General features: G+C 40.9%; 1 protein-coding gene across 1 annotated transcript; it reads left to right on the top strand.

Moving 5' to 3' along the window:
• The first annotated feature begins 25,510 nt into the window (after positions 1 to 25,510).
• On the top strand, positions 25,511 to 133,449 carry LOC139213727 (cadherin-18-like). The gene is made up of 11 exons (XM_070844319.1): positions 25,511 to 26,431; positions 58,313 to 58,607; positions 65,411 to 65,530; positions 86,029 to 86,196; positions 88,636 to 88,823; positions 95,142 to 95,395; positions 97,848 to 97,984; positions 112,249 to 112,373; positions 119,975 to 120,089; positions 131,122 to 131,391; positions 132,842 to 133,449. The coding sequence occupies exons 1-11, from the start codon at positions 25,511 to 25,513 to the stop codon at positions 133,447 to 133,449; spliced, it is 3,201 nt and encodes a 1,066-aa protein (XP_070700420.1).
• The last annotated feature ends 10,730 nt before the right edge of the window (positions 133,450 to 144,179 follow it).

The raw sequence follows: 144,179 nt of genomic DNA, 5'->3' as shown, positions 1-144,179 counted from the left end.
AGCCAGGCCTGGTGGTTGGGTCTGCTACGAAGCCCGGCCGGGCATTATCAGAATAGGCGACGTGGAAGCATCCTCTGCATCCTGTGGGCTCACCACCTGCAGGAAGAACCAAATGGGTCGGGTGCGCTACCCTATGGGTGGCAGTGAAGGCTGTGGGCCTTAACTGACTAGACCTGAGCGGCAGAGGCTCAGGAGCCCCCAATGAGATGAATTATGTATTAATCAGCGACAGAGCTAAATATGAAAATATACATTTGATTCGGTGATAAAAACAAATTCCAAAGAATTGCTGAATATTTAAAATAAAAATTCTCCATTTTAGACTTTGTGATTGTGATGCATCCATACCCCAGTTTTATTAAACAGCAGTATAGTAATGGCATTGCATCACTGCTCTCATCAGACAGCAGTAGCAACAATGCTGGAATGAAAGAGATATGAGGACAGATGAAGAATAGGGCGACTATCAGGTCTGCTGAAGATTCCATCTATTCCCTAATGTGTCTGACACCATAATATCAAGATGAAAGGAAAACCAGAGCACTGAGATGAAGGCTGTCATATTTCGTGCTGCCACCTTAAAGGAGAATTGTCACTCATTCTCTTGGGGAGAGTATAGATTTTAAATCTCTCCACCGGGGGCCTTCTCTCCCTCTAAACATATCCATGCCAATCATGTTTATTCTTATAACAAATTATGCATGCAGTCTGATGTGTGATACATTTTGACAAGAAATGCAACACTTTACTCACTTTCCTTTAGTCACTTGTGCGTTCTCTCCCACAGAGTCATTGTCACTGTTAATAAGCAGCTCTCCTGATAAAATCATTTTCGGGGTGGTGTCTGAATCATTTTAGAGTTTCTGTAAAATCTTGAAGACAACATAGAATTCAAGTCGTACAAAAACTAGGAATGAAATGAAATGTGGAGATGGGACGTCAAGTTTGTGCAAGAAGCTAGGTCTCCGCTTGTAATGCAACTGACATGTGCACAGATTAAAGCAGAGAGAGGGATCACAGGGACTAAAGAAAGATTCAGATAAAAAAGAGAGGAAAGGAACGAGTGACACGGACTAAGAAAACGGTTCATGGGGGTGAACGTCACCTCAGACAAAGTATAAATGTGCTTTATAAAAGTAAAAGAAGTTAGTAACAAGTTTATGTTACCTATTAAACTTTAGTGACAACAGACTATCTGCTGTAAGACAGAAGTTTGTTTGTGGAGTTCCTCAGATTTGTGTATTCACACAATTTCTTTTTTCATTAGAAAAAGTTGCGCCTCAGTGTCATTTTGTGCTATTGAGTGTTTGATTTAATAATGAGTAGCTTTACTTTGTTGCAATCATCAGCCAATCTGCAGACCCAGTTCACTACTGATGTGATTTTATTTTATAGAAAATAGTTGCAAAAATCAATGTCCTGCACTCTGCTCTTGTTTCATGATCACATCTTCACGGTTGATCTTGATCAGACCTGCTCCTTATCCCACGTCGTCAAACTGAGCACTGATACATTGTTTAAACAATGTCTAGCACATGGTCTGAAGTGCGTTGTAATAAGTAATAAGTCACAAGGCGCAAAGTACTATTTATATGGTGATGTCATCCAGCTGGCAAAGTAAAGTGGTTGCTTACACTGATATCTTTCTTGGTTATGCACACAAGAATGCACATCAGTCTCTGTCTTATAACAAGCAGCATGTATGCATGTTGTGAACCTGCTTTTGTAGGTGCATCTTTCTATTTGAATAGTGCACCCTTTAAATAGCAGGTAAATACTACTGCATTGACTTGAGACCAGGATTTTTTGTTCAATGGTGGAATTGATTTCTGCCGCCTCTGACCACAGCTAATTTTAAGACCAGCACGTCCATACACATAAAATAAGATATTCCTTTATTAGTTCCATGACGGGGAAATGTACAGTGTCACAGCAGCAGTGGGTAACAAAAATGACCACATCATAGGCCCATTGTGGTTGAAAACTAGCAATAACACTTAGACACTCAACCTCAGGTACATTGAATTTCTTACAGGACTATTATCGCTTTCTTGCATTTGTTGTTTGCAATATCGTATTTTGCGCTTCTGCCTGCTTTGTATCTCACTAGTCTGTCTGCTTTGCCTCTTGAATTTTTGACCTGTGTCTGTTACCTGACGTGTATCTCTGCCTGGTTGTCTGGATTTTTGGTTTTTGACTTTTGTACATTATCCTGCCTTTAACCTGGCAGAGCGTGATAGAGGCCTGCGTGAAAATAAGTCACACATTGCCATCAGGTTGAATGAGCACCATCAGACTCCTATCCTTACAATCTGCGAATCCTCAAATGCCTGAGAATTCAATAACTATTTGTTCAAAGGGAAGGTTGGTGGGCCCAACCTGACTGATCAAACCGGTACATGAAAATGTCAGTATGCTGCGCTGCTGGGGACAGCGGCCTGTAGAGACACTTAGAGGATGACCACAAGCCTTTGTTACATGTCTGTTGGGTTCCTCTCTTCACAGCACTGGCCTTTTAATGCTTTATTCACAGTCATTTTTGTTTGTTGCTCCCCAACAATTCTGAGATCTTTCAGTTGTCAGCACTCAGAGCAACAATACAGGACGCTTCAAATATTAAACGTGCACTGGGTTCTGTCACTTCATAGCAGTACGAGAAGCCATGGCCAGCACTACACTCAAAACTACTCAATACAAAAAGAAAGAGGCCACTGTGGGTCACAGCACCCCACAAGGTTGCTAGTGGACATGAAACTAAGTACTATTTTAATGCAGTGATATCAGTATCACAAAAGAGAAACAGCATTACAGTATATTTGTGAGTTGCAATGTCTAAAATAAATGTTGACTGATAACTGTTACATTGGCATACTTTTACAAAAACTAAACTTAAAGTTTGACAAACATTTGAAATGACATAAGATAAATGTACAAAATTGTTCCATGATTCATTCATTCATCCACTGCCATATGGAAAAAAAAACACTGCACTGACACACACCTTACTACAGTTTACTGGACTCATTACTCAAAAGGGAATGTATTTTGCAGCCAATTCAATAATGCAAAGTGGCAATGCAAAGGCAATTCAGTTTGAATTATTTTCAATAAAAACTAAAATGACATCAATTGTATTCCATCTTGCTGTGGTTTTCTTGATCTCTTGAATAAAAAAAACGTGTCAGTACTGTGTGGGGTGGTAGGGAGGATGCAACTGGGTGTATCAGGGGTAAGGCAGTGGATGAGGTGAAGCAACAAGGTGGTGGAAGATAAGAGGGGAAAGCGCTGGGAATGGCTGCAGACAGAGTTGTAGGGAAGAGGGGTGCGTTTGAATTAGTAAGGGCAACAATAGCAACATGTGGGTTATGGGGAGGAGGGAGTTAAGGGTTGGGAAAGGGAGGGGGAAAAGAAGAAACAGGAGGAAACATAGGGTTTGGGCTGATGGCACCACTGTAGGTTGCTCAATTATTTTCTGTTACGCCCCCCCCCTTCAGGTGATCCTTATTGCTACAGTGATACTAGAAAATACAAGATAGCTCGGTGTGTAGTAGCCTGGATATAATTTACCAGAAGGCTTCTTACAGTTGCATTGTCAGCAGAACCATGGACACTCAAGACAAATGTCTGCACACATGCTTGTTCACATATACACTCATCACCATTTCCAGCAGGTCTATTGTGTGTATTGTGTTTAGACAGACATAAATTATCCCACATCCTTGAGATTGGTGAGCGTATGTGTGTGTTCACTCCTGCACTTTTATCCATGTGAGAACTAATTAACTTTAAACCTTCAGATGGACACATTTTTAAATGAAGACATTTTGCCTATCTGCACTAACACTGGACAGGGAAAGGTATCTTCATATAGAGTATCACAGTAGATGAAAGTGATACAGACAGGCTGACAGAGATGAAAGCCTGACTGCCAATCGGTGGTAGAGTAGAAAATAGCCATAATTGAGTCTCTCATTGCTTCGAAAATGGCAGGTTTGAGTAGAGGCCAGAGCTGTGGTGTATTTGGTTTTATATTTTAAAGACAAGGGAGATGTCTCTTATGCTATAGCTTTTTAAAGAGTTAGATTTGAATTGAAAAAAAAGCAATAACTGATTTATTTGGCCACTTGGGGACAGCAGAAACACGTTTTGAACACAATCATGACCTTTGAAATTGACAAGTGGCAGTTACCCAGCAACAATATCTTTCATTTGAAGTCATAGTTGGTTTACCTGGCTCTGTTTTTGGTTTCTGCACATCCTGGGGGAGTAGTGTACAGTGGGTCTGTAGAGCCTCAATAGCGAAACAGTGAGATGGCCCCAAACCAACCAAAAAGCAGAAGATGCAATTAGAGACTACCTGGTGAACTCAGTGGAGCATTTAGCAGCTAAAGCACCAGATACTTTTGTTGGTGGAAACCAAAGCACAGCTAAAAGGAGTATGAATATTGGACTTGCATTCATCAGGTGGACACAAACTCCAAATTAATGTTAACATTGATGTGTCTGGTGTGTGTAAATCATGAAAGAATGAATAAATAACTAAATGAATAAAGTGACTGCTGTCACTTACTGAAATACTGAGTTTGTATTTTTAAGTGTTAATCAAAAACAATCTTTATCTTACAAAAAATCACATCACTACACCACTGTGCTCCAAACAAACCAGAGAACTACGCAAGATACGATTACTAACTACGCTACTGCACCCTGAATAGATGTGTGTTTGGTTTTCAGTCACTAAGCAAGAAGTTACCCTCAGAGGATTCTAGTAGGAAAGACTTCAGGAAACCAGGGGAGACAGATTTCAGTCGGACAGGCACAAAAATGGTTAAGGGTTCCTTTCTTTTAGGGTTTAGAGTCACTTTTGTAGGGTTTAAGGCTACTTTTCAAGTTTATTGTGGATTAGAAAACTGAAATGTACATGACATTGAATCAGGTCATAAACACAACAAAAACTGCAGAAAACCGCAGGGCTTTGTTTATTCGGAGCTGGGGCATGAGAGGTGGAGGCTGTGAGGAAACATGATGTAGCCGGATGAGAATGTGATGCCTGAGCGTGGGTGACACGGAGGATGCAACTGGGTGTAATGGGGGTATGGCGATAGCTAAGGTCAAACTGCTAGGTGGACGAAGACAAGAGGGAAACGCACCAGGAATGGCCATGGGTGGAGCTGTAGGGAAGAAAGGTGCATTTAGAGAAGTAGGGTCAACATTAGCTGTGGTGTAAAGAACAAACAGGAGGAGGCATAGGGTTCAGGCCGATGGCACTGCTGTGGGCTGCTGTAATGGGTGCAGTCTGTGCAGCTGAGGGCTGGTGTGGTACTGCTGAATTGGCCACAGAAGAAGGGATAGGAAGGCCAGAAGCAAGGGAAGAGGAAAGGATGCTGGGGTGGAGGGATGCATGTGCTGGGGTTATGAGTGAAGGTTGAAGGGAAACGGAGTGATGAGGAAGCTCATCCAGGGTTTGATACAACCTGGTCCTCAGAGAGGGCTGATGTGGAAGACGGGACGTCAGATAAGTCATGATGTCGCCGGTGTTGCAGCGGACGTGAAGTGTTCTATATTGTACTGTACCACTATCTGCTGTACCACCCCTTCCCGTCACTAATCATACACCCCCACTTTTATTTATAACGAGGCGCCCATGAATGGTATCAAAACATGCCAACATTCTGCATCCATAGGCAGGAGCACTTCAGGAGTGTTTTTGTATGTTTATATTAAAATGCACCTAGTTTCCATGACAACTAAAATGTGACTTAATTGATTGTCTATTTTCTTTCTATTTACACAAACACAGTTGACACACAAAGGAAAACAACCATACGTGCCTTTCTTTATGTCATTAGACATATTTGCAGTCCATCAATGTACTAAATGTTTACATACTTCTAGTCACAACATCTACACCTGATATAGTACATGAGGTATACTAGGTAGGATAATTGGATTGTGCAGAACACATTGCTACTACATAGAATCACTTCTAGAAATAGAATGGAGACTGCAATATACAAATCTGACTTTCAATTTTATCTAGTTGAAATAAAAACAACCAGAAATGACTGTTTGCCTCTCAAGTCATCATGCATAACAAAAAACACTGACATGAATATGAATTGATGGCAATGCATTAACAGAACAAGTATACTAATTCTGGTGCTGACATGCAGGTTTTGGGTGGCTCCACCTGACCCTCTCACTGCACTCACCTGCACTTGTCTTCCGCAGGAAGTTATGGAGAATGTACATCCTTCATACATCTCTCTGCAACTTCTGGATGGACCTGAAGGGCATGCCTGTACATCCTCCACCGGGAACAAAGGATCCCAATGGCATTCTCCACACAAAGCCAAGCTCAGGACAGACAGTAGGATGTGCTTGGGAATGGCCTCTTGAGGTTTTTGCGTAGAGGAAAGGCCTCATCAGTGACAATGACGTGTGGGTTGGGTCCTTGGTGTTTAGCTCCAGGCACTCGCAGGTCAGCAGGCAGGTGGTGATTTCCAGATCAAAGTGCTGAGTTTGCCAGAATCCCACCATCACTCTTCCTTCCACAACCCCTGACATCATTGACCCTGAAACAATAGTGGGCATCCACAACAGCAAGGCAAACCAAAGAGATTGTCAGTATTGTAAAATGTGTGTCTCCACTGGGATGGCGAGTGGGACATGGACATGGGCAACTAGTTACTGAGTGAGGGTGCATGATTAGTGATGTACGGAAAGTACGGCAGGACATTTTTCATTCAACTAACTCAACAAGGAACTCTAAACTCCAAAGAAAGCAACCCTTAACCCTAGAAAATATTTGCCAAATCCTAATCCCTCATACATACGGTGTGTGTGTGTGTGTGTGTGTGTAAAAATAAAATTTCAATAACACCTCTACACATTACTGCAGGACTTAAACCCCAGCCTCCTGGGTAAAAAGGCGACATAACCCACCAGAACATCACATCACTTTATCGGACTTTAATCTTCCTCACCTGTTTTTTTGGTCTTTTCAACCAGAATTTGTAGATAGTTGGGCCTGTGATTGACTGGAGACCAGTCCAGGGATTGGCTCCAGCCTACCATTAAGAATAAGCTGTATAGAAAATGCATGGATGGATAGCCCTGAACGCTTGACATGGAGTTGTTTGCTCCCCCAGGTCTAAAAGTGGGGATGCAGCTGCTCTGCCTGCTCCATTACTCAGGCACCTATGGACATGGGTGCCCTCTGTTGGGCCCTTGCAGACCTGATGGGGGGCAACCCATGTATCATTGTCAGTCTGCTGTACACCGTCCTCGCGGTAAGTTGATTGGTAACAAGCACAATGCGAGAGAGGATACAGCCTCCACACTATATGCTCTGGTTCGTTCTCATGTGCAGTCCTGTAGTGTGAACTCTGTCCTGGCTGTGGTCATACAGCTTGTGTTGCCTGTTTTCTGTGTTTTGGGTGTGTGATAGTGTGTCAGAGTGAGTGTTCGGTGTGTGTGTGTGAAGCTTTGACTCTCTACACAGGTCTCCTTTCTGATTGGCTGCATGTGGGTTCGGCTCTCCCACTTACTCCTACAATTCAAACAGCCCAGGGTTACAAAGTCCATGTAACGTGGGAATATTATTTGTGAGCAGAACAGGTCATTGTCTAGAAAATTTACAACAAGCGAGTGGCCAGCTGATGCTGGTTAGTGTAGCTGCGTCCTTAGTGTTGTATAGCTGCAGCAAAGCAATCAATTAAGTTAATCTATTTCAAATATGGGGGCTCGTATAGCCTGCTGTGCTACCTGGTTACTTTGAACATCACTCTGGTCACATCTTTACTCTGATGCAGCTCGGCCATTAGTGTTGTCAATACTGTTTTTATTCCTTTGCCAAAGTTTATTGCCCAGTTGTAAAGCTCACGGTCACGGTCACAGATGTGTGATTACCTCTGAAATTTACTACACAAGTTTGAATTGGTCTGTGGGCAACATCTGACTGTAATGTCACAAACAAGTTAACCCCTTGTTGCCTGTTGTCGCGAATTCGCCTCAAACCTCTTGATGCAGCTGAGGTGGCCTCTGTATCCCACTAATGCTGGTTGATGCATATTCTATGTATACATTATATATACATAGATGCATACATACATAAATAAATATATATATATTCTATGCGTATATACATATATATTTTATTATACTATTATCATATTGTACTATTCTATGCTGTGCTATATTCAAATTAACAATCTCCACTTAATTTAGCATCTGCTTGAATGCAAAAACACAAATAATTAATTTTTTAATATAAATTCAGGCAGTAAGGGGTTAAAGTATTGGGCCGGCCCAGTAACAAAATTGTACAAACAGTAAAATGCTAATGGAGGTTTGTTCAAATTATAATAAGAGATCTGTTTACTTTTACTCCATGTTGTAGACATAGTTTGGCAAGGAATATGATCCTTACTAATTAATCTGCATTTATGTATGCAAGTCTTTTATTGTGTTTTATGGCATAAAAAACCACGTACATTGAAAATATTACTGCTCTTGGTGTTTAAATGGTAAATGGTCTGTATTTGTATCGAGCCTTTCTAGTCATTTCGACCACTCAAAGCTCTTCTACATCACATCCTCATTCACACATCATTCATTCAGGAGGAATCTAAGCTGGAGGAGACTGTTCTTTCACACACATTCACACACTGAAGCTGCTTCAGGAGCTAGTTGGAGTTCAGTGTCTTGCCCAAGGACACTTCAACATGCTGACTCACAGACGCCGGTGATTGAACCACCGACTTTCCGATTGATGGACGACAGTTGTCCTCACTACCAGATGTCGTCACTGGAGGCTTTTCACAGTATTGTGTTGTGTTTTGCACCACAGGATGTAGTCTCTCCTTTTATTTTTCTAGTTTTATTTTTCCTCCACATACTCTCCCTGGCAGCCCTGCACGCCAGTGAAAATGCTGCCACAAGCATCAATATCAGCTGGTGAGCGAGCCACTGTTCAGAACCAATCCTGAAATCCAAGACGGAAGAAGTCACAGCAGAAGGTTTTACAAGCTTTAATTGAAAATCCCATGCAGTCAAACAAATGTGCAAACAATCATGGAACAAGATAAGAAATAAATACCACATAAAGTAGCTGCTGTATTTAAATAGCCTTCATAGTAAATACATCTATTAATGAAGACAATAGAAATATTAAAAATCAAGTAACAAACATGCAACAGGGCTATATGGCTTATCAGACAGTTTCACAAAGTATACATCATCTTCTTCTTTTCTGCATTACAGAGTTTGTGGGTGTGTTGGAGCTCATCTTGAAAGACCAGAGAAGCTGAAAGTGGTAGCCAGCTATGTGTCGAGGTTCAATCAAGGAGAGATCCCACCAACTGTCCTCCACTTCAGCAAAGTTTAGACGCAGGGTTCCAAAGGTTCTGCACTTGGACCAGTATTATTCACCAAGGCAATATCATCAGGAAGCAAGTTTTCATTGCTATGATGATGATACCCAATTAGCAGTTCACTAAATTAGCAGTTCTTAAGTCTGCCTTAAGAACATTAAGTGCTGGATGATCAGCAATTTCCTGCTGCTAAATTCAGCCATTATTTTTTGCCATTATTTTTGCCATTATAGTTCATTATTGCCAGTATAGTGCTGTTGTTTTAGTAGTAGTCTACTACCTTTTCTCATTCCATCTAATTGTTCTTTTTAATAAGGCTTTGTTACAGTTGAAGAATCAAAAATGCTATACAAATGAAACCATTAGTATCATTGTTGTAACGGTAATCATACAAACATAAAATTAACAAATGGATGTTCACTCACCAGTCAGTGGGAGAAGTGACAGCTTTAGTTCCACAGTCTGCATCAGTCTGTTCATCAGCACAGAGAAATAAAACAAAACTCATCAGTCCACTCACATTTCAACTGATTGTTCACTTGATGTCGACTTTGCGTTCTTTTTTTTGCAGGCCATGTTCGTGATTTAGGAGAGTGACTGATCATCTGTAACTCTTGTATCTTAACAGGTGAGTAGCACTAGCTAACCAGAGAGCACAGCACAACGTCATTTTAGGTCAAGTGTTGAAGCTTGTGGGATGAGGACTAAGTAGATACAGAACAGCGAGCACTTTGTTACACTGTCGTCTTTATTTCACGTTATGACAGGTGTCTGTGTGGGCCAGATGTTTGGCTCTGGTGGGCTAGACCTGGCCCGCGGGCCGCCTAATGAGGTTTGGGGCTTTAATGTATGCGGTTATAGGGCTCCCTTGGATCGCTGCTGTGAAACGCCTGCCACTGTGGGCCTACATGACCCCCACTGTTTCTGCTACTATTATTAGTCATTACCCATTGTTTGAGTTGCAGCCACAGTCTGAAAATCTTTTAGATCCCTGCATTATCATTACGGTTCTCAGTATTATAGTTTCTATTTGGCTTTCAAGTAAAGTTGAGTGCTGTCCTGTCTCATTTAGCTTACGAAAGATCCCGATATTGATGGAGTTGGACAGTTATTTACCAAATAGGTAATGTGTGTGCGAGGGACCATGTGATGTGAATCACCAGTTTAAGGAAATTAAAGGCTGAACAAAAGAGAAAGGAGAGAAAGGGTTAAAATCATGGAGATTGTAAACTCACAGACACCGGAGTGTTACAGTATGCAGGTTAGCTAAATCATTAGATCCACAGTGCTATCCAGACAGACACTAGGTCACCAGGGGACCAAGCTCGCAAACATGAATAGCACAATCCTAGAAGACTGAGAGGATAAAATAGCCAGTCAAACTGAGTACATTGAAATTTGGCCAAAGATTGAATGTATTATGTGCTTGGAGTGGACTCTAGACCAAGCTTATAGCACTCAGTAAATGAATATTTAACAACTTCCCAAACAGAATATAAGACTATTTCATTTTTTTTTTATTAGTAAATATGAATTTTAGACATTTTCAGACTTTGGTCACCCAGCACAGCCCTGAGCTAGATTTAAACTGGGGACATCTGGACCCTATAAGCCGCAAGGGCCCCCCCCGGCTGCTCATATTACCTGGTGGTGTCAGTGTGTTCTCAGATCTCAGCAATTACTATGAAGAGTACGTTGTTATGATAACTGACATCAATTAACTGAGAGATAAAAAGTTTTATTAAAACTGCATATTTCTTATTTTCCTCTCTCACAAAGACTGAATGAGAGCTGAAGATAAACTGTGTGTGAGTTGGCTGCAGCAGGAAAAGGTGTGTAGCCACTGGTCGTGTGTGTGTGTGTGTGTGTGTGTGTGTGTGTGTGTGTGTGTGTGTGCAGCATCCAATCATGGTCTAATTTTTCAGATGCAGAGGCTGCAAGCTGGCAGAGTGGGAAAAGACCAAAAATATATAAAATATATTCATAAATACACACAGACAGAGAGGGAACGAGACAGAGAGAGAGAAAGAGATAGGGTCAGAGAGAGAGAGATGAGATTAAACCAAAGAGCTGAATGGAACTGAAAGGGAGAGAGGGAGAAAGGGGGAGGTTCAAGAAATAGAACAGAGAAGGAGGGGAGAGAGTGAAGAGCGAGAGAGGTGAACAGAGGCGGTCTTTCATTCTCAGTGCTTCAACAACAGAGAGGGAAAGAGAGAGGCAGAGACTCCACACTGGCAGGCAGATGTAGAGCGAGCAGCATCGAGAGAGAGAGAGAGAGAGAGAGAGAGAGAGAGAGAGAGAGAGAGAGGGAAACAGACAGATGAGAGTAGCGCAGCATGAGGAGGAGAGTCCGAACACATCCGTCTGCAAGAGGTAAAGGGCATCGCTCCGTTCATCTCCACCTGTCTTTCTGTTTTCCTCTCGTCTTTGCTTTCTTCTCCTCCATCTTTATCATTCTTTCACTTCTGCTTCACCGCTGAGAAAATGCTGTGTAGCTGCTGCAGCTGTTTCTGTTGTGAATGTGTGAAAAAGTGTCTAATTGGTACAGTGTGCTGTTTACTTGTGTGTGTTAGACACATGTCCGTTGTGTGTGCATTATTTGAGAGCATGAATATGTGTGTGTAGATGATTAAAAATTCAGCGAAGAGCCTCACACTCCATATGTGGTCACAGAGGATACTATTATTTATATGGCTGCACATATGCTGACACACACAAGCCCTCACACATACTCCCACAGCCCTGTGAGCCAGTGTATTGGTAGTGTTTGACTTCAGGCAGAGCTTAAAGGAAAGCATTTGCACAGCAGACTGTGATCAGTTCTCTGCAGTCTTGCAGACCAGGCAGCTGGATGAATGCAGATTTCTAAAGCATCCACCCTGATATGTGGAGTATAAGAGTGTGATGTTTTTAGGCTTTTCTGACGGAGATGGGACTGACAGCGGTTGGACTTTTCTCAAGGGGTAAAATGTGTAAATTTTCTTTCTTTCAAGCCAAGCTTTTCATGTGCGAATACAACAGAATACAAACGGAAAAGTTTAACAGAGTTGAGCAGGAATGCCCGTGCAATGTGATGAGCACCATTTGCTAGTTATTTTGCCTCCTTCTTTGGGCTTTTGGTGTTTTTGCCATTTTCCACATGATCATTGATCTCTCAAAATGTGCAGTCTGTAAGTGTCATGGGTTGCTAGAAATATGATTTTCTCTGGGTGGCGCTGTTTTTAGTATTTGTTCAGTGTGTATTTGGTCACGGTAACTACTTTAACCAAACAACCATCCATCCAATTTCTACCAACTTACCATGAATTCTCAAATTGTGGTCATGACCTTCACCTCAACTGCAGAGAGAACCTGCCCTTTATTTGGAACAGACCTATAATAGATCATTTATTTCTAAAGTAACTTGCTCCCCAGTTAATACAAGCGCCAAATGATCTCCATGGTTACCCGTTGTCTTAAATATATCAGTGTTATATCCATTAACAGCAGTAATTCTATTTATACAACAGTCATGTCAGACTCCCCCCTGCTGCGCTCATGTTCTCTTTTTAACACGAATACTGCTTTCAATCAACAATTAACTTCCATCATTCCATTTTAATGCCACACAATTTTACCTTTATTGGTAGTCTTTTAAAGTAAAACATCTTCTGAACGTGTTACACTACTTTTTTTTATGTTACCAACAAGTATTGGCTGGTTTGCCGTGAATTTTACTGCAGATATCCATGTTGACCAGAAAAGAAACTCTTAATGACTTTGGGATCCCCTGACCTCTAGAGCCAGCAGCAGGTCAAAGCTTTCACTTATCCAGTAAAATGCCAGGGTTCAGTGCCAATGTTGGAGGCATTATGTCATTTATGTAGGTGGAAAATATACAATGTAAAACCTGATGAGTCGAACTGCCTTTTGCCTGTCAAGCGATATTACAAGGCAGCCCCCCACCTCTCTCTGTCTCTGTCTGGGATATAGTAATAATACAATAAAAAAAATATCACTGGCTATAGACACATAATCCTGCCATCATGTTTATCTGTTATAATAGTTTCTTCAACAGATTGCAAACATTTTCAACACAAATACACAGCTGAAATCTCAAGTACTTGGTCTAGTTCATGTTGACACAATCATAGTGAAGCTCGTAAATACATTGTCATGTGCAATAGATGTTGGCAAAAACTGCAGAATTAAGTAATACTTAAAGTCATGAAAACAAAAGGTGTCCAATTATAAAAGGTGTCGTCCACTCTGCCTCTTCGTCCACCTATAACCAATCTATAACCAATGTGTGTGCTTAGTCTCTCTGTCCTACTATAACCAATCCGCTCAGTAACTCTGTCCTACTATCCCATAGTAGCCCCAAAGTATTCAAAAGTTATGGAGCTGAATGAGGCTCTGCAGTCACATTATTATCAAAACAGCAGAAAGACTCACTCCAGGTCATCACTGAATGTAGAAGAAGGATCCAATATCAGCGTATTTTATAACAGCGTATAACATTTACTATGTTAGCCAGACCCATCATGCACCTGTTTGTCATGTAGCATGGTAATGTGCTAGGTACAAGGTACTTATTCCTTCAAAAAAACAAGATCCAAAAGCCAAAATGCAAGACAAGGGTTTTGCAACAGTAGTTCACAAAACAATGATTCACGTCACGGTGACCACTTTCTATAAATACACTCTATGGTTGTGATGCTAATATTTGCTGATTAGTAATAATCACAAGATACAATTAAGACTGATGGGAATGCTATTACTTTTGCAGCTTTTTAATCATAAACCAAAGTATTGGACATATTCATATTTTGTTGATGGTGCTAGTCAGGGATGAGGCAGGCGAGGCAGGGATCACCAAAGTTATTTGGATAAATCACCAAAAACTTTGTTGGTGTTAGATGAAAGGTTGAGGGATCACCAAAGTCATTAAGACACCAATATACTCCTATCAATCAGAAACTGACATTTACAGGCACTACATGCTGTGGTTGGTCAGCTGTGTGGAGATGAGGAATAGGTCTCAAGCCCTAATTTTTGTTTTCTGTCACTTTTAACACGAACAACCGAGCGCAACATTCTGAATGACTTCCAGGAAAGACCCTATGGAAATGTGAGCCCTTATGCCCATATTCAAAAGATATCACATCTCCACCCCTCCATGAACAGTTATAAACTGACACACGAGGTTTCAACGTTGCACTAACTAGTTCTTTCAAATTGTAGCCTGGCCCCTCAGGTTCATCCTCCAGGGGCCATGAGTGGCAGTCCATTTAACCTGTTGTGATGTTTTGTTCTGGACCAAAGTGATGGACTAATCAACAGGCATTGCTATTTCTATGTTCCAGAGGGTTAAAAAAAAGAAAAAATTAGGCTATGTTATAATTATTATGATTAATTTATCTATCTCAGTTCTAAGTATGTCAGCTTTTTTTTTTTTTTCTGCTCATATACATTTATCCTTGTCTACCTGAGTGTGTCTGTGTTGCCTGTTTCTTTGTTACAAGTGTGATAACAAAAAGTAAAGCAGAGCAAAACCATACTGCAGAGAGAGAGAGAAGTTGGTCTGTCATGGCTTTGGTCCTGGTTCACAGTAGAAACTAAACTCATTCAAACTGAGCCAGTCCACTGGAAATGATAAATTCACACCATGTTTTTATTGTCACACATCAAAATTAAGAAGGCAAGTGTTACTATCTACTAACGGTAGTGACTCACAAATGGCAGGTCTTCACGCAACCCTTCCACACTTCACCGTACATTTATCACAACTGTAAAAACTTGTTGGAGAGTCAGACAGTTTGATGATCGGTTGCATCATCAAACTCCCAGCTCCCAGGAAAAGACATATAAATACACTGCAAGAAGTAGTGAGCATCTTTGTTTACTATGCACACTGGCAAGACAGTACGTTCCGATGCTTCCTACTTTGTATACTTTTACAACAGTTGTGGCTAATCAAATACAAAAACAAAAATCAACTCTTGGCAGTTCCGTTTCATTCTTCCTGATTGCCACAGATGGTGGAAATTCCTTTACATTCTATCCATCCATCCATTACTTTCCGCTTATCCAGGGTCGGGTCGCAGTGGCAACAGGTCAAGCACGGCACTCCCAACCAAGAGTGGACAATCCACCATTTTCTGGCAGAGAACCATGGCCTCAGACTCAGAGGTGCTGACCCACATCTCGACCTCTTCAGCGCATGCTGAAGGTCACGGTCCGAGGAAGCCAACAGAGCTGCATCATCTGCAAAAAGCAGAGATGCAATTCTGAGGTCCCCAAACCGGATGCTCACCTCGGCTGCGCCTTGAGATCCTGTCCGTGAAAATCACGAACAGGATCGGTGATAAGGGACAGCCTTGGCAGAGTCCAACACCCACTGAGAACCGAATAGCTCATAGCAACGAATCCCCCAAAGGATTTGACGAGGGACACGGTCATTGACCTTCTCTAAGTCTACAAAATACATGTAGACTGGATGGGCGAATTCCCATGACCCCTCCAACAGCCCTGCTAGGGTAAAGAGCTGGGCACAGGGGTGCACAAACTCCCCCACCACGACAAGGTGGCGATTCATTGGAGGAGATTCCTTAAAATTAAATGACAAAATAACTGAACTTAAGAATTTTCCGATGCCACTACCAGCATGATGTTGTCTGAACCTTCCAGAGCTGTTACTGAAAAACACATCTGTTTTATGACACGACCATACTGTGGTTGGGTTTAGGCATTAAAGCCACTCTTCACACAAGGTTTAGAGATTGATTCAAGTTAGGTTAACTTCAGGGTTTGGGTGAAAATTACTACTTCAGGAGGTTAGAGTAGAGTAATAACCTTTAGGTCAAACATCAGGACACAAACAGTGGTTTCCAAGTCCAAAATTTTGTTTACACATCCATCCATCCATCCATATCATCACAATATTTCCTCCTTTTGTCTGGTGATGCGGGTCACTGCAGTATGGGTACTGCAGTGCATAAGCATGTGTTGTTTTGGGGCAACAACTGGTTGTGTAATTCTTTCTTGTGAGGGCAGTCACAAAAAAATCTGATATCACTTGCCATCTCAGGTGTTCAAGCATGATTTATACAACTGTAGTTACATTCATACACACGTTTGATTTGAGCACTTTATAAGCAGGTGGTGTGTTGCTTTTTTAATTTTCCATTATCATGCATTGCCTGGTCACTCAGTAACCTCGTGAGTGTGGGAGCAATTTGAGATGCATGCATAACAGAACGTGTGTTATATGTTGGTCTTGGTGGCTGAGGACCAACATATAGTTATAATATGCTGTTGGCTACAAGCATTATTTTGTGGGATTTTTTTTACCATAATTAGTCCCCATAGTTTATGAATCACATTCTACGAGCATGCATACAAATATGCACTAAAAGTATGTTTTAGCGTGAAACATGCCCACTGCACAGAGCAGTTAGTCCCCTTAATGAGAAGGAAAAAAATGGCAAGCTGATCTAAAACAGGTCAAGTTTCATAATACATATACAGCTTTACAGCACCAAAATTTCCCAAATTAGCGCCAGCTGTGGTAGTATCAATGTCACAGCAAGACTGAGATGAACGAGGTGACAGCAACACACACGTTGCACCAATTTCCACCAGGATTGCCTCATTACATTACAACATGCCAACATGAAACATATGCCACCACATTAACAGGAAAGATGTTAGAACCACTTGCATATTCATCTTGTGTGTTTCCTTTGTAACTCTAAAGATGTTTTAACCTTGATTGTTGCTGCGTTGAAAACAATTTTTCAAAATCTTTAAAGACACAATAATTTGTTGAGAAATTCTGAATGTAAAGAAAATTGCTTGTTCCTGATAAAACTCCACAGGGTTTCTTCTAATTATCAGATTTGTATAAAATGTAAGCCAAAAGTATGGGGACACGTGTGTATGTCTTCTTCCCGGTTTGGTCTTGATTGATTAAATGAAGGGAAATAATTCTGCTACAATCAATCAATCAATCTTTATTTATATAGCGCCAATTCACAACAGCGTTATCTCAAGACGCTTTCCATAAAGAGCAGGTCTAGACCAAATTCAGGAATTCAAAATTAAGGATTCAAGAATTCCCACATGAGCAGCATCAGATATTATATTACACAAACAGCAACCAACAATAACAACAATAGCGTAGCTTTTATGATCACATGCTTCCGACTTTGTGTTTACATTAAGGGGAGGCCTTTTTCTGTTTTGGTGTGGAGTTTTTTTTCATTTTAGCAGGAATTGCTCAACAGCACAGAATAACATATGATTTCTCATCAAATTCATGTATAGTATCAAGGGACATCCCAACAGCCAGTAGAGATGGTGAAATTGTTCACTTTGAAAGTGTGTGCTTCCTGTAACAGCAAGGCACTGCATTAGTGGCCCCTGTAGGTTTGAGTCTATGAAGTGTAGGTTGCAGTAGCTTTTGCTTGAATGAGAGAGGATATAATCAAAAGCTCACTAAAGTACGTGAGTAGAGCCACTGGCAACATGTGTCCTCAGACTTCAAGAACTTGGAGTGATGTGGCATTGAGCAAGACATTTTTACTCTGAGAGTGTGTGTATTTTGCTAAGACTCACCCTGGGTTTGCTGTAATGAATGCTTTCGTATTCATGTCTGGGACCAGCTTCAACACATTTGAGCCTGTTCAGTAAATAAGCGCTGCTTGGTGTTTACAGGGTTCCAGTGGTTGTTTTGCTACAGTGGGCAGCATCAGAATTTTAAATCTGTCAAACTCACCATCTGTTGTTTTCACAACAAGTAAAGCTGACATAGAAGAAGTCTTTTTTAACTGAAGGAAGAAATATTGGGATCTAGATTCACTATACAGTACAACAAAATCAGACAATATTACTGGAATGTGCTTTGGTTAATTACCATCTTAACATTCATCCATCCACCATTTCAGCCATGCGTTTCTCCATCACGTAATGTCTCCTTGAGGTAGGCTTTGCATGCTGATTGACCAGCACTGTGCTGTACATTTCCCAACAAAATGTCAGAATACAGTATATCAACATAGTTGCACACAGTAATTGCTGCTTCTATAGTCCAATGTATCCCAAGAACCTGACAGAAGAGGTATTGAAGTGCACAGCTATGGAAGACGTTGGTGTAAGGCACATATGTCAAACTCAAGGCCCGATACAATTATATACGGCCCACGAGATAATTTCATGTGACTATTAAGAATGGCCCGTCGGTAAACAGCACTCCCACCTCTAATACTACAAATCCAACTTAGACTGTGTTTTAAATTTTGGCCCTTTCTTTGATTGAGTTTGACCTCCCTGGTGTAAGGTGGCCAATGTTATGCATCCTTCACCCTCAAGCCTCTTATTCATCAGAACACTTCCAAAGACCACATGTTTACATTCAAAGGAGGACTATGTAAAGAAAATATGTGTACATTCAAAGAAAGTTAAATATATAATCAGTCAAGGGCAACGGTGCTGTTGAGGACTGCAACAACAAAGCAAAGATACAGAACCATTAACTGGCTTTGTTCTCATAAGGGCCGATGTTTTATTCTTGGCTTGTTTTCTGGTAACATCATTAGCAATCCAGAAGCATTCTGCACATTTGGTGTCAAGGATGACCACTTCAACCAGAGCAACAGCGCTCTGCGCAGTGTGCCATTCATGGAGAAAAAGACGAGTACGGCCCTCAGATGATAATAAGAAGGAATAGTTGTGAAAAACATTCATAAGAACAGTGTGTACTGACTGAAATAGATGTAAAGTGGATTTGTAAATGAATGCAACCTTTCTAGCCTGATGACTGAACTGAATTGCCATTTTGTTTTCACCACATCATTCAGTCGAACATCGTGCTCGGTTGCAATTTCAGCCAACACAGAAGCTGCAATAGAAAACATTAACATTTGTCAAGTTGACCAGAGACAGCTGTCCAGAGTCCAGTAGTTGTTGTTGAGTGAACTAGATTTTACCCTTCTCATGTCAGTCTTTTTGTTTCAAATGCTTTCTTACTGGACACAGAAAGATGACATACCTGTTCTCAATCCAGCCTTTCGACCTCTAAATGGATTGGTTGCTTTTTCTACTGGTAAATGGACTGTAGTATAGCACCTTTCTAGCCTTTCTTTTAGCACTCTTAACACTTCAGATTCACCCTTTTACACACCATACAGGAGCAACCTAAGTAGTGGAGGAGACTGTTCATTCACACACACACACACACACACACACACGTTAAACATCTGAGCCACTGGTAATTGGTAACTGGTACTGCTTATGTTTTTAAGACGTTCCCTCTCCAATACATGCTGGTGGAGAGAGCTCTTGTCATCTTTTTGCTGTGAAAGTACTACTTTAACTCTGCCGGGTGCAGTAAACATATGGCCATTGGTAGCCGTTTTGTCTACACGAGTGATCAGCTGATCGCTCTGAAACCTGATGGCATCTTGACCACGAGATCTTCACAAATTCCAGAAGAATTGTGGAGGAAAACACACCGAGGTTGCAGAGGAAAGAAGAACCAGTGGAGGAGAGAAACCAGAAGGAGTCAACGGAGGCGTATGGAGGAAAAGAAATATAAACCCTGTCTCCCCATCGTTACTATGGGCAACGTGAGATCGCTAGTAAACAAGATGGAGGAGCTAACAGCGTTAGCCAGGAGTCAGATGGAGCACCGGGAGTGTAGTCTGGTGTGCTTTACGGAGACACGGCCATGGTCATCCACTCCGCCATAGCCCGGGTACAGACTCTACACCTGAGTGCACTCACTGCTATTAACCATGTCACCATGGCAAAGGCACTGCCCACCTTCACCCAGTACGTGAACTGGTCCACCAGAGAGGAGAGGACCCTGGACTCTGGACTCACCTGATTTACTTTTGTGTTTGAACTTTATTCTTATTCTTTTGGAGCTGTGTGTAACAAAAATCAATTTCCCCCTGGGGATTATTAAAGGAATTCTGATTCTGATTCTGATACAGCCAACCCAACGAGGGCAACAGCCGTCAATGAGTGTAAACCCAGATCTGTGATTATGCACCCAGTTCTGCATTATATAAGCTTTGGTACTTAGGCAGAGCTCAATAATCAGTTTTTAGACACATTTCAGAAGTATCTTGGTTCTTAGTATAAAATAAACTTTCTGGTTTCCAACTTAATTGTATGATGTGTCTGATGAGCAAAACAATCCTTGAATTTCCTCCTGAATTGCAAATGGAGTCATAAAATCAGTGTTTTTTGTCTCCACTTCTTTATAGAGATCACATTTGTTGAGGGAATCTCGATATCTTGAGATACAAGAACTAGTGGGGCATATTCCAAGTGTAATTTTGTCTTTCCTTAATTTGTTTGGCCAAAATATACTGAATGTGTCCAGTGTGCTGAAACATGTTTTTGGTAATAGCATTGCCACAAAAATGGCAGCTTCATGTGCTACTTGTTCGTTTAGTGTCGCAACCTGAAAAACAGAATTGCTGTTTAGTATGAGCAGAATTAGTATTATTGTTTGTATCAGTGCTCATGTAGATTTTTTCCTCCAACCTTGTGTTGATATAAGACAGATCATCATCACAATGACACATCTGCACACACTCATTATGGTCAACATTACAACAAAAACCTTTGTCAATAACACAGCATTATTAGATATAGATAGATAGATAGATAGATAGATAGATAGATAGATAGATAGATAGATAGATAGATAGATGCACCCTCACACAAAGAGATGCTTTGAAATGGAAGTCAGAAGGCTTGTCAGTATGTAAGTCACAGTCTTAGCCTTCCTCCAGAGGTCCGCTGTGTATTCCCCTTCAATTAGCATCATAATTAGCAACATTGGATGCTAATCCATGGCTAATCACTTTTGATAGATCTCCAGAAACCAAAAGACATTGTGGTGCAGCCTCTGCTCTTGGACTGCAAAAGAAGGGCAGTTAGTTATACTGTTTTGCTGCTTCATGTTTGATCAACAGAACGTACTGCCTCAAATATAGTTCAATGTTTAAAATACAGAAAAACTTGTCAAACTTGTCATTTCCGCTTTTTTAACTTAACATTTAAGAACACCAAGCTTTGTTTAAGGACAGAGGGTTACAAAAATCTGCTGACTACCTTCTTTTGGAGAAGAGTCACATGTAGTAGTAATGTACTATGAATGGCAGCATTAAAGGCAACTACAGATTGAACTACAGAGGAACAGAAGAAAGCATCTTAAGTCACTTTGTGCAACCCTGTGTTGCAGAATGACAATACATGAACCTTGTATGCATGCCTAAGAGTAATGCAGGTTTCAAAAACTGGCTTTCATTATAAGAGAAAGGAAATGCATTATGATGTTCGTTAGATCTCATGGACACACAGAATGTGTTTTGATTGGACACAAACTTTGTTAGTTTACAAGAAACTCCACAGGTGAGGAAAAGCCTGCGGTTAAGGTGAAGGTATGGTTAGCACATGTTGCTTACAGCATTGGCACTGACAGTCGGGCCCCAGTGAGGGCCCCGCACTCAAAGCGTAGAGCAACAAGATGTAACCTTTCTATTTTTTATGTTGTCCTGTCTTAATAATGCATGGAAACTAAGTACACGTGGCTCATGCTCTTATTAGAGCCCATTATATCCTTGAAGCTTCAAATTGAACTTCATATACAGATAAGACAGTTTGGCCCCTGAACTGTCAAATCCAGTCATGTAATTGCAGTAACTCTGTAGCTCTGTGCATTCACAACGGGAACATGTATAATAAGATCAGACAGAATGGCAGCTATTAAAGAGAGAATAGAATGTTGAGAATCTTATTGTCTTCTAGAGATAACGTGTTCACCCAGACAAACAGGAGAGCATGTTTGAATGTTGTTGAGACAATGACCACACTTAGTATGTATGTATTTGGTATATTCGGTGTTTGTGTCGAACCAAAAGTAAAATTCCAGCATCTTAATTGATGGAGATGTGTCATTTCTACCAAGGACGTTTGTTCTCTTGAGGCGTTGAGGCATCATTAATAGAATATACTGTAGATCATTACAGTCGCAGTAATAAGCAAATTAATTTCAAAATCCAAAGTCTGACATTCATTTTAATACAAAACTATAAATCACATTTTTGTGCTTTAACGTTATGTAGAACAAGTAAACAACCTGTTTGTGATCATTTTGAGAATCATTTCCTCAAGCACAAGGAGATAATTTCACACATTACATGTCCACATTATCTTGGCACCTGGCTTGAATTAATCTTACTTTGCTTTAATAATAATTGCATTCTAAAAAAAATTTCTCACAGAACAGAGCAAATGGGGGAAGTATAAGAGAACCATTTCAGCAGAGGCTTCCTCAACCAGGCTTAATCACTGATGAAACATTTATCACTGGCATATTGTTCAGACTTTGCGTGCTTGTAGACGAGGCTGGTGCAGCTGGCAGTGGGGGGGAGGGGTTGATTTAGACAGAAGGTAATGTAAAGAAATCCTGTAGGTTGATTGTGCAGGAAATCCAGTCAAAAAAGACAAGAACTACAAAACAAGCCAAATAACAGGCCTGCTGGCTCCACTATTAGCAGCAGCTTTCAGTTGTCAGACCAGCACATTTTTTGACAGGAGGATTTGAAGCTTTTGTTAGTTGATGTTGTTCTCAAGTTTCCCTTTCTGCTTGAAGTATGCTAATTTGTTCATTCTAACAATACAAAAAGAAAAAAAATGAAATGACAATCCGAAGAAAGGTATGGTTTAATGAATACATCTTGCTTGTGCAAGTTAGCCTGTAGAAGGGCGGGTGAGTCAGCCAAAAGGCAAAAATATCTGGAACTCAAAGATAGACTGATTTAAGGCTTGTTCACACGGAGTTAGTTTTACAAGAGAATGTACTGTTCCATCTGAACTAACCCTGTTCATGGCTGGGTCTGAGCAGAATGTCCACCACAAACACATCCAGCATCTTTTTTACTTCAGAACTTTCACCAAAAGTGACCATCTCAGGCATGTCGGTTTACACTGCACTAAGGGATATTTTATTATTACACTGAGACTCATGCTCTTTCTATATGCTCTTAGTCTTTCCATGTTTTCATTAAGTAATACATTATTTTCCAATCAATGATACATGACATTGTTAATGTGAACATCTTCATTTGAGAGAATTTCTAACAACACTGGCTACATGGCTCCAGGGACAGTAATGATCACTCAACAACTACCGGATGGACCGCCATAGATTTTGTACAGAAACTCCCAGTTCCAGTACGTTGCAGGCTATCCTAATGGCATGAGTGATCCAGAGGATCACCAAAACCACATAAAAGTTTTTGTGAAAACCACCATTTTTGTTTTTTGTGAATTATCTTGACTGTTGTATGACTTGAAATGTGGTATGCATGTCCATAACGAACTGTAAAACTTTGGGGATCCCCTGCATAGGCACGGCCTCTCAGAGCCACTAGCATGGCTGCTCCCACACTCCGACAGTGACAGTGCTATGCAGCGCCACAGCAGCCACAGCTGGTGTCTGTGTGGACATCAAACATGTGTGAGCTGCAGGAGTTCAGCGAGGTAGCCATCAAGCACAGGTAGTGGAAGGCAGTTTGCCCCAAGTGTTTGTTAGCAGAGTGAAATATGGAGACATGCTGGATGATGGGATAGGTAGGGGGTGCACATCATAGTTTAAATTAACTTTCACCTCCATGTTTTGAAGCAGACATGGAGAACGTATTAGGTACACTAGCTGACTAGTTGTCATCTGCTGGAACTGAACAGTACCACTGGGTTCTATCAGGATCTGGTGCACATAATTTGTTGAGACACCCAATGAAATGATGATCCATCCTCAAATGGTACACGTGCAAACAAGTACACCATTTTCTGTATCATTAGAATGCATCAAAAATTCACTTGTATATCACAGGTTATATTATCCCTTTAACGCCAAGTGTATCATATTTGATACATGAGTTTTTGAGACCTCTACATCACCAGTGTGATTTTTATCTGTGCTTTATATGGTTTTGTCTGTTTAAGTTAAACACACTGTGAGCAACACTCCAGTTTCAAAAATTTGAATTTTCTGGCAATTATCCCATGGTTCAGGTATTAAAGGGTTATGATTGCTTATGGTGAATACTTAATCTCTGTGTGACTGTACCTAACCTAACACTGAACAACCTTACTGTGGACGATTTGCTAACATTTCACTTGAAAGCATATATTCCATGTATCCTTTTTTGCTGTTGTTATTGTCTGAGCATGTCAGTTACAAAAATGATATGGTACAAAGACAACACATAAATGAGGTACACACTCCCATCTGTGTTAGTTTGGATGGTGATTGAAGAGATCTGTTGTGCAAACTGGCAATTAGCAATGAGCTAAAAATTAATGGGCTTAAGATAAATCAACAAAACCTTCTTTAATCAGAGCCCGGCGCTGATGCTTGTTGTACCACTCTAATATGATATGAAAAGTGACTAAAGCAACTTTGCTGAGTGGTGCAATTTTCTTGAATTTAAGCCGTCTATAAGTAAGTGCACTCTCAGAGAGATGTGATTGGAGTCAGTCATTTAACAATGTTGCTTTGTTCTTATCAGAGTTTGTTGGTAATTCTAAAAGTTAACAAAGAAAAGCAAACCTTTGATCATGGAATTCATCTTCTCTGTTCCAGGGAATGCTGACCTTTGATGAGCCTCTAAGCTGCAGACTTAATACATTCAACATGAAGAAAAAGGACTTCAGTTTTGGGCATAATGGATATTACACATGGCGTTGAAACACAAGTTTGACATGGGCTTTTCTACAAGTATATGGAATGGTTGTACCTGGATAAAGGGTTCATTTTTCAAAATAATCCCGATGGCCCCCAGCTGTGGAGACAATGTTAGGAGGAAGAAACCAACCAGATATTAAGGAGCTTCTCCCCTCCACTCAAAGTTAAACTCAGTGAACGAGATTATGGAGTTCTTTTCAACTATATGAAATGATTTGTTGGATCACGCCATGTGGACAGCCCTGGCTACGCTGCACTGTGAAGAGGACAGTAAACCTGTGTGTTTGAGTATATTTATGTGTTTGTGCAAGTGTTTGTGGATGCCTATAGTGGTATGACACAGTGGAAGTGAGAGGGGAGGACATTTCTGGACCATTCTTTCTTTACAATGAGAGTTCCAGCTGGCGTGGCTGCAGGTTCCTATCTTTGTCCTGTGGTGGTCTTCCTATGTGTCGTCTCCCAGAGTTGTTATGGGACCCAGGTTGATCTGAGCCCACACACTAACTCCAACAACCCTAGCCTCTACCCTAGTCCACGACTCGAGTCACTGGCTGAACCAACCCCACGCCCAAGCTCCAGCTCTGAAAAAGATATGTCTCCCCTGAAGCCCACCCAGCTCCCAAGCTCCAGCCAGAGCCTCTGGAGCAAGTCTCAGTTAAAGCCAAGGCTTGACGCCGTGTCCTATCTCACCGACAACCTTAGGTCCAACACAAACTTCCCACTGACAATCTCCTATGCCACATCAAGCTCAAACACTAGACTCAAGTTACAGCATGCACCCAAAAAGAGTTCTAATTTACGGCAAGGGTTGGCATACATATCAAATTCTAATCAGGTGGCAAGAAGTACCTTAAACAATCCAAAGAAATCTTCAAAAACCATCCCCCAAACCAAGCCAAATCCATGGATTGGATCACTGTTGCAGCCAAAGCCCGAGAAGTCCCTCGGACCTAAGATAAATTCCGAATCAGTCCCTAACAGTAAATTATATTCACAATTCAGTCTTAATCAAAGGTCCAACTCATCTGGGACTATGAACCCCAGCACCTACTACACTGCCAGCCCAGCATCACTATCAAATCCCAAATCCCATTCCAAACTCAGACCTGCCTCACAAACAATTACAAATACCAAATCCCACTCCAAGATCTCCAACCCAAACTCCAGAGCATCCATGAGAGCACAGAGGAACCAGACCAGGTTTGACAAAGACAAGGATTCCCACCATCGGCCCAAAAGAGGGTGGATCTGGAACCAGTTCTTTGTTCTGGAGGAACACATCGGACCTGAACCGCAGTACATTGGAAAGGTAACATATCTTGCAGACCTTAGAGGTACTGTAGGCTTTGTTTGTATCTGCTATCAGTTTGGTTATTATGCCTGTTTATACCACGGTCTAAATGAAAACCAATTCTGATTGGCTGTAGGGTGTCCATTAAAATGTGATTTAGGGCACCCATTAAGTAGTTTTGGTGAAACTGTTTTAACTTGCACTAGTTCATGAAATGAGTAACCATAGCAACAGGGGTGCAGTCAAAGCCTCTGTTTATAATCTATAGCAACTTGTTAACAAGCTAACTAATTTGCAATAGTGAGTGTAGTCCCATGCTGAGGGACTACACACAGGATGGCAACTGTAACACGCAGGCAGCAGGAAGTGCACTGCACCTCACAACTCACAACCCAGTCTCACAGACGTTCGTAGAATGGTCATGAAATTTAATCCATTAATTTGTTTGTGGACACAAATTACTCATTTTTTTGTGTACCTCAGTATGTATTTCTATGGGATTAGAAGTTATTTTTCATTTTATGTTCATATTTAAACTATAACCGCTACATTACTCAACATTGAATCACAAGATTTTATCCTTGTTTGCATCTTTTTATCAGTCCATGTCAGTTTAATCTTAATTGTATAGATTTTATGACTACTTGACAAATTTCTGTGACGCTGGGTTGAAATTCACTGAGACCTTGTATCACAGAGGTGATCATCTCACATCCCATTGGCTGGTCAGCTCACTACTCCGGCAGTAATGTTACACATGGCCATCCATGTGCTTGTGAAAATCTTGATATTGATTTGGGGAAAGTGACATGGCTGATTAGCTAGCTAGCCTAGTTGTTACATTTACTGTCAAATTATATTTACTGTTTGTCAACCCTATGTGGTGTCTGTGGCTAATAGCTGAGCCAAAGGGCTCTATGAGCTGAGTGGCTAGAGATATCTCTGGTTGCCAACGGTTGCAACAATAAACACACATCAGGAATTGCCATGAAGTCTACACGATCTGAACAGTTTTGAGTGTGTAGCAGTGGAAAACTGATTTTTCAGCTGTTCGACAGTGTTCTTGGTTTTTATGGTAAAGTTAATTTGTTGAAGACTATAAATGTATAATGCATAAATGTAGCTTATCTTTCTTATCTTATCTTATCTAGCCAGGGTAAAGTTGATGGAGACAATGGAGGGATGAAAGTAACATGAAAGATGTGATCTGAAAAATGGTTGTTGAATGGATTCAACATCTTGTGCATTTCAGTTTCTAATCCACTATAAACTTGAAAAGTATCCCTAAACCCTAAAGAATACTAGCCAAATCCTAACCCAATAATGTCAATAACGCCTCTGTACAGTAATGCTGGACTCGAACCCCAGTCTGTTCTACTGTAGAACCAGTCACCCATCAGGATATCACCTCTGTTTGTGACTTTGACTGACTTCAATCTTCCTCACCTGGTTTCCTGAAGTCTTTTCTACCAGAAAACCAACCACACAAATATTCAGGGCACAGTAACGTAGCTAGTTATCGTATCTTACACAGTTCTCTGGTGTTCTCTTTGTTTGGACCACAGTGGTGTAGCTGTTAGTTCTGACTGGACCTGAATGCTCCTCTGTGAAGCAGGGCTAATGGGAGAGAGATGTGATTTCTCTTAAAATAAAACACTTAAAAACACTGAATTACAACTGCAGCGTACTTTTGCATCATGTCCTGCCTCCTGCAGCCCTCAGCAAAACCAGTATTTCAGTAGGTGGTAAAAGTCTGACAGACAGTCTCCTGTTGTTTGCTCCATTGTGGCTACATGTGTGAAAGCGTAACTCAGGATGTCCGGACCTGATTGTTCAGAGCTTATATGAGAAAACAGCTGCGGTAGGGATGGTAGATGTGATTTTTAATTTGCATATGACACTGAGCAGGGTCAGAGTTAGGGTTAGGATTACATCCACACAAAAAAACAACAAACGGCTTGCATTGGAAGAGGACATGTGTGCAGTACCAGTCACAAGTGTGGATATGCCTTCTCATGTAAAGGTTTTTCTTAATTTTTATTATTTTCTACATTGTAGATTAATAGACATGCCATGCCATGCGGTTTGCATTTGGTGGGACCATCATATGTTTTTCAACAGGACAATGAACACTCTATGTAAGGGCTATTTGACCATTAAGGAGAGTGATGGAGTGCTGCGTCAGATGACCTGCCCTCCACAGTCACTCGACGTAAACCCAAATGAGACAGAGTTGGACCACAGAGTGAAGAAAAGGCAGCCAACAAGAGCTCAACACCCCTGGGAGCTCCTTCAAGACTGTTGGAAAACCATCCAGGTGACTGAGAGAACGCCCAGAGTGTGCAAAACTGCAATCAAAGCATTGTGGCTTGGGTGAAGAATCTAAAATATAAAACATATTCTGGTTTGTTTAACACTTTTTTTTCAATACATAATTCCATGTGTGTTCCTTCATAGTTTTGTTGTCTTCATTATTAATCTACAATGTAGAAAATAATAAAAATAAAGAAACAATTGAATGAGAAGGTGTGTCCAAACTTTTGACTGGCACTGCAAGTCGTTCACAATACAATATGGTCGCACATATTTTCGATTGTGCAGTGCAAGAAAATATAAATGAGTTTTTTTCTTTTCTTCGGCAAGCGACCATGGGGATAATAGTGGGATAATGTTCTTCTGGGCGTCTATAATCAGCATTTAACAGGCTCTGCAGAGGTAAATGTCCTGTCACTCCTGATACATATAATAAACATATACTTCTGTATTATTTACTAAATCTAGCTGTATTCCTAAAACAATGTACATAACTGTTGGTGTTCCTTCAAACTGATTACTAAATCACACAGTTGCCTCTAGCCGTAAGCAGTTCAATTGTTTTTTTAATTTCTGCCTGTTTTTGTTTTAAAAAGGTCATAGAACCGTTTCTTTTGAGAATGCAAATAACTGCAGAGCTGCAGGCTGAGGAGAAAAATGTTGAATATTCTTCAGGGGGATAACAGTTAAGAGAGCAGCAACCCCAGAGGAACAATCAAGAAAATATGCCTAAGCCTATTATCCAGCACAGCCAACCTGGGGAAGTCTGTGTGAATCTTAGGGAGGGATTCAGTCCGGCTTTCTACAGAGCATGATGAATGTAAAAACCATAAAGCATGTGTGGTGCTTAGAAAGAATGGCTTATCCTTGAAAATGTCAGTCTTTTCACAGCCGCTGCATACTTCAGCAAGGCACAATGCTCCATTGCACTGTGCAAAACTGTTCTGAAGTTGCCTACGTGCTGATTGCCTACAATTTGTATGTTTGGTTTTATAAAGCTATACGTTCTTGAGTGGCAAAAGATGTTTAGAGGGTTCATAATCCAGTTAGTCTTCACACTGTAGATCCCACCTCTGAGCATGTGACACATTTCACTGGAGAAATGCTCACGTGTCTTCATATGTTTATATCTTTAAATTCAAAGAGCAGTCAGAGAAATACTCTGCAATGGGATCAATTCACAGTTTCACAGATGATACACTTAATACACACCTCAGTATGCAGAGGTTGATACTAACCCCTGCGTAAGCACATGTACAAGGATGGGCTAAAGTCACTGAGGAACAGCACATTTGCCCTCTTTGGATAAGCTGTTGTGAATTGGCGCTCTATAAATAAAGATTGATTGATTGATTGATTGAAACTTTACGTTACGTACGTAACTTAATGGTCACAGTTTGATTAGGTTTAGACGCAAAAAGGTATTGGTTAGGTTTAGGAAAAGGATTTGGTTTAAGTTAAAATAAGTACATTAGATTCAGAAAAGTCAGAGGTGATGTAAGATGTAAGTTACATTACACACATGCAGCAATTATGTCACTTAAAAGAAGTGAACGTTGACTTTTGGTTTGACTGGTAGAATAAAGAATGGAGAACAAGGATAAAATCTTGTGATTAATTGTTGAGCAATGTAGTGGTTATAGTTAAGAAAGAATATAAATGACACCATCTGTGCTCCCAAGTCCTACTGAAGTCCCAATGACTGAAAACAGACGTGAGGCAGACAGATGAGAGGATCCGACTGACTCCCATGACTATTTCCATTTTCCATTGACATTGTGTCCATGAATACAGAATACTGAGTTAGGAGGTCAGGGACATACCACATATTTCTGTGAGGTAGTGGTAATGCTAGTTAAAACCGAGGTGGTAACCGCCATGGTCTGCCCACAGTAAACTATCTGTCTTACTGCTGCCATAATTTAGCCTTGTGGTTCCCTTCCTGCTGAACAGGCTCGTGCTGATAAGTGCTCTGTTTACAGTCTAAGCGAACATTAGCTTGATGTGCAGAGAAAGTTAGCTCTGTAGCACCCAGACCTCCACTCACTGTCGGAAAAATATAGAAGTAGGAAAGTAAACATGCACACAAGGAGGCAGGGATCATTTCATTGGCCAACACTAACCTGGCATTCGATTGGTTGCTTAAGTCTAGCAGAAATAATAATAAGATGTTAAAATCGCAAGTTCATCCTGAATTGTATCTGGGCCACATTTTTTTAATCAGGGTTATCACTTCATGAACTTTCACCACCAATACAAATTGATTCATCTTACGAGCCCTAATATGCACAATCTTAGGAGTGGGGGTGCATGTCTGGGTTTCAGTGAATGTGTTCATGTTCCAGAGGCATTTTTAAACTAAGATGGAATGTTAAATAGCTGTTTAAGCGGCTCATAGCAATGACTATTGGACATATTTAAATAATGCATTGATAAAGCATTGATAAGATAAGATAAGATAAGATTTATTGATCCCTCAGTGGGGAAAGTTTGCTGTTACTGCAGCTCAAGGGGACAGAAATAGTTAAAGAAATAGAATATATTACAAAAACAATTAATTTACTAACAAAATTGCAATCCCAAGGAAATCGCAGTGGAAACTCTTGGCAGAAGCAATGACCAGTGGTCCGTTGTCTGTCCTGCTGTACATAGGTTCTTACCACAGGTAAATCAGACTGCATGGAAACACTACAGGCTTTTACAACATGAGGTTACGGAGGTGGTGGAACCCTTGGGACAGGCAAAAGATAATACAGCCCTCACAGGAAATTACATTTAGACTTTGTCTAGACAGAAGAACAGGCCAGGAATAGGAGGATTGTTAAGATGTTAGTACTCTTAACTGTGTGTGTGTGTGTGTTGTTTGTGTGTGTGTGTGTGTGTGTGTGTGTGTGTGTGTGTGTGTGTGTGTGTGCATTGACATGGTGACTGGCCTGTCCAGTGGCCAGTTGCATGTATGAAATGAGGTTGATGTAATCTGCTCTGACAGTGACATTGCATGACATTGACACTTCACTCTTCATATAGGTGAGGACTTCAGCTCAGACTGAGACCCTGGGGAGTTTCTGTGTCTCTGCATGTGTGTGTTAGTGCGTGAGGGTTATGCTATGTGGCTGGCTCACTGAAGGTGGAAACACATGTACTTAAGATGCAAAAAAGCACACATGAAGGCAACAGACACACACTTGGAGCTCCCCGGGGCACACTGAGTCATTGTTTTGTAGGGTGCTGTGACAGGTGAGCTATGGTTTTACTCACTCAGATGAAGCCTCGCTTTCTATTGATTGCTCTGAACATAACAACGTGGAAGTTGCAGTGCAGGCCCAGAACCCTCTTTGAAAACACATACACGCACACAGGAACTTACATATAGTGTCCGTCGACAGTGACTGATGGAGAGAGCCGCTCTGCTCAGAGGAAGGCAGTGGAAAAGCACATGTGAGGTGAGGTGAGAAAAGAATAGTAAACAAGAGGAAGGAGGAGCAGACAAGGAGGCTGAGGCAAAAGTAGGAAATGGAAATGAGAATGGAAGCAAGGTTAGGTGAAGCTACATCCAAAATAAGCTCAGTATCCATAAAAAATGCATGAAAGCAAGGAGCGTCCAGACGAGTGCTTCCAGGTCATTTTCTAAATGACATCTTAAAGATTAATGATGGCAATTTTTTTTTTCTTCTTCATCTTTGGAGTAGTGGCAAAGTGTAGTCGGCACCATAATCGTAGCTGCACGATTACTCTGCTGAGTCTGATTATTAATACAGTTGGACTCTCAAATTGCTTCTTATTAATCTGTTTTTCTGCTTCTGTTGTCAGACAATTGAGCAAGTACAAGATAGCCCACAAACAAGGGTACCTGTTACAGAAGATGAACAGTCAGGTCTGCAGTACTCTGTGATCAGCTCCAGGCCTGCTGTCTAACGCCACATTTGAACTTTTTAAGTTACAAATATGTGACCTTAAGGCACGACTTTTACCTGAGGAAGGTAAGGCTTCAGGCAGGCTTTTTATTCTCTATTTGACCTTTTGTCAACAAATTCCATGAAAAGACCAAAACCAGCAATGTGTTAGTCTATCTCTCAATGGATGACTTCTCTACCCTGTGGGTGGCTCTCAGTTCCGAACTTTAAAATTAGTTTGTTTTTTAAATAAAGGTTTATAATTCCCTAAACAGCTGGGCACTGGTTTTAACAAAGGTTGATGAAACAGGGGGAATCAGTGCATTTGTTGGAGACTATTTTCAGCAGCAGATTAATACACAGTTCATTCTTTAGTGAGTATCACCGTACAGGGCAGTGTTTGTGGGGTGGACTGTGATTGATTGAACGTTTTTTTGGATATAAAAGAGCTCTAAGGCATAGAGGAATAAGAGACTGTATATCACACATAATGCTTGTTAGTAGGAGATACTGATTGTTTTTATCTCACAATATCACAATATCACCATACCTGCTGCTCAAAATGAGAGATCCTAGAGATCCTAGAGATCCTAGAGAAGGTTTAACTTGACAGAAAGTTGTCCTGATACACAACAAAAGCTGTGTTTTCACTATAAAGTCATTTCACAGTTATCCCCTTGACTGTTTTTGAAAGGCTTTGTTTTAAGTCCAGTTTCAGCTGGTTAAGACCAACTGCTTAAAAAATTAGCCCCTTATCCATTTCATTCAAAGCAGGCTGCTAATGCTGAGGGCTGCAGAATCATTGGCAAAAAGGTTACCCAGGCTACCCTGACTGCTGAATACCCTGAATAGCTAATCACACATTCCTCGTAGTTTCCTTTGAAATGTGACTGGTGTCATTCTTCCTCTCAGTGACCAACGATCTAAGGATTGCAACTGTGATAACTAAAGAGTTACAGTGTTATAAGTGCTATGCATTGTTTTGACTGAAACCAATAAATCCTGCTCACTGTTGATAACGACCGTAGACTTTCATTCAATTCATTGTTTACTTAGTAATGCTTAATATTTTATGATACTTAGCTGTACTTCATTAATAATGTTTCAGTAATCCATCCATCCATTATACATACCGCTTATCTGGTGGGGGGGCTGGAGCCAATCCCAGCTGACTTTGGGCGAGAGGTGGGGTCACAGAGACAACCACTCTCACTCACACTCACACCTACGGGCAATTTAGACTCACCAATTAACCTAACGTGCATGTCTTTGGACTGTGAGAGGCAGCCGGAGTACCCTGGAACCTTCTTGCTGTGAGGCAACAGTGCTAACCACCACACCGCTGCCCTGTTTCAGTAATGTAGGGTGTAGTTAGGAATGCTAGATTAAAAAATATATCTCTATTGTCAAAACCTCTTCAATCTTCTCTTCTCCAATTCTTCCAATAAGCCTTTTTTGTAATGGGCACATGATGCTGTCTCTTATTCATTAGTGTCAGGAGTACCTGAAGCTCCACTCCATCATCACCTATTCCTATTTAACACAGTGCTGTTTTTGGTTTAAAGAGTGCGGGTGTACTCCAGGAGGCCAACTGAAGGAATGAGAGGTGTGACATTTTCAGAAGAGAGGGAGCGAAGTGTCAAGAAGAGGAGTGGAATGTTGGGCAAATGATGAGAGGCCAGGTGAGAAAGCAGAAGGGATGAAAGAAAAGAAGGGAAGATGAAAGGCAGAGGAGAATGAAGAGAGGAAAGGGGGAAAAGGATCATGAAAGGAGAGGAGATGAAGTGAGGCAATAGCCTCCTGGAAGGAATGTGGGGAAGTGGAGATGGAAATGAGAAAAGACTTGAAGGAAAGCTGTAGCGAAAGATTTCTTCATGGCAGTAAATGTGAGACAGTTTTCCGCTGAATCTTGACACTCTGCGCTGTTCTTTCACACCTCTGAAGCACAGCCTCATCACCTTTAGTCCTCTCTTACGCAATCTATGTCCTGGTCTTCCTCACTATTTTAGCCTCCTCTTCTTCCACACTCAGGAGTGCAGGAGCGCCAACATATCAGTGGCCAAGCAAAACCTATGAAGAGACATTTACCAGGTAGCTGTAAACCTATCCTGTCTTATTATTCCTTTTTTTTTTACCTCCATGTTGTGTCAATCAAATTTCACGTCTCTCCTCACACATGATTAAGCCTGGCGGCCCCCTGAGGAGGTTTATTGGCCTTCAGAGTGACACAGGCTGCTTGGACTTCTTTGGCAAACAAGCAGGCCAGACAATGAATGACAACCCCTTCCCACCCAGGAACGCCTCCCTGATCACACTGCTCACATGATTCTTATTCACTGAATTGCCTTGATTACAGTATTTCTTCTGCAGTGCCTTAGGTAAGGGCTATATCTTTTTAAGTCTTTGAGGGGCTATAAGAGGCAATAAGATGGGCTACAGTGTCTGTGTGACTGTCAGACTACATTTTCTCCCGCAGACAGAGGATGCCAGAGGCAGGCAGCCACAGAAGCAGATTTAAACAGATAAGATGTAAATCAACAGCATTACTTTGTATTAACTCAACTGACAAAGAGAAGCCACAACTCATCAGTGTTGGTGTAATCCTGTAGGGGATGTATTTAAAACTGCATTAATCAGTATAATATAGGGATGTATCAATGTTTGTGTCAAACCATTTTTGCTGAAACCATCCGCGCTGAGCTGACTAATCTTTTCAGGTAAAACTTGTGCTGTAGAATTTCTGTTCCACACATGCGTGGGCATGAAATCCATGATACTGCAGCAAGATTTCACAGTCCATCAATGGTATCAAAATAGTTTTTATTGCAATAATCTGTCGTTACATCCCATTTAGGCAGAGCCATAAAGTCTGTTTGTAGCCTCTTTTAGGTCACTGTATTGGTTAGATTGCATATTCACTATTTTGGTTTATTCTCACTGCTCCCTGTAACATTTCTAGCAGCAGCTCTGTTAAACCTAGTTGGGAATATATACTCACATTTGATACCAGATTAAAATGTATGGAAGCTTTCAAGATCACTAATGCTTAATTTAAGTGTGACAGCAATAATGCACGTATGTTATTAACATAATTTACTTGATTAATACTCCAGGAGAATCCTTACAGCATGAGCACATTCTTAAGAGAGAAAAAAACAAGATGAAACTATCAACTAACTGTCCAGCAAATGCTGGAAGCAGTAGCAGGAGAGAGCAAATTCTTATTCCCAAAGTGATTTAAGAATGAATGATAACTGATAACAAACGCAGACAGAATCACATCAACGGTTGGATGTCATTATCCAATAATGTGGTCTGTGACTCATAAGCCTTAGCAAATGCGTATATTAAAATAGTATTTAAACTATTTAAGATTGCACATACTGGAGGCCTCCATATTAACCAGCCAGCTGCAACTATTTGTAGCCTTGATTCTTCAAACAGACCCCTAAAGACAGACACAAACAGAATCACCACATTGTTAAACAATATTAAACTAAGCTTAAACTAACTATTACAATTCTGTACAAAAACACACTAGATTTTTAAGTGAATGTGTAAATGACAGTATAAGTGTGTATCCCCTCCACTTGAAATCATGTCAACCCACCACAAAATGCATCCTTTGTCATCACTTCAATTAGTGATAGAGCAGATTCATTCAGAGGTCCTGCTCCCTCTGCTTGGCTTTGCAGTGGAACATTAGCTCTATGTCCTCACACTGACAGGCCTTCATTTGTCATGTATCATGCGAGCTCCCAGTCAACCCCTGTAGCCGCTCTGCTGCAGGGAGAGGTCCCTTCTTAACTTGGTTCATCAGTAATCTGGTTTGTGTTTGACACATGTAAACATCATAGCTGGAGGGCAAAAACTGATGTAAGCTCATTCACAATTTATGAAAATCCTGGTTAAGGTTTCAGGCTTGCTCCAGTATTTAACATGTTACTTTGGCATGGAGATATCTTTCTCTTTTGGTACCACTCTTGTCAGGCTCTGAATACTATAGCTGTACTCACAATTGGGTCCATAATTTAAGCCCTCTTTATTAAAAGCTTGCTGTAATTGCTCAGTCAAGAAGCAAGAATGTTCTGTTAACTGGTTAATTCACGATAACAGGGAGAATCAATGACATTTCAAAGGTTCATCTAAACCCATTAACATGTGAAAGTATGCAGAAAAGTCAGGATTAGTCCATGTGAGGAAACACAGCATCCTTAATCACATTAATAACTGCAAACAGCCATTACCACCACACTGGTTATGTGTTTCACACACACACACACACACACACACAGGCTGACTGCCTAACTGCAGTGATCTTGTGAGATGGCTGCAGCACTGCTGTAGAATTGACCTTTCCATCAAGCAACGTGCTGTAATCTGGGGTTGGTACAGCCAAGGATACAGAGGGTTTGTTTTAATGTGTCTAAGGGCTGTTTATGTTTGGGAAGCTGAAACATTAATTACAAGTGTGTTACAGAATACAAACTCTGGTCTTCATGTTCATCATATGTTACACACCGATCCACCAAGCGTCCTCCACACCCTGGCTAAATAAACGATATACTATTGCACGTAATTAAGTCTTGTGTTGCTCCTTGTGTTGCGGTTCAGAGCCGGTCGTAACACTGTCCCACAAGGGAAAGCAGGACACTTGATCTACTTTAAGCAAATGCCAAGGAGACGTACATTGCTTCATCCCTTCCATCACTTGGCAGATCAGATCACAACCTGGTCTATCTGGTTGGTCAATAAACCCTGGATCACCAGTGACATGTAGACGCTCCTCAAACAGTAGGAGGCATGTAGGGATGGAAGCAATGGGGAGTGCAAGCAAGTGCAATAAGAGCTAAAGAGGAGTCTACGTGGGTGATAATCACTCGACATTAGTGTTTCTAGGGTTAAAGAGTTTGGTCTAGACCTGCTCTTTATGGAAAGCATCTTGAGATAACACTTGTTGTGAATTGATGCTATGTGTGAAAACTTGGATGAGCCAGATAGTTTTGTGAGGATTATGTTCTTTAACTTTTCCAGCGCTTTCAACACCATTCAACATCCCACACGTAGAGACAAGCTTGACTAGATGGGGGGGTCCCTCCTTCACTTCCTGGATCACGGATTACCTGACAGGACGACTACAGTTCTTCAGGCTGGGGAAATGTGGTGAGCAGCACAGGGGCTCCACAGGGGACTCTTCTGTCTCTGTCCTGTTCACCCTGTACACATTGGTCACTAAATATAAGTCCTGCACGGAAGCGTGGCAGGCGGGGAGGAATCGAACGGAGACTGGTTAGCAGAGGACAGCTAACTCCTCTGGTCATACTCTTTGCCAGAGTCCAGTCTTTGGCAAATAAGATGGATGACCTCTTCAGTCGGATGGCTACACAGAGGTACACCTGGGCTGTTGCTGTCTCCAAGCCACATTTTGGGAAATGTGATCACCTTGTTATTCTGCTACAGCCCACCTACACCAAAAGGCTCAAAGCAGACCCAGTCAAAGTCAGGACTGCGAAGATGTGACCTGATACTGTCACAGGGGCTCCAGGGCTGTTTGGAGGCCACAAAGATGACCCTTTTTAAGGAAGCCACAGACACTGTTAGCAGCCATATTGACTGGTGCACTTCCATCTGTATCCCCTCCTGGACTATACATGCGTTTTCCAATCAGAAGCCCTGGTTCAATACGGATATATGTAGCAAGATCAGAAAGTGGTGCACAGCTTTCAAGTCAGTCTGATAAGAGCTCTGAAAATCCATCAAGGCTGCCAAGAGGACATACACCCAGAGACTTGAGAGCTGCTATAGGCAAAACAACACAAGAAGCATGTAGCAGGGAATCAGGTCAATTACCAGCTACAGGAAGGATGCAAACAGAACTGTGATCTTTCTACCAGACAACCTCAACAGCTTCTACGCCGGATTTACACACAGAGAGTTATAAAGGTCTGTGCAGAACATCCGAGGTGTACACAGACATCTTTAACACCTCTTTCTGATAGGAAACAGTCCCACGCACCTTTAAGTCATCTGTTATCGTGCCAATACCAAAAAAACTCTCTCTGGCTGCCTTGAAGTGTCTGGAGAAGCTGGTTTTACATCACATAAACTCTATGATTCCAGACACAGTGGAGCATCTTCAGACATCTCCAACAGGTCAGTGGATGCGGTGGCACTGGCACTTCACTCCATCCTGCAACTCTTGGATACTCACAACACATAAGCATGGCTACTGTTACTGGATAATATGATCAGGCTGACAGGAGCTGACTGCTAAGCTGGCAGACCTGGGAGGACCACCACCCACCTGCAACTGGATCCTGGACTTCCTCACAGACAGACCACAGGTGGTGAGGATGAGAAAGAAGGTCCCTGAGCTCACAGTGAGCACAGATAACTACAAGTTCCTTGGCCTTCACATCTCAAAAGAATCTCAACTGGGCTAAAAACACTGCAACAACAGTGAAACTAGCACAGCAGAGGTTGCATTTTATCAGGCTGCTGAATAACACCCGGCTTAGACGTCAGTTCCTCACCCGGGCCTACAGAGGACTCGTTGAAAGCATCCTCACCAGCAGTATCACAGAGTGGCACAACAACACCGCCCTGGCTGAGAGGAAATTGCTGCAGAGAGTCATCAAAACTGCAGAGAGGGCCATCGGCTCTGACCCCCCCTCCATGGACACTATATGAACCCAGCAAGGCAAGACTAAAGCCCAGAGCATGCTCCGGGACATAACATATGCAGTACCTACTCAGGGTATCAGTATTTTCATACTTACTTATACATACTTACTTATTTAGAGTGCAAATGACATTCAACTCTATCTCTCTATCTCTCTATCTATCTATCTCTCTATCTATCTCTCTCTCTATCTATCTATAGCCAACAACAAGAGATCATATTATATCTCTAACTCTACAGTGACAAGAACAGCAAGCAAGCATACCAACGTTTTAAAATCAGACATCATCAAAAAATTAGTCATCAAAAATCAATAAACTGTTCCTCTTGTAAACTTGAACACAACTCTGAGGAATCAGGAAAACACATTGGATGCCAAGGAAAGGAAGAATACAGGCAGTCCTTGTTTTCATGGGAAATGTTGCTTTCCTATTTATTTTCCGCTGAGAGACAGATGAGAGGATTGATAGCATGCTCACGTCTGTACGGTAAATCTGGTGAGCCAGTAGCCAGCTAACTTAACTTAGCATAAAGGCTGAAATAATACCCACCTACTGGCACCTCTAAAGCTCACTAACATGTTGTATCTTTTCTGTTTAATCTGTTCAAAAACCAACAATTCACTGCAGCTGAATTACAAAGCCTGTGAGCAGTGGAAGTGATGACTCATTGGAAAGCTGGTGGAACACTACAGGTCAGCCTTTAAAGGATAACAATCATTTCCCCTAAGACAACAGGTAGTATATTCTGCAACAGCTTCAGCATGTCGTGCATTTTCAACAACTGCAGAGTAACATCGTGGCAGTTCACCTGGCAGTTCCATGTTTACACTGCTGACAGGAATCAAATACACTATTTAATGAAATAAAGGAATAGGTCTCCAATGCTACAGCTTTGCTCTGTCATTGACAACAATGTGCCTTTACGACACAAAGGAATAAGATATATCAGGCTCTGGATACACAAACAGTGTATGTGTTCAGAGGAAACATTCATTGTTGGCTTTGTTTTGTTCATGGGATTTGTTCATAATATTAGAGGATATTAAAAAGTGATTGCTGCTTCTGGCTCCAGTGGAGAGTAGTAATACGATCCTACAGTGTACTTACTTATTTATACCCTCCTCTCCTAATAAGCAGGGGACAGACTTATTTGGAATGAGCCTGTGTTTAGTGCCACACTGTGATTTTCCAAGACCACGTACAAGTTTTCTAAAATTGTCCTTGTTCTGTGTTCTGCTGAGGAGGTTACTGTTATCCATACTAACTACCCCTCACTGTACGTTTAACCCTCTGGAGCCCAGGCTGATTTTCTATACAATTATTTTAGTCTTTGTTTTTTAAAATGTCCGTAGCCACGGCATCTTTTTTTCACACAAACTCAACCATGAGTCTGACTTCTTATTTCATCAGTCTGATAAAGTCGAGCTGCCAGGAACCATCAAACTTAAAACTGACACAGGTGCCAAAAACCAAACCTTTAGTCATATTCACTCAAAATATGGATTTAAAAAGATTCATTACTCCAATCACCTGGAATGATGAAAAGAAATGGAATTATGTGCTGACCACTTATTCTGTGGGTCTCTGTCATCGCAGGTTGAGTAAAATGAATGACTCTCCGGAAATGTGTGGTAGCAAGACCAATTTTGTCTACGGTTTCCTAGAAACGAGGGGTGACTCAAATTCCCCACAGGCTCAAATCTACCCGCTCTTCCCTCTAGTGATCAAATTGATCCAGACAGAGATGATTAGGTGGGAATGATTCAGTGATACCATTGGAGATCCACTTTTTATAAAGTACTATATGTGAAACCCACTATAGGGAACCACTGACACGCTCAATAGGGCTGGATACTTTTCTTGCAGAGCCAAACCCACGTTGAATGTAGCTAATAACAAGCAGTGTTGGACAAAGTACACAACTCCAATATTAGTCAGTCATGTAAAGTCATATATTAACTATAGTCAAGTATAGATGCTCCAGGTCAAATATTACTCCAATACAAGTGACAGTCGTTCAGTCAATGGACTGAATGGATAATGGACTCAGTGGACTTACTTTGACATACTGTGTAGACCTCATGCTACTCAGAATGGCTCCTAAGAGTATCAACTTAATATTTAATCCAGGCAACACACATTCAATACTTAATAGCAAACCAATTGCAAATGTCCACCAGGGCAAACAGAAAGTACGTTTGCATACCAAACCAGAGCAATAACACCAGCAGATATTAGACTGACATTTTACACTCAAGAATGAAGACTCCATCAGGGTGCTCATGTTGCTCTGTTTTTGCTAGATCTAATTAGAAAGTGTTAGCCAGGGGCTGATATATTATATCTGCCAAAGCGTCTTTCTGTCAGTTTGTTTGGGATCCTTTCCGCTCAGCAGCTGTCAAAACTCTCTTAATGAGCTCACATAATGCAGCTATAAACTGGTTGTGATTGGTCGACATCACAGGGATCTTTAAATCATTAGTACAGTCATTCCATTGTTATCTCTGCCAGTGTTCCACACCTCTCTGTCATGGCTGGTGTGATCTGGTGGGAAATCACAGCACACATACAAAACTGGATGCTTCATTCTCTCAGTCCCAAGTCAACACATGAGGTCTGTTTATTGGAAAAATCACACCACCATTTTGTTTTTGTGTCTCATGGTCTCCCTTACTTTGGCCAAAATAAAAACTCACACCCCACACCTTGTCACAGGGGACCTGTGGAACTGCCAGTCAGCTTCCTGCAAGACTGAGTTCCTCTGTGGCTACGCCTCCTCGCTCTCACTGAGACTTGGCTCATACCAGAGAACACTTAACACAACCGCAGCCCTCACCCACACACCCGGACACACAGGGCGGTGCTGGTTATTGTACTTGATGAAGTCAATATATGCACTGCATGATTCCAGTAAGTTTTGGGTTGAATTCACCTTTAGTTTGAAAACCAACCCTTGTAGTAAGTGTGAGAAGGGACTTGCGGCGTGCACCATGATTTTCCATGATTTAGGTTTTTAGATTTACTGAAATGTATACAGATGTTGGCCAAAGGACACAGGTGTAGATAGTTTTAACTTGGACATTCAGCCACTCTCTGTGTTTAACCCTTACAAGCTTATTCCACAGAGCTAGCATTGCATTCCTGTAACTTTGGTGGACTCACTACGGGCACTTTTCTTTAAAAAGTAGAAATATCATGTTCATTATTCACACGTTATTCATCATCCCAAAAACCACGTTACACATGATGCAACTCATCCACTGAGGGGTCAGTTGAAGATAGTGTTCGTAGCGACTACTGAAAGTGAACCATCACTACCCACGTTTAAACATGAGCACAGAGATGAGGTGTGTTTCCATCCACCTTGTATTTTTGCAAAATTTGTAATTTTTTAGCTCTTGGCTCAGGTGGAAAAGTTGGTGTATCAGTAAAAGCTAAATGAGACACAGTGGAATGGAAACATGCTCGGTAAATACATCCTGATGTACATGAAGCATGTGGCTGAAGTCTGTGTGGAGCGATGATAACTGACAGTGAACTAAATCACATGAACACATGGAACAAACAAAAACACAAGATTTACACCATGTTTTCCTTAACAAGCATTTCTTTGTTTGTCTTCTCCAGAAATTCAGTCACAATTTTGTTTAACTTGTGTAGAACACAGCGTTCGGTGCAGCACACGCTTACAGCTGAGCTCAGTGAAAGTATCTATTCGTATCCATGACGACAACAGTTCCCCACTCATTTCCCCCCAGAGCCACGAGTGCGTCTTCACATGGAGTGACACTCATGCAGAGTTCTGTGTTATTGAGGGGAGGGGGGGGGTCCAGTCATAATGGCCTTTGTTTGACGCATTTCTTTTCAGCATTCCACAAACTCCCCAAAAATGTTCAACTAAAAAGCCGGAGCCAGAGGCAGGCCAGTTGCTCAGGGGCGTTTCATAAGGATGGACAAAAAAAGCTTAAAAGGCCCTTCATGAAGATATGGGATTGATTGATTGAAATGTGAAATCACAAACTGTCCAACCACAACTGCAACCCAAAATCAGTCACAGACCTAATTTAAAGGAAAAAATGAGATCCAACAATTTTGAAGGGTGAAATTTGACCGTAGGTAAATGTGAGGTATGTTTAAGTAAGGTGACTTACATTGTCAAGATTCTCTTTCCATTGTGTGATGCTATTTGGTCTGTGTGACGGGCACCATGTGGGGTACCGTGACAGCTGGTTGATCCTGCTCTCACATGTATATGTTAACTACATAGTTGAAGTTAGCATAACTGCTGGAAGCAGGGGGGCACTGCCTGCTCCGTCCCAAGTTCAGCACTCATGGATGACTAACATCTCCCTCTATAAGCAGCCTTGCTCCTCTTTTTTTTTTTTAAACAATTCACATATGTGTAGTGCTGTGCTCACTGATGGTAGTTCACTGCCTGTTGGAAAAACAATCAGCCGATAAGAGCTTGTCCTCAGTACAGAGAGCCTGGCTTCATTCCGTCACTCAGTCCAGCGTTTTTTCACTTTATGTTCTTATGAGCGCATATAGTTTTCTTTTCTTCTTTTTCCATCCCCTTTTATTATTAGCATCCTATAATCTGCCCATCCTTCCATCCCACTGGTTTCATGATTGTGTGTGTGTGTGTGTGTGTGACAAAGATCAGTCAGAAGCTATCCTTGGCCATTAAGCTGTCAAAGAATCAAAAGACCTACATCCAGCTCTGAATGCATCTCATCTCTATGTTGCTGCAGTGCTCTGACTCACTTTATGAGTATGCGTGTGGATTTGTGATGCCACCCATTTATGTGTCTGTCTGTCGCTGTCTTTCTCTTTCTGTTGGTGTTTTTATGTGTCTGTTGGTGTTTTTCTTCGGCCGCTCTGGACGTTGGTGCTTACATTTGGTTGCATAGCTGAATGACATTTTAGAATATTTTCTAACAGAAAATGATCTGACTGCTAGTGAAAGATGACTCATGACTCATACTCTCCACGTCCACAAACCCGACCCCTCTTTTGTTAATAACATAAAGATGTGTAATGGCAAAAACATACATTCTGAATATACAACTGGGCCTGCATGAACAGAGAAGGAGAAACATGTCTGCTTTGGAGAATAGCTGGGAATACTTGTAAACCAAACCATCGCAGCAGCCACAGATGGAATGCACTCCTCGGTCAGACAAACAGGTGGAGCATAAATACTTAAGAGTGAGGCTTGGTTCTGGAATTCTTCCATGAAAATTTGATTTATGAAAAAAAGTTTCTTCCCAGACTTGAACTCATCCCAGAACTTTAATTCTGTATCTTCAAGACATTGATGCAAAAATATGATAACCCCTGATTGAGGACTTTTTGTAACGTGGTTAAGTCGGTCAGTTAATGTTCCATCATGTCAAAAGTACATACAGCAAAACAATCGATAACAGCAGGTGGTCACAGCACCATCATTACTTTCAGATGAACTGTACTTCAAGGCATGGTGTTCAGACTGTAACAGATGGTGCTGCAAAGTTGTTTTAATTAAACGGGTGTTCTGGCAGGGCTGTCAAAAGGTTCTGGATAGAAATGAATGGTTTTCTGTCATGTGTAAAATGTACAGATCTCGTTCTGTCCACTAATATAAATACTGAGCCTTGAGCATGTGCCACAAACACCGTGTGGTGCTAGTGGTAGTGGTGGGGGTGGATATGTGGATTATTTAAGGCAGGACGTCTACAGGGAATAGACAAGCATTGCTAGTTAGTAAATACAAAACTAAATTGTACTATTTTATAAACACATAATAAAAAAAGTGTGATGTGTAACTTCTTAAACTTTTTTAACGTTTGTCTCAATGTCATCGTTTTGCCTGGTCTGCTGTAGCCTACACCTTGTGTCTGTATTATGCTGTGTTCTCTGTAATTGCAGTGTGTTTTTCTTTCTCTCTTTATTTGCTTGTGTTTTGTCTATTTGCATGTGCTTTCTTGCGTGTGTGTGTGTGTGTTGAGCTTTCACAGCTGACACCTATTTTTTTTTTTACTCAGATGCAATTCACATATCGCCCTGAGGTTTGACATCTTGCAAGCTTAACCTTTTGAACTGTGCTTGCCTGAAGGCATGGCCACGGTAGCACGAGGAATGCCTCCGTGTGGTCAGTCTGTTCAATATTATCATGCCTGCCGCAGCTTCTAGTTAGAGTCCCTTGTATTACTTTGTGTGAATGAATGAATGATTCCCTTCTCAATGTGTGTGTGTATTAGTAAGTCTGTGTATACCTGTGCATCTTTTCCTTAATCTTTGTCAGTTGTCACTTTCATCATTCCTTTAACTCCCTAATCCTCCAGCTTGCTGCAGTTTTTACTGCAGTAAAAAATGCTTACCTGCCATAAAGGATTGCCTGGCAGGAAGCCAAAGTTGTCAGATGTGGACGTACTGCTTACAAAAAACAATGTACCTTTGATTGGAAGGTGTGAAAAAAAATGATTTGGGATTTAAAAAAAGACGTATGCCCAACCAAGGCTGGTATGACACTTGTTCTTATTTGGCATTACATTGGTTTTGTTCAGTTTCTGTTCATTGAATTTTTTTGGTATAATTTTATTTTTTATTGTAAGTTTACTGGCTAAAAGATTCTGTATGACAATGGAGTGGGTCATCAGTGGAAACTTATGTCCTGAGTGAACAAATTTGCAAAGATACAAAATCAAACACAAGCATGTGGAAGTAGAAGGATGAATGTTCCTGGCCCCAGACCCAGGCCTAGGGGTACCTCGGCCAGCGGCAAACCTGCTGCACAGCCAGGGACAGCTTTGGTAAAGATTAGAAGAGACACACCCATTGTGCTGTTCACGGCAGGCGGATTTATTCTTCACTGTATCCATGAAAAGTCTGAACATGAACTGTCCTTCCAGTACCACTTGATATGTACTTGGCAATAGTATTTCTCTGGTTTAGACCATTGACCACAGATAAGCCCATTTGGTTACCAATAATAACCAGGACATAACTTCTCGCATGAGAACATTGTTCATAGCTTAAGTGCATTTAATGAATTCACACATTTTCTGGTTTGGGTTAGCTGTCACCACCCACTGTTCCACGCTACACCCGTCCGCTAGCATAAGCAAGTTAGCTTGCAACCCTCTCTCTCTATTAACACAAGTTTCTCTAACGAGTAATGACTTTGACCAACATGTGCAGACGAACTAAGAAGCAACACGTTTAACTCTTAAAATCTAGCATACACACTCAATTTAAGGCATATTTGCTAGCTCATTCAGTGACAGCCTTAATTACAGCATTTAGATTTCAACTTGCTGAAAAACACACTCACCAAGACATTTCAACCATACACTGACACCTACAACACAACGGCCATCAACGCTTCATCAGCTGCAGGTGAACATAAGGGGAGACCGATGCAAGGTGGGTCGCTTACATCTGTCCGTGAATATTCATTACAAACTGATGAAAAAGAAAATGTTGGTCATCTTGGTAAATTTGAAAAGTGAGTGCTGTCCTCCAGTTTGTGACTGGCCAGTGTGAACTTTAAGTGGATTTGAGAACATGAACCAGTTAAAAGTAACTAGCACAGACCAGTTGATTCCTTGTTTGGTCATGGGAATGTCACAGGAGTGCAGTACACTGTGTATGTGTCTCTGTTTCTAATCAGCAGCACTTGAAAAGCAAACAGCTAGAAGTCCACTGATGCCAGTCAGCCGAAAGAACAGTTATTTAAAAAAATCAGCTGGTCAAAACTTAAATTATTTGCTGTATGACCAAGTAACTGCACCTCAACATAAGCTCAGTTATACTGTGTCAGAGCTAACGAGCTAATATTAAACGTAATGCTTTAGGTGTGTGGGGGGGCAGTGGTTACCGTGGTTACCGGACTATAGAGCGCATCTCAATATAATCTGCACCCACTAAATTTTAAAAGAAAAAAATATTTTTACATATATTAGCCGCACCAGACTATAAGCCGCAGATATATACGTTGTGAAATGAGATCTTTACACAGAAAGATTTTGTAAATGTTTATTTACAGACCTTAATTGTTTCCAAACGGTGCCTGTAACACGGCAGTAAAACGGCTGATCGAACAAAACAGAAAAGTCATTAATGTTTTTATTCTTCCTCCTCCTGTGCACTGAAACCATCACTGAAACATTAGCGAAGAAAAATCTATAGATTAGCCACATCGTTGTATAAGCTGCAGGGTTCAAAGCATGGGGAAAAAAGCAGCGGCTTATAGTCCGGTAAATACGGTACCTGCTAAACATCAGCATGTACTGTCAGTATGAGCAGTATAAGTTGCTATTTGTAAACGTGTTCATCTTATTGTTCCGTTTTCTCAGAAACAGAACATTCTAGTGAAGAGTCTTACTAGTGTGTTTCCAAGTTTTATCAGTTACACATCATCCACACTTTATATGTTTGAATCAGTGGGACACGGATTTAAATATTTGGATGTATTTTCCTTACTGTTCCATCGGTGTCCATTCATTTTTCAGTGTTCCACTGTTGTTGCGTGGAGAGGTTGTTGAAATGCACAACAACTATATAGTCCAGCCCGTGTCTGGCCTGTTGCCTGTCACAACGATAATATAGATGTAACAAGGAATGATGCAGACTTAATAAATAAATACAGATGACTAAGTGGAATGTGAAAGACACTGTCAGAGACAAGTGGAACCTTTAGCAGCCAAACAGCTAAATTAGATAAATCATAATTAATGGCACTTTAATGTTTACTTTGATTTCTAACACCCAGCAGCATGTTGAGCTTGACATTTCTTTCCTGCACTTGAAAATGACAGTTCCATTTACTCCATTGATTCAGAGCATTCAACTGTATTAGTTTGCTTGGTTTGGAAATTTAGCTCTAATGCAAAACTTAGATATGACTACCAGCTAAAACACACCACTCATAGGGTCCTTTAATCAGCGTCATTTAAAATGTAATGCACGTTGACATCAAGAGGCAGGGAACTCAGAAAACAAATGGCACCAGGATCACTGTACAGTATGTGACGGTATTTGAATGGGGTTGTTATCTCTGTATTATTTAAACAGCATGAGCCCAGCTCATAGAGGCAGTATTAGCATTCAAAATTTCATCAGTTTCCTCTGAGTGGAGTAATGGCATGGCTTGGTTGCAGTGAAATACAACAATGTGCACGAGATTACTGTGTAATGTGTTAGAAGGCGTATCTTTGTGTGTGTGTGTGTGTGTGTGTGTGTGTGTGTGTGTGTATGTCAATTCAGCACTGCCCTGATGCCATAATCCTTAGTGAGAGTCTAAAATATCAAAATAAGAATTGCAGCCAACATGAAGGGCTCTCTCCCACTCTGCATCCTCCGCCCATCATCATGCTCTGTGTGTGTGTGTGTGTGTGTGTGTGTGTGTGTGTGTGTGTGCGCGCGCGCACACGTGTGTGTTTGTGTGTGTTGGAGAGATCAGTTAACTAATCGCACCCTATTCAGGGAATACACTTGCTGCCAAGAAATAAGGAAAGCTGCAGTGTGTGTGTGTGTGTGTCTGTCTGTCTGTTTGTGTGTGCTTGATGTCTTGCCAGACGAGTATGTGTGTGTGTGTGTGTGTGTGTGTGTGTGTGTGTGTGTGTGTGTGTGTGGACATGTCCCATGTGTTCTCAGGCATGATTCTGTGTGTGCTCAGGTCTGGCTCTCTCAGTCTGACAAGCTGGCAAAGGCTGATATCTATTCATTCATTTAGTTCTTCATCGTCAGAGAAATACATATTCACATCTGGGACCTTGCCCTCTCTCTCTCTCTCTGTCTCTCTCTCTCTCTCCCTCTGTCTCCCTCTCTCTCTCTCTCTCTCTCTCTCTCTCTCTCCCTCTGTCTCTCTCTCTCTCTCTCTCTCCCTCTGTCTCTCTCTCTCTCCCTCTGTCTCTCTCTCTCTCTCTCTCAGAAGTACAGCAGCAGTGTGTTTCAGATAGTATTTGGAATGCTGTAGAGACAGGAGCTACGCTCACTGATACATGTGCATGATACCATCGTAAAGACATTTAGTGATAGTGAGCTGACATTTTTACTTGCTTATGTTGTATCTTATCACTGGTGGTATGAACATCAATTTGCAGCTTGTCCAGAAGAGGAAGGTGTCTCTGGAGTTCTGGGTGCATACTCTTGATGTACCAATGAAAATGGACTGTACAAACACTTTTAACCTCAGAGGGTCAGTCTGGACGTTCACTCGCTCCACAAAGAAATTGTTTGGCATTTAACAAACCAAACCCTGTCTGTTTTCTTTTGTTCAGCACACTAAGTTTGCTTTGCCACTCTTGTAATAATGCACTGCTTCAGAAATTGGTCAGGAATGAGCAGTAATTCTGGCTCACAGATGGTGTCAAACATGTCAGCTATGATGATTATGATTAATGCTTGTTGATTCTGAAACTAAAATAAAAAGTAACCTTTGACAAGAATAACTATGCTGAATGGTATTATAATTACAATTTTCACTTTTTGCCAACAAAAAAGAAAAAAAAAATTTAAAGGTCCGATATTGTGCAAGTCTTTTCTTTTGTGGAGTCTTTTCAAAATAAATATTTTACATTGGTATGTCTAGAAACCATCAAACTCTGAGAAAAGACCGTCCTTGCTTCTTTATCTTCTGCTCCATCTTTCAGCAGATGTGTGTGAAAATGCTCGGTTTAGATTTGGATCTCTTATGATGTCATAAGAGGATCTCTGCCCTTTAGCAGACCGTCCTGTATTTCTATTCATCCATTGTTCAAGGCCCAAACTGTAAGTCTGCAGGCCAGTGGATTCAAACCTGGAACCACAGCACCTCGCCCCGCCCTCCTGTATTTGCCATTGTTTTTTCCTCATTTATTTTAACTGCTCCCGGTAAAACAAAGATGTCAAATAGAGCGTGCAGAGAGAGGCTGAAAACAGCTGCAGCATCCATGGCTGCTATGAGTTAAATGATGTGTTTTTTGAACATTAAACCATGTAAACCTGTTCTGGAAGGACCTTAATGTGAAAGACATGTTTCTGTTTTGATGCAGTCCTTTTCAACAGTGTCTAACATTTAGCAGCCAGAGAGACAGCTTTTGTTATGTTTTGATAAATGTTTTAATACACATGTTGTCTTTAATATTGTACAAGAGTCAATCAATCAATCAGTCTTTATTTATAGAGCGCCAATTCATAACAGTGTTATCTCAAGACTCTTTCCATAAAGAGCAGGTCTAGACCAAACTCTTTAATTAGAGAGACCAACGATTCAGGAATTCAACATTAAGGATTTTAATAATTATTGGTGCCCCAAAGTACTGAGCACAACATGTGTAAATATTTATTGTTTCTTCTTTATATTTTATTCTATTCATGCCTGAGACCCATACTAGGTGAAGATTTTCCACACATGTGATGTGCGTGCCAATTCTCATGAATTTTAGAGTGACTGAAGCACCTCATCTAAACTAGAATAACATGGTCACCACTCTGTGGTCAGGCCCTCATGATTTGACTTGATGTCTTATAAATCAATAGTGTTACTGTAAGGAAGCTGTTAAGAGGGCGCGGACCTTCCATTGTCCACAGTTTTACATTCACATGTACCTTGACTCGTTCTACAGTCCTGACCTGGCAAGCTGGATTAAACCAGGGTCAGGGTACCAGCTCCATTGAGCTGCATGGGCACAAAGAAACAAACTCATAGAGAGTTGTCAGAACTTGGGGAGACCTTTTTTGAAAATGATTGGACTTTCTTCAAAGTTCTAGTATGAATCAGTTTTCAGGTACAGGCATATGAGTTAAATGCTAATGTCAGCATGCTAACATGTCACAATGACGATGTTTACAGGCTTATATGTAGCCGGCGTAAGTTAAGCATGCTTCATATGTGAACATTTGCTAACTAGAAATTCATTGATACTGGTGGGAATGCCAGTAGTTTTGCAAGTATTCAGCCGTAAACCAAAGTATTAGACAACATGACATTTTGATCTGATGATGGCGCTAGATGAAAAGTCAGGAAGTCAGCAAAGTTATTAGGATGAATTCTGTGGGAACCATTGATGCATATGACAGGGTTTTTTTTTTTGTCTTTCTTACGCTTTGTTTTGGTTACAAATAAATATTTGCCTATTTTACTCATGGGATAACAAATATTAAATATCGTGTGTCTCAGTGAAGTGAAGAGCAACAACTTTTGAACTATTCCAAACCAGATTTCCATTCAATTAATCTAATTAAAACAAGTAAACACAACATCCTACTGATTCTGTCATTCCAGTTCCCATATTCCTCTTCTGCATTTGACCCATCATAACTATTATGGTCCAGTGTGCACCACAGCCTGGGGACCAAGTCCAGTTCTGAGGACCATGCTGCTCAAGGGCAAAGGCAGGAGAGAGCCCACGCAACGTGTATTCACACAGACAAGCCTCTTTAAATTTGTAAATTTTTGTCGAGAGAGTGATGCGCTGATGTTATATGAATTGTATAAAGTATATCAAATGAGAGTGGACGCACCTCGACGTGTCTCTGCTCGTATGGTTAGTGATTCAGCTTAGTGTAGCATGCTCTGTAAATCTCACCAGCAGGGAATTAACCTGTTAAAATTAATAACCGTCACTTCCAGCCCTCCCACACGCTTTTTGATTCATATTTCAGATCCTCGGAAGCCTTTGTTCATCTAGCTGTAGAGATGTGCACAGGGGGAAATGCTTTAGCCTCAAAATGTCAGTTGCTGCTACTTCCTCACCAGCTACTGCTTAGAAACACTGTTGTTTCCATGCTGCTGTATTTTTATCCTCCGCCCCTCTTTTCTCTGTTTTCTCCTGTCTGCTGTTTTTGTTTTAAATGTTTTATTTTGTGCCAGAGAGATGGATTTCCTTTGTCTTTCCACTGCAGCGTTGTTCAAGCTCTTACTGGCAGTGTATTTATGTTCTGACTCTCTCTGCAGCTCATTGCGCCTTGTTGTCTGTTGGTTTCATTTTATGATGCCAACTGTATCGAGATCTGCCTCCTTTAGCTCTTTGGTCTTTCCAGTGATATTTTGGAAAGCAGGGTGTGATGAGAAATGCAGGTTGTTAACGTATTCACCTTTTCCCTCATTGCCTGAATAATATTATCTACCTTTGCAAAACAAATCCATGTGCAGAAACAGTGAATTTTTTGTCTCTGGGGGTGTGCTCCTCTGAAGGGTTTTTCTTACTTCAAACTTCAAGTGACTTTGGGGTGAGCCAGATGGTTAGATGGTAGATGGTTGGAGAGAGATGTTAGAATCCTGAGTGGAAAAGTCAAACTCCTAGTGCCCCATGGCACTACTGTGGAAGGTTGGAGATCTGCTTCTGGATATTGATGGGTGCTTCATCTGCCCATCCACCACAGTCCGCAACCTTGGTGTCATCCTAGACTCCACCCTCTATTTATAGTCGCACATCAAACCTGTTATGATCTTGAGTTTAGTTATTGTCTCGTCTCTTGTCACTTCCGGTTTTATTTTGAAATTTCCTGTCCTCCTCTCGTTTACTTCCTGTCCTCCTGTGAGGTGAGATGTAATAAACGCCACTTGGGCGCAGGGTGAGTTGAAAGCCGAAGGGTTCATCTCAAAATGTAATTTGCACTGTACCAGAAACGGGCGACATAGGTCAGAATCTCCAGCAAATTTTTCAGGCGGGGCCAATCTCAGGGGAACGGGAGGCGGAGTCATGGGTGGAGGAGTTCCACCAGCCGGGGAACCAGGAAATGCAGAAGCCGGTGGATGTCCTTTTAGCTGGGTCAGCATGTCCTGCATTTGTTCAGCTAAAAGATTAACTTGGGACACCACAGAAGCCTTGAAATCATCCTGTCTTGAAGCCAAATCCCTGACTCCCTGTTCGATAGCTGACACCTTATCCTCATGTTGTCGGATACGGACACTGTGGGAACTTAAGATTTCCTGGAACTGACTACTGACTAGAGTCGGCTGGGTTCATGTTTGGCCAGTTCTTACTGTTAAGCCTGGAGGCGAACAGAACTATGAACTATGGAAACAAAAACAACTCCGTAAAAGCAGGAGCGAAAAACAAAACTAAATACAATAAACAGAAATACTCAGGCCAAAGGCAATCTGTACAGAAATAACAACAAAAGGAGCAAGACAAAGCTTGAAAAAAGTATCAACACAAAGACAAAACTCAAGACAAGAGCCAAGGAAACAGGAACACTGGTTGACAAGACAAAGGTACATGACGAACTGGCACAGGACAAGGGGAGGCGGAGACTACAATACACGAGGTAATGGGGAACAGGTGGAAACTATCAAGGCGGGGCCAGACAATCACAGAGGACAAGACACAGGAGGACAGGAAGTAAACGAGAGGAGGACAGGGAATTTCAAAATAAAACCGGAAGTGACAAGAGACGAGACAATAACTAAACTCAAGATCATAACAAAACCCATCGCCAAGTCCACCTTTTTACCCTCAAAAACATGTCCAGGCTCAGATCACCACTGTCAGACTCTGTGGCAGAAATCCTCATCCACTCCTTCATAACCCCCCGTCTGGACTGTTGCTCAGGGGTCCTGTCTGGGGTTCCCAACAAAGCCTTCGACAGGCTCCATTAGCAGCACATCACCCAAACACTTATCCACCTACACTGGCTTCCAATCAAGTACCACATCAATTACAAAATCCTCCTCGTCACATACAAATGCCTCCATGCCCTCGCTCCTCAGTCCTCACAGACCTCCTTCAGCCATACACCCTGTCCCGGACCCTCCGGCTGTCAGACTCTGGCCTCCTTCACCATCCCTCCCACCTGTCTCCGTACCTTCAGGGACAGAGCTTTCAGTGTTGTGGCCCCAACCCTCTGCCGACATCCGCAATGCTCCTCAAACACCACCTGTTCACCACAGCCTACAGCCTATGCTTATGAGTCCAGTCACTTTCACTCCTCCTGCACTAGAAAACTAATATAAATATAAAACATAGAATCATTGAAAAATTGAATTCTCCTATTTCCCAGGTAGCATGGCTGATGGTGAATATGCACAGATACACGGTTCTCAAGATAACTAGGTTTTCATGGCAAGTAATTAAAGTGACAACAACTTGTGGTCTCATTAATTTTTAAGTGAAAAGTCCTTTAGGTGTCTATGAAAACTGGGCTACTTACTTTAAAAAGTTAAAGTTAACCACTATCTCAGCAGCATTTCAATAACTATATCAGCAAATTCTACCTAAAAAGTGGTTAAAAGGTGAAATACTATACGTCCACAATGGCATTAATTTACAGGTTTGATTTTAATGCCACCATAGAAATGCAGACTTGTTTACATCCACTTACAGTACAACTCAGATTTGCCTGATATGGTTACCATGTTAGCAAACGGTTCCCTATTTACACATGCAGCAGATAAAGTATCTGTCTCTTTAGCTGCTAAATGCACTAGTAGAGTTCATTAAGTAGTCTCTGTGCTGTATGCTGCAGGGCAGGTGGCATGCAGTGGGCCTGTAAGAGCTTTTTCACTGAAGACAGTCACCGGCTGGACCTGGACACAGAGTTTTAGGCCAAAACACCAAAAAGTTTAACTAAAGAGGCTATATGGGCAATAATTTGACTTATATGAGTGACCCTTTTTACATTACACATAGTCAGTTGATCAAGAGTTAATATACAAACATTGATAAGCATACAGCATTAAAAGAACTGTACATGCAAAATAATAGTCTGTTATGTAAACAGAGCTGCCACAGTACATCTCACAGCAGCTGCCACAGTAACATCTTCTTCAGTACTTTTGTCTCCCCAATGTACAGTGTGTCCACACCTTGCTGTATTTGACTGCTGTGGATTGAATGTGACTGGACTATATTGCATTGCACGGATTCTGTTCTGGCCCCAGTACATAAGATGTCCTGGATGTGGTCTGTAGTTTGTCAGTATAGCAAAAATTGGATAGTTTTGTGTTCTGTGATTATTTTGATAAATATCTAATAAATTATCTTTTCTATTTTCATAAACTCACCTCAAGCTTCATGCAAGCAAGGTACATGTTAGTTAGTTCCCAGTCAAAGCTAATTAAATTTTGTAGTCAACTAGTTTATGTTAACTCATTTGTCTAATTTCAAAGTCTTTCATCACTCATCACTTATATCTATCTATTTATGTGTTTATTTGTTTAGAAAAAGGCTTCCACTGATATACTTAAACCTCGGCTCATGTCTTCAGTGTCTTGTGTCAGCCAATTGGTTCAGCTTGCTGTCTTGGCCTTGTTCTGTGTATAACACATGGTGAGGGCAGGAGACACTTATACAATCATTATGCTGTTGCATCTGTTCTTTTCTTATCTGCCTGCCATTGTTATGTTCTAAGTATGAAATGATCCATTATCCACATTGGGAAATTGCAGCAACAAACAGGCACTGCATGGGAGAAGAAAAGGTCTGTCTGGATTCCAGGATTAACAGAGTGTGTTAAACTGCAGCAGTGGTCTCTGTAGCAGCAGAGCATACTGAGTCTGAAGGGCTATGTTGGATAATATTATGTGGGTTATGCCCACAATATATTGGTCCCAGACCAGTCGTAGCTAGCTGTCTTTAACAGACTGGTTCCAGGAACAAGAATGTAAACAAACAATGGCATTTAAAGTAGTGTACATCATACTGGCTGTGTTGCATTCAGAAAAGTCAGACTGTACAAAAGAAGTGGACGTGGCCAAATAGTGAAGCCAAATAGGAAGTGCCTTAAACCTGCATTTTTTCGGCTGTGGCAGGCAGCTGTGGCTCCGAGGTAGGGTCCAAGTCCACATGTCGAAGTGTCCTTGACCCCAACTTGCTCCTGAACCATAGCTTCAGTGTGGAAGCAGTCCTTTCACTCATATGTTTCATGGAGAGCAGCAACAACGCAGTGCCATTTGTTTCTCATCAACCCTTTTTACAAAATGTCAGCATCATTGTCATGTCAGCTTTTCAGCACTTGTCAGCACTTAAGTGATCTGAAATTAGATAATGTGTTCAGTTATGATCAAACGTGTTGACATTGCAGACAGTGTTGGTTCGTCCTTACTCTGTAGGAATGACAGCATGGAAGGATGCAAAAGGTTTTGAACTACCTTCTTGGAAAAGTTGCACAGTTCTTCCAAAAATAGCCATCAGAGCCAGACAGCAGATATCAGTAATGTTAAAATCCCTGTTTTAACAAAAAGTCTATTTCTAATACTTAGACTTTATAGTAAGACTTTTGACTCAGTTATCAGGAGAAAAATAGCAACAAGTAGTTCTCTGGCTGCAGGCTTGACAGGCCTCTTTCAGTTCTAGAAACCAGCAGGAGTAGCAGGGGTTGGTGGTGGTGTTTTTATTTTTTTCTCGCTGAGCAACAGTCTCTTTTACAGTGTTTTCTGTGACAGGTTTTGCACAGTAAGGGGTTTGAAGAAATCCCATATTTTGATTGGTGTTTTAGACGCCAGAGGCAGAGCGGAGAGGGGTAGCAAGGATCTTGTAAGACACGTGACAATGTCCTAATTACCAAGGTACCATAGGTTGAAAACACATGGAAGGCTCAGACTGGACTGACATGGACTTAGTTATGGACAACTTTAAGTCCCTTGATAAATCTGTTCCTGTGGTTCATGGACACTTAATAGCATACTTCAATTTGACAGAATGGGTTCTCGCAGAACCAAAAATCTGATTAACATCCTAACTAGCACCTGCCATTGTTTCTCATTGTTTAAAATGGCACCTTTCTCCATTTTAGGTTCTTCAAATTTGTTTTACAAAGGGTCAGTGTGATTTTCATGTCATTTTCTGTCCCTACACGTTTGTGTTGGCCTTGGTGTAATGTGGTCTTTTAGGATAACTCGGTGGACGACTCGGACATATCCTCATCTGTAACCTGGCCCTCATTACCCTCCTGTCACATCTGTACAGCTGAGGCCCAAGTCATCCTACTGCAATGAAACATATCATTTAAAATATTATGTAAGGGCATAATACACGTCAAACGTTTAGTATCCACTTCCACCTGAATGTTAATGCCTTGTTGCTGCTACCACTGGGTTTTGGATGGAACAGCTTCCCATATGGTATTTGGAGGGAGGCAGCCTTGCTTTGGACCTCACAGACTGTGAAGTATTTTTAAGAAATTAGATTACCAGCCTAGCACATTTGTTTGTCTGTCCAAGCATTTGCCATTCTTTGGAGGAGATTATGATGAACCATTTGCTGTCTTGATGCTAATAGCGGTGCCTTTGATATTAATTGCCAGTAGTTCTCTGTCATGGTAGTCCCTCAAGGAAACATAAAAAAACAGGGATGTTGTTGCCATGGCTTCACAAACCATTCCTGTATCACAGTTCCACCTCACAACACCAACAATATTCCTTTTTCACTTCGCCGTGTTCACAGTTGTGCACAGAAGAAACTCCTCCTGTCGGTCACCTTCACAGAACACATTGCGGACGATGTCACACTAGGCAAGAGAAGCCAAAACATTTTGACTGTCGAAATGTCAATTACAGATGCACCATTGGTTGTTGTCCACTACACTTTTTTATTTGTCATATACACAGCAATTACAGTGACAATGCTACAATGCTCATACAGTATATATAAAGTGAATCAAACAAGTAAAAAGTAAAAATGAAAATCTCACACACACTACATAAATGTAGTACAATACTGTGCTACATTGGAGAATAGCAATGAGTGCCCAGAAGCCCAGAGCACACACACATTCAGGATGTGTTGCCATGATTTCCTCTGGCACTTATCTGTCTCTGTCCCTATTCTGATGCATCCTGCGTAGCACAGACTGCACACTGTAGAATGTGTTTTGTCTCACTGTCCTTTGAAAACAACTTTCAAATACTCAACCTTTTCTGCAACCTGACACACTCCAACCCTACTGCTTCTCCATCCCTGAGCTGGATAGCTGTGCCACTAATTGCTTGCTCCTCACCATTAACTGGCCACTCAGTGTGACACTTGGCTATTACTCTGTTACATACTTGTCAGACACTTTACTGCTCCCTCCCTCCCTCATTTTCTCCTTCTTACATTTCTAGCTTCACTCCAACTCTGACAAGGGTGATGGCTCTGTGACATACATCCTGTCCGGTGAGGGGGCTGGGTCCATCTTCATCATTGACGAGACATCGGGCGACATCCACGCGGCCAAGAGCCTGGACCGAGAGAGGAAGTCTCAGTATGTCCTGCACGCAAGGGCCATTGACCGGGAGACGAACCGCTCACTGGAAGCAGAGTCAGAGTTCATCATTAAGGTCCAGGATGTCAATGACAACGCTCCAACATTCCCCGATGGACCATTCTCAGCAACTGTGCCTGAGATGTCTGACGTTGGTAAGCCAGGAGACTTACACACCTACTTCTAATCACAGACCCTGACATAGCGGAACACAAAGGTGCAGATAATGATAATTGATTACATTGATTATCTTCTGAGAAGCTGAAGCATGATACCGGACTTCTCTGTCCATACGCTGAGCTAAGTGGCTTGTTGCTAACAAAGTTAAAACATCAGATTTTTTGTTCAGCTCTTGTGAGTCTTGGATATGCACTATAATTATTTGTATAGCTATATATAGTTAAATAAATGATCTCATTCTTCCTGTCGAGGGTATTTCTGATTCTAAATCTAATGCCTGAGCATTTTTGAATTGTGGTATTGTCCACATACATTTGAAGAACACAACGTTGCTATCTTTAGCTGGTAATTCTACAGGATGCAGAGTCAAAGTCTTCCAGTGCACTGGCGTGTGAGGGTGCACATTGCAGGGACCGAGTGGATTGTATGTTCAAGGATACCATTTGCTCAGACAAAGTAGCTCTCTTTCACCTGCAGATTTGTCGTTATTTAGATTTATCTCATACTTGTCTATGGTGACCACTAAGGACAAAATGCATACAAGACCAAGTACTGCAAGTATCAAAGCACATTTAAAAACATATTGTATGACATATGTTTTCAGATGTAAGCAGAATTGAATGACCTTATCCATACACATGGAAAAATTCAACAAGAGATTGGCAACAAAAGGGCTTGACACAGTGGAGGTGATTCTGGCTACTGCTGGGAATGATGGGTTGTGAATGTGGAGCACACTTCTCTTCATGTTTTTGCTCATCACCAGAAAAGCAAATACTTTGTAAGAAGACGCCGATAACAGAGCATAAAGAGTAGCTGGTCTTTTAACAGTGTTTATTTTACTGTCTTTACTGACTTTACTTTGCTTCTCAGTTCTTATGCTTGTCTCCCTGTGTATTGATCATCAATTCTCTCCCTGAGTCTCTTTCATCTCGCCCAATGGCTCTATCTCTCTCTATTTGCTCTCCATCCCTCCCACTCTGCTCTTCATCACCTATACCTTCCATCTCTCACTCATCTCCGAACCTCTCTTTCCCTCTCATTTATTGATTTCTTGTTTGTCATTCAGCTCTTTTACCAACTAACACCTTTGCTCTTTGTTTGATTTTTATCTCCTCAGTAACTCTGTTACTTTACCCTGCTGTATTCAAAGTCTAAATGGATTTGTAGGTTAAAGGTAGTAGATGTGATGGCTGTCTAATTAACGGTGGCAGCTATTTCTCAGTCCAGACCATTAAAATGATAAGCTCTGGTTCAGGCTGCATGTCAGGCTTTGAAGATTCACTGCTGGTAGCATAGCAGAGAAGAAGAAGTGGCAAAACTTCAGTGTAAAAATATATTACAAGAAATCTGTCCTGCATTCATAATCCTATTTGAGTAAGTGTTATCAAGCAAATGTACCTAAAATACTTAAAATGTATTATAATGGACATTGTCAATGTTTATAATTGTATAACAATATTGATATATATTTCCGTATTATTATCATTATCAATTAAGTAGCACTGATGGTGCCAATTTCAGTGTTGAGTAGTTTTTTTTAATACTGAATCATGTCTTATACGTTGTTGATATATCTTGTGTCTGAAATATTAACCTCTTACGTAACCTACAGAGCCCAGGAGTGGTCATGGAGAGAAAAAAAATGTATTGAGGCCACATTTTACTACACTGAGTGCTTGAAATGCTACTTTGCGCTGATTTCATGGTCACGTTTTGTGCAAGAGGATGATACAGAGTGCCAGTACAGTAGATCTCAATGGCCATTGTCATACAAACATCTCGCCCGTCTTTACCTGGCAATGAGCATGTGAGTAATGCACTCTCTGCTTAGCTCTTTCGAGCTAAACTCCCCTTAGATGTTGTGCTCCAACACGATTATTGTGGCCATGGGGTCGGGACACGCACACAGCATGCTTTCATGTAGACTCTGTTTGACAGGCTCACAGAGAGGGCCAGGAAAAAAGCTTTATGGATTCTTTGATGGCCCACTGATGCAGTGGCCCACAGGGATTTGTCCCGGTGTGCCAGATGGCCAGTAGGTTGCACCATTGGAGACGAGCTGAGCCAGCGCCACTAACGCTTGTGTTGGACCGCTTCTGTGGGGCAACCCATGGGAACTACGACCCGAAAAGGCTGAGCAGATGCCTCCAGAGAGCACATTATGCACGAGATGCTGCTGGTCGGGCTCACTATGTGGGTGTGAGTATGTGTGACAGCTGTCGCTGAGGACAGACTGTATTTCGGGGAGCAAAGGTCTGCTGTAGTGGCTCTCTGTACATACACTGATCTTCTCCACATGACTGAAAACGTGGTCATGAAGTGTATCTCATGCACACAAATTAATCAAAATATGGCCATGGATTTTCAAAACATGGGAACAAATTGCTTCTTGTGTGAATGTAACAGCATGTTGACCACTCAGTGTAGGAAAACAATATACACTGTTGCCCATAAAGTTGGAATAATTTTGTTTTCAGACACATTCCTCTTTTTATTCAATTTTCAATTCAATTTATTTTGTATAGCCCAACATCAAATACTACTTCCTATTTATACACATCAGTAATCACCTTTGACCAGGTGCAACGATTACATACTGAGTCTCAGTTACCCAGGTGAAACAAATTCCTGCTTAACAATTGTTTGTCGCTATAAAAGGCAAGACATCCGCTGTGTTGTCCTTTTCCTGTTTAAAGTCCAGTGCAGTAAGTCCATGTTGTCAGAATTGGCTGTATAATTTCCAACCAAATTTGACACACAAATCCCTAGGCCATGCCTCGTCTGACGCAACTGTCAATAAAGAGTGCTTGCCTCGAGCATGCCTGGGATGCCTTAGGCCGAGCCCTTAATGAGAGGGACAATATTCCTCAGAGTCTACAGAAATTAGCCCGGGATCTGACCGAAGAGTGGGAAGCCCCGCCCATTGACATCAAAAAGCTTGTGGACAGTATGGCACAACGTCTTAACGCATTGATCCGTGTCAGGGGTGGCTGTAGTCAATATTAGTGACTGAGTGACATTTAAAAGAGTAACATTGGACATTCTTATGCATGAAAATCCCTCGAATACGTGTTTCCTGTTAAATTGAGCAAGGTTGAAAAATTGAAACAAAGCCCTTAATCCTATTGTTCAATACCCCCAATTTAGTTAAAGCCTGAATACACAGTTTGCAAAGGTTAATTGTGGTTTAATTTTCACTGTGATATCTTTGGAAGAGTTTGATCAATAAAGTCTTGAGAAGATATACACTTTATTTATCAAGAGGTCAAAAACATTTTATTCCAACTTTATGGGCAACACTGTATACTGTATATTTTTTTCTGTCTATGGCCACTCAGGTGCTCTATAGTAGCCAAACTACAGCACTTGAGTAAGTCTTCATACTTACTGTGTTTTTTTCATTACTAAAAAAGAAAGGAGGAAAAAGAAGGACAGATTAAAGGATGACATAATAACAGGATATTTAACCTTCGAATCAGTGCCTTGTGTGTTCTGGAGTTAAAGAGCTAGTGTGACATTATTGGTTGAAATTCCCTCCACTGCTGCCATCCCCAGGCAACCTGTAATTCATCCATCCATTTTCTATACCGCTTATCCGTCAGGGTCGTGGGGGGAGCTGGAGCCTATCCCAGCTGACTTCGGGGTACACCCTGGACTGTTCGCCAGCCAATCACAGGGCCACATACAGACAGATTAACAAGATTAACAAAAAAATGGCAGTTAATGACTGAGAGACTGACACTGAATGTAGCCACTCCCTGGAAACCATCTATTTCCACTCCCACTAAACCCTAATGTGCAACAGCATCTGTATGTTAATGTGGTGACACCATCAAGTATATGCTAGCAGCTAAGATCCGCTAACATAAACATGCTCATTGACTTTTTTCCCTCCTTTTGTTGAAGTCTTTAAATGACAAGATGATCTGCAGCTCTTCTCGTCTCCATCACATAAAACATACCTATACACATTTACTTTGTTACTTTACTGAAGTTAAGTAAGTTACTTTTAAGGTACTTGTACTACAAAACATTAAAGACATTACATATAACAGTAACATTTACAATAAACTTATGTATATGTATACTGGTAAAGCCCAGCAGTATAAAGTAAAGAAGCAACAATAACCCCATACAACAGTAACACCTGGCAGACTGTTGCTTAGTGAGCTAACTCACACAAAGCACAGCCTCTGAGCTGAGCGAACTGTGAGTTTGAGCTAAAGGTTACGTTACGTTTTGCTCGTGTATATATGATTGTGGCACATAACAGAGTTGTTTATTTGATAGACTGAAAAGCTGAGAGAGACCGCCAGTAAGCGGTTGTGTTTAAAATGAATGGGGGACCTGGTGGTGTCTTTGCATCGTTATCCTGGACTCATCTCAGTAGAGCAGTAACATTAGTCTGGCAGGGCGCTTTCATGTCTTGTGGGAGAAAACCTGAAGGGAGGTGGTGATTTTCAGTTGGATACTTTAACAAGCTACTCTTACTACTTTATATGATGCTACAAACCCTGTTGTAAAGTAAAGGATCTAAATATTCCTGCACCGCTGCCATTCTGACATTTAATGCATAAGCTACCGTAGTAAAATCTAGAGGCAAAGAAGTGGAAAAAAAAAAAAAAAGTTGTGGATAGGCAAGGATAATATAGCAGCACAGAAAGTGAAAGGAATGAACTGTAAACAAAATGGTGGGTTGGTACATAGGCGTAGGTCTTACTCAAAGAAACATGCATGAAACCTCTGAACTGTATGCATCATGTATTGGTTAACTGTCTGAGTGCAGTGTGGATAGTTTCAGTACTGTACAGGGTTGTTGTCTCATGATTAAGTTCCATAAAATACACTAAAAACAAAACACAACGCTAAGAAAATTGTTGGTAATTTCCAAAAAAAATTAAAATTATGAAAGAAATGTGTGTATTTTAAATGCTCCAGGAACTTTAATATAATTAAATGTTTCCACTGTCTTTGCTAAAAGGACAAATGCTCCACAAGTGTACCGTGATGAATGAGGTAGATAAAAGCTTTGGCTTCCCCTGTCTGCTGCTACATGGTCAGGCTAATGGGCTGTGGCTCTTTACAAGAGCACAGCTGACAACACACACTGGGTTTTACTGCAGCTCATAGCACACATCTGGGGGTGGAGGGGGTGCATTTGTAGTGTAATTTACAAAGAAACAAGATATTTTCATAATGTTTAAGAAAACAGATTGTGGCTACGTTTCATGGCTCGAGCATCAGCAGTGACAGAGGCGGCATGTTTAGTGTTTGGACTGATGTTAGGGTGGACTGCTGTCTGAGATGGAGTTTGGTAAGTTGTCATGGAGATTGCTCATCAAATGATCTGTGGACACATGATAAAAAGCAGTAGTATGAGGTTTGCAGATTAAGGCCATGAGATGTAGTTAAAAGCTCTCCATATGGGGTATTAAAGAAAAGTTGTTGTTTAAGCTCCAGCAAAGCTAATGAATATGAATAACACTGCTAATATGGTATTTCCCCTCTTGTCTCTGAGCTTTACAAAAGTCACAGAAACTCAAATCACAGAAAGCTGGCCTGCTAGGTCAGCTATCACAACTAACTTACATAGAGGTGCATGTAAGGGGCAACCAGCCCGAAGACTGTAGGCCCAGAGAGCAGTGACCACAGGAACAGGACAGGCCTCTTTCAGTCCTTCTGTCTTCCTTCCTTTTCCACTTCATTCAGCTCTTCATCTGTGTAATCATCATAACAGGCATTGCACACAGTAATATTGGAAATAGATCTTCTCTGGTCCTCTCTAGCATGTGCAGAAATGTACAGCGCTGCTCTGCCGCTGCGCTGTTAGCTCCATCAGCTGGTCCAGCAGGCTACTCTCTGAGTTTACCTTTGTTTGGACTCAAGACGCAGAAGCAGAGATCATGACTTATAGCTATTTTATAACATCCAGTGCTGTTGATGCCCTGGAGTGTAGCTGTGATGCCCCCCCTAATATTACGTTATATATGTTAAAATAATTCCATCATTTAAAAGTGCTTGTCATGCAGCAAATAAACAAACTCACATTTCCCAGACTCAGTAGCGCCTGATTTCTTCCACTTCCTGCATAAAAAAATAATGGCTAACAACAATGAACCTTATGTGATAAGCACAATCAGCTAAACGCTGGACAGTGCAAGTATTAATATACGTGTGCTCGTGTCCATGGACACGAATTCATAGATAACCTTTTTGGTTTTGTCACCTTCATATATTTCATAGACCTACACCTCATTTGTTTATCCATAGTACAGTCAATATCTCCTTTGTACAGTGAATGTTTAATTTCATTACTATTAGCCTACTATTCCACTCAAATACATTTTAAATGTTCAATTAAATTCAAAGTGCTCTCTGAAACTGGACCTGGGTGATCAAAATGAAAAAACTAAAATGTGTCAGCCTGGAGAGTAACATCACTATGAAGATTCTACATGAGTCCTGCTGTGGAATACTTAGTTTCGACACTAATTATTTTACTTTTCATACTTTACAGACTGAAGTAACCTTTTTGTTATGATAGACCAACAGAGGCGATGTCAAAGTTTACATGATCCTCAGATTAAATTGGCCACAATTACGAAGATGGTTATCATAAGATGTTTCTTAACTACTAGTTCTAAGGTCAAGACATAACTTTAATTATGATCATGAAAGATTTAAAGATGTTACAATTCAATATTTACTAGTATTCTATAACATAAATCTCTTGGCCAATCCCTACCACTCACTATTAATTTCTTTCTCTGTGCAGGAACGTCAGTTTTCCAGGTGACAGCCTCAGATGCTGATGACCCGACCTACGGGAACAGTGCCAAGATAGTTTACAGCATCCTGGACGGACAGCCGTACTTCTCTGTTGACCCCAAGACAGGTAAAACTGCTCTGCTTCTGTGTTCACTTGAAAAGGTGTTTCAACAGCTGCCCAGGGAAAATTCAAACAGAAAGGTAGCTGGGGATCAACTAACACAAGCAGTGCTGTAAACAAGCTAATGATGCCAACAGCCAAGGAAAGCAGTGTGGTTTTTATTTTGTTGTCTGAGTCTGTTTTAATGTTTAGGAAAACTAATAAAGGAGCTTTCCAGATAACGTTTAATGATGCAGTTGGTGAGTTCCTGAGAAATGCTTTCAGTAGATGAGGTGGATCTTTTATGGTAAGATAAGATATTCCTTTATTTGTCCCACGACAGGGAAATTAAGATTACAGCAAGCAGGAGGAGATAGTTTAGACAGAGGAAGTATAAAATAGAAACAATATACATAGGGGTAAATGTAAAAAAAATACACTGCTGCCCATAAAGTTGGAATAATTTTTCAATACCCCCAATTTAGTTAAAGCCTGAATACACAGTTTGTACGGGTTCATTGTGGTTTAAGTTTCACTGTGATCTGTTTGGAAGAGTTTGATCAATAAAGTTGAGAAGATATAAACTTTATTTATCATGAATAAATCACATTGTCACAATCATTTCATGAGAAGAGGTAAAAAACATTTTAATCCAACTTTATGGGCAACAGTGTATATTTAGACAACAAATGTCACAGGTGGGGGAGGCCCTATAAATGACAGCCTCCACCTGCTCCATTATTTTTAGTGCTTGTATAGCTCAATCATTTGTAGGCACCTGTGGGTATTTGTCATATTTTTCCTCAGGAGAGCACACATTTCATACATAGGCTGATTTTAGGACTGAAAGAAAATATTGTATAAGAATTCTGTCAGAATATTGTTATGTGGAAAATATTCACTACCAACAGTATCCACCAAAGACACTACACTGTAGTTAAGTTTAGGCAATTAAAATGACTTAGATAATAATAAATAGCAATAAATAAGATCATAACAAAAAATGCCCATACATCCATCCATCCATCCATAATCTTCCGGTGGTCACGGTGGCAACAGGGCACTCCAGACGTCCTTCTGCAAAGAAATGCTTTCCAGCCCCTTCTGGGGGATCCTCAGGCACCTGAAATGGCGGGTGTCAATTAGCATTATAGGGCATTATCGCCACCTACTGTTTTGGAGGAGTGAATAGATGGCACTCTGCTGCATAAAAAATCCCCTTCAAAATAAAAGCACAGGGTTTTTTCGCCCAGGCAAAGGCCCAAGACCCACTGAAATCGGGTCTGCGACCCACCAGTTGAGAATCACTGCACTAAACTATTTTCACATTTTTCAAATATTGTGCCCACATCTTTACAGAGACTTGGCGCCACCTCAGCGTGCTACCATTCTCGACAGGTGTACTACCAGGTGCCGGTAAAAACAAGAGAAAATATATTTTGTACGATTTTTTAGAAATTTTATGATGTAATATTAAAATATTAACTTGTAATGTAAATGTCACTATGCTATTTGGATCTGCACACATCATACCTACTGCTTGGCCTCATCAGGGGACCACCTTCCAATTCTGCTTGTCTCAAATGTAATTATATGCTGTACAATCCTACAGGAAACACAGCACTTTTTAATTCCCACACAATGGGACGTGAAAAGCAGGTTATAATTAAAGATAAAAATGTGTATCTTTTCCTACTCTTATAAATCATAGCCCTTAGATTTGACTTTGTCAAAATGATTTGCAACACATCATCAGTGAACTAAGTGCACTGTAAATCAAATGGCTGCTGCTGTTGACATGTCAGAGCAGACAGAATTCAGAAAAGAGACTCTCTATGAAAAAAGCACTTTTCCTCCCTGGCACTGCTCTTTGTTCCTGTATATCTCTCTTTTCTGTATCTCCCCCCCTCTCTATGTCTCTTCCAAACAAAAGCTTCCACAGACATGGCACTGTGTCCATTGAAAACACAAGAGAAAAAGCCTTGTAGAGACAGTGTACAGAGAATATCAAAGTGTCTTCAGTGAGAGTGCTTTCCAAAGCATATTCCACTCAATGTGAACGGAATTAACTGGAGACAGAAAAGAGGTTTCAGCGCTTGAGCTACATAATCTGCATGGCCTGTGTTTATGTGTGTGTGTGTGTGTGTGTGTGTGTGTGTGTGTCAGTGTTCATGTGTGTTTCTCTTGTATACTAAGACACAGTGAGACAGCCTCGAAATGAATCGAGTTATTTTGAGTTTTGCATCATTTCATTTATGTTCAGCCATCACTTATCTTGTTCCCAACACCTCTTTTCTGTCTATTTGCTGCTTCTGACATAGTACATGATAAATAACAGCAGAATGAGCATCACGCTCATTTGTGTAGAATAATGTCATAAAAAGTGTAACTTCATTTTCAACAGCTAAAACCTTCTAATAACATATACGTACTTCTCAATAAAAACACAAAGGTAATTCAAAATGATCATTTATCAAGAGGCTTTGATAAATCATTCACTTATCTGTGGCTAGCAAACAGACTCTCATTTTGTGTGTTCAGACATTTTCTTGTTACACAGTGTTAGCACAGGATTATAGACACGATTGGGATTATTGACACTGCTAACATTTTCCTGTCATATCTAAATGTGTAGCATTGGTTTGTGGGGTTGTGTGCACACATTTACCATGAAATCAGGCGATGAGTGGGCATTTTGATAGTTTAGCCTTCTACTAGCTTCCTTATGCTCATGCATAAGTAGCTAGCCACCATTAGAGCCATGAATCACAGTATGTCCTCTCAAACGGCTTACAGGCCCACAAGTTTGGAAAGAGAACAGGACCGTAATTCCCACAGATCCGTCACTATGCAGGTGTCACAGTGTTGGGATCACTAACATTCATTTATTTACTTTATTCCTTCTAGAAATAACAAATCAGTAACAGCTGCTTCGAGATCCTGTTGATTTATTTACAGAGTTATGGAGGAATCTCACTCCCATAAGCAGTTGCAGTATTCTTAGCAGTAAGTCTTAACAATCCCTGTGCCTTAGAGCCTGCAGGAAGGCGAAACCTGTGGAAACATTAACTGCAACACCGAAGCTTTGTTTTCAGGTTTGTTGATGTTTAAGAGGCCTGAAATGCTTGCAGCTGTTCTAGAAATGTATATTTCATCCACAGGAATTAGAAAAATACAGCACCCGACTAAACAATACATAAACTAAACAGTTCATGGGTGTTTTGACAGTGTTAAATTATTTCAGGCTGGATGTTTCTTTCTCCTGGTGGGAGGCTGGATGATAAAATCTACAGCAGCAGCTGCCCTCCCTTCTCTCACCACAAACACTCCTTCTCTCTTCTACCTTGTTTCAAATGCACCATTTCTCCAATCTCCTTCTGCTCTTCCCTCATCCTCCTCCCATTATTCTGTTTGCTCTCCCTGCTCCTTGTCAGCACAGGTTTGCTTCCCACCTGGAGGGATTTGGTGATTTGCTCTCTTTTGAAGTAGTATTATAAAGGTAAAAAAAAAAGAACTTTTAGAGAGAGAATCTATTAGGAGTTCAGAGCAAAGTCAGACAGAGTTAATGTCCTCGTCTAGGTGGTCTACAAAGACTCCTGGTAGGCAAGGTCAGCCGTGAGAGCACATGCCTGGGAGCATTCAGGAAGCCAGATAACTTCCACACACAGGTACACAAGTGAAGCTGGCTTCTATCGACTGGCCTTGCAGCTTATTGTCCTGTGCTTTATTTCCAGTAATGTCTTTCTTTTTAAAAACAATTAACAGCAGATATTAGTCACTGTTTCATAATTTTTTTATCTGTCTGTAAAGCTGCAGGAGGCAGAAATCTGGAAAAAAAGGAATTAGAATTAGAAAAATGTGTCCCAAGACTTACTTCTTTCAAATAAAGGACTTGTAAAGCCCTTTGATATACTGTGCTCTAATGTTAGCTAGCATTAGCTACACAAGCATGAACTAGAATCAGCCACAGCTACATAAACAACATATGGATGTGTTATAAGAGGTCTTATAATGCATTCATCACACAACCTAAAGAACCACTGCAACACATTTAGATAGTAAAGGACCTTGAAGATAGCTGCTTCATCACTACCTCCATCTCTGAAACGTTTCATTCTTCTTCTTTGTTATTGGGTTCCTTTGCAGTGTAGACAGTTGTTCCAGTGCTGGAATAGCAACCTTTTCAGCAGGACTCTGCCACTGAATCAGACTTTTGCCATCATCTGAAGGGATATGCATGCACACCTGCATTTGTAGAACAGCCAATAGGAACGCTCCATCTCTCTGAGAAGACCTGTGATTGGCCGAAGTCTCATGTCACAGAGTAGATTTTCTAAAACAGAACAGAACCAAGAGGAAGTGCAGAAGGCTGGTTTTCTCTCAGACCACTTGAATTACAACATGCTGAAAAGTTATTATGGGTTTTTTCCCCCCCAATTACATGACAGCTGAGTCCATGTGGTTTCTGAACACACACAATCTCCACAGCCATCTTCTGTATACATTGCATGTACAATTGTGGTCAAACCCTTGTAAGTTCACAACATCACCTGTCCCAGTTATCCAAGTGTAGCCAGAACCAGCCAGCTGTCTGTCTGCCATGAATATGTTTTCATTTGGACAGCAAGTCAATTTCATGGATTCTCTTCATTCCTAGTGATATAATATCCAGCATGATTAGTGTTATAGTTCTCTCTTTATGCACACTCACACACACAAACAGGAAATTAATTCTGGGCTTTGGCCACGTACCCAGCAGCCAGCGTTCGGAGGCTAGCAGCTGAATGCTAAAGGCTTGTTTTAACATGTTGTGGAGCATCTCGGCTGGCTGACAGATGAACTTAGCAGTGCAGGCAGGTGGGAGCCCAGCACAAGACGTTAGCTGGAATTTACCTGACATCAGTTAGAGAGGAGGGGAGGAGGGGAGACAAGGGGAGAGGGAAAATAAGAAGAAGGGAGGAACAAAAGTGAAGTGCAAACATAAGAGCAGGAATCTGTGATAGGAGAAGAGTCATGGGATAAAAGGGGGAGAAAATTAGGTTTTTGTAATACATTTTAGGGACTGACAACAAGAAGGCAATAACAATATTAACAAGTATACGAATGTTTTCATTTGGATTTTTACAGTTTCCACATGGCCATACATAGAATTGCACAACCAGTTGCAGCCACTCTTTATTTCTGAACCATGAGTATTAATAGTTATTACCAATGACACTGAATGAGTGAAATTGGCATAGGCTCCTAGAAAATATTTGCCACTGATTTACCAAATTATTAGGTACACCCATTGGAAACCAATTATGTCTAATATATTACATTCTACTGCCATTAGGATTATAATGATCAGTACACCACTACCAGTAGAATGCAATACAAATCAACAGCAGTACAAACCCCACCCTCCGACATGTCTATAAAGCTGAATGAACCCCCTCTAAAACTATTTCAGCAAAAACTCATTATACCTTCACCAGGCTGTATATTAGACTGCATTAGCTTTTCAGCCTAATAAACTGGCAGTCTGAGTAGTGTGGCCAGATGTGTTGGACACTTAGTGTAAACACACGTCAAGGTGGCGGTCCACTCTATGTATCTGGTTAGCTCTGGTTTGGCACATAGGTAACTTAGTGTTTTGCCTGTGGAGGTGAAGTAATTTATTTTCCATGTCATGTTCAACTTCTTTGAGATAGGAGGCACCATTAATCAATTGCAAGCCGTCTTCACAGTGCTGACATTTGAGAGAAAAGATACCTAGAGAGTGTTTAGCTGATTCACTGTGTTCTGCCCATCCAGTTTTACATAACCTCCCATCAGAGTATCTGTCCCCTTTTCATTCCTCCTCACCGGTAACAGCACTGGCTGGAGGCATTGAGTTTTCTGGTTGTCCATCTGTCAAGGTATGTATGGATCAACTGGTGTGCTCACAGAGATTTTCAACCTCTAAGCTCTACAATAAAAAAAGTGGACCCACTACAATTTGTATCCATCTGTCATCTGGCTCAGAGACCAGCTCAGACACACAACACCACCCAATGTGACTGGATGCAGAACTTTCCTGACTGGCAGACCCCAGGCTGTGCAGATAGACTCTACCACATCACCTACCCTGACTCTCAACACCACCGCCCTTCAGGGCTGCGTCCTCCCCCCTCTCCTGCACTCCCTGTTCATGCATGACTGTGTGCACACCCACAGCTCAGGTGTCATCATCAAGTATGCAAATGCCACAACTGTCGTGGGTCAGAGAGATGACAACAGAGAGGTGGTCCGAGCCCTGACGTTTTGGTGCCAGGACGACAGCTTTATCTCAACGCTGGCAAAACAGAAGAGCAAATTATGGATTACAGGAAACAACAGAGGGAAGAAGGATAAGCTTTTAGCTCCATCTGTGGGGTAGTGGACATGGTGGAGAGAGTCGGCTGCTTTGGGTTCATCTTGGTTTACATCATGACAGACCTGACAGGGAGACACAGCACTGCCACTTGGGAAATGTTAAACTATTGTAAAGACACATTTAAACATTTACATTTACAATTAGCATAGCACAAATGTACACATATTATCTTTTTACTCTTTTAAAGCAAGCTGACATAGCAACGATATGTGGATGGAGGGGTATCCATCCGTTCATCACTGTGACAATTATTGTAGCAGCCTAACAATTTCATAATTAAATTACAGGAACAACTGGTATCCTGCTGATATTCTGCATGAAGCCAGTTGAGGCCATAAGCCAAGCTAATTAAACAGTTTAGGTTTGTTCTGTCTACGAGCACATCATAGTGCTTGGTGGCCTAAATGTGGAACATTCACCAGCATCAACACTCTGATACGTGCATGCAGTTTGTCTCTGATAAGCAGTTTTCATGATTTTTAGACAGAACAGACTGAAAGTATCTACTAATTGTAGGAATCACAATCTATGATCAAACTATCATACATCGTGCCTCTCTTGGCATTATTATTCATACATTGTAAACTGGGCAAAATGATCGTACAAATACGATACATCTCATAAGTCTGCTTTGGGTCACCACTCCAACACCATCACGAGGACAAGACGAGGGCTCTTCTTCCTCTGCAGGCTGAGGAGGCTCAGCAGGGACTCCAGGATACTGTACAACTTCTACAGGTGCATCCTTGAGATATCCTGGCTGGCTGGATCACCACCTTGTATGGAAATTGCACCACTCTCAACCCCATCTTTCCCCAGCAGTGCAAGAAGAGGGGCCGACTGGATCATCAGAGACCCCGACCAAGCCATCCCATCCGGCAGACATCTAGTCCGATGGCAATGTCAGGCACAGAGACGGCTTCATCCCACAGGCCAAGAGACCGCTGAACCCTTCAGCCCACAACTTCGTCACTATGACACTTTACTCGCATTGTATTGATCCATGGATGGCACATTAGACTTATGTGATTTACACATCTGCCATATAGACATTCACATTTGACTGCACTGGCCTCACCTGCTTCCTTATCTGGATACTTTACATCTCAGTCTGTGTTTTCTTTTTAAACTTTATCCGTCACAGTAGATATGTATTTACGTACCTACTTGTCCACAGCTTGTTTCCATTATGCACGAACATGTCTTACATTACTGCAAAACCTGTTTACATTACAGTTTACGCATGCATGCAACATACACGCCATCATGGGCAAGCAAAGCCGATTTCAGTGGCATGTGGCGAAGCAAATAGTATACTACAATATGTCATATTCCATTACTTTGGTCAAAGTGTTGTCCTATAAATAAAGCTTGCTAAATTAAGCTGATGATAACACAGATCAGAGCAACATGATAAATCAATGCTGACACTGTGAAGATGTTGAATGTGCCCCGGCTGACATCGGACGAGCATATGTGCAGCTGGTATCAACATACAGCCAATCCACCCTAGATACTGTTGCAGGGACGGGGGTCACACCAATTAGCCCAGTTTAACACAACACGTTAAACACAGCTATCACACACATCGGCTTTGTAGATTAACAACCACATATTACACATACAGATTCATTTCGCTGAACCTTCTGTCTTAAAAAGTTTAAAGGCTTGGGCACAGAGCGAGGGGCTCCTTTCTCTTTCTTTTCACCCTGTTTTATATCAGTTCTTGTTTTCTCTGATAAGATTAACAAGGGGAAGGAAAAAGACAAGCTTCAAGCAGGTGCACAGCCTTAGTGTTTCTCTGTCTATGAAACAAAAAACACCCACATGAATATTGTTGTCATAAGCTGCACCAAACACCCATTCTGTCTTGCTGTTATCTGCACCATGCTGATATTATACAGTCATTTCCTCTCTGCGCAGCTCTCTGGTGGCCTTGGAGAGGAGGTGCCAGCTCTGTGCCTTCATGCTTGTATGGGCACATGAATTATCAGGAGAGAAAAGCATGGCTAACCTTGGACTTTCTGAAGTGGAGAGAATCACAGGATGAAAACCAAACACTGAGGCTGTGTGGACTGTGTGTGTGTGAGGGGGATCCTTTCAGTCTAAAATCCTTCACATTCTTTTGTTTTCCTTGAGAAAAAAAAAAGACATCTTGTGCAAAATACTGGTTCCTCCTCCTCCTCCTCCCCAGGAGATGCCGTGTAGTATTGAGTTTGGATAAACCAAAGATAGGAACTAACACAGTGCTTAAGTGATTCTTATCCTTTTTTTAACAACTAATACATTTTACATCATTTCATTTTTCACAGCATGATGGGCGAAGATATTAGACACAATATTGCTTTAGATGAAACTACCCAACATTATATAAACTAGATACTACAGTAGTAGCCTAAACACCACCTTAAACTACAACAACATGCTCCTCAAACATCCATAAATGAGTCATTTAACAGGGAGAATGAGTACCTTTACCTCTGCAACCATAATCATCACTGTTATTATTATTATCATTATTACTGTCAGTATTAGAGCTGGCCACTGTAGGTTTATGAAATGTTACCCAAACAGGAAAAAATAGTGCATTTGTTGTGGACTATTTTCAGTGGTGGATTAATCCACCCTTCAGTGGGAATTTGAGGAAGCAGGACAGTGTTTGTGAGATTGAGTCAAAATAAATTACAGGGTGTAAATTCATGTTAATGGAGGAACAGTGTGGCTCAGTAATGTGCTTTTAATAATTTTAGGACAACAACGAAGCTCTATGGCACAGAGGAAGACATGTCAGGCTTGAATCCACACAACACTTCACTGTGTGCTTTGACCGGTTTGACCCTGTACTTGGGATTTGTTGGTAATAAAAAGAAACAGAATATCATTTGCCTTTTCTATTGCTGATGTCTGAGGCTGATAACCAAGTAACAGTGACTATAACCAGTTAATGAAAGTCTTTAAATCTGCAGACAGACAGATGGACATATCAAAAGAATTAGTTAGTAAGAAAAGTCATTTAGAAAAATGAGAATCAACCATTTTGTTTAATCCCAGCAGTTTTTCTTACTTATCTGTTACATCCAGATCATAACGTCCTTTGTGATAACATTTTAGTCAATTTCATTTAACCAATTACACCAACCAAGTCACATTATGTTCATAAAAACATGCAATCTTGAACTTGTGCCAAACTGATTTAAGTAATTAAGAATTTCTCCATTCAATTTAAATGACAGAAACACTAATTCAGTGTTGGACAGTTGCTGCGTGTTTTCGTGAGAAAGTGGGGCCCAACGTTTCTAACGTTCAAGTCCTGTTCATCCCCCGTCGAAACACTGCAATGCAACTGAAGCATGACATTCACAATGTTGTTGTAATTAACACAACATGTGTGTCCTGTCCTGTCTAGTATCCATTTGAACTCAAACTTTAGACTTCTGAAGGTTCCCAACACTAATACTGATTTGGGCAGCTTTGGGTTTTGTTACTCATTTCCACTGTTCAGCAGGTGTACATTCTACACTGTCATGCTGTTTCACAGTATAATAAAGAGGCTGATTGACCCGAGCTACCTAAATATAACAGTGAGGGGCAATCCATGCAGAAAGCACTTCTTAAAGCATCTTTGACATTAGCCACCTACACAACCTTTTATCAATCCAATACGATGCACCTCAGGACCCCACACTTTTTTTTTTTAAGTCACAAATTCAGCTTCAAAGTGACTTCAGTATTTGTGTTTCTGATGCATTTAGCTATAACAATTTTATATGACAATATGTCAGGGCTGTGTGTCTGTTTTTTTTTTGTCATACCATCTGTGAAAGATGAGATAAGCTGTAACCAATGAATCAGGACATTTATGTTTATGAAGTCATCGCTGTAATTTCATGCACGTATGATCAATGTTAAAAAGCAGTTGTAAAATATGCCATGGAGTGGCCACAGGTTCGCTCCACAGTCAGAGGCTGAGATGACCAAAGTGGATATGTATTTAGGTGAGAAACTCACACATTATTACAAAGCCAATGACATCACTGTACATGACATGACTGTACATCATGTGACAGTATTCAACTGTTTATTTCTGGCTTAATTATGTGCAGAAACCAAACGATTGAAAGCTCATTTTTCTAGCTCACCCCTGCAGCCCTGTCCCCCGAGTGGCATGTGGTTCCATGAGTTCAGGTGCATCATGTACAGCACAGTATGGAGGATCTAACTGCTCCGTCTAATGTAACCGACTATCGTTGTTTCTCTCAGCACTGCTACGATTCACATTCTGTGCGGAGGCTGAAGCGTATGTGTCTGATGGACGCCTCTAGCATGAGATGATGGAAATACTGTCAGATGCTATCTGTTGGATGACATCTGTTATACATCCATCATGAATGTACATCTATGTAGGCTGTTCTTAATGAACTTACTGAAGTAACAACTCCTAAATCTGCGTTTTTCTTCTATTGTCTCGAAGAATGTTCACTGCTCCAGTGCTTCTGTGCTGCTTGAGACTGACACCGATAGCAGAAACGTCGCTTGAGAAAATAGCAACACGTTTCCAACGGACAGAAGCTAATATGAACACAATGTCAGACTGAAGAAGGAAGAAAATCACGATGACAAGCCTCAAACAAAGTAGTTTACATGAAGTGTTCTCCAAACATGTCTAAAGGTGAACAAGAACAACAGTATCAGTCATTTCAGCAAATGACCCAAAATGACTTGCTTCTTCTGAGCAGTTTATATAATACACACACACACACACACACACACACATTTTTTTTCCCCTTATGTAGCGAATGGGACTACAGCTTGCATTTCGTTGTGCAGAGCGAAAAAATTAATTAACCTTGTACCTTGTTGTAATTTTTGAGCAATCATTCTCCTCATATCTCTGTTTTTGGTCTCCACCAACTCCTGAGAAAAATAGCCGTAGCTGCCAAATGCTCCAGCTGCTCACTAACTCTGTCTGTCTGCTGTTTGCTGCTGAGCAGGTAGTGTACTGTGGGTTTATCAGAGCTTCTTTCATTGAAAACAACTGCGGCTTGGATGGCATGGAAATACATTTGAGTATATAGTGTAATATATTATTTGTGTGCAGTGTAATGTACATAAGGGCAGCGCGGTGGTGCGGTGGTGCGGTGGTTAGCACTGTTGGCCGCTAGAAATGTGAATGTGGGGCATGTTCTCCCTGTGCTTGTGTGGGTTCTCTGGCTTGCTCCCACAGTCCAAAGACATGCAGGTCACTGTAACTGACCAGTCCAAGGAGTACTTGCCCAATGTTAGCTAGGGTTGCCTCCAGGTCCCCCCTCAACCCTTGAGAATAACCGGTATAGACAATGGATGGATGGATAATGTACCTAATATACAAAGTAGAATTATTTCATAGTGAAAGAAGTAATATAATGCATGGAATGTGGACAGTGTTATATTTGTAACGCCTGCTTCTACTGCTACTACTGAAATAATGATTTTATCACATTTGGTCAAATTTGGCAGAATGGCCCATCCTACCTGCTGTACCTTGATTACTATCTTTGTCAATTAGTGGCAATAGCTTCAGTGGGTGCCTGTTTAAAATTCCAAAAATTTTAATCAGGTGAAAAATGCTAAGAGATTATTGTCATTTTGGTCAATGATGCTAAAAACCAGCCAGAATATCCACTAGGAGCATGACTCCAGAAGCTTAGCATCCCTCCCCTTGTTGTCTGATAACTGTCTCTACTGACTAAAGCAGGGAAAAATATCCTCCTCTCATTTCGCCTCTCGTCCCGACTCTCTTCTGTCGCTGTGTGGGATTACAGTGAAAAATTAGATGAAGGCATGCAGAACAAAGCTGCATTTATAATGTAGAGTACTCTTTACAGGGAAAAACACATAATCAAATATATTTACCTGACTACAATCCTTGTATTATTTGGGCTGCTCTCATTTCAAGCATGAAGCGGGGGGAATGTGCACAGCTTGAGGTCTCTTGGCTTTCTGCTGGTTGTGGACAGTTTTGTTTCATTCTGCCAAAAGGACTGTAGCTGAGGTTATACTGTGGCCCAGGTTTCAACAGACCAACGTCATTTCCAATCAAATTAAGTAGTGGCACAAAAAAAATTGGTTTTGGCCTTTAAAAAAATCCCAAACCCAGTGAAAACTACTTCCAGGAGTCTGAAATTGTGTCGATTTCTGTCCCCCAGCTCAGGATAGTTAATAACTGTCTCCTTTCCTCTGACACAGAGGCAGAATTCCTCCAGTCTCTCCATCTTTTTTCCCCTCCACTCATTTTCAACCTCCCTCTGCCGCTTTTTGTCCTCTATTTTGTTCTCACACCATCCCCCCTCTCTCTCCCTCTCTCTCTGTCAGTCTATAAGTGTCTTTCCTGCGGTCACTCACTGTGGTACAGGTGCATAATGTGTGCTGCCTGTCCTGTCCAGCATGCACTGTGTCTCTCTGCTCAGTCTAAAGGGGCTGATAAGGCCAGATGGCTCTCTGCTTTGTTAACCTCTGAAGCGAGTAATGCAGTGGAGCAGAGCCTCCAGGCTAAACACTGTCTGTATCTCATGTGGGAGTGTGTGTGTGTGTGTGTGTGTGTGTGTGTGTGTGTGCTGTGGCTATTCTGTCCTTGTTATCACCAGTTTGGGTTCAGACCTTCTAAGTGTAGACATTTTGCAAAGTGAAGTCTTCACTCCTTCAGGCAGTTTCTTGAGGTCACTTCTGACTGTTCCACAGAGCCAAAAATCATTAAATTACATTACAGCTTGGTGTCCATCTATGTGTATTTGTGTTACTTCTAGATCCAATAAATTGACAATAGAAGAAAAGTGGAATACAAAGTGTGTTATCAGAATACATTCTGACACACCTGAATAATGAGATCATCCACTGGCTGACACACACTACACAGCTCAGTCTCTCCAGCTCAGTTTTTGTTTATTTTCAGGTGAATTATACCTAAAGAGGAACACTCACACAGCATTGCAGTTGCACTCAACTAACAGTAAAACATATCTGCAAATGCACATTTCGGTGATGTAAGGAGTCAACAGTGAAGTCACTGAATCATTATTCTAGTGCAAGTAGCGCTGTACAGTGTGACATAACATTCATTTAACTGGTTTCTTCATGAAGATCTTTCTCAAAACAATGAAAACAACTGAATAAGAAAAACATTTGCTAATTAGTACTTAACGCCAACTACAGCTGAGGCTAATGAGAGTGTCATTCATTTTGCACGCACAGTGTTTGGTCATAAACCAAGGTACTAAACAAATTGAGTTTTTGACCTAAGAATGGTGTTACATGCCGTAACGAATGAGTTAAGTTATTACAGTTCGTTCTATAATTATATATCCGAGACACTATATGCCTGTATCAATTCAGTCATGAGTTTAATATCTTCCTCGTCGTCTTCACCAAAATGACTAGCTTCGCCATCAGGGCTAGCGTGTCCTGCGTGTGTTGGAGTTTCGTACCTTGCCTCACACGGCGGCACCAAAATGTGGTGCTCAGTACTCTGGGCCAACAATACATGTGGCCCAGCTGGCCCTCATGGGTCCAGAGCCGAAGGTTTAAGAGAGAGAGCGGTGGGGGAGCTCTGGTTTTATTGACCTGAGGTTGTAGGGTCACACATTGACCAATTGGTAATTTAGCTCATGTGTGAAACTAAAAGAACTCTGGGAAACTGAATTCAGTCACATATTAGCTATACTACTGCAGTGCGAATGGGCTGCTTGCAGCTTGTTCTAGAATCACTCATACAAACAATTTCACACTTGACGCTGTGCTTCCTTGGTCCTACGCAATACAACTGCCAAGTGTAAAGTCAACCAGATGAACGGTTGTCGAGAAAATCCAAGGACAGACAGACCGGGTTGCCAAGTCTGATCAAAAAGCTGTGGAAATCATTTTTACGGACTCAGTTTTTATACATTCATTGTCATCCAGGGAAGTTTATAGGCAGGAGGATTGGAAGAGACACAAACCAAGGGAAACCACATCTGACAGAGCAGAAGGTGAAGTCAGGGGAAATAAGGAAAGTTTAAAAGACAGATGATATACCCAAATCCATTCTGTCAGAACACAAGATGGTCCCTGTCTTACATGGCTCTGTCACAAAAGATGAGGAAGAGGTCTTCCTAAACCCCCCTTAACAAACCCCTTTGAAAATCAGGAATGAAGGAAGCAAACAACTTACATCTCTGTGAAAGCCAATTTTTTCACGTAGATTTGATTGTCTTGTGTGAATTGTCTATCCTTGTCATCCTGCCAGGACCTCACATTAAGTTACTGGTACGAGGTTGTCTATGTTATTGTTGCTGGACTGTGACTGATAGTAGCAAATGCTGGTCATTTTGTCTGTGAACACACCACTCTCTCCCTGCAACATTGAAAATTTGGACTATTCGTAGGTGTGGTATCAGTTATGATAACATTTTACTCAACAAGTTAATTGTGGAGATCTTGGAACCCAATGACTTCACTAAAGCAAGGTTAACAGGTTAACAGTTTATCCCACTGATCTAAGCCACTGCTTATGTTCCTAAATCTCAGCAATGAATTTGTTGGGTCCAATGTTATTACTACTGACAGAAACGATGGCCAAACCTATGAAGACAAGGTCCAGCTTGTGTAGTGGAAGTTTTTCTGCATCTGTTGGTGAAGAATGAAATAGAGACTTCTGCCTGCCGACAAGGTTTTATTTCCTTTGCAAAGAAAAGGTCAATCAGCACACCAGCGGTCAGAGTGGAGAAAGACTCTGAGCATTGGCAGACCTACACTTTTATCCCTGAAGAACGTCCCCCAAGGTGTGTTTCACACCCCTTTGTCTGTTGCAGGCACCGACACAGTTCTAAAGGTGGTTCGCACTCCTTTGTCAGGTACCGGCAACGGCTCCTCAGGGTGTGTCTCACCTAAGGGGTATTCTGTAGGGTTGTGTATTCAGGTACTCCCATTGTTAAGAGGTCTAGACATGATAATTCTTAGCATTAAAGGATCTGGTGTACTCAGCAGGAGGTGGGGAATCTCAAGAATCTCAGGAACACAAGGAAGTAAGAAGTTTAAATTTCAATCACAATTGTCATAAACCAGAGGTATCCTTATGAGTAGCTTACTTTGTACGGACAAACAGAAACATTGGACAGAAGACACTGGTGAGTGTTAACAAGGGCATCAGTGACAAATGGTGAGTCTGCTTCAGAGCTCACCAGCTGCACACCAGACTCTCTGGATCAGGCCGGGGTCCACGGGGCAGCACCTGAGGCTTCACAAACAGGTGACTGAATGTGGGACAATGCTGTGACACACTCAGGGCCGGGCTCTTACTGTGAAGGAGACAAAAAAGAAGGAGCCGAAAATAGTTTCAATATGTATAACCAGTAAATTAGTTTCTCATCTCATTACTTGATCTAATCTAGCCCCATCTCCATCAGCTGAAACTGTAACATGCTGCTTCCACAACAATCTCGTAATGTCAGACATAACAACATACCAGTCCCAGAGGGCATTTCACTGCACAACCACAGCTTTTATCGCTGATCCTTTAAGTGCATAAAGCTGATAATACTTCTGTGCTGTACAGTCGCATTTTAAAACAGACTTTTACCTGTAAACAAGTATTTTTACATTGCCGATCTGGTACCTTTACCTCAATTATGTTTTCAGCTCATCATATCCTTGTAATCCAGAGGCCTGGGGTCAGATGAAGCCACATTACTATGAGCCCGGAAAATAAGTGGGATCAATGAGTTAATGTCATCTTGAAAATTTCAACAGTTTCAAATCAGAGAAAGGAATCATGTGTCTATCAGTTCAATGTTCAGTCATTGTGTGTTACAAAAGAGCTGCTGTGCACTTAGTGAAGAAGATATTTGACGGTGCAAACACATTATTTCTTGGTTTTTAAATAAATTAATTTGAAATTGAGGCATTTAACATTGACTTTTGCCATAGTACTGACTGAGCCTCCTCCTAAAAAAAACTAATAGATTGGATTCCTCATTTATTTATCTAATATCATACATGTGAATGTACTGTAATGTTCTTTGTTATTGTCGTGTTTGCTGTTAATATACACTCCCCTCCAAAAGTATTGGAACAGTGAGGCCAGTTCCTTTATTTTTGCTGTAGACTGAAAACCTCCCACTTCTCACCCCTGATGAACTCCTTTGTTGTTTTGGCAGTGTGTTTTGAATCATTATCTTGCTGCACCATGAAGGATCTCCCAATCAGTTTGGTTGCATCTTTCTTAAAATTGGCAGACAAAATGTTTCTGTAGGCTTCTGAGTTCATTTTGCTGCTGCCATCATGTGTTACATCATCAATGAAGATGAATGAGCCCATCCCAGAAGAAGCCATGACATGACCTCCACTGTGTTTCACAGATGAGCTTGTATGTTTGGGATCATGAGCAGATCCTCTCTTTCTCCAAACTTTAGCCTTTCCATCACTTTGGTAAAGGTTCATCTTTGCCTCATCAGTCCATAAAACTTTGTCCCAGAAGTTTTAGGCTTGTCTCTGGACTTTTTGGCAAATTCCAGCCAGGCCTTCCTATTCTTCTTGTTAATGAGTGGTTTGCATCTTCTGGTGTGGCCTCTGTACTTTTGTTCATGAAGTCTTCTGCCAACAGTAGACTGTGACACCTTCTCTCCTGCTCTCTGGAGGTTGATGCTGATGTCCCCAACAGTTGTTTTAGGGTCTTTCTTTACAGCTCTCACAATGTTTCTGTCATCAACTGCTGCTGTTTTCCTTTACACCAGTGGTTTCTTTCTTCTTCAGGACATTCCAAATGGTTGTACTGGCTATGGCCAATGTTTGTGCAATGGCTCTGATTGATTTTCCATCTTCTCTCAGCTTCACAATTGCTTGTTTTTCATCCATTGACAGCTCTCTGGTTTTCTTGTTGGTTACACCTCTAACTATAAATGCAGTCTGCACAGGCAAAACCCAAATCTGAAACTGAACGTAGACATTCAGCGCTATTTATTGTTTGAATAATCAATGTAACAGGACACACCAGGGCAACAAAACGCACCTGTCAGTCACATGTTCCAATACTTTTGCTCACATGAAAAATGGGTGGGTTCAAACAAAAGGTGCTAACTTTTAAGTTGTGTATCAGATCCAGATGTAAACACCTGGAAATAAAAGCTGAAATGTTGATCTCTTGTCTCATATTCATCTTTTGATGAAAACTCAAATGTTTTCAGTCTACAGCAAAAATAAAGGAATTGGCCTCACTGTTCCAATACTTTTGGAGGGGAGTGTAAATCCAGACATGAACATCAGATGAGAGGGATGATGAAATGAGCAAACAGGAGCACGTGTTGTGTCAAAACTTTAGATCCTGTTTTCAGTGTAATTGGGAGATGATGAGCCTTCCAGACACAGAATCATGTTTGAAGACACAGACGGTTCGCACGCCAATGAATAATGTATGAAAGGAGCAGAATGGCGGAAACATTTCATTACAGATCAGTTTGATTGTTTGAGACTGAAACTCTTGGTTTCAATTGGACGCTGACAAACATGCAGTCTATACCATGTGGTTATTTCATTTCAGGGGGCAAGAGGGCAGCCTGGTGTATTAGTGTGGGTATGTGCACAATATGAAGAAGAAATTACATTTGTATATGCAGGAGTGTGTGTATCTGTGTGTGTGTGTGTGTGTTTCTTAGTGGGGCCTGAAAAGTGGGAGCACACTGACATTGTAAGAAACAGAATCATTTTTTCTAAGCTATATTCTTGTTCTTGTTAAAACAAAAAAGTGTCAAAAGTGTCCCCACTAAAATAGAAAAACAGGGTATTGTGAGTGTGTGTGAGAGAGAGAGAGAGAGAGAGAGTTTCACCATCAGATGAAGAATATAAGCTTTAAGCACGAGCTACCATTCCCTCACCAAATCACATTATTCCATTTATTATATTACAGCCAATCACTTTCACTTCTGCAGATGTAACACATGCCGTCATCCTTCACGCTTCAGCCAGAGTGCTGACTGAGGAGCTCTAGTCTACACAGGACACACACATTATTTTCTCCAGCGTTGTCTTTTGGATCGTTGCTTTTGTCACCATTTCCCATTTTAACGTACTGGCATTTATCACCAATATTTAATCTTGAGTCGCGCAAAGCATGACATTTTGAAGCAACAACTGAGGTAAAACAGTTTGTTACGACCAGAAGCTCACAGAAGAAGATGGACTCAAACAGACGGCAAAAGGTGCAGATTAGTGTTGAACCAGATCAACTAAGACAAGGCACCAAAAACAGACACAATCCAAAAGAGACTTACTGACAGATACAAACCTGACCAGACTCCAACACTCAACAAGATTCTAAAAACTGACTTAGATTTCTGGAGCGCTGGATGCTGGAAATGAATAATTATAATGACATATGGTCATGCATTTTACATGTTACTGAATCTGTGCGGTCACTGGAAAGTGTGTTCAGCCAGACAACGTGACCTTATTTTATAGTAGACCTCATAGTGTTTTGTGTTGGTGGTGCTGTGACTCTGTGCCTAATACATGTTATGAAAGGGATATATTTATTATTAAGTAGAACTGAATGCAAATCTTGTACTTTGTTATTTTGTTATTTGTGATATCAATACATATGTTTGTGTGTGTGTGTGTGTGTATATATATATATATATATATTTACATGTATATGTGTGTCTGTGTGTGTAATATATATGTATATGAATTTTTTGGTTGACTGACCATCATGCCTTAAAGTAATGATAGTGTGTGTGTGTGTGTGTATTGATGATATACTTATATACATATACAGTACATATACACACATGTGTTCAGAGGCTCCATAGATAAAAGAAAAAAGAATTGTCTGTTCCAGGTGCTGCTGCCATGGTCACAGGCAGATTATTCATAACCCATCACATCAGTATCATTACACAGCGCTCTGGCAATGGCAGTGTGGTGTTGATGGTTCACCACTTTGGTCCAGACTGAAATATCTCATCAGCTATTTGATGGATTGACATTTTGTGCAGATGGTCCCCAGTGGAATGAATCCTACTGACACTGGGGATGCCCTGACAGCCTCTGATTAGCACTCTTAAACCCTGTAACTGAGTGCACAGGTAGGGTTAGGCTTTGTTCTAACCCTAACCCATTTAACAGAACAAGTGGAATGCCAAAATGCAACTCCAACTATAACCCCGGACACTGGTAAACAACACGTCTGCTACCTCCCAGTATGTTAGCATTGACATTATGGGCATGTTACCATGAATCTATAAAGAGGTTGAAATCTAAAGGGGAGGGCCAGACGACACCAAGCAAATTAATGGGAAGATGTTTGCAGTCAAAGCTCCAGTTATCTTTTTAGGTCAAAGCTACGATTCTCCTGCTATGGTCACATATGACATGGGAGCTTGGGAAGACTTGGACTCCCATGCACTCACAGTACAACAAACACATGTGCCACAGACTCTCAGTAACACACATACATCACAGGAAACAGAATACAAAGAATTGATGGTGAAGTAGATTATCCAGAGTAACTGCCATATTATTTCTGGAAATGTGTATTGTTGTTAACTAAAGTGTAAAGCAAGTGATAAAAAGTCCTCCATTACACAACATAATCACATATTTCATCACACATTGCAGTGGATGCTGTAGTGGAGGGGTGCACACACAGACACACACCCCTACCACCACCAAATGCATTACCAAAGGTAGGGAAATATGGAATAATATTGGAAATATCGTCTCTTTTAGGGTTAGGGGACCTTTGTTGTCATGGGTACTGTAACAACAACATAAGCACGGTCAGTGCTTTGTCACTTCAATATGTTGTTTTAGGACTGAAACTGTGGGCAGTCTGGGAAAGTGAGTTTTCATGATTTGGTGAACCAACCCTTCGGACACGGTTTAATCATTGCCAAAGGTCAGTTGTCAGTTTGATCATCATTCTAAATTGGTCATTATGATGTAATGCAAACAACCCTAGCCAAATGAAACGTACTGTGGCTGCAGACTGAAGAAACCGATGCTCTGTGCACAGTGTGGTCGTCATTAATTAGCCCTTTGTGGATTGATGACTGGAAGCAAACACATGAGGTTTCATGGTGGTTTGCTTCAATACTGCTATCACTTTCTCTCATCTCTCCCTCAGGTATCATTCGTACAGCGATGCCCAACATGGACCGTGAGACCAGGGACCACTATGCTGTTGTGATCCAGGCCAAAGACATGGCGGGCTCGGTCGGGGGACTGTCTGGATCCACTACTGTCAACATCACCCTCACTGACGTCAATGACAACCCTCCAAAGTTTCCACAGAGTTAGTGATCCATCTCGCACACACCACACACTGTTGCCTCATCTCTAGGCTCCAGCTCTTTCTTTTCTTCTATCATTATGCTGTCACACTTCATTTTCTGTTATTCTGGTCCCGCGGAGACCAAGAGATTTCATCACGATAAATCTCAGACTGAGAGAGTGTCTTCCTCCATTAGTCCAAGACAATTCTTTTGTAAAAGTAGAGAGAGAGACTTTTATTACAGGGCCTGTCTCTGTCGTGGTCACACATAAAGTTATTTATATCAGTCAAAGTGGTGAGTGTATGCGAAAACACTGATATCCAGACACAGCACATGCTCATGGCTAGTGATTTTAATTCATCTTAATAGCTGGCCACACATTTTTAGCATTAGCTATTACAGCTCCTATCCAAAAGAAGCACCATCATCTCTGAATGAATTCTTTTTTCTTTAACTCGTTGGTCCACCCTTTAAAGGCTTCTGATCCTCAGCAGTGCTCCTCATCTTCTTATTTTAAACAGCTATTGCAAAACTCGCTACATTTAGCCACTGCTTTTATCATATATTTAAATCTAAATGTGCAAAATGACAAGACTAGTGATGCTGTGATGTGACGGACTACGGATGACCTGCTCATTAGACCTGTGTGATCCAGCGCGGTGAAGAAAAAGGTTAACCAACGTGAAGTAGGAGAGGTTGTAATCATCCAGCATCTAACACTTTTTTAGGTCCAACTCTGTCAGTCAGATATCGATCTCAATCAATCAATCTTTATTTATACAGTGCCTGTTCATAACAAATGTTATCTCAAGACTCTTTCCATAAAGAGCAGGTCTAGACCAAACTCTTTAATAAGAGAGAGACCAACGATTCAGGAATTCAAAATGAAGGATTCAAGAATCCCCACATGAGCGAGAGCATTAGGCAACAGCAACAAACAACAAGGACACAGCTCCACACATAATGTGAAGCACATTAAATTTCAAATGAAGTGTGCTGTGTTTCCCGTCCTGGCTGAAGGTCATCCAGTAACAAATGTTGGCCTATGAGAGCGTCCCAAGTGAAGTCTAAACTAACTGAGAACTATTCCAAACACTCCATCAGTGTCTCAGAACAGGATGTGATGGTTTGTCTGAATTAAACAGATCGTACGTGCGAGTGTAGAAATAATCAAGAACAGTGATTTTGGTGTTATCGATACCTTTTGTTTGCTTTTATGTTTTATTATGTGTGTATTCAACACGTCACACTGCATTTGTGTGAAACTGTGCTGCCCTGCAGCTTCAAATATGGCTGAAATGCAGCTACATTTTCAAACAGTGGCCTTTATTTACCTCAACTGCAGAGAGCTTTATTTGGAAGAGGCTTATATTAGACAAGCCTTTAATTCCGTTTATCCCTGTTTTGATTAGCTATTAATGCAAACTGTACAAATCCCCCCCCCCCCCATGTTAGCTGCTGACTTTTTCATTCAAATAATTAACATTTTCACTGCACTAATTTCATTAGTACAACAGCAGCACGTTGTACTCAGCTCTCTGCTTTGTTGACTGTTCAGTTCAGAAATCCAACACTTCTTCGTGCATGGAATTTTACATTAGGACCTTCCTGTAGCTTAATTAGCAAGCCTTCATTGGAGGCATCTGCAGTGTGTGTATCACTGAAAGCCGCAGAATAGAAGCAGATGTATAATAATGTTTGTGGTCACTATACTACAGGCAGTTCCTGTAGTTCACATGCCTTCATGTCAGCACTTTGCACATCAAGTTGACATAGACACCTTAGACATCTTCCCAGGGTGACATTTTGACCCTCCAGAGGAAATGTCTGTAGGTGTGAATGAGTAGCAGTGATTTTATACAAAGTCCAACTGAGAGCAGAACAAACTCAACTGGATGTGACTGAGTCCAGTTAAGACAAGTTTATTTCTACAGCACGTTTCACACGACGGGCATAGACTTAGTGTTTCAGTACATGCAAAGATCATACATGACAGATAAGATAAGAAGATATTACATACATAAGAACATTTAAGATAAGATAAAGATTATTATTAAAATGCAATGATAATAATGATATTAATAAGATTCTACAATTAAAGTTTTACCAGTTAACAACACACTTTATACCTCACTGAAAGCTTGTGCAAAGAAACTGCTTTTAAAAGAAGACACTGTTGTAGCAGACTGTAGCTCATGTGGTGGAGAATTCCACAGGGAAGGACCATGGGGACATAATGACCCAGAAGTGAGCTGTCATCTTGTTCCACCTGCTAAGTAACATCAGACTAGAGTCCAGTGAGCCCCATTTGCTTATTCATTAGTTCACTTGTTCAGAGTCAGAGCAGACATCTGGATGAAACAGTGAGAGAAGCTTTCAAACAGCAAGTAAAAAAAGCACTGAATATTATTCAAATGTTTCATGAAAAGAATGATTGAACCGTTGTGTCTCTCTTGCAGAGAGCTACCAGCTATACGTACCAGAGCTGGCTCCGGTGGGGAAGGCCGTAGGTCGAATCAGGGCCAATGATGAAGATGAAGGACAGAACGCTGAGATGACCTACAGCATCACTAATGCCGATGCGTCTGCCATCTTCACCATCACCACTGATGCTGACCGCAGGGAGGGAATTATTTCCCTGAAGCAGGTATGAATCAGAGATCACAGAACACAGGCCAGCCCTGATGTAAAGACATGATGTGCTTCAAGGGTGAGCTGCAGTTACAGGTGCGGCTGTGAGGAACATGGTGGTGGGCAGGAACAGCGTGAACCTTTGTTCTTTGGCTTGTGCTTTCATTTAGTCTCTCATAGCTGTCATGGCAGCCCAGTTCGACCCTTCCTTGTTGTCCGTCCTTTAAGGACAGGGATGTCAGAACGCCGCCTTTAGTTTTGACATTTGTGGTTGAAACAAACAGGATTTACAGGATGAGCTGTGTTTGACTAGTAACATCACCGTGGTGCAACACAAAAGAAGAAAAGTGGACATGGTTCTATTTCCCTGGCTGCACTGCAAGCTAAAAAAGAGGAGCTTTGCAAAGACACCAAGCATATTTCCATTTTAATTCAAATGAGAGTTAGTGCTCTAACACAAGCCGTAAGTGGGCAGTGTCATTTGTGTATGTGTGTGAAGAGAGTGTATCTTAACAGTGAGTAACTTGCTGCACTGTTACTGCACATATTCATATATATATATATATATATATATATATATATATATTCATACAGAAGCTTTTCACAAATTCATGTTGACCAGAAAATGAAAGGTAAACACGTGACACTGCTGTCTTTCACTTTCAGCTCAAAACAAGCTGAATTCGAAACTTGAGAAATAGTGTTACATCTTGAGTCTCTTAGTGGAAATGTTCTGCGTCAGTGTTCATTGGGAACCAAACGTAGCTCAGGCAGTCACATGGTGCCTATTTATGTCATGAATGTTCAACATCTGGTAGGAGTCATTAGACATAATATTGGCACATACATTTGTACACATGCGTTGCTAAACCAAGTGGATGGTTTAATCATTTAATTAATAAACCACTCATTAAAAAACTACATGAACTATATGAGCAGACAATTTAGGGGTAACTTGGAAATAAGACTTCTAGAATTGTATTGGACATTAAGAATGAAAATCCTTGACTTATCATTCTTTAAAAAAATATGTATGAATAATATCATAAAGTAGGTGTCAAACCAGTTAGATAAAAGGTACACATTAACCCTCTGGGGTCGCCTCAGTTGCAACAGCAGCAACAGATCTGTGCAGCAACTTCCTTTAAAAACGGACATATAGAGTGCCGCTGGACACCAAGTTACTAATTATCCAAATTCCCCCCACCCTAACACATTTTGGTGCCACTGTGTAATGCAGAGTTCTGAGCATACATATACACGTATTTTAAATATATCTCCGCATGGACACCTACTGAGCAGGTCTGGTGACACTGTCTGTTCAAATTGCCTGCTCTAAATGAATGCACTGGCTAAAGTAAACGTAAGAACAAGTCTTGTTTTCAGCGGTGAGTGTAACACTAGTCCTTTAGTTTCTCATCCTCTGAACTCCACAGGATGGAGGGTGTAACACACACGCCGCAGGAGGTCCATCTGAGGCCCGTCTGAACCCTGCACACTGAGACTGTATCACATCATCACTCTCTGATCGCGTCCTTGAACAGTTCACACATTAATGATCGCCGCTCACAAGAGATTCTGTGACCTGGAGCTTTTGTCTGCAATCTTGGAAAACTCAGCCCAAGTGATCATCTCACATTCAGCTCGTTGCTTCAGGCTGCACCCAACGGTAGAACCCGGTCTCACGGTAGTTCGTGAAATAGTTAAGAAATTTAATCTGTAGGTCAGTATAACTTCTGTAGGACCAGAAGCTGTGCTGTTACTTCTCATTTTATTATTATGTTATAACTTCAAATATAACTGCTACGTTACGCAACATTTAACAACAAGATTTTATCTTTGTTTTCCTCAGTCCACGGCGGTCTGGAGGGTCTGCCGCCAGTCAAAAACATGTTTGATAAGTCAATAATACGACCAGTTTATGCTATGACCATCCATCCAACATAAAAACACAACAGTGTCCCTGACAGCTAAACAATATTATGACAGATTACTGTGAAGGCCGTCTGTGTGCTCTTCAAAAACTACAATTCACTAGAGCCGTGCCAAGCAATGTGACAAAAATCTGCATCACAGTTGTCGTTCTCAGTTTTGGGTGGCAAACAGGGTCATAAAGAATATATATATATATATATATATATATACTGAATATATCACATATCTAGTGTACCCAAACTAAATACATATCAAATGTCTAGCACGGCCAAATTAGTAATAACACTGTATAGAGATGAGCCATCAGGAGGAGGTAGCTGAGGCACTGGTGGGTCCTGCTCTAGTAATACAGGCCGTGGTGTGGGGGTCCCCACGGAGTCTAATTGTGTTCGTCCTTACAGATGCTGCTTTGAAGGCACGTGGGTGGCTTTGTCTGAAGGGGGCTAGTGGTACACCTTTGCCATATGTGGGGTATCTATGACTGGATGTGGAGATTGCAGGGGTGGTGTACCCTCAGTGTGGACTGCTAATTATGAAAGATTTCTTTGATGATGTGACACAGGAAAAAAAAGGGAAAGGATGCGGAGCATAATCTGGATGAATGTAATAAAGAAATGCAAAGATTGTTTATCATCTTCTACTGGGTCTTTCATGCAATCCTCTTCCCCCTTGCCACTTCAGCAGGTTTTGCTAAGGTACTGGCTTCTGCACCTGTTGTTGGACCTGCTGGGTCCATGTGCCTGGTGTCGGCTTCTGGGTTTCAGAGTAGCTCTTCCACAGGTCAGGCAGTGGTAGCTGAGGCGTTTAGAGAGGAAGAAGGGTTGCTACCTGGTAATTTGTGTCCACTTCTTTTGTGTGGATGCAGGGAGGAGAACTAATGGTCCCTGGGGTGAATGTGGGCCATACAGATGTGTGCCTGAATCCATGTACTCGCTTAGCAAGTATAAGTATAGCAGATGCGGTAGCATCAGGAGGTGGAGGTTTTGGTACACATGCATGAGACTGCGTTGGGGCGGCCCCTGGCAGAGATATACAGGTTTCCCTTTGACTTTAACTACCCTCATTTAGATGAGCAGCAGGGAGCTCATGTAAGGAATCTACTGGATGAGAACGCAGATGTATTTGCAGGGAGTGATAGTGAGCTGGGTTGCATTCAGCTTATACAGCATTGGATTCCCTTATTAGACAACACTCCAGTTAAGCAGCTGACATCAGATGGACCTTGCAAGCCATTCGTTACCTGAAATGTCAATACCTAGCCAATACCTAAGGAAACAATAATGCAAATGGTGTAATAGACATATTAGAGAGACAGTAGACATTGCTAAAGGGTATCGTTTCACAGTTACTGAAACACAGCTTGTTTACAAAAGCAATGGCGGGAGAATAATTCACAGCATTGTAAAAAAGCAAACATACTAATTAATGATTATCATGTTATTATGTTATAGTTTATGTTTTTAATGGACAATGCAGAATTTGAGTAATGTAATTACAGTAGTTGCTTGCTACCACTGTTAGACAGATTAGATCTAGACAGATATTTAGTATATTGTATGACATTCGCTATTTGCTAATGGAATTATTGCGCTACACTCTATACTGCACATAGTCAATTTGCTGTGGAGCACTACAACAGCTGTACTTTGTCTGTTTTATCATTTGCAACACAATTCAGGATGGGGAAAGCAAAGTAGATACGGCCCTAGCTCCTGCTGACTGACAGCATGATCTTGAACCACAGTGCAACTGTAATTTCATACTACATCTCTCAATAAAATAATTGTCAACAAAGATTTTGCTTCTGTCCAAATATGTGATTTTCTTTTTCGTAGCACAGAAGCAAATCGACAGATGCTCAACTCTCTTCTTTATGCTTTGTACACTAACACTACATTCTGCTCAAGAGACAGTTGGATTATGCAGTCTACTTCTATTGCAGGCACCAACATCTGTTTAATCAGGTGCAGGGGGCTACAGAGTGATGATGTGCCTCCACTGCTTGAACAGTTTTCAAACTGACTAATTCATACTGAAGTGAATTGTACAGAAAATGGAATTGGATCAAATCCAGCATGTATGGCCAGCACTCGTGGCTTCAGCAGAGCTGAAATTCTCTGAGATGGTCAAGTGTGTCTGATTTGCCTCTGCAGCCTTTGAGCTATGACAACAGGGAGGCTCGACCTCAGCGGGAGTGAGCATTACTGTTTTGTCAGAGCTACAAGTAAAAAATGGTTTTGGTTTTCTTTGTGCCTCTTCTCTAGCCGCTCAAAATCTCGCCTGCACGAAGGAAATACAGAATTTTCTTTTTTCCCCCACAGTTTGAAGTTTGCTTTTGTCAACATATTGTAACAGCCTGTATTCAGAGGATGACTTTTTAGTTAAGAGCAACTAAAGGAGACTCATTTCCACGTACATACTTTTGTTTCAGGGTCCCACTAAAAATGTTTCTATGCTGTTTTTTGCTCTCATATTGGCAGCGATTGACACTGCGTTAGAGACTGCTTCTGCTCTGATTGGTTGTTTTCTGTCAGGTGTGGTGGATTCTTGCAAATGAATGAAGGAACATTGAGAGGAGCCAAAGGAGGCTGATCTTTTCAGTTCTTTTTACAAAGTTACTAACTGATGCTTTTAGGCCCCCCTGCTGGAAAGGCCCAGTCTGCTCCGACTCTGCTCTTACTAGCCTGCATCATCCTGCATTAGCTGAGCAACATTCAAACTCCAATTTTGACAGACTAACCTGCCAAATAAACAGCAAAAACCCCAAAACACAGCAAAGCTTACAGCTTCCAAAGCTGAAGTTGTTCCCATTCCCATTCCCGTTTTGCAGCCATTGTAGGAACATTTCTTCATCCAAAATGAAAAGAATATGGTGGGATGAAGACTGTTGTGTGGGGTTTTGCAGCCAACAACAGAGCCATTTGTGTACTTTGCTCGTACCTGCAACATCTTATTGCCAGAGCTGGTGTTGGCGGACAGTGAGGTGGACTCACTGAGGGCAGGACCGTCAGACTGCTGAAAGGCTCAAGGAGGTGACATGATCAACATCTTATGTAAGAAGAAGGACCAAGTCTTCGCACACATTTACTGACAGATGGAGCAGTATTAAAAGAGTCTTTACTCATAATCTGAGTCTTTCTAGACACATATTTATATTTGTGTTGAAAAGACATTAAAAAGTTTTGCGTGATGTGTCCAATGCCAAAACATTATGAGAAAAGTTGTATTTAAGATTGTAAAACAATTTGCCAGCCAGTCACCCTTTTCTACCTGATGCCAGTGAGCTACAGTGCAAGGTGCAGCGTCTTGCCCAAACACACTCGGTCATGGACAGGACAGGAGGAGCTGGGGAGCTGCTCTACATCCTGAGCCACAGATGCTCTTTCATTGCACAGAGCATTTGTAACACTTTACAATACTGCGCAAAATCGTGGTAGATGCTGAGGATTGAGTGAGGAACGAATCAGGAGTGACCCAAGTGATTTCTGATAACTTATCATTACTTAAAAGTAATGATGCTGATAATTACTTAAAAGTAATGATAAGTTACTGGCATCATATTTTTGTGGCAAGTAGCTGTGGATCTAGTAGTGTTTCTCAGTCACTCACTCATTTACTTCTACAGGCAGGGAAAAAGGGCACCTTCACTCATAGTGCACGTGAATCAATCACGTCAATAACTGCTACTTCTTCTTCTGTAATAATGTTGGTGGTTGACATTCAAGTTGAGTGTATTACCGCCACCATTTATTTTGGTGGAGAACTACTTGTTTGAGGTGTGCTGTTGAATTGCGTCCCTGTGGGAACACCTGCGTACAGATAATGGTTCTGCAAAAAAGTTGCCGGCAAAGCGGTGGTGGGGAAGCCGGGAGGGGGCCGAAGATTAATTTATTGTGGCCCGGGCCACCATTGGCCACCCCCTGGCTCCGCCCCTGGTTACTTGACGGCAGAATATCATACATCATACTGAGTAGTTTCACAGTAGCTCTTTACTTTGGTTCGAAGGCTATCTAACACCTTTTATTCAGATGGTCAGAGCTCCATATCAGACGTATCTTGACAAAGTGCTCTCCTAGACATTTTCTTCCTCTTTGTTAATCTGTTCTGTTGTCTGTACTGTTTATTAATCTGTATTGTCAGCACATTCACTCTGTTCATTTAAACTTTCACACAGATTCCAGTATATTTGTTCTACTCTATGATTGCCGGCAGGCCCTGTACAGATGTAATGGATATTGTGATGTCATATTCTCAGCTTCCAATTAAGTCAAAAGTATAGGTGTGTGTTTTAGTCTGTGATCAGTAGTTGTAAGATGCACTTTTCCATTCAGTCTTTTGAAGATTACAGTGATCATGCTTGACATATGTCCGATAATTGTGCTTTCTTTCTCCACCCCAGCCTCTGAACTATGAGAAGAGAAAAGTTCACACGCTCAACATTGAAAGCTCCAACACTCACCCAGACTCCCGCTTCTCCCACCTTGGGCCATTTAAGGATTCCACCTCTTTGCGAGTCATTGTGGGTGATGTGGATGAGCCTCCTGTCTTCTCCATGGACTACTACATCATGGACGTGTATGAAAATTCACTTGCTGGCACCCAGGTTGGCACCGTAACTGCCGTGGACCCTGATAGCACCAACAGTGCTGTTAGGTAAGAGTATGTGATGTATTTAGGGATCAGGTGACCCTCTAAAAGAAGAGGCATTGCAGTTGTGTTAGAGCTGTGTCACTGTGTGTGGCTCCAGCAAAGCAGGTTCCCTGACCAACTGTACAGCTTTGAAAAAGCCTCACTTCTCTGTAAAATACTACATTTTCCTCTCTTACCAGTTTATCAAGTAAAGGTATGGATGTTTGTGGTTACAGTTAAAAGGCATGAAACTACATAGTCTTTCCTCAACCTTAACCTAGTGTTTTAGTTGCCTAACCAATCCATCCATCCATACCACTTAGCCTGAAGGTTATTGGGGGGGCTGGAGCCAATTTCAGCTGACATTGGGCGAGAGGTCCAACCACAGGGCTGACACATAGAGACAAACAACCATTAATGCTCACATTCACACGTACCACAGCTAGAGACAAACATTTGTGCAGGATACGATTCTGTTTACAGTTTTTAGGATTTCTCTTTCCTTGACCTTTTCCTCCAGGATGAGCAAGTATTTCTTTTACTAATATCCTCAGTGCTTCCCGTCACACTGTTATATCTCTTAAATAATATATCAGTACTTTAGGTTTATGTAATGGCCACAAATTTTCATTGTTTCAAATCTATAGAAAAAGCTAAATATCTCAGAAAAGTTGGCTCTGAGCACTGAAATACCTATAAACTGTGATCAAATTAAATAGGTGTGTCAGTAGTAGATGCCTCAGTTGCAACAGAGCTCAGACATCAACTTTAATAATCAGTTTCAAAACTGACAGAGTAAAAAAACTACTTTCTGCATTAAGTTTTGGTTTCATGGCCTAAATCTGATACCTGCAGACTAAACAAAGTGGAATCTGCTCTGGTCTTTCAACTTCTGCAGCTTCATCTCTCATCATCATAATGTCCCATCAACATAACAACAACTGAAAGTGCAAATTGGTGTGCAGAGTATTTCCAGACTGCCCATTCCATAGATGCCACCTAAAATTGCATTAAGGGATAGCCAGAGCCATCCAGTCACCTATAATCAAGAGATTTTGTACCTGGAGTCACAACAGTCCTGAGAACAGCCAGAAATCTAATTAACCCTCATCCTACCAACATAATTAAGGGAACACTTAAATCACACATCAGATCTCGACTAAATATTGAAGTTCAAAATCTTCCCTGTAGATTGTGTAATTTGTTGAGAACAAAATGACGTGACAATGGTTTATGGAAACCGAAATCACTGAGGGCTGGACAATCAAAATAAAAGATTTAAATCACAGGCTGATCCAACTTGCGTGAATTTCATCACAGCAACTCACAATGTGACTCAGTAGTCCAAGGACATGCCTCTCCAGACCATCACTGACTCTCCAGACTCTTTCATGTCTTTCATGTGCTCAGTGTGAACCTGCTCTCATCTGTGAAAAGAACGGGGCACCGATGGAGAACCTGCCAAGTCTGGTGTTCTCTTCTCTAAAAACATTATCAGTTATGTAATTAATGTCATCTGAAAAGAACCAGAAGAAATATATGAATTATTGAATGTTAGTTACAGCAGCATTGTTGCCTCACTGCAAGAAGGTTCCAAGTTTGAATCTGCTGGCCTGCAGAAATGTGCTTTGTGGTTTAAACCTGGGACCTTTCTGTGTTTCTGTGTTTCTGAGAGATTGCATGTCTTCCCTGTGATTGCATGTATTCTCTCTGGGTACTCCGGTTTCCCCCCACAGGCCGAAGAAATGCAGGTTTATTGGTGGCTCTAAATTGCCCGTTGGTGTGAATGTGAGAGTGAATGGTTGTCTGTCCCTATGTGTCAGCCCTGGCAACCAGTCCAGGGTGTACCCCCCCCCTCACCCAGTGTCAGCTGGGATTGGCTCCAGCCCCCCCCACAACCCTTAAGGATAAGCGATATTGATAATGAATGAATGTTAGTTCATTTGTATATTTTGTAAAATAGTATCATGTACTTTAGGATAGGAAATCTGGTAAAGTTCCTTTCTAGTCTTTTTGACCAGGTGCAGGTTGCTGATATGCTATTTCTTTTATTGCTTTACACCAACACCAATTATTAGAGACTTGCAAAACCACATAAACTAAGTTTTTAAGGTGGAGTTCACTGTTTTAGATGAGATGAAGTTGTGTGTGGAGTACTTCACACAGCCAGGTGGAAAAAGCTCTGACTGCCCTCATGCTGACGCTGTTGGGACCCACAATAATGTCGTGACTTACATGTCATTATCAGGATTCACAAACCAGATATTGCATGTTGTGTTCATCATGTCTCACTCATAACGCCTGGATAATTCAACGAGATAGGAGGAGATGTAACTTTTAATGAGGAAACTGAATACAAGTTTTCAGATAAATTAGAAACAGGTTCAGTTTACATGTCTTAATAAATGTGTGGAGGGACTCATTAAGATTGAAGTTTCAATGGCTGGCGTCCTCATCATATCATTGTGTATTACAGGTACTTCATCGAAAATGAAGAGAATAGACCTTTGGATTTCACCATCGGGATAGACAGCGGCATCATCAGGACTACTCAGGCTCTAGACCGGGAGGAGACAGCGTGGCATAACATTACTGTGATGGCTACAGAGGTTGGTAAGTTCACAGCAACAGCCGACCCGATCAAACTGTGTTGATCGATCTGTTTTCATCCATCAGCATGACATCCATTTACAGTACAAGTCCCTCCAGCTATCCATTCAAATGCCATCGACCCATCCTGAACTGTATGTGTCTGCAAGGTAATCTCTAAGCACTAGTTTTTTTTTTTCCTGTGAGGATTGCACTTCCAGTTTTTCAATGACATGTCAGTCTTGTTCCAACAGAGGTTATTACATGACAGTACCTGCCAATGACTTAAGAACAATTAATCATTCTACTTTCAGCGATCACAAAAAAAAAAAAAAAGAAATAAGAAAAGCTACTATGCTCCACCACCGGCACACTGCTCAGCAGCAAACGGACACAGTTGGAGACCAGCTGGTGAACACCACTCTGGAGTTGGTGGAGAACAAACCAGAGCTAAAAAAGGCTAGGTGTTGCATATTCGACTTGCATTCATCAGGTGGACACAAACGCAGTCCCAAATCAACGCTAATGTTGCTCTGTGCCTGCGAGATGTGAAAGAGACATTATTTTGCTAACATGTCAGGCCATTACGATTTCCTACAGCCAAAATATGTCAAGTGCATGTGATTTTGAGCTTGTTGTGGAGTTCTGCCCTGAGGTGATACAAAAAGATGAAAATTGTGAGTTTTGAGGACATTTATCCAAATATAGAGGGAATATTGTGGTGTGGCAGTGGATTCTATGGATATTTTTCTTCATCTTTCGTGAATGTTAATAGTTTCTGCTTTTAATTTTAAAGGAAGTTTGTATGTTGGTAATATTTGCATTCAATCCTCATGGGAATCATGAGACTTTACATTCATTTATATTTTATCGTCTGAATTTCTAAAGTGTCTGAAGCAGTTTGGCATATTGCATTACACGTTTAAATTATATATCGTAAGTGTTGCTTTGTTATCAGTGCTGATTGTCAGGTATTATATTGGCAAAGTTTTCAAATGATACACAGCAATTACTGTTGAAGTTCACCAAATGGTAAGCACTACCTGTGTCTCTGTCTTTTGAACAAAGGGCTTCCTCTCTGAACTCAGTTTCCCAGAGTCCTTTAGTTTCACACATATATGCTAAACACACCCCTGGACCCAGCTTTACAGCCAGCATTGGTCAATGTGTGACACATGACCCTACAACCTCAGGTCAACAAAACCACCCCCCCCCCCCCAAACTTGTAAAACACACAGTTTTACAAGTTTGAAAATAATCAATATGTTAATTATAAAACATCTCAGAATAAGAAAAGCCTGTACAGATGAATTACTTTATGAATAATAATCTGTCTTTGATGCTTTGCATGACCTCAAAAACAAATTACATAAAAGATTAAGGACATTTGTAGGGGGCTACTTAATTTTGTGAATTTCTGTGGGATACACTTTAAGATACATTTAGTGATCTGACAGGACCTCTGTTTGGATGAAATTGTGTCTGTGCTGAAGGCATCTGAGGAATAGACCATCAGTTCTTTCTTCTTGATCCTCCCCTCTCATTTCTTGGCAGCCGATGCTTATCTTGCCAATTACCCTTTCTCCTACCCTTTACTGCACAATAATGTGAGTAATGGGCTGAGGGGGGCATTCATAAATGCCAGGCGGCTCAGTCACCCTGATGTTGAGTCTCTGGGGATTAATCTAAGATCCAAACCTCCTGTGCAGAAGGGACATCCACCATGTAATTAAAGAATAAAAGATGTTTCCCCAGTTTGTCTCTCCTTCTGTGAACCAGTGGGAAATAAGTCTCTGCACTAAAGTTTGTCTTAATGAGAATAGAGTTTAATCAGCGGAAATTAAAAGCTGTCATCTCTTATTTCCAGACTTCTCATATGACATGTTGCTGTCAAAGATTGAGAAGAAAAACAACTGTTCTGGTGAGGTGCTGGCTCACAGGACGAAAAAGATGCATACTCATAACTCAGGTGCAGTCTTTTTAGTTTCAATTCCATAGTACAATGTTTTGGAACATCTTGGCTTCTTCAGGATAAATCATCTGACTTCAGTAATCATCTGACTGAAAGCTATAGGACATCAGGGTTTATTTACCATTGCATCCAGTTGTCCCCATGAAATCAACGGCTGATGTCAGGCTTAGTCCTCACTCAGAGAGGCTTATTAACAGTCATTTTATGAGTTAGCCAGGCTGCGAAATGATTGTTGGTTGTGCACTGGCCAAAGATAGAATGGTGATAGATACCATTCTGTATTGTTTTGACATTTTAAAAGTTAGTTGGTTGGTCTGGTCCAGACTGTGACATTTGCAGGTACGTCTACATGCTGTTTAATGTGCTGCAGCTGAGCAGGTAATTAGCTTCATAGCTGCAACCTGACGTTAGTGGGGCAGTTTGCAAATGTTGCTTGTTCAATGAGCTGAGGTGCTGCATAATATGTGTATTCATGTCTTTATGTGTAGCAGATACACCACACTTCATTTCATTCTACCTCATTTAAATTAGGAGCACCACCTTCCAGGTAGAAGGAAAATAATGGATAACAAATCAGTCAAATCAATTAGTCAGTCTAATCAATCTCACAATCAGAAGTAGTATTCCTTAGACAGGAACCTTTGACTTGTGCCTTAACCCTAGAACACTAACGTCGGGTGATTTTCACCCACACGACTGTGGTTCCCAGCTCCATTCTTTTTTATCATTCACACAGTTGTGAGTGATGCAGGGAGACTGTGCTTCACCGGACCAGGCTCACATGTTCCAGGAACGGGTGGCCGAAGAACAACAGTTCTGACAACTGTCAACTGTGTGAATGATACAAAATAATGGGTGAAAATCACCTGACGTTAGTGTTGTAGAGTTAAAGGAAACACACAGACAACAACTTTTTGAAAAAATGATGAGTAAATACCTAGAAATTAAGTGGAAATGAACACTAAACAAAAAGAAAAGAAAACAAGAAAAATGAATATAAGATCTGAAATGATCTCTGAGAACCTGGACCTGATCACCTATCTAACTTTACTTATAAGACAACAGAGAAATAATTCCGACATCAACTCAAATCACAGTTCTATTATTATCCATAGTGTTAGCGTGAGTCACGACACATTACGTCAGTGTGCAACCCCCCCCCCCAGCAGGGTGATACCCACAGCATGGTAGCAGTCTCGGAACTGATACAGTGTCAAAAACACTGAGGTTTAGGCAACAGTGTGCTCTCTTAAGAGCTTAAAAGTGTAAAATGAGAGCAAATAAACCAAGTAAGTAAAACCAAAGCTGAACAAAAGTCCACCTTGTGTGTCGCGATAGCATCACAATGGTGCAAGATGCAGTAACAAAATGAAACTGACCCACAACAGGCAGGTTACTATATCCCAGCTTTAATGTATCATTTCCGTCCACTGATCCAGCGCAATCTAGACGATATAGCAACAGTTGATGAGGCTCATGGCTAATGAAGTCGCTTCCATTATGAAAAATGGCCAAAAAAAAAGGTTTATAATAAAGGAGAAGATCAGACCGGTGGCCTTGTTGTCAAGCTATCAAGGACACTTTTATGTTGAGTGATGTTAAACTGGAAAGCGGCAACAGTGAGGAAGAGTGTCTTCACCTCCATAGTTGAGCCACTTCCTCCATTAAAAACTGACAAAATCATTAACCGATCCTACTGTTGACATACAAAGGACACTTTAAACCTGAACTGATAAAATAAAGAGAGAAAAACAGGATAAAGTCTTGTGATTACATGTTGAGTAATGTAGCGGATATAGTAAAAAAAAAAAAGAAAGTAAAATGAGAAATAATAATAGAGTTTCTGAGCTCCCAACAAAAGTTCAACAAAAATTGAAATATTAGTTTGACAATTGTGCAAAATGATTAGATTCTATTTGTGATCATTTCATGAAGTTCTATGAGACTGGGTTGAGATTCCCAGTTAGCCTGCCGTATTCACTTCCTGGAGTTGTAAAATCATTTTAGCAAAATGCCAAAATAAGGGATAAGGGAAGTTTTATCTAAAACATTTTTTGGAATATTGAAGAAATATGCAGATGTTCAGCTTTTTTGCCAAACTGACGTCATATCATGTGCTCCAGTGCAACACACACACACACACACATCAATTTAGCATCACAGCTGGTGTGATCACATTGCAAGATCGCCTCTAGTTACTATCACGTTTTATCATTATAAGATTAGACATAAGGAGGTTGCACTCAAAACAATTCAACCCCCACTGCAAATGATATGTATTGTATATTAGCTTGTGTTCAACACAACTAATATTACAGGTGTTTTCTCTGCCAATTTTAATGACTGCTGCAGTCTCAGAATCACTCACTTTACTTGTCCAAACAGTCAGGAGAGGAGATCATTGTCTTGGAGCTTTTCAAGTCTATGAATCAGCGGTATGTCTGAAAGAGGAAGAATGAGGCAGACTCTGAAAAGAGCACCCTGCCTACAGTGAGGCATGGAGGAGGCTCAGTGATGCTCCGGGGCTGCTTTGCTTCTTCTGGCACTGGAAACCTGCAGCGTTTGGACGGCAGGATGGATTCAATCAAGTGTCAGGGAATCCTAGCAGACAATGTCATGCCGTCTGGATGGAGCTTGGGCATCATTGGACCTTCCAACTGGACAATGATCCCAAGCATACTTCCAGTCCACCAAGGCTTGGCTTCAGAAAAAAGTCCTGAGCGATACTAGAGTGGCCGTCACAGTCACCCACAGAAAGGCAGTTCAGCACGCAAACCCAAGTACTCAAGATGCTTGTCAAGAAGGGGCTGAATAATTTTGAGACTGCAGTAGTCATTATAAGTGGCAAATTGTGTTGAATTTGGAGAAAACACCTGTAATATTAGTTGTGTTGAGCTGAACAGGAACTATTCCTGTTTGCGTTGGTCATTGAACACAGCTGATTTTGTAAATTCTGCCAATACACCTACTGTAGTTTGCAATGGGGGTTGAATAATAACTGTTAAATTACAGCTTAAATTCAACACCTCTGTGTACAGCACAGGTCAACAGCACTACAAACACATCCTCCAGAACGGTCATACAGTTGGATCTATGCCTCTGTAGAACAATTCCGATAAAACTGTAACGTTCGTGACAGAGGATTTATCAGTCCTAATAAACTGGAACTGAGTGGATGTCAACAGCTGAAACAAAGGTACCTCCTGCCCCCGAGTATATTATCAGATTAGTCCAATTGGAGACACAGGAGACTCGCTGTTCAGTGCCATGGCAGCTGCTACGAATAGATTCAAGAAAAATGATCATTTTGATTATGAAGAGTTGAAAGTTGAAAGATGTGTCCCTCAGAATACATTTACTGTCGCAAATGAGAAGTATATAGTCGTAATATCTAGGAGACATTTATATTTTGTGGCAATTTGCAGCATTCCCCTCCTGTAACGGACTAACGATGGACTGAATGGAAACAGAGACGCATCGTCTTGTTTTCTTCAGACACTCTACCTTGTCAAAATCTGGTGCCTACATCACTCACAACACAATTTGACCTTCAACGGTTTGTACAGAGACGGTTATGATAGTGGATAATGCTGCCTTGAGGCTGCAGCAGAGAGGAGCAGGGAGCTGCACAGGTTTGCTTTGCTCATTTCTTTCTTCTTACATCACTTATACAGTGATATACTTTATACAAACTGTATATATGAATATTTGTTGGCGTTATATTTATACCTTATGAGTTAACCTTATCCAATTTAACCTTAGTGAAATTATTTGAAATGAATCATGTTCTGTTGTAGCTACTCAACAATGACTTTGATATTTTTCTCATGATATTATACAGATGCTACTGAACTGAACACTGTAGTTAGAACACACCCACATCAAGATAGATACAGACCGGCCCAGCTGTGTATAGCACACAACCAGTAGGACACACGTTAGCTGACCACCATGAAACTAGAGGTCTAGCTATATTATTGAGAAGCAGATGTAAAAGAACGAGTCAATTTTTCAGTCTACACCTGCAGATATTCCTCTGCTGTCTCATTATTAAAGTCAGCACAGAGTTACGCTTACAGCAGAGAGGTCAGAAGCAAATGTCATCTTCACTCTGTCTGCAGCTGAGACTGGATAAAAAAAAAGTTTAGCTCTCCGATGAATTAAACAGTGATGGGATCTTCTTTCAGATGTGACCTGCGGTACCTCAGGTCTGATCACAAAGCACCTCACATGCAGTGAGGAGTTTCTCCCCAGACACACTCTATAAGCCCTTTCTAATGGGATGAGCTGAGAGGAACCCAGCAAAGCAAAGCACAGAGGTGGAGAGGATTTAGAGGAGGAGAGATGACAGGGACAGAAGAGATGAGACTTAAGGACGAGTCGGAGTTTGAAACAAGATGTCAGGTCTGCAGTTTGGACCAAGTTTACTATCAAAGAACTGATTGTGGAAACACATTTATTTATTTTGTCTACTGATCCATATTGTCATTTGCTGGTCATTAGTTTATACCGACTTTAAAGTATTTTCTACATCACCAGCTGAATTCATGTAAGCTCCTGTGACGACGCCACACTACAGTTTGCACGACTCTAACCGCATAACTTTGTCCAGTGACATCACCATAATGTACGTTTCAGCATGTTTGCATCATGATATCCATATACAGTATAAAGTCTTCCCTAACCTGAGAATATACAAAGAGAATATCATCAAGGAAAAGAGGGCGGCGCTTTTTACAGACCAGCAGCACAAGTTACCATTGTGAGGTGGCCAGGTTAAAAGAAAGCCACCCTCATGAGACTGAACACCCCGGCTTTACGTTCATCACACCCGATTAAGCCACTAATCTCACCTCGTAGTACACCCCTCTGTTCTCATCCCCAGAGCATCAAATACCATCGCTTCGCCACCACCACCAACCTGGTCTCTGGTTGTGTTTGCTTGGGCCGAATTCCATCTTCATCTATTGTAACAATACACAGACAGAAAGGAAGTGAAGGGAAGTGAAGGTACTGTGAGTAAGAGTTAGAATTATTGTTGTGAATGATTATTATTGATAATAGAACCCAAGACGTTGTGAGCTATTATGTAGCTAAAAGATTTAAAGCCCAACTGAGATGCTTCTATGATGGTCCTGTAAATTTCAATAGTGCAAGTTAGTGCCATGGTTGGTAGGCAGACACACGGGGATAGGACCCAGTGCAGATGTAGGCAGGCTGATCTTCAGAGATTTTAAAAAGAAAAAAGCCTTACAAGCCAACTACAAGCAGGGAGATGCAGGTGCAAACCCAGGAATCAGGTACCACCAACAGATTGATTGAAGCGATGACTTATTTTCACATTTTTACTGACAGTGTTATTAATAAGCTGACATTTATTCCAAAATAGGCTGTATAGGCTTTATATCATGATACATTGGGAGACGCCGAGCCATTCCATGTATAATCAGCCATTCAGCAAAGATATATAACCCGTATCGAATGATCCTTTGTTTTATAACCACATTTTCACCTCACTATGCTAATCCGGCCGTGAAATTGGCAGTCAATTCACACTTACTGAAATGCTCCACAGAGCTGAGGGGAGCCGCAGGGATGCTGATATTAGGAGTCTTGTTTAACTGCATGAATTGGTCTGTGCCAGGCTAGTAAATACTTTGACTGTTATAAAGTGTTATCTTACATAACCTATAGACAAATATAGATACCATTTTAATTAAGCAGAAATGTTTTCGGTAGTCATTTGCTCAGCAACAACTACTGGGGACCCACACAAAGCTGATAAAATGAGTAGAAAGATGCACGGCAGACAACCATGCACGTCAACATACACACCAAGCACATTTACAGGCTGTAAATGTAGAAGGGTGGTGCATCTCTGGGGGGTTCTGCCTCTAATTGGTGTGTGGTGTGTAAAAGCCTAATCCGTTCATGCTCCATAAGTGTGATCATCGCTATAATCACATCTTATTTTATGTCTGCAGTAAAATGTAAAAGCAAAACAATCTAACTGCCTGCACTTCATCAGGAATCAACTGGATTTGTGTTTAAATAACGAAACAACACACAGAGTGACGGTTATTGGATGGACTGCCATGAACTCTGGTCCAGATAATTTACAGTACCAAAACAATGTTACAGTCATGTTCCCCTCAAGATGAATTGTTTCACTTGATCAGGTGTCACAATTAGTCTGGTTTATGATTCCCATCAGCCTTAGCTGTACTTTGTCCATCCAGCCAGTGTCTGTACCGCTTTATCCTTAAGGGTTGTGGGGAGGCTGAAGCCAATCCCAGCTGACATTGGGTTAGAGGTGGGGTTCACCCTGGACTGGTCGTCAGTCAATCACAGGTTCATCACATAGAGACAGACAACCATTCACACTCTCACCAATGGGTAATTAACTTACATATCTACGGACTGTGGAAGGATAAACGTGCAAATTCCACAGACAGAAAGGCCCCAGGCTCAAACCTCCACCCCAGCAGAGTCGAACCTGGAACCTCCTTGCTGTGAGGCGACAGTGCTAACCACCGTGCTGCCTGCTGTGCTCTGTGTTTGCTGCTACTTAACAAATGTAAGCAAGATGCTAAGCATTATACCTGAGGAGTTTTCTTATGTTCACGTCCAGCGTTACTCACCAACACGCATTGTTTGCATCCTTAAGGTCCAACAAACTTGTTGAATGCACTAAAACATTTGCAAAGCAGATTTTAAATATTCAAAATTGTGCGTTGTACATGAGTTTGAGCTTGTCTTGGTATATCTATACCAAGGTACAGTAATGCTGTATTTACCATTAACCATAACGGTTAAGTTTGTCATCCTTAATTTCACTGCATTATGTTCATTTTTTGTACTGATCACAAGCTACTGATGGAGCAAGACTGCTCCCCACTCCACCCCAGTGGAAGCTGTATTGCTCACATTGCTAACACTCGACCATTTCCACGACTCTTTGAGGTCCACCAGTGGATAAAACATCTCTAGAAAATGAAGAAACAGGGAGGTGTTCTCTGCTGCTGATGGTCAGCAAGCCATGACTAAGGCTCTCTGTAACTGCAGACATTTATCCAGCCTTCATGAATTGGGGTTTCAGACATAAATAATCCTTATGGCCCATGTTTTTACATACTGATATTTCATATTAAGCCTTATGGCCGTAAGTGACCTGGTTACATCAAAAGACTAACTGTGCGCTCTATAAAATGCTTGTGTTCCAGAGCAGCAGCTCAGTGGTGTCAGTCAGAGAGGCTGTGTGAGTCGGTCAGAGTCTATTAAAATACAGAATCACAGAGGAGAGCAGACTTCTTCATTGTTAGTCTAATCCTTTATTTGAACCTGCGCACCTTTAAGGCTTTGCACCTCTATCTTTTAAGCAGAACATCAAAGCTCTGTCCTCAGCCTGCGATATGTCACTAATCTTCTTGTATCCTATTTGGACCCACTGATGACTCACATTTGCAGATGAGGCCTCTGAGTGTGGTGTTTTTTCTTGAAAAGCTGGCGCTGGACCAAGATTGGATTTTAGTCACATGATTCATGTAATCATATTATATTTACTGTATATTATATTATGTTGTAGTTTTTCCTAATTACATGCCCTGTGTTAATTGCATTATACAGCTTGCATACAAAACCTCCCAGAGTTCACCTGACAGTAATTAAATGTGTCTCATTTATTCAAACTTCAGTTCAGTTTAAGACAACATTTTTAGTGCAATGATTAATACAGAATTCTCTGTCATATCAAGTGGGAATATTTAACAAACAGAAGACAAAGTTAAGCCATTAAATCTACATAACGATAGTTTTCCAACACAAACACAATGATGTGACCAAGCCAAAATATTTTGTGTACAATCAACTAATACATATTAGAGTTTTATAGCCAATTTGATATTTTTATTTACACAGGACCTACAGTTTCCACACTTTATTAGCCCCGAACATCCTGTATGTAATATAAATGTGTAGGAGGGGTGTACAGTGTGTAGTCATTGAAAATGTGTTCTGATATATGTTCTTCACAGAGAATGAGCTAAGGCCAATGAGTCTGAGTTTGAAAAAAGTAATTAATCGTGTCATTTTTCTTTTGATAAAAAACAAAAGCTGGTCCCACAAACCCGAACACCATAAAGAAGACAGTTTGTGTGGTTGTGCTGCAATGATTATGAAAAGCTATCCACAGTATTCTCAGCCCCTATAAATCCTTGAGTGAATTATAGGTGTGACTTCTGGTCGTTCCTCTTGCTGAACTGACTCCTGCTAGAACTGGTGATATGCCACAGTTTTGATCCAAGAAATGGATGGATGACATTCGGATATTTTCCAGCATATTTAGCTACTTCATTCATTCATTCATTTTGCTACCAACTGCCAAGCAATAAGCAATCTGATCATAATTTAGAGAGTGATTAAATTAGGCACGTTTTATTGAGGTGGCACACAGCTTGTCTGTTTAAAGCAGACATATAACCAAATCAGAGCCTCAGAGTCTCTCATCATCGGGCATGGGTTTTAGGATCATGTAGAATTTTAAAGTTGCATTAGTTTCGCTGTTTCAGCTGCAGACAGATGGTCCTCTTTCAGAAGTGTTAAAGATAGATGCTGATAACAGTGAGTTCAGTGACAGCCAGTGTAATTTACAGGTAAACAGGTACGCCATGCAGTTCATAGAACAACCATAAACTGTAAGAAATGTCACTTTTTATGAGACCGATATCAAACTAAGCCCTGTCCTGGAAGGGTTGACTGATGTGTCCCAGAGACGAAGTGCATCACAGCTGTGGCTTGATGTAGAGAAGCTACTCCTAAGCACAGCACAGATGGTCCCCAAACAAGGTGCTCAAAGCACTTTGGTAACACTGCAACTAAATATGGAACAGAAAATGAGAGCAAAGCCGAGCAACTCGTGGAAGTTTAAGGGCATACAGTAGAGAGGAAAGGCCTGATGATGTGTGTCCTGACCATCCCTGGTCTGGAGTCAGTCCAGAAACTCCTTGAGTCCCCTCAAAAGTGCCAAGTCACTTTATTTGAGCAACCAAATGGTGACATCAGATTGAATGATGGGCAGCATGAAATTCTTCCAACAGGCAGGGTGGGTACTACTTCCAGGTGGGTGATAAATATGGTATATGATAAATGGTCTGTATTTGTATAGAGCCTTTCTGGTCATTTCGACCATTCGAAGCTCTTTTACATCACATCCTCATTCACCTATTCACACATCATTCATTCAGTAGGAATCAAAGTTGGAGGAGACTGTTCTTTCACACACATTCACACACTGAAGCTGCTTCAGGAGCAAGTTGGGGTTCATTGTCTTGCCCAAGGACACTTCGACATGCTGACTCTTAGCCAGGGATCGAACCACCTTCCTTGGACCGAAAACGCAATGGATGGCCAAGGAAACTAAGTGCAGCAGATGAAGACACATTATGTTCATTTCCCTTTGAAATCGGAAGATGACCAGCAGTGCCATCAGCTCAGAACTAGAAGACACCAGTGGGACCCAGGTACACCATCTACTGTCCGGAGAAGTTTGGACAGAAGTGTCTTCATGGAATAATTGTGGCCAAGAAGCCAGACCTTTGACATGGAAACATGACCAAGCTTACAAAAGAAATCGAATAGCATTGCTTTTATCATTGTCTTTAATTTGTAAGGTAACATGTCACCAAATTTACATACTTAACAAATCACAAATTAATACAAAAAAATCTGAAATACCATCATTAATACCATCAGGGAGGTGTCTGATTGGCCCCAAATTTATTCTGCAGCAGAACAACGAGCCCAAAACATACAGCCAGTGTCATTAGGAACTATCTTCAGCATAAAGAAGAACAAGGAGACCCCCCCCACCCCCTCAGAGCCCTGATCTCACCATCATCCAGTCTGTCTGGGATCACATGAAGAGACAGAAGGATCTGATGCTGCCGACATCCACAGAAGATCTGTGGTTAGTTCTGCAAGATGTTTGGAACAACCTACCTGCTGAGTGTGCAAGTGTACAGAGAAGAACTGATGCTGTTTTGAATTTTGAAAGGGTGGTCACACCACATATTGATTTGATTCAGATTTTTCTTCTATTCGCTCACTTTGCATTTTGTAAACTGATAAAAATAACTTACTTTAGAGCATTTCTTCACTCCTGCCTAGAACTTTTGCACAGTATTGTACACACACACACACACACACACACACACACACACTGTTTCTTCTAGGAATTCCGAAAAATAACATTTATTATTTATAGCTTGAGTCAGACATCTCAGAATCAGAGGAAAAGGACCAGTCAGAATGTATTAAAACGTTATATTCTGTAGTGTGTGTAGTGCTTGATGATACCTGCCTTAAAAGCACCACATGGCCTTGTCCAAAGAGGACTCTGAATATTTCTGCATCCACTTCTGTCCCCGTTGCATCCTTGTATACAAACTAACAAACAATCAGGTGGCAGGCAAAATGCCTCGATGACTGTAAAAGACATTAAGACAAAACTGATTCTGCTTTTGAAGTCAGCACTGCTTCTCTGCATAGTGCATTACTGAAGACATTTAGCAATTTACCCCCTTACTGAAAGAGTCTGCTGAGGCATGTAACGTTAAAGAAATCAGAGTATGCAACATTAAGGAACTTGCAGAATGTGGCTTTAATTGAGTAGAAGTGTATTTTTAAACTTTTTTCCAAAGGCAAGTTACAGTGACATTAAATACCTTTTTCATGGAATAGCAGAAAGTTAAACCTTCCTTCAATCTCATCCAACTTCACATACTTCTGCTGTTGGCTGTATTTCTGTTTAAGTCTGACAAAGTAACATTAAATCAATATTTAAGGGAAGAACAGTGAAAGATGAAGCTTGTTCCCAGTCACAAGTTTTCGTGACTCCTTTGATGTTCAATGTGGTGAAAGCAAACCAAAAAAACTAAAGAAAACACATCTGTGGCTCAAAAATGTATACAGTAAAAAAGCAACGCTTTGTTTTGCAGCACTTTGACCTTGCATGTGAATTCTTGACAAGTCATGATTGATAAAGTTAAATTAGCCCACTAGCATCGATGGTTAGCTAACATTAGCTGGACAAATTTGCAGTTCAGCCTCGGCAACAAACAGCTTTTAAAGCAAATACTCTCCGTAGACGTTTCATTGTATATACTGTACTTCACAGCATCAATTGTTTTGGCAGTTTGACGTACTTGCACATACCATGTAGGACTGCATGACAAGGAACAAAATGGCACCAACGAAGAAATGAAATGCATGTCTTGCGTTGGTGGAACTTAATAACATCTGTACAGAGTTCAGTTAACTTGAGTTAACACTGACGTGATCAACTCTGTCAAATAAAGCCAACACTGAACACCATATAAATCAAAATGTGTTAGAATGACACTTTGGGACTTTTACTCTTCAATGTTTAACCCTGAAATTTCAGCACTCCAATGTTTCCTGTGTGTGACATAACTGATGTCTATGAAGCACCATGATGCTTCATAAACATTTTGGAATTAGGAATCCTTAATAGGGCTGGATCTTCACAACGCTTGCATTGCGTTTTATTTCTTTCTTTCTTTTTGGTTTTTCTTTATTTCTCTCTCTGAAATATTATAATTATGACCATTAGACTGAGAAATCAAATGGGACTGGAGCTAAATTCTATAATTGAAAGGACTGCATTTTGGGACTTTTTGTTTTGTCGAATGAATGAATTGATGACTGCTTCTGCACGATGTTGCACATTTATACAGATACACACACCCATACCATTTACCCTTATAATATTATTTGATTAAAAGACTGCTAATAATCTAAGCACTGTATTTTTTATTGTGATTGTTTAGTCTAAAATAGCTTTTCATCCAGTAATTGTTGGCCCACAAAATGTTTTTTGGTTTCCTCCACGTGATTTTACTCCTGATTCCTTTGTGGCTTTTACTTGGACAGAAAGACTCAATCTCATGTCAAGAGACACGTGACACAACAATAACAAAAATGATTAACTGTAGGTTATTGATCCATATAGTTACATGCCTCCAGGCTTGTTGTGTTTGATATTATAATTGATAATGAATAAGAATGTCATTAATATTATGGCGCACATCTGCAATGTGTAAATTAGCTTCACAACAAACCTATTCTTTAAATAACTAAAATAATACCTGGTCAAATTGACCTGTTCAGCACAATAGCTTTCTTGTTGACATTGCGAATACAAAAATAAAGCGATTACTCACTTTGTCAGTAAGAGAAAACAAGAAGAAATACAGAAGAGCTGCAGGTACTTCAACCTGTTAATTGTGTTCCTTTTCAGATAACCCTCATATGGTGAGTCATGTCCCAGTCACCATCCAGGTCCTGGATGTCAATGACAACATTCCATCCATCTCTGGGGGCAACGATGCTGTCATAGTCTGTGAAAGCACTAAAAATGGACAGGTGAGTTCCTAATACTCTAGTCTAGGAGAGCAAAAGATAATATTGATTTGCAGCTGCCATGGGGAATGGATGATGTCATTGAAGTCAGTAGAGAAGTTTTTTTTTTTTTGAGAAAAAGTCCCATCACTGATTGAAACGTGGATTTGAAAATCTGACCTGAAGACACTGGAGACACAGTGCATAGCTGACATAGTAAACATCAAATGTGTGACACACTGATAATACCTCAAAGCATTGCATGAAGGAAAATATAAGCCGGGTTCAGGGGAATGTTGTGTTTTCTCACTTGATTGTTTCTAATTGGCTCACCAAGCCAGGTTTTCTCTCATCTTTGTAATGCTGAGGCTCTGGCCTGTAAAGGTCCTGACATCTGACATTAGCCACGTTTCTATCCAAATACAATGGGACTTAACTCCATATTTCCAGAAATTTGGAAAGTTTCCATCCACTTCTGTTATGTGAATATCAGAACTTAAAGAACTGGACTTAACTGGCTGGTAGTGTTAATTCTCCAGTCTGGCGCCATTATCCACTGAAGAAGAAGAGCAAACATATGGTGTGATTAAAACAGATCCAGTCAAACCTCAGATGGGATGAACATTCAAATATGTTATTTCTGTTTGTTTTATTTATATTAATTGAGGGAAGGCTATAGTTTCTTCCATACAGATCTGATCTCTGGTCTTGTCAAGCTTGAATGAAGTTACATGCTTCATGTATGTCATGATTTATTCACCTATATTTTTTTTTTTCCAAGCCTTGCCACTCAGATTTCGCACATTAGGATAGATTGAGAGATACTTAATATTACAGTTGTATCATATTGTATTGCACAGATCAAAAATGTTCCTAGTGGTAGCAGAAGACATGCTATCACTAAAGAAGAGCTAATGATACTGTAGCGTGAAAATTAAGGAAGCAAATCTAAAAATGCTGCTTTTCTGAAGCAATCAGGGCCAGAGTCAGGTATGTAGAGCAACACGTTCACCTGTGATAATAAAAGTAATTATACTGTAATAGATGGACATTGCATAATGTACATGTAGTGTCCTGCCACATTTACACCACCATAGGTAGCATGCTGAAATATTAGTCACAGAGTAATTTGAACCAACTACTCTCTGGAGACACAATGTCTGCACTGCCACATACATGTCACTGAAAGGAGAAGGGAAAAAAAGGGTTAGCAAATGATGAAATAAATGTACCAAATTTTTCATTTGATTGTATTATGTTATTATATTGAAACATATTTCTAGTTTGCTGATCAAACACGTGGCCTAGTTGATTTTTTTGCATGCACTGCATGTGCTCTGTGTGATGCTGATTAGGACAGATCACCATACTTGAATCCGCTAACTTTTTGTTTACTTTATTCATAACCTTCTTTTTCACTGCAGTGGATGACTTTTATTTTTTAACTACATTTAGCTGTTTCCTGCTCTTTCCAAGTTACATACCTCCACCTTTAAACATTTGTTTCGTTATTCGGCTTAAATCTCTAGAGAATTTTAGGGATGAAATGAACAGGTCAGAATAAAGACAGCATACAGTTACTTGAAGGTTCAGTGCCACTGAGCTGCCGCCACCATGTGGAGGGCCTGGCAGGTGGAGGGCCTGGCAGGTGGTGGACTTGTAGATGGAGTTGAACACTGTGTTGTGGTGCGACACAAACTGCAGGTCCGGTAAAAGTGAAATTGAAATTGTTCTCTCAAACAGAATTGAAACCGCTCTCCCATCTAAATGCCTGCTGGCTGTAAAGTCTAATGTGAGACACACTTTTGTCAAGCTGTGCTGATTTTAGCTCAATGTCTGGCCTGACTAGGCGTAAGATTTAGGCCCAGTCTTAGCCTAGATGGTGCATTAAGTCAAGCTTAGAATGCCAAGTTACAACCGACTTAGCTTAAGACCATGTCTGAGCCCTGATGGTGCAGTCAGCCTCAAATGTGGATCAACCCACTGTCTTCAACAAATGCACTACAGCGTCCTGTTTAAGTAAGGTTTCTTAACTACAGTCTACAGTGAGCAGCTGTTTTGGGAATTTGCTGATCTAAGTATGAATGAAGCAATATATTCTTGTGATATCTTCACCCGGTAACAGTGTAGGGAAGTCAGAGGAGGTGAACTAACACTATGTTGGTTTGAGTCCGTTTATGGAATTTATTGGCAATTAATAAAATATAGATTAACATTAAACGTATTCATCAAGTATACAAAGCTGAATGCTGACACAGAGTCTCCATGGATGAGAGATAACAGGTTAAAGACACAAAATCAAAGCTTCAACACATCTTCAGAAACATGCTCTCAAAGATAAGATCCCTGACAGAGGTCTTGCACATCATGAAAAACTGAAATAAAAACCAAAGTCATGTTGAGAAAACATTACCACATAAGCCATTAGCCACAGCCTGTGCTAATTAAAGAGCAAAATGTGAATATAATCTCATGTTCAATTCTCAAACACAAGCGCAACAAACACCAATATACTGGAATCATCACTAAATCATGCATGACAACACTCTTTCTGTCTCTCGCCCTCACTCCCTCTCTCTCTCACACACACACACACACATACACATGTACAGGCACACACATATATTCATGTTGATCTGTAGCCTTTGTGTTGTGTGTCTGACACCATCAGTGGGGGATTTATCAGCTGAGCTGCAGACTCTGCAGCTTCTTGAACCTATAAATTATTCAGACTGCAGAGCACACTGATGCTTCCTCTGCCAGGCCAGATTGCAGGAGAGACGATCATATTAAACCCAAACACGGGTCTGCCTCACTGCCTCGCCCTGCAACCACCCCCCTCCACCACCACACTGCCGGGCTCTCTGCTCCACAGTGGGGAAAATCTTGAACCAGGGATAATAAAACACTTTCTTTTGAAGGAAGCGTGAACACACTGATCTGCATCATAGCAGCATCACATCTACATATTACATTTACATACACACAAATACACGTCACACACACTACCTCTTATTATATATATCTTTCTTATTCACTACTTTCTCGGTTTTTTTTTTGCAAATTCAAGCTCATATATATGTTTTTTTTGTGTGCATATATGAGCATGTAATCATTTAGCTTGGCTTCAGGCAACAGATAACACATGCTAGCAAGACTATTTTTTAATTTTGCTGGCAGTGCAGTAAATTAATGCTAAGAAATCTTCATGCTTGGCACGTCATTCTGGCATTTTCCTACTGTATTTGGGTACTCAGTTGTGTACCATATTTGCATAATTGATTGCAAAGCGATGAGACTGGCTGTTTAGGTTGGACACAAGTGGCAGATACCATCCTGAAGACTGAGAAAACACTGCAACACTTACAAATGTCACTTGATTTTTGCTTTTGAAAAAAACCTTCAGTGATGTATGTAGTGGATTGAAATAGCATTATTGAATTACAAATTTCTGGATGACAAGTAATCTGAAAAGAACATTGGGTGAATAACATAAACATTTATTTTTGGTTTGGAGATTATGTTACTGTTACAATGATATAGTTATCCAGTTATCCTCATTCAGACCCGTGCTTATGTTGATGTGTGGGTGAAACCTTCAGATTATTGAAATAACCTGCAGCCAGTCCACACCTGCTTGAGTCTGACAGGTTTACCTTGTTTTGAGCTTTCTGGAAATGAGGCTTTCAGTGCATCGGTTGCATTAACAGGTCGATGAACAATTAACCCACAGAGGAATGCATCAGATGGCAATTATATGTGTGAAATATTATATAATCTGCAAACTCAATCAATTGGAGAATTTGCTTTCACTTTATTGCCTTCCTAATAAATAAAACAGCACCTCAATGAGCTCTGGTCACACAAGTGTCACAACTCCAGCAAGATTATGATACTCATTCTGATTATACTCCCTGCCATAAAAACTCACTTATCATTCCAGATTCAAACACTCCCTGTTCTTCTCCTCTTGTGTTCACTCCTGTGTTCTCCTGCCTGACCGCCCTCCCCAATGCTGTTCCTGGAAAAAAAAAGTGTCTTATGTCCATCTAGAAAAGACAGATTGGTTTTAATATAGGTGTAATAAAGTCAATGCTGTACTGATGTTATATCTAATATCCAGCCAAGTATCGGGCAGAATGCCCCACCTACTTTGCACAAGTTGAAATTAAAGATATGAAACTTATCTTTTTATGTACAGAAAGTTTTTTTTCTCCAATTTTGTGCATGAATGTGTTAAATCTGTGTTAGTGAGCACTCCTCATTTAGAAAGATAATCCATCCACCTGATGTGGATAGATATTGTGCCGGGCTGGCGACAACAAAACTCTGCTCTGAAGTGTGCAGTTTTCTCACACATATACAATGCCACAGATGTCTTAAGCTTTGAGGGACTGTGCAGCTGGCATACATCCACAGGAACATCCAATAGAACTGGCTCTCTGGAAGTGGACCTCTCAAAGGTAGAGCAGGTGGTCCACCAATCAGGGGATCGGCAGTTTGATCCCTGTCTAAACCAGTCTTTTTGTTCAAGTGTCCTTGGGCAAGACACTAACCCCCCCGAAGCATAGCTTTGATGTGTGAAAGAATACTCTCCTCCAAATTAGATTCCTCCTATGTGAACGTAGTATGTTGTAGAATAGTAATGTAGTGTTGAGTAGTTGAAAATACCAACTGGCCTTAGCACTTAGCCCTTTGGTTTGTACAACCAACAAATATCTGCATAAACTGTCAGACCCTTCTCAGGGATGCTCATCTGCCTGCTTGATGTTACTCACAAGGGTTATTACCTGACTGCAGTTCCTTGTTGATAAAATTTATTTCATGTAAATTCTAACCATGTCTTATTCTTTCTATTATTATACACAACAATATAACTTATTGTTCATGTAAGATGTTGTTATTGCAACAAAATGTACGGTTTTTAATGAACAACTCAAATAACAACAACTGAAATAGCTCAACACAGCAGGTGGTTTCTCCAGATTCAACACAAACTGACATTTTTAATGACCACTCAAAATCATTACTCAACCCCCCGAATAGAACCCCTCATAACAGCACTCATTTGCAAATCAGTCCTTGTTTGTGCAATCATTGCCTTACACAAACAAGGACAAGCATACAAAAAGACAGCAAAGGCACTGAATGTTTCTAGAGATACCGTTGCTAATGCCACCAGATGTCTGCGGAGGCAGGTGGCCAAAAACCCTCGACAGTACAGTAAGGCACATACCAAATGCTGAAGGCCTCCATGCCTGAACTCCAAGACGTTCACTAGTACTGACCCAAAAGCACAAGACAAGTCGGCTCCAATATGCTAAAAAACTAATAACTAATGCAAATAAACTATATAAATAAGCTACAGAAGTTTTGGGATTCTGTTCTGTGGAGCGATGAAACAAAACTGGAACGTTGTGGGTCTATGGATCAGCGGTATGTCAGGAGGAGGAAGAATGAGGCAGACTCTGAAAAGAACATCCAATTAAGTATCAGGGAATCCTAGGAGAAAATGTCATGCTTCTTGTGAGGAAGCTGAAGGTTGGGCTTCATTGGACCTACCAACAGGACAATGATCTCACACATACCTCCACCAAGGCTTTAGAAAAAGTCCTGGAAGATACTAGGGTGGCCATCACAGTGGGCAGAATTAAATCCCATAGAAAATCTATGGTGGGACTTCAAGAGTGTGGTTGCAGCACACAAACCCAAGAATATTAGAGAGCTGGAAGCTGTTGCCCATGAGGATTCTGGAGGAACACTCTCAGAACCTGGTGCTCTACTAAGTACTAAAGATGCTTGTCAAGAAGGGGTTGAATAATTTTGAGACTGCAGTAGTCATTAAAAGTGTGTGTGTGTGTGTGTGAAGTAGTTGTGTTAAGCTATTTCAATTGTTCTTGTTTGACTTGCTCATTGAACACAGGTGTATTGGAAAAATGTACAACCTTTCAGCTAAGGGGGTTGAATCATTTTAAGTGCAACTGTATCAACAATTAAAATACAAATAAATAAACCACCATGATTTATTGTGTCTGACAGAAACCTGGCTGCACCATGAAGGATATGTTAGCCTTAATGAAGCCACTAGTCACCAGTCATATTAATTCCTCCAGACTCTGGACGAGGAGGTGGAGCTGCAGCCATTTTCAGCTAGTTTCTCACATCCAACCTGGAAAACATCAACATGTCTCCTAGACCCCATTCCTACTGGGCTACTTAAGGAGGTCCTGCCCTTAATTAACACGTCCTTACTGGATATGATCAATCAGTCTTTGCTAACAGGCTACGTACCACAGTCCTTTAAAGTAGCAGTAATTCAAGCTCTTCTGAAAAAGCCTACTCTTGATTCAGGTATATTAGCTAACTATAGACCTATATCCAACCTTCCCTTTCTCTCCAAGATCCTGGAGAAAGTTGTAGCCAATCAGCTAAATTTTAATAGTCTATTTGAGGATTTTCAGTCAGGTTTTAGAGCGAACTATAGAACAGAGACAGCACTGGTGAAGGTTACAAACGACCTCCTTATGGCATCAGACAGAGGACTCCTCTCTGTACTGGTCTTGTTAGATCTGAGTGCTGTTTCATCCTGGACAGTGACTCTGACTCTCGCCACTCCTTGGCCTCCCTTGTTCTGCTTAGTGTACAGTCTCAGGGACTTGGGATGAGACCCCTCATGCGTGTGAGGCACTTCCTTGTCTTGATATCGGTGGCCTCTATCTCCTCCTTGTACTCTCCTGTCAGTCATCAGACTTGCAGGGTGTACGTGCTGATGGCTCGGACCTTGTTCTTAATCTGTGGAGGTATTTGGCGGTGGCTGACCTCTTTGTGGCCTCCCCAAGGTTCCATTTGCCTGCATGATCCCAAGATATTTGTAGCTGTCCTGAATATCTGCAATGCCGCCATGTTGTATGTTTGTGCTTGGAGATGTACAACTTATGTAAATGTGTATAATAGTTCATTTAGATGGTACCTATTGATATTGCAAAGTTTATCTAATGATGTGTTAGACATGACTCAGTCAAAGATTTCAGAACTAATCCCTGGATCTCAACTGACCCTCGAACTACCCCTGGTGCAGTCAGTTGCACAGCAGCATTTAAACTGTGTGTGTGTATGTGTGTGTGTGTGTGTGTGTGTGTGTGTGTCTGTGTTTGTTTATTTTGGGATGTTTTTCTGGTAGTGATACCAACAGACTGTATAACAAGCTGTCAGACCAGATTTCATTTCCCATTACTTTCTGTGTGGAAAACTGTACTGCTCTTCAGTGTCCAGCTAGTTTGAGAAAGGGGCTGACCTTTCATTTGGGAATGCTTTTAGCCACACCATGCAAGTTGTCAAATTGCCAAGAGAATTTTGGTCTGACTGTAGCTTCAAGAGTAACTGCACCCAGATTAATAATCTTGGTTGTGCTGACAACTAGCAGTGACAACATGCTCTGGCTACACCATGTGCAGGAGTGAGATCACAGCAGGGTCTGATCATAAGGACCAGAACTGACCACATCCAGCTGTGATGTTGGGTTTATCTCCATTTCTGTACGCTGTCCGTCTCTCCTATCTGCCTTTATTATTTCCTTGGGTTGCCTTTATTTTGTCCTTTACATCTCTTCCATGTATCTCCATCAGGTGATTCAGACCATCCGAGCAGCAGATCTGGACAACTTTGCAAATGGAAAGTTTTCCTTCTATACGCCTGCTGAGCATCCAGCCAATCCGAACTTTACCTTGAAGGACAATGGAGGTAAGATGCTATTTCTTTCTTTACTTACTGACTTACTGACCCTATTTATTTATATTGAAATACGACTGTTGCACAGATGCTATGGACCCACAGAGAATGGAGGAAACATATTGCATCCTTTAAGCTTTGGCAGATGGCAATGGGATTGAGGACAGATTAAGAAACTCATACAGAACAAATTGCCATGTGGCAACACACACATGCATAAGTGATGTGAAGTGGATAAACATATAGTAGCAGTGAATACACTGAAGGCATCATTTTCCTTATAAATCCCTCTGTCAGCACTCAGTTGCAAATTCATTATCAGATGTCAGCAAAAGAAGAATAGAATAGAAAAGAATAGTAACTCAAACAAATAATGCCTGTACAATGGTAAAACACAGATGTATGTGTTTATTCTTGGTAAATAATCCCAAATTGTTTTCTTACACCCATCATTCCGCCTCCTCTATAAAATGTGAAGGCATGACTGCCTTTCCACACAGAACCATATACACAGCCTGGAATACTGTTTACTCTGATGTGACACACATGCCGTCACACATGTTCTGTTGCTTATTCACGCCACAGTAAACACTGTTCAAGTTCCACGCTACATTATTGAAGTCTATACAGTATATGCAGCAGATAATAATACACTGGTGACATGTTGATATCTGTATTCATGTCCTATTTTCCATTTTCCAGCTCTTTAGAAAAGCAGTAATTTTATCACATTTCTTACTGAACTGTGATCCACTGCCACTGTATATTATACTGGTACATTCAATAAATAACTATTCATTGTTTCTTCAAAATGTTGATCAAAAACATAATCTAGGCAGCATTACTTTTCAGCCTTTATCAGTGGCGGCTGGTGCTAAAACTGTTTTGGGGGCCGCAATTTATCTTCGCACAGCACACCTGACAGCTGCTCTAGTGTCCACACAGTCACAGAGTTAATAAGAAGGAAAGTGTAGCCTTTAGATTTTAGATGGGTTTGTCTCCTGTTTTATTGTAGATCAAGGATATTTGATTGTGATAAAATCTTTCTCTACTCTGGGCTTCTTTGATGATGTGCTCCCTCACGACAGTCCATCCAATAACTCACTTTGCACATTTTTGAAGTCCCTCTAAAAACAGAAGCATTTTCTAAGTGCTCTTTCAATGCAGCATCAAGGAGGCCACAAAACCCACCAACCCACAGAATATCCCAGGCTTTTCTGAGCTCTCACTCTCATCATGGCCACGCAGAGCAAACTCTAAAGCTCCAAAAAATGTCACAGTCTATTAATCTTGATAGGAATCTGAATCTGTAAATTGATTTGGTGGGCCAGGTCCTTTACTTTCCTTTGTTCATCCGAAGAACTTTTTGAGAGAGGGTTTTTTCTTAAGGAAATAACCGAGCTTTGTTTACTTTCCACGGTTTCACTTGAACAAACCATCTTGCTCAGCTACCGGTGGGACGGTATGATTGACACAGTCGAGTGAGGTGCCATGGTGGGGTGTGAAAATGATTGACACCCATGAGAATGGTCCAATTACATTAGATCAAGAAAGATTAAACAACACTAATTCGCTGCCAATTAAACATCAGCCTCAAGTCACCTGCTTGCCAAAAGTTTGAGGGTTTCCATAAGATATCATTTTGCTGGCGTCCATCACCCATAGTATAATAATAATAATAATAGTATTCAGACAGACATTAACAAAATACCTTTTGAAAACAATATGTAATGACAGCTGCCAGGCAGAAAAAGACTGAGAAACACTTTTATTTCATAATTGTTGGTATCATACATCTAAATTATATTTAACATATTTAAGCAGAGGGTGTTTAGCACTGTTGCCTCACAGCAAGAAGGTTTGAATCCAGGGGCCTGGGGCCTTTCTGTCTTGAGTTCCCAAAGTCCAAAGACATGCATGTTACGTTGGGCTAATTGGTGACTCTAAATTGTCCGTAGGTGTGATTGTGAGCGTGAATGGTTGTCTGTCTCTATGTGTTGGCCGGCAACCAGTCCAGGGTGACCCCATCTCTCGCCCGAAGTCAGCTGGGATTGCGTCCCCCGCAACCCTGACGGATAAGCGGTATAGATAATGGATGGATATTTAAGTAGATTTTCATCTCCTCTACTGGTCAGCTGCCACTGGCCTCTATTACAAAAGGTTTCTCACAGGACGAGGTCTCACAGCTTAATATTTCAGCTGCATCTACCTATGGAAAAAAGACACACACTCAAACAAAATGGCGTCCCATTTCATCCTGGTCTCTTGGTGTGCTCACATCATATCAGATGCTACGTCTGAAAAATGCTACGTCTCCTGTTCTTTAATTCAGAGTGATGGCTAAAAATCATCCACTTTCACTCTGTTGATGGGAGTTAGAATAGAATAGAAATACAATGATCATATTACAATTAAGATAAGATAAGATAAGATAAACCTTTATTCGTCCCACATTGGGGAAATTTTTTTTCTGTCGGGGTCCGTGTTGGGTAGAGGTTGAACAGAGAGAGAGAGAGGAGGGGGGGTGCACAAACAAACGGCAACCAAAATATTAACTATTAACTATAGTTCTGACAATAGGAATATGACTGATAATTAGCAATATGGTAACAGTGAAATATATGACAATAGTTAATATATGAATAATAATAACAGGACTAATATCAGTAAAAATGTCTGACGATCCACAGCAGTGATTCATGAAACCAGAGAACCACAGCAGGAGAACCAGGACCAGGATCCACAGGAACCTGAGAACCACAGCAGGAGAACCAGGACCAGGATCCACAGGAACCAGAGAGATGAGAAGCACAGAAAGGCTCCGGGCAAGATACCGAGTTAGTAACAGACATTAAAGAGACATGAAGCATAAAGATGGAGAGGAAGAGGAAGAGAGAGGAGCCCAGTGCATCATGGGAGTCCCCTGGCAAATGAAGCCTATAGCAGCATAACTAGGGGCTGGTCTAAGGCCTGATCCAGCCCTAAACTATATGCTTTATCAAAAAGGAAGGTTTTTAGTCTACTCTTAAATGTAGAGAGGGTGTCTGCCCCCTGAACCCAAACTGGAAGGAGGTTCCACAGGAGAGGAGCCTGATAGCTGAAAGCTCTGGCTCCATCACTACTTTAGAGGACTTTAGGAACCACCAGTAGGCCTGCAGTCTGGGAGCACAGTGCTCTAGTGGGGTAGTACGGTACTATGAGCTCTTTAAGAGATGATGGAGCCTGAACATTAAGAGCCTTGTAGGTGAGGAGAAGGATTTTAAACTCTATTCTAGATTTTACTGGAAGCCAGTGAAGAGAAGCCAGTACAGGAGAAATATGGTCTCTTCTCTTAGTTCTGGTCAGAACAGGAGCAGCAGCGTTCTGGACCAGCTGGAGAGTCTTTAAGGACTTATTGGGGCAGCCTGATAATAAGGAGTTGCAATAGTCCAATCTGGAAGTGACAAATGCATGGACTAATTTTTCTGTAGATGGAGATGGAAAAAGATGGATGGATAGGAAAAAGGCAGTCCTGGAAATATGCTTTATATGGGAGTTAAAGGACAAATCCTGATCAAAGATAACTCCCAGATTCCTCACAGTGACAAACCGGAAATGACGTAACATGCTTACCATAGCCCAGTAAACCAACCAAGCCAGGACCCTTTACATACGTGTAGTGAGCCATCAGGAAGTCAGCTGGGTTCACTGGAGTAGGTCTCTGATGCTGGTCCCAGAAAACTGAGCCCAATAAGCAGCTGTAATTTGAATTTAATGGGAAACCATCTTAGAAGACAGTATGGCATTCCTCTGATACATCCATAACCTCTGCACAGTTTCAAGTATGCCTTGTGCTCTCAGGGGAAGCACCAGCACTTTTAATGTAATGAATGCCTGGCTACAGAGTTTATCACACCTGGCACAACTGCTCAGTAGTGGATTGAGTACTGAAAATCTATACTCAAGTAAAAAGTTAATTACTGCAAGAGAAAATGACTCAAGTAAAAATAAAAACTGTCATCTGAGACACCTACTCAAATAAAAGTAAAGTACAGAGTCAATAAATTACTCAAAGTACAGTTTCTATGGTAATATTTTGTCTTTGCGAGCCAATGCAAAGTAACAGAAAAAAAAGCACTTGCTGATAAAACTTGTCACTGGAAGCTGCCTCTTGCTCTGGGTTTTGATCTATCGTCAGTGATGCTAATTTTTTTGCAGGTTGCTGGCAACTTGGCATTTGCCAATACAAAGGTATAAATGGCCATTGTGGTAAAGTAAAACGTAGATTACTCAAATTTAGACTCGAGGAAAAAGTAGAAGTCCAGTTTTAAAAAAGGAATAGGAGTGCTGTATTTTCCCAAATACTGACCAGAGCTTTTATTTACCCCAACTGTTACTTGTAGCATATCACTCCACCTTTGTGCCAGCTTCATTTAAGAATAAAGACTGGTTCATAGTAAAGCACATCTCAGAGCTGCTTCTCCAAGAAATGAGAACATATAGTTGTTGGGGGGTGGTTTTGTACCTGTACAATACATTCAGCTGGCATCATTTCCAGTACAGTCTTCTCTCCTTGCTTTTGGTGGATCAGGTACCAGCCTTCCCCCACCCTCCCCTCCTCCCTCCATCCCTCCATCTCAACTGAGATCCCCTTCTATGTCCAAGAGAAACCTTTGGTGCTGTTGCCTTGGTTACCCAGCTGTTGAAGTTTTCTGTTTATTTCCTACCTTCACTCAGCTTTTGATTTTATCTCTCCAGTATAAACTGGAAGAGACAGGTCATCCTTTAGTTTTCAGGTGTCAGGTTGTGTGATGTTCTTTGAGCTTTTCATGTTTTCTCCTCCATCCCCAGTCCTGTATCGCTGCGTCCCTTTAAGTCTGTCTCACTTTCTCTCTGTCAAATTCTATTTTCTTTTCTATCTTCTCATATCTCCATGTTTCTTGGTGTTTTTGTGCTTCTCTCTACAGCTGACCTGAGACAGATATAGGATGTAGAAGAGCTGACAGCCGTCTCAGTAATGAGACACAGTGATCACATTCAGACAGGGTGGTAGGACAGCAGTCTGTGAGCCAAATGCTGTAGCAGTTTGTCTTGTTGTGGTTTACTTGTGCTTCTATAGAACACAGAGCATGGTGGGTAATTGCAATGCAGGTGGTCTTTTCTAAAGCCTTATGACTTAAAGATACAGTGGGTGGCAGAGCTTTCAGCCATCAGGCTCCTCTCCTGTGGAACCTCCTTCCAGTTTGGGTTTGGGGGGCAGACACCCTCTCTACATTTAAGAGTGGACTAAAAACCTTCCTTTTTGATAAAGCCTATAGTTCAGGGCTGGATCAGGTCTTGGACCAGCCCCTAGTTATACTGCTATAGGCTTAGACTGCCGGGGGACTCCCATGATGCACTGGGCTCCTCTCTCCTCCTCTTCCTCTCCATCCTGATGCTTCATGTCTCTTTAATGTCTGTTACTAACTTGGTATCTTCCCCGGAGCCTTTCTGTGCTTTTCTCATCCCTCAGGTTCCTGTGGATCCTGGTCCTGGTTCTCCTGCTGTGGTTCTCTGGTTCCTGTGGATCCTGGTCCTGGTTCTCCTGCTGTGGTTCTCTGGTTCCTGTGGATCCTGGTCCTGGTTCTCCTGCTGTGGTTCTCTGGCTTCATGAATCACTGCTGCGGATCATCGGCAGTTGCCACTTTTTTACTAATATTAGTTGTATTATTATTGTTCATATATTAACTATATTTCACTGTTACCATATTGCTCATTATCAGTCATATTCCTATTGTCAGAACTATAGTTGCTGTTAATATTTTGGTTGTTGTTTGTTGTGCATCCCCATTGAGTCCTTAGTTTAGGAAAGCAGCTTGAGATAGCGCTGTTGAATATATGAAATTATATGAGTTGGCGCTATACAGATAAAGATTAATTGATTGATTGATTGGATTGATAATGTGTGTAGTGTGTGAGTGTAATATGATGTATTCAGTTTGAAACCACCTCAAAGTCCTCCTCTGAGACTTGAAATCCTATGTGTATGTCATCACTGACACCAACAGTATCAGACAAAATGTATTGCTTATTATAACATGGTCTGGGTAACCATAGCAACAGGAAAACAGTCAGAGCCTCTGTTTACAGTTTGTTGCTACACCTCACCAAGCTAGCTTCTTCCCAACAGTGAGTGTAACTGGTCCTTCAGTGTCTCATCCTCCGAACACCACAAGACAGAGGACGACTTTGGATCGCATGATCACTCTGTGATCACGTCTTTGAACTGTTTATGTCAGTGATCTCCCTTCACGGGGGAGAGCCTGTGCTTTTGTCTGCGACCCTGAAAAACCGTGGCTGTGTGGAAGATCAGGGCTACAATCCTCCGTGGTGAAGTCGGCACAAACAATCATCTCACATCTCACATTCAGCTGACAGCTTTAGGCTGCAGACGACAGTATGATACACACCACCATCCATTTGTCTATGAAAATCTTGACATTGATTAGTGACTTAATTGGTTAGCGATCTAGTCTTGATGTTACACATATTTTCACACTATATTTACTGATTGTCAACTGTACGTAACATTATTTATGTTGAATCTTGCTAGCATAATGTTAGCTTCCTGGCTAACAGCTGAGCCAAAGGGATCTAGGAGCTGAGCAGACAAAAAATATCTCACATTGCCAAGTCGAATCTATGAGCCATTCATATTGCAGGTGGTTTCTCCAAATTCAACACAAAATGCCAGTTTTAATGACTAATGCGGCCTCAAAATGATTCAACCCCTTCTTGACAATCATCTTTAGTAGCCTACTTAGTTGAGCACCCATAGCCCATTCCTCATGGGCGATATCCTCTCTTCAATATTCTTGGGTTTGCATGATGCAACCAGCTTCTTCAAATCCCACCAGAGATTTTCTATGGGATTCAAGTCAGGTGACTGTGACGGCCACTCTAGTATCTTCCAGGACTTTTTCTGAAGCCAAGCCTGTGTGGACTTTGAGGTATGTTTGGGATCATTGTCCTGTTGGAAGGTCAAATGACGCCCAAACTTCAGCTTCCTGACAGCTTACAGACGACATGACGTTTTCTCCTAGGATTTCCTGATACTTGATTCAATCCATCCTGCCCTTCAAACGCTGCAGGGCAGGATGTTCTTTTCAGTGTCTGCCTCATTCTTCCTTCTCCAGACATACTGCCGATGCATAGACCATAAAAGTTCCTGTTTTGTGTCATGTCTACACAGAACAGAATATCAAATCCTCTATGGCTTATTTATATGGTTTTGAGCTTATTGAAGCCAACTTGCTTTGTGCTTTTGGAGTTCAGGCATGGAGGCCTTCAGTGTTTAGTATGCACCTTACAATGGGGCCTTCTGCCCCTTGAGAGCTTCCTCTTTCTGCCACGTCCAGGTAGTGTAGCCAGTTTTCCTTTGGCTTTGAACTTGCAAACTATGCTATCCAACAGTATCTCTTGGAACATTAAGTGCCTTTGCTATGTTTTTGTCTCCTTTTCTTTGTTTGTGCAAGGCAATAATCTCCTCTCTGAACTTTTTGGACAATTCTCTTGATTTACTCATATTTGTACCATGCAACCAAACATCATTTTGAACAAACCCCTAGCAAGTCTGGATATTTAATATGTTCTATCTCAAGCACACCTGATGCAACTAATGAGGCCGCTTGATTGAGCTGCATCAGGTGTGCTTGAGAGAACACCTGATTTGCAACACCTAAGTGCCCTTATGAGGGATTTTATTCAGGGGCTTGAATGATTTTGAGACTGCAGTAGTCATTAAAAATGGCATTTTGTATTGAATTTAGAAGGAGAAACTACATTAAACCTGAACTTTCTTCTACAAATTGGATCCTAAAATAATCCTATTTAAATTAGCTTTGATCAGTTGAGCACTAAAATAAGTAGAGAGCTCAGAAGTAAAACAAAAATAAAAAATCCTCTTAAATGAGGATCCTTGGTTTGTATTACAGATGATAGGTATTTATTTCATTCACTCTATGATGTCATGAGAGTAATTGGGTTTACATGGTAGTCCTTAGCTTATATTCCTTATAGTTTATATTCTGAACAGTGTCACACTCAAAGCATCCATGGAGGGTAGGGACCATGATTCATATTATTTCCTGTAGCCCTACTTTTCTGAGGACAGGGAATCTCTATCTGCTCCTAGTACACAACATGTTCTTGCAAGGTTCAACAGCAAAGAATGGGGTCTTAGGCCAATTTGTCCCTGATTTGCTCTTCCCGATGATTGGAGGCGAAGTCTTTGGTATCTTGGTACTGTTATCTGTTGTTAAGTTTAGTTTTTGTGTTTTTCTGTTACTTCCTGTTTTATTGTGGCGTTCAACTTTTCCCTCTCATTTCAGGTCCCTTGACTTCCCACCCTTGTGCGTTTCCCGCTCCTGTGATTGTCTGCCTCACCCTCATTGTTTCCACCCGTGCTCCCTTCCCTGATGTACCGTATATATTGTCTGCGTTTTCCAGCTCGTCTTGTACCCTTGTGTTGAGTGTTCTAGTGTCATTAATCAGTGTTTGTGAGAGTTTCTTGTCATTAGTCTTTTTGAATCTAGTCTTTTTTGGTGCCTTGTCATTGTTGTATCTTGTGCAACATTAAACTGCACCTTTTTCAATCTGTTTTGCCTTGTGTCGAGCTTCTGAGTCCACCCTCCTGTGTGTACTTCTAGTCGAAACAGGTACTGACACTCGGCCCTGATCATCTGGTAGTTTGAAGGGTTTACAGAACCTCAAGATCTGCTCCTTGACTGATCAAGGGCACCTCGATACGTTCAAACATATTACCGATTTAAACGCTGGATGATTGCATCACCTACTTTCCGAACGGGACTACAATAGCCAATGTGAGAGGAGAGTAATCAAAAAATTGCTCTCTCCATGTGTTTACATCTGATTTTCAACTGGTGAAAAGGAAGGGGTGGAACTGAGTGGTGTGTTCAGCCACGCTGGAGAACCAGGCATCGGAACAGTCTTTTGACTTCATGTTTAGAGAAAGTTAAGGTTGTTAAGGTTAAGTTAAGGTTTGTTTAATTTGAACTGGAAAACGTGACAGCAGTGTTTTTTTGAAGTACACTGAACATGAGAGAGGAAAAAACGACAGGCCACAATAGATGGTGTGTCCATGTTTGAGATTTGAAAGGAGATCTGCGAAGATTCTTTAAAAGTCGTGTGTAGTGTGAGCTTATGACAATGATCAGCTAATGATGCTACTGTGGTAATATGAGCCATCTCCAATTTGTTCTCCTTTGGTTGTGCAACAGATGATGAAGATGTTACATTACTCAGGTAAAGCAACCTTACAAACACAAAGCATGTTTCTAATCATGTAATGGTTAGTGTGTCACTCTTTTGACTGGCATATGTGGAGAGCATCCATATAACACTGCAGCACTTCACGATTCCATATGTATGAACTTTAAAAGTGTGGTTTAACATGGATTACCTCGACCCTTTGAAGTCTGGTGTCTTCTGTTATGGATTCTTACAATGCATTCATGCATACATTTTATTTCTGTTCTGCAGGAGAATGATGTTAGAGCCATTTCTTTTGCCGTGTCCCTTGACTGTGGTACTTTAACTTCTGTCCCAGCCACAAAACCAACAAAGCCAGAATTTGTGGCTTTATTATGAGTACATTTAGTTAAGTTCAATTTACCAATACTTTTAAGTATCACTACAGAGCAGGGACTTTTGTGTGTGTGTGTTTGGGAGTGTTGTGGGGGGTGCGGTCTATTATGACAGGGGAACTAAATTTACACCCTGGTTCCACAGTGTAAGGAGTAGGTAAAGTTAATAAGTCCTAAAAAAGGTTCCCCTGGGAGCGTGTATATGGTATATTGGTATGTGTCTGTTAAACAACTTGGACTGAAATTAATGAGATGCCGTCTTTTAACGTCCGGGTGCCCTTAATGTGTCAATATTGACACACCTGTCATGTTCTTCAGATAAAAAAAAAACTTGATTGCTGTAAATAGCCATGCAAAGGGACAAAATGAAACAAAATATTGTTGCTTAAGCTTTTTTTTTTGCTCTTTGAGCCTTTAAAGAAGCCTGATTTAAATGTAATGATCAACACCTTCTTACATAATATCCCTGTTCTGATGATAGCCCGTGGTTTAGATACAAACAAACAAACATCAGTCAAAATGAAGAAATAAAAAGCTGAGGTTGATACAGAAAGAAAGAGAAATAATGAGGTGTGTTTCACGTTTATCTCCCTCCACAGGCGAGAACGGTGACTTTGTCTTTGTACAGTGTGTGTGTGCACCAAGGCTTGATGCATGTCAACAGGAAAGACATTATGGAAATGAAGATACCCTTCTCTGCACAGTCCCGTGGGCATAGCCTGAATACTTTTTGAAAACCACAACCATTAAAATATGTGGAAAGACATGCACACATACACACATGCTTCTGTCTGCTAGCTGATGGGCTTTATCATGGTTTGGAGCTCTCCAGGGCACTTTGGACGTATCGTGCTTTGTAAAGATACTCCTCATACATATTCAACAGCTGTATCTCTTTCAGTTTAGCATCTGTTTCGCTGCCATTTATTTGCAAATTATCATCATGATAACCAGAATAACCAGTCAAGACCTTGACTTGTACTCAACTCATCTCCACATTGTGTGGTGAATTGCTTTGTTGCCCCTCCAGTGCTGTGCTCAACACAAAGAAAATGTAAAAATATAAAATACTCAAAAATACAAAGAAAATAGAAAGAACAAGTGAGTGGATAATATGACATATGGTGCAAATATTAAAGGGATGCTCAGGGAAGGTTGGAGGTAATTGTCAGCAAACATTAGAGGTGTAGTCTATCAGGAGCCCTGCAGATTTGGATAGCCAAAGGGAAGTAGCTCCACTTTAAAGAGGCCATTGTTCGGACGGCTCGAATCCTATCCAAACTTGTGTTTAAAGTGATCAAAAAGTTGATCTGTGAGCTTGAAATGTTTCTTCATCTAATGTGTTGGGAGCTATTTATCCAATGTGCAGATCCTTTACCTTCCTCCCTCGCCCTCCTCCACCCTGTCCTCTCTGTTTCCAGACAACACTGCCAGTATTGTATCTCGCCGCCGTGAAGTCTTCAGCCAGGACAGGGACCAGGAGTACTTCAGCCTGGTGCTGGTTGTGGCTGATGGTGGAGAGCCTCCTCTTAGCAGCACCACTACAGTCTCCCTCAAGGTCTGTGTGTGTCAGAGGAACACCAGGGGGCGCAACAGCAACAACGTCTGTCAGGCCCAGGCCTTCCTGTCTTCAGCTGGCCTCAGCACTGGGGCTTTTGTGGCCATACTGCTGTGTATCGTCATATTATTAGGTAAGTGCGTTAGTAAGTCCCACTGATTATAGCCCATAGGTGGAGAATTTAAATGTGAAACTAGCTTGTTTTGAATTGTTCAAATTGCAAAAAATTTGATAATCCATGTGAAAACTGGTGCACTCTACCTGGTTTCAAATCATGGAGTCATTCAGTGGGTGGATGGCTGAGAATGAGGGACTAGTGCCTCCTTGTGGCCACTGAACTTGCTGGATATTAGAGATCAGAGATGAGTTGTATTTTCTAAACTCTGTTAAAACCGGACAGGAAGTACAGCTGGAGGAATGGAGTCCCTTTGTTAAGAAGACGATTTCAAACTTTGCGTTTGAATAATATTTATACTCATAATGTTAATGACAGTAACAATAATGTCGTTTTTTTTAAGGCCATTCCCTCTGAAATACTTTTGATCACATAAATGCCATCTTTGACCATTTCACCCATCATTAGAACTAAGCTATGCAAACCAACCTTACACATCACAATCAGATTTATTTACTACATATGGAAGAATTTGACTGTGGTTGTAAGTTGCTTTCAGTGTTAAACACAGTCCCAAGAATAATTTCCAAGAGATAGAACTAAATAAATATTAGAAACTCTAAGAAACATCAATAAATATTAATATAAATTAAAGCATTTGAATACAAGAGCAGAGACAGAAAAATGTGGTGGTGGAGTAACATGGTCTACTGTCTTGAGGACTCAGCAGCGTTCTGAATGGACTTTTACCTAGATTTTTGGCTTAGTGTGTGATTTGTGGACAACAAACAGACATTAAAATAATCATTGAACTATCATGTACATACAAATAGGTGTGTCTATTAATATACATAAAAGTATCAAAAACCAACAACATACAATGTCTACAAAACAGCCAAGTGTTCCTGTAAATTGTAAATGAATATAAACAGTGTAAAGTAATGCAATACTGTATGTCAATCAAGTCGCAAGCGTGAGTTTTTTTTTTTTTTTATGTCACGCGATCTACCTGCACTACCTCCACGATCGACGTATTGGGCACCCCTGCTCTACACATTATCAAATGTAGATCAAAAATGTGTTGGGTGGTCATGGAAAATAATTATTCCTTCCTTCCTTCATTATATTTTTAGAACTGGAATACCTGATTTGTATTTTTGTTTGAAGTACTACTTTAGTTTTTAATTACAAAATATGAAAGCTGATTGATTTACTCTCACACAGCCAGCAGACAAAACACTGAGTAGACTATGACACCTTTTCATTAAATCCCTCCAAAACAGGATGCCATGAATGCTTTACAGGTATTGTTAGAGACATGTGTCTTAGTTGCACTTCATCATTCCCTGCACAGAAAGCCTCTTATGTTAATCATTTTGTTCATGTCATTGTTAAGTACATTGGTTGTCATTGGGTTTCTCTCTTACTCTCAGTATGGACTTCTTTCCCCTTTGTCCTTTCCCTACAGCCATAGTGATGCTATTCACCCAGCTACGAAATAAGAAAACAAGCAAGGAACCCTTGATTCTCTCTGAAGAGGACATCAGAGAAAATGTAGTGACCTATGACGACGAGGGAGGCGGGGAGGAGGACACAGAGGCCTTTGACATTGCTGCACTTCGACATCCCAAAGCCTCCGAGTCTCGCAGGAAGTTCCACACCTACCTCAGCTGTGGACCGAGCCCATATGGAGAGGATGACGAGGTCGAGGATGAAGAGGTGGATATGGTGGTGGTGAGAAGAAGGAAAGCCCGGAAAGTGGATTATGGGAGCTACAGCCCGGAGTCAGAGCCTGCCTGGTTCGTCATTGACTGTATTCCACGAGAGATCAGCCAGTCAGCGCCTTCCCTTCTGCTGGATGGCCATGACATAATTCAGCAGATCATCCAGCAGAAGGTGGCTGAAGCAGACTCTGACACACGGGGCCCGCCATATGACTCACTTCAAACATACGCCTACGAAGGCCATGGGTCCTTGGCTGGGTCAGTCAGCTCTTTGGGCCTGACTGCGGCAGCGCTCGAGCTAAACTATGCGGACTTGGAAGACTGGGAGCCAGAGAGGCAAACACTGGAATGAATTGTCGGAAAGCAACTGGCAACAAGTCAAGCTAACCCTGACACCTAAAGATTACCATTACAATTTTTTTTTTCTATTTTTACCTTTGGCCAGATTTGTAGAAACGTTGTAGCGTTTTACTCATGTCATTTAATCCTGGGCGCAAGGATGCAAAATTACTGCTGACAAACTGACAATTAGGAACTGTGATATTATGTGAAATCAGAGGATAAGAAAAGCCTTTTATGTGTAACAGGGGAGAAAAATACACAGGCTGAAGGGAGATTTGGGGGAAACCATCAAGGCTTAAGTGCTTTTCAGAAATGACAGAGAAAATGCAAATTGAGAGAAGACCAGGGATTTAAAAAGACAGGCTAATTTGCATACGGGTCTCTGCTTGTTATATGTGTTAGAGGAAAAGGTAAAGCTTGTCCTGGACCCAAAGGATTCTGGTCTTTATCTTCACTGTTGTTCAAACTCTGAGCAGGTCACCAATCATCCATTGGCTCTTATTATTCACTCATTCTGTAAGCTCATGAACCCCTTAATATGTTTGCATGCACACAGTGACAGGAGGACCCTGGAGCAGCTGGATCCCAGGGGTAGATTTGTGAAGGTTAGCTGATCCAAACTCCAGTTTGGTCAAGCCGTTGGCCTCATATTAGACCAAACTGCCAAGAATGTAAGATTTCCACTGTTTTTTCCACTGCAGGAACTTAACAACCCAAAACCAAAGTTATGATAAATGACACTATTAACTACAGAATTTTCATCCACTGTCTTGAAAACTGTGTTGGTCTTGTGCGATTTATTTGTAGTGGAAAGTATAGTCCTTTATTAGCCGTTTTAATTGATGTGCATTTTACATCTGATTTTAATATCAGTGTCTGTCAAAGTTGCAACCCGCTGCTGCTAGACTGCTAATGTAACGCCCTCCTCTGCAGCAGACAGTCCTGCAGTTGTAGCTGGTAATTAAACCTGGCTTGTGGGCTTTGAATGGCCCAAGAGAAACTTGTGTAAAGCCCCTCTTTGTTGTTTCGTTTCTTCCTCTTTTTTTTTTTTTTTTTTTGCTTTGCTGCTCCCTAAAGCATTGCGATAAGCTGCTAGCCTGTATGTCGCAACTGCTACCATATGACCATGATTTCCACTGAACCTGAAGTACTTTTCCTCACACATTGGCACTAACATGCATATGTGTATAAATAGATAAATAAAGTTAGTCTTACGTCACATCTGTATATTTTAAAAATATTTTAATGTGCATACATCTGGCCCTGAATTTCCTGGTCCACTTGTCCTCTCACTATACATGCATCCACGTCAAGCAACATCACATGAATGATCATAGTTATGCTGACAATACTCTGGTATGCATTTCAGTTGAATGTGAATACCCAAAGGTTTGACATTACTTACCTGCAGTTCTACTGTTAATCATGTGGATGAACAACAATCTTTAAAGCTGACCACAAATGACAGGAAAACTATTACAGAAGTTTGCAATCTGTCAACTCTGATCAGATCTGAAGTAAGGATTTCAAAGATAGTTTCTTAACACTACGTAAATTATTATCTTCATTAGATTCCAAAAAAATCTATTGACAAACTCCAGCTACTTCAAACTCTGCCATAGATCATACTGAGGCTTTGTTACCACGTTCCCCAGTATTTTTTTTAACTTGGACATGTACTGTACATAAACATATGCACAACTGAAAAGGAACAATGGCATCATTTTTAATTGCCATTTGGAAGGCAACTTATTTTAGTGGTTGTGGGACAAACACATGGCTCCCATTATTGATTCTACTAAACTCTGGTTAAGGTATGATTATATTAATAAATTCCACTAATATAAATGCTCTCCACATCCTTACCTTCCATATTGCTACAAAGAGAACATGTTGGCATTGGACATACTTCGAGTGAAGTGCAGAATCAGCCAATTTGATCATCATGATATTTAAGCTCTTAACCTCTCCCCTAACCCTTATTGGGGCCTGGACATATTGGTTTGTCCAACAAGCGTTCTTCTTTCTTTAAATATTGATAGCCCTGGTTCATACAGATGAGGTAATGAAATGGTGGTTCCTGTTTGTTATTTTTTCATTTGTTGTAGCCACAAATCAGGTTAAATCAGTTATATTTATCTAGCCCCATGACACATCACAAATGTTTCCGCAAGGCATCCTTGATTTCCTGAGTAGCACCAGAAATCCCCAAATAAGGCAGTGAGCAGTAACCAGAACCAAAGGCAATGACTACACATTACAATACATTTCAGTTCTTGCAGTGGAAAAAGGCTATTTGTCGATAGAGCGATGTCCAGTTGGCATCTGTTGAGCAGCTGCCAGGTATCCATTCTGAGCATCCTGTGATAAGGGGAACATGTTGACACCAGATCTTTCAACTTTCATGCCAACTGCAAGACCAGACATGACTTTTCCCCTCATCTTTTTTTGTTTCTCACTCTCCTGATAACCTTGCAGACTTATGTGAATCTCTAGAAATGTGTGTTTCAGTGTACATTTTTCACTGGGATGAAAGCAGTCAAAAGACTGTCTTTTCAGAGTGGAATTGAATGAATAAGTTGACCGAAACAAAATCAGGAAGATGAACGAACTGATGCCTGTTTTCCCTGGTGTATATTTCTATTGATCAATAAAAAGTCAGATGATTTCAGAACAGCAGTTTAATTGTGTGCTTTGATTAGTTATGGATCCATATGTGCAACCCTTGAGAAGCACCACAGTTTTTACTTATTTCCTATTATTCAGTCTAGTGCAGCAGATGGCCCGTTTAGGATTCTCATTACGTGTTGTTGTAAATGTGTCTTTTGTCAACATACAGTCTGAGCCTAAGCTGTCTGGTGTGGTTTGTTTTTTTTAAATACTCTTTTCTTCTTGCTTTTTCCATTTCTTTTCCAGTCCTCTAACTGGATTAACAGGGAAATAAATACTTCACAAAAAAAGTGAAAGTTTTTAATTACAGCCAATGCAGTACCCTGTATGTGATAATTGGTTTCAAATGCCTTAGAGAGCAGCTTTTACAGCCATTAAGGGAGTCGTAAATCTTCCTAGAAAACAGTTTGCCTTTTGGTATACCTATATAGCTCATCCCTGAAGACCCAATAAGGGACATAAATAAAACACCACTACAGTATTTTGTACAGCTTTAGATTAATACAGTCTGGATTACAGGGTTGTTACTTTGAATTAGCTGAGCATTTTTCAAGTCAGCTCCTCATTAATGTGACTTCACCCAGCATGTTCTTTTATTTCATGTTAAGAGGAGAATGCTTCGGTTGCCTGTTCTGTAGGTATTTGCTGGTTAACAATTACTCACATAAAGGCAGGAAAGAAGGAGTGGAAAAAAGGTTTCAAAACAGTGTCACAACAAATTATTATAAGCGTCATCCCTGCTTGTGCTGCTTAATCATTCAAAAAGTAATTAGGGAGGTTGATGTGCTTTCTATCATTGAAACAGTGACCTCAACAGGGCTGAAAATATGAATAATTTATGACATAATTAGGGTTCTGACAGCCTTTAGAGGGCTTTGTGGGGTAAACTGCAAATATCAGCTCTATAACCAGTGCAGTTATTTCCAAAACCACTGTTCTTCTCTAGGACACGTACTAAACACTGCCAGTAATCATTTTAAACTACAGTCTCCACATGCACGTCCACCTCTGAGGTACCACCTCTAGCTTGTCTTCAATTGGTGCAAAATGCAGCGACTAAACTTTTTATTTTGTACAAGGCTTTGCATGGTCTTGCCCTTGTGTGTAAAACAGAGTTGTTGAACCCCACTCTGATCATCTCATCAAGATATTTTATCTGTTCTGTTTCTATTTTAAATCCAGAGGGGACTGTTCATTTGTAGTTGGAACTCCTAAACCTTGAAACGGCCTTCCCCTTTCTATCACATCTGCTGAATATGTGGTTTGTTTTAACAGCTACTAAAAACTAATTTCCATAGCTTAGCCTTTTTGTAAACTCCCTCGGTTTCATTTTTTTTTGGTGATAATTACTGAAACTGTCGCTATATCCTTAAAGTAGTATATAAGTAATCTGTAACAAAAGATCAGTTTACTCTTGCTCCTCCCTCGTGAATGGAAGTCCTTCCAAACAAGACGTACTTCCATGAAGGACACTGCAACTTTTTTGGTTGTTTGCTTTTTTTTGTGTGTGTGTGTGTGTGTGTGAGAGAGAGGTGGATAGGGAGTGTTAGAAAGGAAAGAAAAGAGGAGGGAAAGCACACAGAGCAAAGTAAAGAGGGTCTTAACAGGCAAGGAAATGCACATTAACCGTCTATTTTATCTCTCAGCGGCCCGACCAATAAAACACGTTACTGGCTTTTCACGTATTGGTTGATGACACAACAAAACCAGCTGCGAACAGAATCTTTACAAACAGGAAGTTCTTCCTGGACTCCGGTGGGCTCCTGAGACCCCAGGATTTGAATCAAAATCAAACCTCCCACTTATTTCAGGTTTGGCGCCGGATTCTTTGTTTTGCCGTCTGTTTCTTTGTGTCAGGCTTTGAAATGAACATGTAGGCTTTTCTTTGTTCCACTACGTGGTGAGGTCCCAACAACATGTGCATTACACATAGAAATCCCAGATAAAAGGGGGAAAGTCACTTTAAGTAAAAGTTATGGTTTGTATCATGTCTGATTTTAGGAGGTGCTGCAGCACCCTCATCACCCCTGTTTCCATCCATCTACTCATGAACATGGATAGAATAAGTTAGAATTTCCATTCAGTCACATGTGAGGACGAGGATTCCATAAAGTTGGGTAATTAATTGGACAATAATAAATAATTTACACATTCCCTTAAATTGGTTTGGCTACAAAATGTTTCCAATAAGTGATTCTAATAATCCTAACCTTCAAAAAGTCCAGTTGACTTTTGCTCAACTCCCAAGGGATAACTATGACCTGGATGACTGAGAATCTTCACAGTCATAGAGAATTAGATATACGAGCTTCACATTAGAGATACCAGATCCAGAATCAGTTTACTGAAGCTGTTCAGCCCGGTGAAAATGTCAAGTTTTGTGACCCAGACATTGTCACTGAAATTTGTAGCCTGCTCTGTGGAGTTTTGGAGAAGTAAAAACTCTCAAATACTGTAGATATGTATAATGCCAACATGCGTGATGACACTTCTGAGAACTCTGACTGGCAACATAACATCGTTTGTTGTCCTCCCGTAGGAGCACAGAGAGCAGAAAAGAGATACGCTTTCAAAGCACTTTTCTGACAACTGTCACGACCGAGTCTTAAGCGTCTTACAACTGAGTGCTGCCTTCTTTGGTAACGGGTGGTTCCCTGTGTAGCAAGCAGTGCATCCTCATCACTTATGGCTCTTGCAGCATCAGTAATGAGCACAACACATTTTGCAATTTGTCATTTTCTCTAAGAAAAATTATCACTTTTAACATTTCAGAACTTTGCCATTATTAGTGGAAATTATGATGGATTCTGATTCCATGTAGCACATACTTACACTTACACTTATTTGAGTTGCTAATGTGAAATTCTAAACAAATATTTTAATCTTGGCATTTTTGTTTTGATAGCTTCCACGCAATGCAGCACAATGATTTAGATTAATAGCAAAAATTATTAATACACATGACAAATAGGACACATCTATTCAAATGTATCATTAAACTAAGCAAATGGGGCACACCTTTTTATATTGGATTTAGCCAAACTATACAATACTAACAATACCAACAATATGGATGCCTCACATCAGAAACTCGGTCGAAGCAGAGGTGGTTAGATCAGAGCTCCAGCTAAGTCCAGCAGAGTTTATCTATGTTTGTCAAATATAACAATTATTTTTGAAGGTGCAAGTGCAGTATTTCCATGATGATGGAGATGCAACAGCAGAGGTGAAGGATGCGTGTGAAAAAATGTTATGTGCTTGCAAAGCACATCCTGTTTGAGAGGTTTCTATCTGTGTGCTGGCACCAGAAGGGCTCTCCAGGTCTAAGTACACACAGTGCATTAGTGCAGAGTAAATCTGTCAAAATTAACACCAACAAATTAAATGAATGCATGTGGACTCAGAATAAACTACAGTTTCAACAGGTGGTCTCAGGCCCCAGCTCATAGGTGATATAACTGTACATCAAGGCTTTATACTGTGAGACCAGACTGGGTAGAAATAGCTTATTAGTGGCTGTCTGACTTTTTGCATCAGGAAATGGACACTCTATAACATAGTCTGATCAAATCAGTATTAGTGTTGGTCTTTCATGGGATTTGTTGAAAAATATAGAATAGGCCTTTTGCAACCTTTGTTCTGCTTTTGTATTTTGTTGGTTTGGTTGTTTGCATGAGAGGAATTAAAGTAATTGTTCTTATGTTCACACTATAAAAACACTGAGTAAAAAAGAACTTCATATGTAGCTGCTGTAACAGTCTGCACTAAATATGAATCACTCTTATGTGAACATGTAACCCAGGTGACAAGAGGTAAATGAAAAAACACTTAAACTGGATTAAATGTTCTTGCATGGGTTTTTTTTTTAACAGTTCAGAGCTCTGTTGCTGTCTAATACAATGCAGTATTCATTCCTGAGAGATATTATGTTTGGCATGGGTGGAAAAACCACTTGACAGTATGTTCTGCGTCCATCTGCTCCACTACATGAAGGGCTCATTGTGATGCAGGTCAGTCTATTTCAACCTACCATGATTGAAAAGTGTGTAAAAGCTACCTCTTTTACAGAACAAGATGTCCTATAGATAATGAACTACATAATGGCTGGTGATTATGTCTGCATAGAGGATGAAGTACTACTGTCTGTACAGCAGACAGGAAGGTAATTATCTACATCTACAGAGGAAAACAGGTTGGTGGGTGCTAGTCAGGGTGTGATGGAGTGGTCAGAGATGATTAAAGTCTCTCTCTCTAATGAAAAAACATCTTTGATAATGGTGCAGGTGATTGGTGTTGGTTAGACAGGCACAGGGGTCATCACAGTTATAGAGCAGGGTACTATTTAAGCACTAGCAAGAGTGCATCAATAAGAAGAATAGAAAAATATGCAATATACCTTACAGTCTCCCATTAAGATCACATTGTGTACAATGGAGAAACTTTGCTGAGTGTCCAAAACCTCAAAGATCTCCAAAAATGTCGCTAACTTACTCTTCCAGAAAAGAAACAGTATTCCTGCTCCAGGAACTTTCAAAGTCACTTTCAAATAGATGTCTTTACAGGGTAAAGTTACAGTGTGACCAGATTCAGTGAGCTGTAATAGTGTAACAGCCACTTCACATTCAGCTCATGTTAATTGCAACATGCCTGTATAAAAATCATTTTTCTTGAGTTGACATTTCTGGATACTAAAGTAGAATTACTATTATTTCCACGATTATTATGTTGTTTTTATTTCTGCAGCTGTAGCATAGCTAAAGGAAAAATGAGTCAGGACTGGGTTAATCAATGTTACAAAGCTGAGACACAATGTGACGAAAGCCCTGCAACCTTTCAGCAAAGTAGAACTTCTGTGTTGTAGGTATGATACTGAGCAAACTAAAAACAGTACATATTTATTTAACTGAGAAATGTCTTCACTCATGAGATTGAAGACTGTGAAATGGGGATTCGATGACCTTTGCTTGGACCAATTAGCTGGTTTTATCAGATTGCCCTCTATGTCAGTTAAAGTGATTGCCATCCTCTCAATGACCTGCAACCGATAGAAGAGATTAAATTAGCCTCATTTTGCTATTGCAGGAAACTATTGTGAAGTAAAATAGTTGGAAAGTTTGGTTGTTTTTGGGTTGGTGAACACCTGCAGATAGAGAGTGACGCTCCATTGTTAGGGTTACCAAGAGCGGTGCTGTGCTTCATGATAAACGGTCTCCTTTTGAATAAACCTGATCACAGTGACCTGGAGATATATCAAGAATGGTGGCAGTTGTTTGTTTAGATTTCAGAGAGCCAATAGACTACTCACACATAATGACCACATTTGTCACACCTAGCAGAGGTAAAAGACTGAGGGAACTGGGGTGAGGTCAGGCAGAGTGCTGTTGTCTCACCTCTCCTCCACAGAGCTTCAGTAAACATTGCTGTGTAAGATATCAAGGTCTCCAACATCTTTCACCACCCTCATCCAAAGATTTTGGTCTAAAATGTGTTACTTTACTGTTTTTTTACCAATAGAGAGTGGCTGTGACCTTTCTATTTGATCCCCGGTATCAACAGTATAAAAGTGGGTTCATTTTCCTTTGTATGTTGTCTGCAGGAGTTATGAAAATCTGCATACCATTGGTGTTTGTCTTATGTAGTATCATCTGAACACCCAGTTGACTGGCACGATGTCACCTGTGAATCTGAAGCAACATTGTCATTGCATCATTGTAAGTCACTATGAGCCAAACACTCCTCCCCCCACTCCCCCAGTAAGCATGATTCTTTCCACCACTTTACAGGGAATACTGGCAAGGGCAATAAGGTCTATCATCATCCATTTTTCCCCTTTTCCCATCTGACATGCTTTCAGAAAAGTCCACTACATCTATCAGCACAGTTAAATAACTTACAATGCTCATATCACACCTCAGCTGTCTGGTGTTATAATTTAAGATTGCTGAAGTTTCAGAGCTGCATTAAGTGTTTCCAAATACAGAATTGCTATCTAACGAGTCAGCATTATAATCATCACCGACAACACACGCACAAGTTCCAATACTTCAATTGTAACACTTTATACAGTCTGGAGGCACCAGTCCCTCTCTGCTGCCGTCCTGGTTCTCCTCACTCTACCCCTCTGCTCGAGTGCAAGAGCGTCTCCCCTATTTGTCCTCTTCAGTCACTCCAATCCCAGCAGCTGGCTGCTGATTGTTAATTAATTGACAGGGTAGCAGGTAGGCAGACACTCCACACCCTTCCCCCCCTTACCGCTCACTGTGGCCACAACCCAAACAAGTCCAAAAGCACTGTGGTATATGACACATATACCCTACTAGTTATCATTATGAGCAAAGTCTATCCTGTAATCTAGCATCAGCCAGGAAACTAACAGAGTAAATGGCTTGGTCACTAGAGAGACAGCTGTTAAAAAGAACAAACCACCTTGATTCGTCCCGGTGCTAGACGGCCAGTGCAGCAGCCTGAGAGACATCTCGCTGCATGTTTTTGGCAGTTTGTCATAGGTTTTGTGAAGAAGACGTTATTCACCGAGAGAAATTGCCTCTCTTGTCCCATCTTGAGCTAAATGTGATGCCTCATGCAACCAGATGGAGGCAGACAGGTGGATACCAGGCAGAGGGACATTTGAAAAAGGATACACCGAATAATGCACAGTGGACCCAAATCAACAACAATGATAGTTACAATAGGGTCCTCGCCAAGTCTTTCACACTCAGCGCTCAGGCCTTAATAAGACGAAGAAGAAGAAGTGTGACAGTATCTTGTTTCTCTGAGTGGAGCTGGGATACAGGAAGCACAGTTTCTTGCTCAAGTGAGAGCATTTTTAACTGATGCCCCCGAGAGCCTTTCTGTCTCCGTTCACATGCACTCACGTCTTTCCACTGATTTGTATGCATGCCCATTGCTTTCACCTTTACTTATTAAATATTGGCAGAACTACTAATCTAATCACTTTTCAAAGCTAAAACAGGCTTTTTCAACTTTGGCTCATTAGACCACTTAAGCAGACTGTGAGTGCATGATGTTCCCGCCCCCATTTGACTTTTTTCTTGCACCTGCAGAGGAGTGCGACAACTTACAGCTAATTATTTCACAGCTTTACTTCAGCAGTACTCAGTACCTCTTCAGTGTTATGTTGCCTTATCTGAAGCACATGTACCTTCAGCTTCAGCACAGTTCCACCATGCCTCCACCCAACTTATTTCAACCCGGGGGCTCATTAGGCTTTTGCTATTCACTATCACAGCGTGGCTGCATGATAGAGGGTATTTTGATTATTGGCCTCATTTGATTCTTTCTGAACAGTAATCCCCAGTTATAACTGACACATTTCCTCCTCACTATTAATTGACTTGGCTTCAGTCATCTCATTCAAATTTTAGTCTTCTCAATTCAACAAAGTGCCAAAACCATTTTAAGCCAAGTTTTTTAGGTTACATTTTGTCATGTCATACGCGTAAGAATATTATCAGTGTTTCCTCAGAGCGCAAAATGTTTTGCCTGTTAATCTGTTCATATTAAGCCTTTAAGAATTTGCGTCTGAAAGGAAAAGGCAGAGTTGTTCCCATAGCTCTCTGCTCTTGCTTTATATGTAAATTAATTTTCTGGCTGCAGGAATATTTATGTGAATTCAGATTAATACCCTTTTCTGTTTTGAATTGTGACAGCCAGGTTAATACCATTGATGTTCACTTCTGGGATGATTAAAAACACCAGTCTTCTTTATAGCCCCATGTTACTTTGCATCCAAACATACATGGTACTATTTTCCTAGTTCTGAACTTTGGGCTGATTTATCTTTTCACATAACATCTTGAATTTTCCTCCCATCTTAGGGACACCCCCTCTGGTTCATACACTGAACAAAAATATAAACGCAACACTTTTGTTTTTGCTCCCATTTTTCATGAGCTGAACTCAAAGATCTAAAACATTTTCTATATACAAAAAACAACCATTTCTCTCAAATATTGTTCACAAATCTGTGTTAGTAAGCACTTCTCCTTTGCCGAGATAATCCATCCCACCTCTGTGTGATAAAACTGAACATTTCAGAGTGGCCTTTTA

This window comes from Pempheris klunzingeri, chromosome 15 (genome assembly GCF_042242105.1).
Source record: "Pempheris klunzingeri isolate RE-2024b chromosome 15, fPemKlu1.hap1, whole genome shotgun sequence".
Classification (NCBI taxonomy): domain Eukaryota; kingdom Metazoa; phylum Chordata; class Actinopteri; order Acropomatiformes; family Pempheridae; genus Pempheris; species Pempheris klunzingeri.
The sequence above is the reverse complement of the archived record's forward strand: the minus strand, read 5'-3'. Positions and strand labels throughout refer to the sequence as shown.

What these genes read in the sequence shown, in the direction of transcription:
- LOC139213727 (XM_070844319.1), top strand. Translation starts at nt 25,511, where the DNA reads ATGAGAGTTCCAGCTGGCGTGGCTGCAGGTTCCTATCTTTGTCCTGTG. An exon ending in CTCTGTTGACCCCAAGACAG is followed by an intron (nt 65,531 to 86,028) that starts GTAAAACTGCTC and finishes TCTCTCCCTCAG; the next exon opens with GTATCATTCGTACAGCGATG. An exon ending in TGTGATGGCTACAGAGGTTG is followed by an intron (nt 97,985 to 112,248) that starts GTAAGTTCACAG and finishes GTTCCTTTTCAG; the next exon opens with ATAACCCTCATATGGTGAGT.